Source organism: Pleurodeles waltl, chromosome 9 (assembly GCF_031143425.1).
Source record: "Pleurodeles waltl isolate 20211129_DDA chromosome 9, aPleWal1.hap1.20221129, whole genome shotgun sequence".
Lineage (NCBI taxonomy): Eukaryota > Metazoa > Chordata > Amphibia > Caudata > Salamandridae > Pleurodeles > Pleurodeles waltl.
In genome coordinates, this window is record NC_090448.1 from 75,579,508 (window position 1) to 75,701,403 (window position 121,896).

General features: G+C 44.4%; 1 protein-coding gene across 1 annotated transcript; it reads right to left on the bottom strand.

Annotated features, from left to right (window-relative positions):
• Positions 1–22,634: 22,634 nt before the first annotated feature.
• On the bottom strand, positions 22,635–121,403 carry LOC138258582 (putative nuclease HARBI1). The gene is made up of 3 exons (XM_069205943.1): positions 121,108–121,403; positions 95,778–96,158; positions 22,635–22,968 (listed from the first exon to the last, which is right to left on the bottom strand). The coding sequence occupies exons 1-3, from the start codon at positions 121,157–121,159 to the stop codon at positions 22,952–22,954; spliced, it is 450 nt and encodes a 149-aa protein (XP_069062044.1). The 5' UTR covers positions 121,160–121,403; the 3' UTR covers positions 22,635–22,951.
• Positions 121,404–121,896: the final 493 nt, after the last annotated feature.

Consider the following 121,896-nt stretch of genomic DNA (forward strand, 5'->3'; position numbering starts at 1 on the left):
TTCCTTCTTGAGGGTATAGCGTTCCTCCTTGAAATTCCAAGCAGTAAGCAATACCTTCAAATTTCAGAAGGCAATGTTCATTCATAAGATTAAACCCTGTAAATCAGGCAAATTTTTTTGCTCCAAATGAAAATTCGATGAGAATGTATTCTATACAAAATGTACTCACAGTCCAAAACCCTGATTTCTTGATGATGCAACTTTATTAAAGGCAGATGAAGGACTAGCTGCTCTTCAAAGAAGTTTTAAATTACAACCAACCTGACCTTTCTGATCTCCAATCTGATAATGTTTATCTTAAGTGCTTTTTTTAAATTCAGTGCAAAGCATTATCCAAAACACACTGTTTCACGCACACGCCGTCGGAATTAGAGTGACTTCTGTCAGACAGCTATGGGTACCAAAAATCCACAAGTGGGTCTACATCGACAAATGATTGATGAATTACAATGTCATTATAGATCTTTCAAGCCAAGTCACTTTAGAAAATTGAAAACAGAACAAAAGCAGAGAAGGGGGTGTACAGATGGATGTTAATAATAAGATGAGTTTGTGGAAGTGGATGGATCAGTAGAGGTGAAGGGATAGAAATTGATTACACAACGAAAAAGCAAGAAAGAGACGAGGTGCCTAGGGAGAAAAGAACCCATCTGGGAAATGAAAAAACGTTGGTGGGCGAAGGGTGACTCTTTGTCGTATGCCTAGATTACTGATTGACACACTCTGACACTGAGTTTGAATGAATCATCGGTGATATATTTCAAATAAATTCTAGATACATAAATATGTGATACTAGGTCCCAGCTGTACTATAGCATTGTAGTGGACTATTTAGAGCAAAAGCTGTTTTGTGCTGGAAAAGTAAATGCTTCACTATGCACAAAATGCCGTATGTTGCTTTGCGTCAAGAGAGGGTGTCAAGGAAGGGTATTGTGATGGATGAATCCAAACACCCCTTCGTTTTTGACACAGAGCCTGATCTACTAATTTAGCCATAAAGGGCTTTGTTTAAGCGATTAGGGCCAGATTTAATAGAAAACAATGGTGTGCTGCGCCAAATTAGGCAGCGTGGCGCACCGTCATTTTCAAAACGCAGGGATGCGCCGTATTTACTAGAATGTGGTGCATCCCTGTGTTTCTCACTGCTCCATTGTAAATTTGCTGCCATGTGCCAATGCAGCAACCCTTGCACCATAGTGCAAGGATGGCTGCCGTGAGGGAGAGATTGTTTTTGTGCAGGAAAGAACACTTTCCTGCACAAAAACAATATTAAATGGCGATTTGCCCTTTCTATGTGTGCTGCAGAATGCAGCACACATAGAAAGAGCAAAAAAATGAGGAGAAATGAAAGCATTTCTCCTCGTTGCGCCATGCTAACACCACCCCTTGGGTGGCATTAAATTTTGGCGCTGCCTCAGGTTTACAAAAACTTGTAAATCTGAGGCAGCGTTAAAATGCAATGGGTGTTGCCGTGGCACACCCACAGCAACACCGATTGCACGTCCTTTGCACGCAAAGTGCTCCATGTGAAGGGGCCATATTTACAAAGTGGTGTTAAGCCACAAAAAGTGGCTTAACACCACCTTGTAAATACGACACAGGGCATTGCGCCACTGGAGCGCACGAAAAGTGACTCTCCGGTGGCACTAGGGGCTCATAAATAAGTCTCTTGGTAACTTTGGAGGTCAGAATATAAACACTTCCTTATTTTTGGGTCATTAGTGTGATTGTATGTTGCAATATGCCAAGGCACCTCCTAGCGTAGGTGGTAGTTGCTATTTCAATGCCTTTGTTCAGTTTACGGCGCTAAAAACATGTTGCAACTTTTGTGATTTAGGTTGTCAAGATACTGCTTTTTATGTTATGTGATGTTCTGTTGGTCAATTGTAAACCGCTTAATCAAGCACTATGGCCACTTCAAGGGTCTTAAAGGGAGGACATTGTAGGTGTGTTCAGGGGGAAAGAAATGAGCAGAGACAAGAGATTACCCAAGAAATAAAATACTCCCTACTTTTAGCCACATGAAGCAAAATACCCTACCAAAGTGAGCGATCCCGACACTTTCTATTGAAAAGCCTGTGTGATTTGTCCACCTTGGTACAATGTTTTAAAATAATGCATTTTGCAGCATGATTTTAAAAGAATTTGGCAAAACTGCACATTTACCAGAATTAACTTCTTTCTTTCATTCTTTCTGTTTTCTCCTATATTTCTTTCCTACCTTCTATTTCTTTCATCTATTTCTTTTCTCATTAATTATTTTATCTTCCTTCCCTTCTTTCCATTATTGTTTCACTTCGTGTGGACACCTTTAAAGCTTTCTGCCCTTCCCAATATTCTTGATTAATTTTCTTTGCTGCTTTCCACCTTCCCTTCTTCCCATTCTTCTCTGCTTGTTTCCTCTTTTCTTTTGTATCACCCTCCTGCCCTTCCTTTGCCCTTTCTTTCCATCTTTTATTTTTTGTATTCCTTCATTCATTAATTCTTTCTTTTTCTTCTTTCTTCTTTTGCCCTTCCATCCGTCTCTCACTTCTACTTTCCAGTCTTCCATTCTATGTTTCCTCTTTCCTTCATTATCTCTTTCAATCTTTTATTTTTATTTCTTTGTTCCTTTTTTCTTTTTGCTATCCTTCTTTCCAAGCTCATTCCTTTATTTCCTCTCCCTTCCTTTTTTCCATGTTCAACATCCTTTCTATTTTTCTTTTGTACTTACATTCCATCCTGCTTCTGTTTAACTTTCCTTCTTTTTCTTATTTCCATTCTGCTTTCTTTTTGTCTTGCTGTTGCATTGCCCATGCCTCTAACTTATTTTTAGGGTCGAGCCTGCGTTGCATGCGCTCGCGCATGCGTATCGCAGCGAGACGCTTTAGTGTTTAGAAAAGGGCTCGGAGCCCTGTCGATGTCACGTCAGTGTTTTTCTTTGGTTTGTGGGATTGCCTAATAAAATCTGCTTGCTTTCATTAGTCGAAGGCATACATATGTCATGCCTTTTCCGGTGGCTAGCCCTCCTTGAGAGCATCGACCAAGTACAGAAAACATGCGAGGCTCGCTGTTTTCTGTCCGGCTCGTGGACTACTTTTTCTCTAATTTACTAGCGCGATTTCGCTTGGCAGAAGTCGAGCGCTTTACATAGTTAATTGCACTTTTTCGGGTTACGTACATAAATGCACTTTTGCCGATAGGTGAAAAGTCAGGTTAGGAGTTTACAACGCTTTCAGCTCTAACATGAGCAAAGGCTAGACCCGTTGCATTGCAAATGCTTGTTTCTTTTCCATTCAAATAAACTCTTGGCCTTTTGCCTCTTTTTAAAGTTTCTTTGATACACAGATCAATCTTGGTACCTTATTCATTTGAGTATTTATAAATTACTCCTTCAGACTTCCAATGACATTCAGGTTAGAGATTAAAAATATGAAAGGCTGTAAAACTCTTAGGGCCTGATTCAGAGTTTAGGGAATGGGGTTATTGCGTCACAAACGTGACAGATATCCCATCCACCATATTACAATCCCATAATATCCTATGAAAATCATAATATGGCAGATAGGATATCCGTCACATTTGTGACAGAGTAACTCATCCACCAAACTCTAAATCAGGCCCTTAATCTGTCCTAAACATCCCCACTTACTCTCGTATATCTAGTGCTTCTCTATACCCGTGCACAAGGAGGTCTTGTGAATAGATTTGAGGCAACAAACTGCACATATCACACTGTCAGATACGGAGGGAGGACCAGATTTAGAAAGGTATTTTTCACATAGCAGCTCAGCAACCAAAGTTCTTGCTTTGCGTGAGAGGGAGAGAGCAGAGAAGCTCCCTATCTGCTAAATAGGCTGCTTAGCAACACTTATACTTTTGCACCATAGTGAAAAGGTGTCTGTTTCTAAAGTCTAGCATAGGTTTTGTCCTGGAAGGGGATACCTCTAGTACAATATACTACATGTAGACTAACTATGAAAGGTTTCCAACTTCGGATGTGTGCTGTATAGTGCAGAACACATGTAAAATGAGAAAAGTTAGGAGAAATAAATGCATTTCAGCTTTTTACATCTGAGTGAAGTGTTTTTTTTAAATATTGTTTTTTTACGTCTGGATGAAGTGTTTTTTTAAAATATTTTGTAATGCAAAACCTGGTGTACTATTGTTAGAAAACAGAGTTTTGCATTAAGGGCATGTGTGGTTACATGACAATGTACCAGCCATGGAACGGCCCTCTTAATGCAAAGTGAAGCAAGGCAGAACTTTGCACTGATTTGCATTACTTTGAGGCAACTATCCAGTACAAAACACGTTTTCTGCTGACAAGTAAATTTGAAAAAAAGGAAACGTGCAAAATGTTTGTAAATCTGGGTGTATTGTTAAACGGGTCAACCAACTTTAGGGGACTGGTTGGCTGGACGGGGAAAGGAAAGGGCAAGAGTGGTAAAGACTTGGCCAGAGAGTCATGAACAAGAGATGAAGATGTCAGTGCTCGGCAAGAAATCAAGTTTGGGCGCTTCGATTGGCCGTCATATTTCATACTGTGAAGCGATTTCTTAAATGTAATACTCTGTGTGTGATTAACTTATTATTTTTCATGAATCCATTTCATATGATGCCACTGGAAGCCAATGTTTTTGATGTTAAAACATGTCATGCATTATGTGACAAAGGGGATGAAAAGTCACAGGTTGTAAACCGGAAACCAATGTAAAAGCTTTAGAGTAATATCGTTTTGGAAAAATATCAATTATTCGAATTTATTTTTGTAGCAGTTTCTGTCTCTCAAGTATTTAACAGAAAAGTCACGATGAGGCTGACCACTGCCATGGCTGCAGCGAGGTTGAAGATAAGCCAGGCATGTGCTCTCTGCCAGCAGGACATGCCCCCACATGGGAAGTGGTGCAAGCCAGGTGCTGCAGGACTAGCTTCCCCATATCTTACACAATCTCCCGGAGGCACCTGTTCCATCAATCTCTCATTGTGCTCGAGATTGGGAGAGGGTGAACTCCACATGAGGTACCGCTGCAATATCATTCTAAACTTCCTCTCCTAAAACACGTCAGAGCACATAGCCCCTTTGAAAAGTGAACAGAAGGTCATAGCTTGTGGGCTTGGGGCCACTTTAAACCAATTTAAAAGCTTGAGATCGTTCATAAACCTATCTTTAGAATTAAAAAAATGCTAAATTATTTTTAAACAGTTCATATCTCTTAAATGCTTAACAGAAAGACCACTGCCGTGGCTGCAGCGAGGATGGGGATAGGCCAGGCAATTGCCCTCTGCCAGCAGGACATGCCACCTGGGAGGTGGTGCAAGCCAGGTCTGCAGGTTGTAGGCCAGTTCCTGGCCAGCTTCCACATATCTGACAAGATCCTGGAAACAGCTGGCCCATCAATCACTCACTGTGCTTGATTTAGGGAGAGGATAAACTGCACATCAAGTACTTCCGCAACATCATGCCAAAATTCTTCTCATAAAACATGCCAGTGCCATGACAAGGCAGGCAGCCTTTTTAAAATGTTATATTTTTTCTCCTTGTTGATGTAAGATTAAGGTATGGAGGAGATTGTGCAAGAAGGGGCATGGCACTGAAAACAACATTTGGACCAAAGTTTCCCTTCAAATTTGATGAAGCTATTTCTGGAATAATTCCTGAGTCTAAGAATATGGCAAATGTTACCATTGTTTCACATGTACCTTTTTTAGTATGAATGATGAATGGGCACAAGTGATGGAAAGTCAAGTTACCACAGGAAGGCCCTCCGAAGAAGTCCCTGTTAACTCCGTGAGTAGATACTGAGGTCTGATTCAATGATTCTATCTGCTACCTTCATGTGAGTTAATAAATATCACCAGATTAAATCCCCAGAATGGGAAGTAACATGCCAGACCCAGAATTACTGGGTCATTTAAGACATACAAACACTAAGCAAGTGGTGGATATTGTGGGGGATAGTGGGTTTCAGCGGATGCTGAGTGGGGGCAGGGAAGTCATCTGGATAGACGGGAGGCTGTGCCCTTGCCTGTTGCAATGTAGGTGAGCGAGGGCTGGACTTTGCCTCACCCCACGGTCCTCCTTTGGCCAATATTCTTTCTGGGGTGAAAGTTGCACTCTATAACACCATGCTGTTAGAAACTGGGGTCTCTAGTTGACAGAGGTATGCTCCCTGTCCAAGTAGGAACCACAAGCCTAGTTAGGATAAGACAGACACATTGACAAATTAAACTGTGCTCACCCTCTGGTAGCTTGACACTGAGGAGGCAGGCTTAATTTAGAAGGCAATGTGTAAAGTATTTGGTCAACACACACCCACAGCAACACAATACAAACACCACAAAATTCTCCACACAGGTTTAGGAGAATAGATGAGGTTTACCTGATTTAAATAAGACCAATACAATAACAATTCACTTAGTCTATCATGAAATACAATTGTTACAAAAAGAAATGAAAGAGCAGTGCGTAGTTTGAGTGGGCTCCTTTTAGGGCCTTTATGATCATTGAATTTAGTGACAAAGGGACTCAACACACCACTTTCATTCCAGTACCTCTGTAGGTAGTTGCAGCCACTGGGCTGTCAGTGGGCCTCACACACGGGGCACGCGTTGCTGGGAGCAAGTCTCTCCGTGTCAGGTGAGGCACTCCGTTGGTAGGGTGTCGGTGGGCCTTGCACGTGGGGCCGTGGTACGGGGAAGCCAGTCGCATAACTCTGTAGTTGGTTGGCGAACCACGCTGGCACAAGGGTAACCAGGCAAGTGGGGCCAGGACACCCGGAACTAAGTCATCACACAACAACATGGGGAAAGCTTGCTGGTCCTCGGTGGCCTGGGCGAAGACTTCAGTCACGCAGAGTGCCGGTGATGGTTGAAGCTAGTGGAGGGGGAAGGGCTACTCTTTGGGCACTAGGGCAGAGTAACGCTTCACTTGCTGATGATCAGTCAGAGTGCGGCTCCTTGGCGTTGAGAAGTGAAATGCTGTATTGTGGAATGCAGCTGCCAGGCTCAGGGCTTGGCAAGGTCCCGCAAAAGTCACATGGGGAGGAAATCTTCGATAATCCTGAGATTTCCCACAGATCAGGGGGACCAGCCAGAAAACCAACAGAGTCCCTGAGGGTGCAGTCTTGGGCAGGGCAGAGATCAGCAGGCAGCAGGGCCGCACAACAAAGCAAAGCAGCAGTTTCTGGGAACAGTCAATCCTGGCAAAGTTGCAATCCTGGCAGCACAGCAGTCTTTACTCCAGCAGTGTGTCATTTTGGTCTAGAAGTGTACTGTCTGAGTGGGTCAAGAGTCCCAGTGCCTTTGATGTGGGGGAGACTACAAAAAAAGAGTTCTTGTAAAGTGCACAGGTCCCCCTTTCAGGTCATCCTCGACTTCAAATAGCTAGTCGGAGCTAATCAGCCCCTTTGTGTGAACTCTAGTCACTACACTTCGAAATGTAATTGTGAGCTCTTCCCAACCCATTCCCCAGGAAGACCCATCAGTATGCAGATGAATGTAGAGGTAGCAGAGTATCCTGTGTTGTGGGTGTCTGTTAGGAATGTACAAGTATAGCTGTCACCTAGCCCAAGCCAGACATGTATTGGAGATAGGGTGTAGGCAGACAGGGCTGAGAGAAGAGGGAAATGTCCACTTTCTAAAAGTGGCATTTCTCAAATAGAAATAATAAATCCAACCTTACCAGTAAAGATGATTTATTGTTACCATTCCAATGGTACTAAACATGATGCAGCTACTCCTCTCAGATCAGGAATTACAGCCTAAAGATGCTATAAGGAATTCCCATTACTGGTCTCTGAGAGGAGCAGCAGTTCCATTACACAAGGACAGTCTCATTTATGTTTTGGACATTGGGAAATTAAGTGACTTTGGCAGAATCACCGGATGTTGAGCCAAAGCCAGGACATAAACCTGGTTCCCCAGTTCCAAAGTTGGAAGCTTTGGCTGTAACTCCACATCCTCTCTTTAAAACGTTATATTCTGCAGGCTGCAACCAGCCTAACTTTCAAAGGGAAGCTGATATCCCCCTAAAGGCTGATGCAATGAGTGACCACATGCACCTGCAGAGGGATGTGCACTGGACCCCTTTGAAGGGGCGTCCTTGGAGGGCACATTGTGCGCCACCTATATGTGGTCAGTGACCCTCCTGACTTCCTCTTTGTTTCTGGACCCACATCTATAATACTGCATGGGTGTAAAGGCAAAGGCCCCCCTCATTTGCATGGGGTCATGCCCCCATGCAAAGGAGTAAATGTCCCCTTGAGATCATATTGAGTATTTAATGTGGTAGTACCATATGTATTACATATAGGGTCGCACAAGCCTCTACAGCTCCTTCTGTAACAGCAAAGTGACACAGAGACACAAAGGGGAATAGGGGTGCAAATACTCATTTTACTCCTGGGGCACTGTCTATAAAGCAGCCCCTTGAGTAAGTTGGTTCTATGCCCTTGTTGCTAGTACTGCACAATTGTATACAATTAGACAAGAAAAAAAACTTTTCTTACGGATGCTCTAACCTAACCAAATAATACAGTGGCAACTGTATAGTAAATATACATTCACTTTGATGAAGGTCTTACATCATTACACAGTTAAATCATTGTGGTGGATGCTTTGCCTTTTAATGCTCAATCACAAGTTTGCCTTGGTCCTTCCTATTTTACTTACTGCAACTGTGTTTCCACCAGACTCCCAAAACATATTTGCCATGCTTCAAAGAGCTAAAAAAATTACCAGTGCAGGATGGCCTCATCTCTGTACTGGCTTCTGATTAAAGAAATAATGGAATTCAAGGCGCTATGCATTTGGAACCCTCTCTCTCCCTTTAATAATTAAGCAATGCTTCTGAACTTTTCAAAGAGGGCAAAAGACACACCCATTACACATTGCATCTTCCAGATTGTGTGGATCTAAATCCAGATTCCAGATTGGGATGAGTGACGCAGACATGAACGTAGCTACCATCGGTGCAGTAAATGCATCTTACTGGGGCCCAATGCCATGAGGGGCTATTTGAAACCTAACTGAACCATATCTGTATTTTACTACCGTTATATCAGTCAAAAGAGCCATTTATCTATGCTACTGGACACACAACAGCCACACCACCAACCTATTTGACAAACAGTGAGATCCATGGGCTCTCCCAATGAAAATCGTTTTGACTTCCATTACATCATGAAAGACGTGCGGTTTAGGGCACAACACTGTGGCTGAACGTGTTAGCTTCATATGCGAACTACTTTTAATGGCACATTGCCTTGCACCATCCTCCCCAAGAAACACCATTCCTCAAATCTCTCTGAAGCTGCTGAGATGCACCATGCTGTGTTTACACATTCAAAACAGAAAAAAAAAAGAAAAGCAACATTTTCACTTGTGAGGGTTTTGTGACTGCAGCACTTAGCAGTGTGGGTGACGAAGGCAGGTACACAACTAAGGGATAAATGTAAAATACATTTGTTTTTGTAATGTTTGAGATGAGAGACATATATGCGCGTTGAAGCTTAGGTACTTATAACTCATATACTAATTACAAACACAGATGCAGGCACAGGGATGTACCAAGAACATGAAAGAGTTGGAAGAATTTGTATTGAAATATTTGTCCTGCGAAAGCCCCAACGTGGACAAAACGTGTCAGCTGCCACTGAAATGATTTGATGTGAAATTTTAAATTATTTTGGAGAAATAAAGTGAAGAAAGGACATGTGAAAGTAAAAAAATCCATCCTGACTGGAAGAACATTTTTTCTTTGACTGTGATGCCATACAAGGGATGGCTTTGTAGTACAATGCTATGATCATTACTGGATGCAAACTGATATTTAAAATGATTTGAGAGTTACCATTTTGGAATAGGTTGTGGATTCAAAGCGGCTAATCCTTTTGTGATTCCAACAGTGATGGGGTTGAGTACAGGATTGAGGCTCACAAGCTGCTATCTTATCACTGCCACTTGGATCTTTGTTTTTTCTGTGAATTTTTCCTTTAAAAAAATATAAAGTCGCATTAATATATAAAAGGCATGCCTATTGGCTTTGTCAAAAGGTGACTGCCTCAATATACACAACAGACCTATTGGTTTTGTCAAAGAATCAGGTCCTCGTTTCAGTGTTTGTCAATGAACATTTAAATAAAGCATTTGTAACCACAACAGCATTAAACATTTGTCAGAGACTTTCTTTCACACTGCTTAAGCCACATAATGCAGTCATAGGAAAGCCACACAGAGCCCCTACATTCCCAAGCTGAAGAATATAAGTTTCAGCTTTGGAAGTGCTTAAAAAAGTAATCAGCTTTTCCTGGGGTCATGTTATACAGACACCTGGAAACATAGGGTTTTTCAAAAACAAAAGGCCTGATTTAGATATCTACTGGTGGGTTACTCCGTCACGGATATCTCGTCCACCAAAACAAAAATCCCATTATTTCCTATGGGATTTATATTTTGGCGGATGGGATATCCGTCAACATTGTGATCGAGTAACCCGTCCGCCGAAATCTAAATCAGGGCCAAAATGATTTCTGGATGCCTGCTGCTCTCCCTGCCCCCACCACCCACCCACAACACCTAAATAACATGCTGGTAGTGCACCTGCCAAGAGTGGAGCATGACCATCAATTAGACTATCTTTTAATTCATGAAAGGCATTATGGGCTGTTCCTTGCCAGAAGCACTGAATGATAAATGAGCGACTCTGGCCCTTCATTTATTAATCATTCCATTTGTTTGTTTATTTTTTCTTTTTTTTGTGGGTGTCCCGGATCCACCACTGATGCCAACAGCTAGTTTATTTTTGGGGGCCCACAGTGGTAACCCGAGGGCCCCCATGGACCCCCCCCCAGATCCCCGGGCAGCACCCATCCCAAATGCAGCAGGACTCAACCTTTCTTTTTGGTTTGTCTGTGCCCAGGTCCCACCTGAGGCACCAGCAACTTTTTCCACCTTTGGCGGCCCAGCAGGAGACCCATTGTCCCTTCTGCCCTGCTAGCTGCCCTGCTAGCACCCATCCCATGTATGGCAGGAGCAGTTTTTGATTTTGTTCCCGATAGCAAGCATGAATGTGTTCCATGCCGGCAAGAGGTCGGGCAAGGATTTGAAGTGTTCCCTGCCTGCGCTCTTGAAAGCAGAGAACATCGGTGTCCTGGGACAGGGGTTCCTCGGAACACTATAATACTAAAAGCTTTGGGAGATGGGGACCGAGGGGCATGTAATGGCTCTTGGGTGGCACACGCCTGTCCAAGTTCTGGGTGCCCATGGCATCTCTTGGGCCTCATTGACGTTGGTACCGGTTAGACCAACATCACTGCACTACATGTGGCAAAAGTGCACCGAATGGGCGCTGGAGGTAAATGATGGCTTAGGTCCCAGCAGCATGTCCATCTGTACTGAACAGTGTTTTGTGATGAACATTGCACACAAAGGGTTAGTACTGGTGAGAAGTTCGTTACAGGATAGAAGCAACCCACTGTGTATCTGTCTGTTAATCGCTTGTTCTAGGAACACTCACAGTGGAGACAACAAAGAGAACGGCAACACCAAGGATCCAATTGGCACTGCAGTCTTCACAGAGAGATCAGCCCCATCTCGGTGGAAGATCACTGTAGAGCTGGCTAAGAAGAACAGTTCCCCACTGTGTTCGGGACTTTGGTCACGCGCTAACAGTAGGTCTCGAACCTGGGTCTGTAAAATACTTATATCGCTTCTTGTCATCATTATAATTTTTGGGATAAAACCCTTGTGAACATTTGTGAATACAGATAAATCTAACCAGTGTAACAAAGGGAGTTTACTTTGTTGAACTCTGTGGGGAGCTTGGTGAAGATCCCTGTAATTTGTTATTTTGACTGAAACCTGAGGGAACAAAGACTATTATTACGATAATCTGATTCAAAATAGCAGGGTGAAAATTATCACTGCTACAGCATTAAAAACAAGGCTCAAGATTTTCGGAGGATTTATGTTTTGGTATGTAGTCTGTTCTAGACTTCCAAAACTATTATACTGATTGTTGACTATTGGTGTCCATTGTGAGTGAATACAACTAGGCTTTACCTTCCTGTCTTGTCATTAAAGCCCAGCTTCCTGACATCCAGACATAACATCTGGATTGGAGTTGGATGATCATCAATTAAATGCAAAGTGGTGATTAATAAGTGACTTAAAATCAAAGATGTATAAAGGAGGGTTGGGCAAGATTGACATGTGGTGAGAATAACATCTCTCTTCTTTTCCGGATCTCCCTCCCCTTTGTTTCTTTTCCCCCAAACCATTTTCCTACCTAGCATGGCCAATCCAATAGCATGTGGCATTATGGGAACTAGATTTGGTGGTACATCGAGGTGGACCCCCTTCTTAGAAGCCCCGAGGAACTCCACAAGAATTGTGACAGCATCCCTTCCATTTTATTTAAAAAACAAATGAATAAGGTCCTTGTGGATGGGGTCCCTGGGGCCATATAATGGCTTGGAGAGGAGGGCTACTAACCTCCCCCTTTTATAAAAGTTATGAAGGCCCGGGATGATGGGGTCCCTGGGGCCATTTGATGTCTCAAGGAGGGGGGCTGCACCCCCCCTTTCATTATATCCGAAAAGAGTTCCTGAGCCCTGCCCCACCCCAAGAGGGTCGGCTCCCATTCTTATTGCTTTAAATCTTTTTACCACAGGTCCGCAGATCAATGCCATACCCCCTACATATTGTTTTTACTTATTTTTTCAGGAAAGGGTCTGAGTTTCCATTTCCTAAAATAGCTGCTGCAATATTTCGTATTTTTAATAGGATGCACTTATTCTTCCAAAATGAGACAAACCTTTTGGACAACAAAATTACAGACATTAAGGGGGTGATTCTAAGTCTGGCGGGCGGCGGAGGCCGCCCGCCAGACTTCCCCCCTCCAGAATACCGCACTGCGGTCGGAAGACCGCTGAGGCTATTCTGTGTTTTACACTGGGCTGGCGGGCGACCGCCAAAAGGCCGCCCGCCAGCCCAGTGTAAAACTACCTTCCCAAAGCAGACACTGAAATTCTTTTTGGGGCCCTCTTACGGGGGCCCCTGCAGTGCCCGTGCCATTGGCATGGGCACTGCAGGGGCCCCCAGGGGCCCCGCGACACCCCATACCGCCATCCTGTTCCTGGTGGGAGAACCGCCAGGAACAGGATGGCGGTATGGGGTGTCAGAATCCTCCATGGCGGCGCAGCTTGCTGCGCCGCCATGGAGGATTCATTTGGGCAGCGGAAAACCGGCGGGAGACCGCCGGTTTTCCACTTCTGACCGCGGCCGAACCGCCGCGGTCAGAATGCCCTGCGGGGCACCGCCAGCCTGTTGGCGGTGCCCCCGTCATTTTAGCCCTGGCGGTCTTGGACCGCCAGGGTTAGAATGACCCCCTAAGTCTTTCACAAGTCTAGGCAAACATAAATATTTCAGAAAAACCAAGAAATGCTGGTGTGCAAATTACAAAAATGCTAATTAATTAACACCCGTAGTGGTCATCCTGAATCAAATGGTCACACAAGCATTAAATACCATGCTTACCTCAGCTAAACCCATCACATCCATAATTTGGTATTCATTGATGCAAGTTACATGTTCCAAGCATGGTGACCATCTGTTTGTCTATGCTTCTCTTTACCCAGTGGAAGCAACATATACTAGCTTTGCACCTTCATTTACAGCTCAGCATGGCAATGCAGAGCTAGGAATTGGAGCCAGGAATCATATTGTTTTAGGAGCCATCCCTTACTGACTTAAATGCCATTGATTGCTCACTACAAAGTCTACTGTAGCTTCTAAAGTTTAATAAGTTGTCTTTGTTAGTCAACACTCACCACCACTCAGTAACATGATGAAATCCCTTCATCCTCTGTGTGTGTTTATTTGTGCAACACTCACTAGTCCATTTAAGTTTATTTACAGTAGTCACATAATAAATCTAAAAGTATAACTTTTTTCCTGGTGTTTCATAACAGACATTTCTGTTGTGTTATTGTTTGTTTTAAATCTGGAAAGTAGAGTTCATCCATTCATTCAGGGGGTCATCAGGACAATAACATCTCTCCATACTTGTGATGTCAGAGAAATTACCATTGTTCACAGTTCTGTCTGCTGTAGTCTTATAATTTCTGTATGTGGAATTTTTATTGATGTTAATCATTGCCAGACATTCCATGTTTTAAAGAGAGAGACTGTTCCTCCTGACCATGATGATCGCCCAGCCTCACTGAACAAGCACTCAAAAGATACTCTGACTATAGGACATGCCATATATTTTATTGCCAGCCTGCCGAGTTTTGATTACTATTCCTTCTTTCCATACCAATAGGTCGATGGGTCTTTATCTGGGTAGACCTCTGTTGGGTCATCCAAATAGTTGTGTACCATTTACTCAAGTGTCATTGTTGTTGTTGATGCTTTAGGTTTCGTAACAAGCGATGGTATTATCACTAGAGGGTGCTGCTACAGTAGTTGTGACTGCAAAATGCTGCTCGATTCCAGGCCCAGACAATGCTCTCTAGAAGTTAAAGGCCGAACTTCATTTCTGCTGTGTCCTCGATGTTGCAATCATTCATCTTCTAGATAACATGTTTTCCTTACAATCCAACTGTTATATACTGAAAATTACATTCTTGAAAAAGCAATGAAAGTGGCCAGCACTTTTTTGTATTGTGGGTCCCATATCATGGCACAGGTGAATTCTTTGGAGGACACAATCTTTTTGTAGCTTTTGAATTATGTTCCGACAAAGGATTAAACTGTTGCCCAAACCAGTTGCTTCTTCATTGACATTCATAAATGTTTGCTCCACCTTTTGCAAATGTTCCTGCATCATGTGTAAGAATGGAAACGCTTGGCTTGTGGTAATGTCCTCCTTGCTGACTTCCTTATCAAATCTCAGAGGGAACTAGCATTTGGATCAGGTACCCCACTAGACCCCATTTGTCAACCTTCATTTCCATGGCTTTTACTGTTCAGTGTGCAAGGTGGAGCTCCACTGTGTTGGCACATCCTGTATGAAGGCTTTTACTGCTTCTTTTTTTAGGAAGTTCTACAGAATTAGTCTGAAGCAATGCACTAAACATAGGACTCTGAAGTATTCTCCATCAGCCATGGCTTTGAAAACAATCAGAGGCAACAAATCCAGTGCTGAGACTGTTGCATTGAAACCGTTCATAGATATTAGTTTTAAATTTTTCCAAGATGTTGGCAGCTGTATGTCATTCGTCCATTGAGAACATTGGAACTGTTGCATAACTTCAAAAGCCATTAAAATCATCCCCAGTTGTGAGACCAGGGGCTAATCTTTGCTTAGCTCCCTTGAAATAGTTCCAATGTGAAGTTATGCACTTGTAGTGGCCTGTCCATTTACTGCTTTTTGTAGTAATTTAGTAGTACTATAATTGTACTACTAAACTACTACAAATGCTATTTCCAAACCTACGACTGTAAATCTCCACTGCCACCTCTCCTATGCTTACTATGGGAAGATCCACACACATTTACACTTACTGCTTGGTAAGAAATGTGAGAGGCACCTGGGGGAATGCCTGGGAAAAGGGGCACACTCACTACTAAATGGATGGGGTTGTGAGAGACTCAGGGAGAGGCTTAAGGAGAGACATGTACCCACCCACTAAAGGGTCAGACCATTGCTATTCACTACTGTGAAAAAGGACCCCAAAATAGAATTAAATTACTCCAGCACAGCCCAACCTGCTTTCATTTACCACCTGCTGAGAGCAGCTGGTAAATGGGAGTGTTAAACACCACTGAGGTGGCAATTCTATTCAGTACTTCTTATGCTAAAATCATGTCCACACAGCAATTCTCTATTCTGTGACTTTTAGCTCATAATTGCACATGCTAGTTGGTGTTACTGCACAGTATTGCTAATTACGGGTGTAGAATCTGCACCCTGCCAGTACCATGTAGCTTGCAATTAGGGTCATAGAAAGATTGTATGTTTGTGCACAGTGTTTCAATGGCTCTGTTTTAGTTGATTTAATTTCCAAACTTTTTTACATATCAATTGAAACTTTGATGGCGAATCGAGTACGTTTTGCCAACCGATTCTTCATAAACGTACTTGCTTCACAGTATATCTCCGCAGTCTGGCGTTGGGCGTGCGAGGCTTCCTGTTTGCCTGTAATAAGAAAGAATTCATCCTCGCAAATCAAGATTTTAGTCAGGAAGCCTTTGAAAGAAGGGAAGTCCTGTGCAATCTCCAAGTTAGAGTTGTATCTGCTACCATCAGAGCTCTAGAGTAGGAGCTGCCCTTATAAACATCTCTGTTGTAGCCATCTTGTGGTTGAGAAGGGTCCACTCATTGTCCAATTACATGATACCTCTGAGTACAGATTCCTTATAATGTGCAACATCTCCATAGCCAGTGATTCCTTTATTAACTGGTTAAACAACTATGGAAGTTCGCAACTGGAAATGCTCGTGCTTTGTGTGTGTGTATGGGGCTGTGTTTGTGTGTGAGACAGAAAGCAAAAGAGAACGAATGAAAGACACAGAGAGGAAGAATAAACGGGAGGGAGCAAAAGGGAGCGAGTAAAGAGAGAGTGTTAGTGACAAAGAGGGAATCGCCAGAACAGCTTCAGAGCATTGCATTTCCAATTCTCATAGCCTTTTCTGTCTATAAGTGCAAGAACCTAAAAAGAGGAAAATCTGTTACTATTCGTGAAGGCAGGACAGGCAGTGCTTAATTTAAGCCGGTGGTTGCTGCTGGGGAAATCAGCATTAATATTTGGGCGTCGGCACTTATATTTCCTCATCAGATATTGACCTTAACCAAAAGAGCGAAAAACACACAAACATGAAAGAAGGTGGAAGTGAAAGACGGAAATACTGGCACAAATGGAGAAAACAGGAACCTGCACCTGTGAGAAAAAAGGGCTGGGAAGAGTCTGGCAGAGGGTTAAAGAGGCCTGAGGTGAATTCAACACTGCACGGTAGTATTCGGCACATTGATTTTTAATAGCACTGGCTGTGAGGCTCTGAGCAGAACTTTGGGCACCAGTACTCAATCTTTTACAGATTGAGAACTGAAGACATTTATATTTTTGCATGCAGAGAAATAATTCACAAATGCAGAGGTTCTGATTATTTTACGTTTTAACCTGATCCACTCTTACTGGACCTAACTATTGAAGTTCTTGAGCCCCTGGACATAGTGCAGCGCAGCTTATCCCTTCATGGCCACCATACATTTAGGCCCATATTTATACTTTTTGACGCACAACTGCGCCAATGCAGTTGTGCGTCAAAAATGTTACCGCCGGCTAACGCCATTCCAACGCGCCATGCGGGTGCCTTATTAATGGAATGACGTTAGCCGGCGCTGCGGACTGGTGTGTGCCAAAAAAAATGACTCACACCAGGCAGCGCCGGCGTATGGGGAAATGGGGGTTGTGCGTCAAAAAAAGGTGCAAGTCAGGTCTGAGGCAAAATTCAGGCCTCAAACCGGATTTGCGCCATTTTTTTTTACACCCAGCCTCCATTGACATGACTCCTGTCTTAGCAAAGACAGGAGTCATGCCCCCTTGCCCAATGGCCATTCCCCTGGGCATGGTCATTGGGCATAGTGGCATGTAGGGGGGCCCAAATCAGGCCCCCCATGCCACAAAAAAATCGGAAAGAAATACTTACCCAAACTTACCTTTCCTTCCCTGGGATGGGTCCCTCCATCCTTGGGTGTCCTCCTGGGGTAGGGGGTGTCCCTGGGGGCAGGGGAGGGAACCTCTGGGCTCCTTCCGAGCCCACAGGTCCCTTTAAGCCTGACCTGACCGGCTGTGAGCCGTTTTTTAAGGCCCACCCCCTCCTGTGCGTCAAAATGACGCCGGAGTATAAATAAGAGGCACAGGCCTTAAAGTCATTTTTTGGAAGGGAACGCCCACCTTGCATATAATTAATGCAAGGCTGGTTCCCCCTTCCAAAAAATGACGCACATGGTGGAATTTTGACGCCCGCGGGGTCGGACGTCAAAGTATAAATATGGGGCAGGGTTTGCGCCGATTGTGCGTCAATAATTTTGACGCACATTCGGCGCGAACAGAGTATAAATATGCCCCCTAATGCGTTTAAGAGGCCATTATCACTAAGGGCATTGGGCATGGTAAGACTGTTCATGGAAAAAAGTGTTTCCGAGTGAAGGGAAATAGAAATAAAAATAACTATTTTTACAATTTTGCATTTTCCTTTATTTTGCACATGTGTATTATGTGCTGAGCAGAGATTCTCTGCACATGCAGTATTAAAAAAAAAATCTAAATTCCAGAAAAACATAAGCATCCTTTGTGCATGCTAAGGAGTGTTGTGAAAATTGGCAAAACCACAATTTCAGGCTTTCCTTGCCTAACGCCCTCTGTGATAAAGGGGGATGCGCGTCCTTCTCCACTTCCGCCGGATTTATTCAGGTGCAGGATAAGATGTTCAGACAAGTGTGGAAAAAGTATTAAAAAGATTGTTGAATTTTCACCAAGTTACCACTTTGCGAGTTCTTTGTATGGGTTCCCGCGATGCTTCCAGGAATACCCTTTGTGAATGCAGAATTTACAATTTTCTGGTGAATTGGACCCATGTGTGTGTTTAGCCCTAACTTGTATGTGAACAAATTACAGAAATTTGTTTCAAGTTCTCTCAATCCGTGCACTTCCACGTGACAAAAGAAGAGAATATTGAATTTATGTAATCAAAGTGCTCAGGCACACCATCCTCCGTCTGGCCCACTGTGCAGGCAGCTGTCCACAGGAATTAGCTCAGTAGAGTAGATTAGTTTCATTGCCTCTTCCAGCATGTGTACATTACTCCACCTTGCTGCTGCTGAGAGCAGGCAGAAGCTTTCTTGAATGACAGCTCCCCATGGTTTAGGTCCTACTGTACTGCATGGCACTTATCTCTTCTCAGAGTGTCAGAATTGCAGTCTTCTGGCTCACTGTGGATGAAATTGCATAAAGCACATTGAAATATCCTTAAATAGTTAATATTGTGCAACTCCGAGATGCATAGTTCAGAACCACAGGCCATACATACAAAAGCATTTTTGAGCTCGGAAACATCTCGATTCACAGTATCAGGCCGTTACCGACTGGGTAAATGTTTTTCCATATGCACAGAGCACAAATTGTGATTTGATAACATGTTACTGAACCGCAATTTGTGTTTACTGATTTGGTATTTTTGAATGCGCATGTTTAGGGCGTCCAGTCATAATACCGAATCACAATTGTATGTATGAATGTTTTGCGACCAAATAAGGGTCCCAAAACATTTGTTGTTTTACCAACTCTTCAAGGGTGTTGGTAATCATTGGCAAATGTGAAGGGGTTCCCACACTACCTCTTTCCCCTTTGAATACTTTTTAGGACCTGGGACCACTGCCTGTTTAAAAGATGAAACTTGAAAGTTTCAACTTTTTTTTTTCAACGCATCCGATTTTTCTTTGAGGAAAACGTTCTGTATTTATCAAACAAAAAATATTGCTTTATTAGAAAGCAGTCACGGACATGCTGGTCTGCCGACCCCATCAGGCCAACACCATCCCTGTGATGGCTGCGATTCCTAGTGGGTCGCAGATTGCAACCTATTTCATTATTATTCTCGAAGTTGATTGTGACCCCATTAGAAATTTGCTAAATGAAACTGCGTGCATTTCATACATTAGGAATTTTAAATTCCTAATTGTGATTCACAAAGAATCGCAATTAAGAAATCACAATCTTTAAAATTTGTACATACGGCCCAAATGATGACACGTAAAAGGCACATAAACAAAGCTGGGTGCTTTAGGTACATTTTCCAAACACTTTATTTTGGATACTTAGGTCCAAACTCCTGGTTCCTTTGATCTTTTTGTCTCTCGGTAGTCTTTCATAGCACTGTACCTTCGAGGCACTATGATCCTCCAGTCTCCAACACACTGAAATCTTCTCCCCGCCTATAGCATGAGCCTGTTTATTTAATCACTCCCCTGCACACCAGAGTAGGTAATCTGAGGTGTTTGTCTATGTGAACTCCATAGTCCATTACTTTGCAGGTCAAGTACAGTTCTATGTCCCCTGGCAGCTCTCACTTAAATATCTCACTTAACTCTTACTGCTTAGAATAAGTCACAATGTCTCTGTTAAGTTAGATTGTAGCAAGTGCAGCCCTCGGATCTTCCCAGTGTTTATCTGCCTTTTTTCTTTGGAATGACCTCACTGTTTCAACACAACTGTACTTTGGCTTAAAGATGCCATGAAGAAGGGATCTGACTTTAATGAGGGTAACAAACTTTGTTAAAGCCAAGAATGTGTTAGCTAGAAGCAGCTCGGTGATGTCTGTTAGGTGCCAGTGAGACAGTGAGTTTAAAGTAAACATTCCCAGAAAATGTTAATGCAATAGCGTATGCAAACGATACATGTTCTAAACCGCAGGGTGGCCACTTTTATTGTAGGTCTAAAGAAGTGCTAGAAATTTAAAATATTTACTCTGGAGTTCCATGAATTGGAGGTCAGTATTGGCAACAGAAAGGGATTGGATTCAGGAAAAGTGGAGTCTGGCAGCAGTCGACTTACATATGAATTAAAAAAAAGAAACTCTGCCACAAAAAAATTGGAAACAAGGACAATTGTGAGAGTACATCAGGTTTGGTTTACTTAATTGGGTGCATCCAAGCTGTATTCAGGGATGTAACACAGGCCCCTGCGGTGCAGGAGTCTCCAGCCATCCAAGTTCCTCCCCGACCCTTTAAGGGGGCCTCATTCAGCCCAAGGTCAATGAATATTTGTGAGATATAGGAGACTCAGGGGCCTCTCATCACAACCTGCTGGGGGGCGGCATCATTTTGTGTTGCAACACTGCCTACTTGTTCAGATATCTTGCAAGGAGAAGGCACTGATGTTAATGGTAACATATCTCTGGTGTTCAAGCACTTGCTGGAGAGATCTGTGTTTTGTGTACTCACAGTTCTGACTCTTCCTAAAGTAGTATTGAGGGTTAATGTGATTGCTGCAAAGGACAACATGCATATCACAGATTTGTTTTTTTTGTATAATATCTCAGTGGGTTACTTCTTTTGTCACAGAGAATACTATTGTGACTTGCAGTTCTTAAGTTACAATTGTATATTGCACTGTCAGCTAGGAATCAGCATTAAGGAGCAGCATGCAAACGAGAAGGCATAGGTTTATATTTCTATACATTTGTTTAAAAATCTTTTGCTATTCTAAGGTTATTAAAGGGTTCCTTTGGGTAGTAATACCGTCTTCTTTGTACAGACAACCCCAACCTCTGTAGTTTTTATATGGGTGCTTGTCAGACATCCGATTAAAAGTGCCTATGTTGTTTAAGCTATGCTAAGGGAAAAAACAGAGTCTGTTTACTGCTATAAAAAGATATCTATTGCCATACTTTTCAAGGGTGTGATGCTATTGGTTTTGTAAAAATGTATTTATTTATACTCAAAAGAGAACGAGGTCCTTCTTGGTGGTGCCAGTGATTGATTAAGAACTTAATCTAATGGGTGGAGTACTCTGCTGATAAAGAGCATGGTTAGCATAAGGTGGTTTGAAGTTTTTGGCCACTGTGTACCATAGTCCTATTACATTGAACATTTGAAAAGCCTACATGCAAAACACATGGGCCCATATGTACAAAATTTCACTTTTGTGATTTCTAAATGGCGAAACCGAAGAAATCGTTATTTGGAAATGGTAAATTGGAATGTTCATGAATTGCGATTACTAATAGGGATTCCTATGTAGTCACTGTTTAGGAAATTGCAAAATTGTTATTTCCCTATAGGAAATCACACTTTCAGAAATATTTTCTCCTGGTGCACAGTGATGATGTCAGAGTAGGACTATTATAAATATAGGGTGTGTCCACAACACAGAAGCCTACGCTGGAAGTAAGGAGTGCCCCGGCATCACCACTGCCACAGATTGCCCCTTCCCAGAAGAATACCATGGCCGCAGAGGATGGGAATAAGGACTCAGAGTCCAGAAAACGCAAAGTTAATTTCACTGAGAAGGAGCTGGAACTCCTAACAGAGGAATGTGTGACCCATGTGGACCAACTTTTAGAAAAGCCTCCTTCTCTGTGCTAGAGAGCCAAAAGGCCTGAAAATGGACCAGCGTCCTGGAGAAGGTAATCTCCCTAGGAGTCCCCAAAAGGACCATCCCTGAGATCTGCAAAAGGTGGTTCGACCTGAGGTGTCATACGAAGGAGAAGCTGACCAGAAGAATGGCAGGGGGATAGGGAACTGGTGGAGGACACCTACTACAACCCCATCCAACTCTCGTCGAGACACTGATAGAGGGGACCCTGGAGCCAGAGAGTGTGGTGGGAGTAGGTGACATCAACTCCTCCAAACCAGCAGGCACCATCCGCGGTAGGCCTCTTCCCTTCACTTACTTAAAAACGCAGAATGTTAGTAGATCAATATAGCACACATATAGCATGATTAGGCCCTTTGAGATGTTTTCCGCATCCTGGCAATGCACCATGGGTTTCATAGTGCACATCACCTGCTTGCTGATCTGTGTTTCCTGAATCTTACCCCAATCATATCCCCACAACATTAACAAGTTACAAACACATGTAACAGAGATACAACACAATTGTGGCCAAACTGTTGTAATTTATTTACAATAACTATTTACATGCATTTACAGAGATCATAGCTCGGACGTGCCTGGACTAATTGCAGCCGAAAGGCCTACTGACACTTGTGTGGTCAAGCAGCACTCAGCACAACCAACCCCTCCACCCATCACCCCAACTTCTACTGGCAGGACAGCAACCATCTCACTGCTGCCAGATTTTGTGGACGGTGATGAGGACCAGTCACAGAGCAAAGACATCATAACATTGGAGACCAGGACACACAGACAGACCAAGTGGCAAAGATCAGCAGTCCGCAATGAGAATATGTCACACAACATGTTGGATAGTGTGCCTTCATATGGTGGATAGAAGAGGTCCATCATCTCCGTACAGCACCTGCAGACAAAACAGATATGGACAGTTAGTACACAGCTGCAACGTGTGTATAAGTCTCCATGCAGAACCTGGAGAAGGGTCAGGACCATTGGCTAGCAGCAATGAAGAGGAAGCACCATTTGCAGAAACAGAGGCACAGGCAGTACCTGTCAAGGTTTGATTACTTCACTCAATCCCTCAACCACCTCGCAATAGCCACAACAATGCTAGCAAGGTGTACTGTGAACATTCAGACTGACATGGGGAACTGCTGCCAGGACATTGCATGTCGGCTTGTGCAAGCGACCACAATCCTAGAGCATATCCACAACCTCTGTGTCCCCAACATCCTGCCCCCACCTGAGAGAGAAGAAGACTCTAGCCTCAGTACCACATCCATTCAGGAGGCATGCACTACCAGGCATTTATGCAGACACACTTCTGGGACTGACAAGTCTCCAGTACCACAGCCCAATGCTGCACACTCAAACCCAGAAAGGAGTGAAGCACTGTACACTCAGAGGAATGAGCTGCTTTTGTTTTGTTTCACAGATATTCCGCTTGTTGTACATATACTAACAATTCTACTTACACTAGGATACAGTCAATCCTTGTGTGTTACAAAGTTGTTGCTACTTGAATTAAAGGTGGTGTCTTGATTATGAACCAAGCATTAGCATCATGTGTGATGTCTCATTATTTGCTATTCTAATTTATCTTATCGCAGAAATAGTTTTTCTGATCTCCGTGTATCGTGCATGTCCCTCTTCTGCATATGTGCCCTCCTGCTGCATCTGGAGTGATGGTAACTCATCATCTGAATTAGTATCTGGCTCTATGGGGGTGTCATGCAGACCCATTCTTATTGCAACATTGTGCATTATAGCCGAAGTCGGTATGACTTTGCAGCGTTTATCTGGTCTGTACAACATTGCCCCACTGGTTTTGTTGAGGCAGCGGAAGTGGAGCTTCAGAATCCCAAAGGTCCGCTCAATGATGGTACATGTTGACTTGTATACCTGGTTGTATTGCCTCTCACTTCTTGTCCTTGGAGTCAGGTACGGTGTGAGTAGCCAGGGCCATAAGGCATATGGACTGTCACCTCTAGAGCATGAGAAGTAAAACCATTAGGTCACATTACACACACCGTGGTGGCCAATGTATACATTGAGTGTGGGAATCTTTTATCAAGTAGGAAACCATTGCCAAGTTCCCACTGTGCCTATTTGCTGTGGATTCCACTGTGACGGAACATGGATGAATCCTGGGTACTGCCTGGAAATCTGGCCACAAGGTTATGATACAAGAGGCATCACACACTGCCTGCACATAAAGTGAGTGTCATGTTTTCCTGTTCCTGTAGATGTATCAAGTTGCAATATGGCCATATGTGTGCCATCTACACAGCCTATGGCTTTGGGGAACTGTGCTACCCTTTAGAACATGAGTTTGGTGTAGTGCAATGTTTGGACGGAATTAGGGAACGAGATCTTGCTCAACATGATATGAAGGAAATGGTGAAAGAACCTGGAAAAGGCACTTTGTGACACCCCTCCACTCCACTGCTATGACTGCCTGATAACTGCCCAATGCTAAGAGGTGTAGGCAATATAATACCTGCACGTGTGGTGGTTTTGTGTTGCTTTAGAGTGTTGAGTCTGTAGCTGAGGTCTTTACTCAGCTATTAAATCAAGTATTACCCGGCTACTCAATCTGTACCTACCAATTATCTCCTTCTTTGTCTGTTCAAACAGGGTGACCCTCTCCCTAAATATCATTTCCTGTCTCTACCTCCTTCTCTGCCTAACCACCAAAATATGTATCCTCCTCACCAAAACATACAGAGCCGCCATTGTTAAAAAGCCTGGTGCATTTTGGGTGCCTTTTTGTAGTTTGCACTTGCTTACCACTGATCTGATTCACCAGTAACAGCATTTCCTAAATGCCCATTTCGCAAATAGGAAATGCTATGTACATGTTGATAAGAAATCGCAAATAGGAATTTCCTATTTGCGATTTCCTATTTTGCGAATCACAAATTGTGTTTTGCAATGCCACATAGGCCTTTTGTACATTGATAAAGGCAGTTTTGCATTACTTAACTGCCTGAAATTGCAATTTGGTCCGTTAGGACATGCAAATTATTTTCGTACATATGGGCATCTAAACAGAATGAGATTGTTTTGTTTACTTTTCAGGGCTTCTTTCTTAAAGTGCCAACACTATTGATTAGAGTGTAATATAAAATTGCAAAATGTCTTTTGTGTGCCATATGCAGAAGTGATCTGTGAAATGGTTAGATAATATTAAATGTAGGCCTTTGTTCATGTAAGGACAAAAACATTGCCCCAGAGGTTCAAGAAATATCTCTGTATCATCATGCACTCTTCGATACCAAGTAAGTCTCAATCTCCTTAAATGTACACCCTCCTTAGTCCCGCCCCTAAGTCACACTGGAAGCGCAACGCCATATCCCACATCAGTTTATGAGTACACATATTTTCATTTTTTCATTTAAAGCCCTGCACATTTTGCACATAAATATGAATATTTGTACAGTTTTCCCTGTCTGATACTTTTTGTCCCTCTAGAGCAAGGACACTGAAAATATGCAATAATAGCATGCCAAAATATGCGACTGGGCCGACAAAATTATGTGGTAAGAAAAAGAAGATTATGCAGCATGCATAGCATATTCTGTGGTGGTATTATTTTACTGTTTTGTCATGTTAACAAACATCAATATTATCTCAACAAAAATGTCATTTCATAATCATGCATTTAATACTATTACAATCAGCAACTGAAAGATGACATGTTAACCTTTACAAATGCACAGCATACCACAAGGCACTTCTTTTTAACAAATTTTGATCCTTCTTAGTGAGAAACATATTTTAGCTGAAATTTTCACATTGTGGAGCAGCCGAAGGATTATATGTAATGGACAGTAAATCCATACTCATGTAGAAAAAGCCAGGGCCACTGAATCATATAATTCCAATGGCCCTGTCTAAAGCTACTATACCTTCTAGTTGGCTTTTTCAGACAACTCTTGTTCTTCCTCCCAACAAACTCACTGTTCCTACTCACCAAAGGCTCCAAAGGGTCACAAGTAATTTACAGCCATTGAGGCTGTCACTGCTAGTGCAACCTTCTATACACCAAGCATATTGTCTTTTGATTCCACGCTAGCAAGGCACGACTGGAAACCTAAGTAGGTTGAAACCGGTGTAGGGTTGCTTTTGCTGCAGTTCAGAATGGACTGTTCCCATGAGGAGCAGGATCGGTACTGATTTGAAGAAGGCGGGCCTTTGTTTAGAGTAGTAGAGGAAAAACCATGGATTGGTATTGTGGCCCGAGTGTTTGACAGCAGCTAACATTCATTCTGATTAATCTTAGCCACTGCTTAATCTTAGTCATGGCAAAGATTTAGTCTGACTCAGCAGCATGATTTTTTGGAAACAATACCTGCTGCCGTTTATCTGACACTGAGCAAGAACAACAACCCTTAAAGAAGTCAACATAAATGAAATACGATGATAGCTGACTTTTTCCACATTTATCTGCTACAACCTCAAACATAACATAGTTGGAATACTTAGGTGTTATGTTGGGTGCCCCTTCAGTCCTGGCTTACACTTACCTATAAAACACATTGTAAATGGCTTAAGATTGAACAGGGTCGAGATCTCACAGATTTAGAGACCTTTGCCGAAGGTGAGCCAAAGGCAAGCCAGTCTGCGCTCATCCGCTCCTGGACCACACCCTGCACCAGGAACCCTGGATCTCCGTCAAGCCATCCCCTGTACAGCATCCATTACAATGCAGTGACCCTCCACCGCTTTAACACCGGACATCTCAGCAACTGCTGCACCACATCCCTCAAGGACACCTACTGACCTTTTTTGTGCAGGAACTGCAACTTCAGTGCCGGCCACAACAAGCAGAAGGTACTCCCCACACCCGGAAACACCAACACCCACCACATCCCCATCAACTACCTCCTCATGAACATCCGCTCCCTCCACAAGCATGCCACTGAACTCTGGGATTTGATGGACACCACCCAACTGGACATCACCTTCTCTACCGAGACCTGGATCAACCCTACCTTGGGACCGGACATCGCCATTGCCATTGCTATCCCGGACGAATACAGCATCTTAAGGAGGGACCGGCCCTCCTGCCCGGATAGAGGACTCGCCATTGTACACAAGTCCTCACTACGTATCTAGGCGAACTCAGAAGATCAGTGCACCACCATGGAACACCTTCACTTCCCTGTCCACACCAATCATAACTCCTCATCTGTGGCACCCTGGTCTACAGACCACCCGGCCCTCACCCAGCATTCATCAATGACATTGTAGACATTGCCACTTCCCAGGCCCTGGCGTCCGACAACTACCTCCTCCTCGGGGTCCTGAATTTCCACCTCGAGGACCGCAACGATCCAAACACCACCGCTCTACTCAACAACATCGCCACCCTCTGCCTCAGACAGCTGATCACCATGCCCACGCACATCGCAGGACATACACTGGACCCTATCTTCACCTCAAGCAACTAAATTACCATTGATACCATCTCCACCCCAGACTGGACTGACCACGGCTGCCCACACTTCACCATCACCGAACCCAGTAGCCGCATCCACACCCCCTGGACTCCCACAGGAAATTAAATTACATAACCAATGAGCCACTCACCACAACTCTTGCCAAATCCTTCACGCCTCCCTCCGATGACGTCAACACTGCGCCATCAACAAGTTCAAAAATTCCCCCTCCAAAGCCCTCAGCATCCCCCGTTGTATGTCCTCTGTGACAAACTTGCCACTTTCCTCCACCGAAAGATCCACAACATCTACGACAGCTTCCTTCCCGAAAACCAACCCAGCACCAGAATTTACGACCTACCCACCCCTGCAGAACCCACGGACCATCCGCACCTGGTCCATGCTCACCACGGAGGAAACGGAAAGCATTATGAACAGCACCCACTCCGGAGCCCCCACGGTCTCTTTCCCACACCACATCTATGTCAGAGCCAGCACATCCATCGCCACCGAGCTCCGGAACACAATAAACCGCTCCATCAACACTGGCACCTTCCCAGAGGACTGGAAACACCCTGAAGTATGCCCCCACCCGAAAAAACCCTCGGCCGACCCATCAGAACTAAAGAACTTCTGGTCCATCTCGCTGCTACCTTACCTAGTCACAGTACTGGAGAAAGCCATCAACACACAACTACGAAATTTCATCAAGGTCAACAACTCTCTGGACAGCTCCCATTCCGGGGTCCTCAGCAACCACAGCATGGAGACAGCTCCTCTAGCAGCCACCGATGACATTTGATCACTTCTAAACCAGGGCCAAACTGTAGCACTCAACCCTCCGACCTCTCAGCGGCCTTAGACACAGTCTCCCACAGCACACTATGCACCAGACTCCACGATGTACGAATACACGGAGCAGCCCTGAAATGGATCCACTCCTTCCTCTCCAGAAGGACTCAGAGGGTCAGGCTCCCTCCCTACACATCTAAACCCAAAGGAGTCAGCTGCGACGTTCCCCAAGGATCCTCTCTGAGTCCAACTCTTTTCAACATATACATGACCCCACTGGCAGCCATCGTCAGAAGCCACAGAATTAACATTGTGTCATATGTCGATGACACACAACTCATCATTTCCCTCACCGAAGACCCGGACACGGCCAAAAGGAATTTCCGCTTGGGAATGGAAGCCGTTGCCACCTGGATATGAGAAAGCTGCCTCAACCTCAACTCTGACAAGACAGACCTCATCATTTTTGACCCGACAGGTAAACTCATTCACCTCTTCCTGCTGGCACACCCTCCACAAACTTTCAAATGGATCCCAGCAGACTGCCACAGAACAGTCACCCAGTCACGAGCAAGCTTGACTACGGCAATGCTCTCTATGTCAGAACCATCATGAGAAACATCAAAAAGCTACAACTCATCCAGAACGCCGCCACCGGACTTGCCCTTAACCTCCCACTCCAAGAACATATCTCCCAGCACCTGAGGATCGCCACTGGCTCCTGATAGAAAAATGAATCACCTTCAAGCTTCTCACCCACACGAACAAAGCCATATACAACGTCGGACCGGCCTACCTGAACCACCGAGGTCTCCTTCCACACCCCCACCAGATCCCTCCTCTGTGCTCAACTGGCTCTGGCTAATATTCCTCACATTCGAAACCCACCGCTGGAGGATGATCCTTCACCTACATTGCAGCAAAGAGCTGGAACAGCATGCCCCTATACCTCAGACAAAACCCATCGCTCACCATCTTCAGGAAGAACCTCAAGATGTGGCTCTTCAAATGAGGCTCTACAACCTCCAGCACCTTGAGACCCTCACATAGACGCTCTTTACAAAATACTGATTGATTGATTGATTGATTGATTGGTACTCAATCATCTCAATGCATTCCCACAGCTGTGAGGCCTGGGAGTCGGACCTAAGCCCATTTTAGGATTGAAGGGAGGCTCTGGTTTCACCATGAATGACGTCATGGCAACACAGTTCAGGCTTATCCAATTACACTACCTCCATCATACATACTGGATGAGATACAGACTGTGGAAACTGGGGTTGGTGCTCTTCTCATGGTTTTGGGCTGCCGGAAGGAGGGAGGGGACTTGTTACATACAGTGAGGAATTGTGGAGCTATGCCCCTTGTGAAGAACTGGGGTGTATTATATGGTGTGGTTGTGCAATCTCACAGTGTAATATACTTACTGACCCCTTTAGGTCCAGCAGGTTTCATTTGTTAAAAACTAAAGCTCAAACCTGGGTAGCATATCTGAGCAGTCAGGCTTATACAAAGGAACAAGTGTTAAGCATATAAACACCACCAAAACAATTGAATAAGAAATACAGGAGAAACTCAAGAAATCAGACACCAATTTATTAAAATAGATAGCATTTTTATGTATTTTAGGCACCAAAACAGAAAAGATCCACTAGAGCGTTCCGGAGACATAGAATGTTCAAGATATAGTTAATATGCACCTTTTACTTAACCATGAACAAGCATTGACAAATTCAACTAATTTGCCACAGAACTTTTTCATGAAAAAACATAGGTAAGTAGTGAATGTGGTTGCTTTTAGTTACTTTAGGGACCAACTCCAGCAATGAGCCATTCAGGGGGACCAGCAGGTCCACAGTATGAGTTACCTCGGAGGACGTAGCAGTGTCCAGTACATTCCAGGCCCTTTTAGCCCTTTGCTATAGGTTCCTATTGAAATAGTCCTGATTCAGGGGGTACAGGGCACTAAAGATGCCCACGGATGCTGTAAATGCAATGCAGGTGACAGGGATCTTTCTGACACCTAGTATTGTGGTCACAGCAGAATCCTTCCCAGGATGATAACTCTCCTTCTGTGTGACAAAGCTGCACTCCGACGAACTCTCCAAGCAAACTTTGGTGTAACTCTGAGCATTCTGCCCTGGTCTCTGGTGCTTCACGTTGATGAGAGGCGGTGTCTAGAAGATTTGGGCTACTAACTTGCTCCAGGGTCCTGCTTCAGATGTTGTGGCTCTGTGCTGTGAACAGGAGGTCAGTCCAATGACCTTTGCAGTCTCTTGCTTTAGCTGGTCTCCGAAGGCAACTTCTCCATGAGCAGGATACAGCAAGCATAGTCCCATCTCCTTTGCTAGCCACCAGGCTCAGCAGGTGTAGTCCGTACCAGTGCAGCCTCTCTTTGCCAGTTCCTCAGTGTAGCAGGACAGCCCTTCTTCCATCCTGTTGTCCAGTTCATGGAGATCTGAGTTCTGGGTGCCAGGGATCTCCTTTTTATGCCCAGAAAATGCCCTCAGGGTAGACGCAGTCAGTAGCCCATTGGCTCCTATGTTCCCTCCCTCCTGATGACCACTTCCTGTGAAGTGTGGCATCTGGCTATCGCAGGATGAATCATTCTAAGCACTCTCAAGTGGCAGACCCCTCTCTCGGCATCCAGAACTCTATAGCCCAACCCAAGGGTGTGGCTGCCAAGGTGCTACCAGACCCTGTAAAACCAGTTTGGCAACTCGTTTCCTTTTCCCTGCCCTTAGTGCCAACCTGTCTACCTTAACAATAGAGAGGCCCCTATTGTAAGTGCTTCCCAATTTAATTCAAAGGCGAGTTCACCTTTGAAGCTCGCATTTGGGGCCAACACCCATGTGGCTTCCTGCAAGACAGAGGTAACACTTCTCTCCCATGCAGGCTTCTATTATTTCCTACCCTGTGAGTCATTTGCACGTTTACCCAAGAGGGCAGAAAGCTGTCTGCAGATCCCTTGTCCAACTGTAAATAGGCACTGGAAACTTTGAGCAAATAAAATGGCAAACTCTAAAGTTGTACTTCGCATACCAGTGACAGATTTAATTTCATCATGAAATCGGATTTAATGCACTGATTCTTTTGATACCTTGCAGCACCAACTTTATTAGTCCTATTCAGGTGACAGCAGCGCTGAGGTGTCAGCCTGTAACTCTGTACTTGCCAATGGGGCTATTAACCTTTCCACAGTAAAAATTACAATTTGGGGTTGTCACTATTGGAACATGATAAAGTGGATGTTCCATCTTTTAATAGAGTCTTCAGTGGCAGATTGGGAGCCATGTTTTACCTTGTCATACTTGTGGTGGCACAACTAGTGCTACAATCCATGAGAGACACTTCAAGCTACAGGCCCTAGATATCCCTGGTATCATATACTTGGGACTGACAAGTATGTTGAGCCATAACAATTGGGAATATGCCAATTAAACATATACATTTTAAGGGTCAGAGCACATGTACCATTTTAAGAGTCAAAGCAGGGTTCAGGTCATTTCAGAGCCCTCTTCTGGGAAGGGTTACCTTGCACAATGGGGGATGTGTTGAGCTGACACCTCATAAGGGACACAAAGTTGGCTCTATTCCACATACGAATACGTCTGGGTAGTAACAGATATAAGATGTCTCTGCTGTTGATTGCCCTGAGTGTAGCCAAAAGAAGTAATGTGAGACATTGGAGAGATGAAGCACCCCTTACTCTGGAGGGGTGGAAAACATGGTTGGAGCACTATATCAATCTGGAGGGCATGGTATATACAACCAGAGGCTGCCCCCCCCAAACAAATCTGAAGATCTGGGGAGATTTGGGACAGTATAAATGGATCCTGGTGGAACCCAGCGGTATTTGAGAGAGGTCCTTAGCTGCGGAAATTAGAGCCACATTCTGTGCCAGCTCAGGGAATGGGCTTAGGCAATAAGAGAGCGAGACTAGGTGCCTTGACTATTGCATAGAATTATTGAAATGCTTTCCAAAAGGAGATTGAACAGGGTGGTATCATCCCACTGGGTGCAGGTTTTCTATTATTTTCACCAATAAAGCAACATATTTTTGTCAATTATTTTTAGGACACATCTTTTCTGTTGGACAACATTTATTCCACAGTATTACTGAACCACACCAGTTGGTGCTGTGAAAATAAAGTCATAGACCAGGGAGCAGCGGTGGTACCTCCATGACTACTTGACCACCAAAATATCCATTCACATATTAAGCGTTATTAAGAAACCATTTTGGTTCTAAGATTGACTTAATACTCATGTTCGTGGCCTAATAATATCTCATAGAGCGGCCCATTATACCCCAATTTAGTCACGTAATATCGTTAAAGCACACCAGATGTGTTCCAGGATTCATGTAAATTGTGTTCTTTTTCACATCGTAGCTGTGTTCTCAGTTCTCTTTTATTGGGCTATTGAGCTTGACATACTTATTGAATATTGCTCGTGAAAACACATCTGATGCCCTTTCTGGATTACTTGTTTGTGGTACCAACCTACTGATTAAATTTAGGCATTTAAGACCAAAGTAGTTCCAGAGGTGCAAGAACAAATAGTCACAGGCTTTGGAATCTTTGTTGCTTCAACTGGACTTAGACTTAATTTTGTTACGTTTCCACATTTTCCTAACTGGTCTCTCCCCATTGCTTGATCTTCTTCCCCCATGTTGGTCTGGAAATAAATTTCAATATTTTCTATAACTAATGGGCTATCCTGTAGAGTGATAGTATTAGCGAAGTTTCACATGCGTTCTGAAATTTCATCTCTTGTTAACACTGAAGGGTGAATTACCACTATCTGCTTAGATACTGAAAGCTCATCATACATGTAGCTCACCAGTTTCTCTTGGTAAATGCTTTGAGAGAGAGGGCTTGCCGCCTTACCTATTGAAGTCGTATTATTGACAAGCAACTGAGGTTTGGAATTGGGCCTAATTTGGGAAGATGTTCTTGTATCTTTTTTTATTATACAATTAATTGGTTTCTTGCTAGTGCGTTGGATTTGATTTGCAGATAGTTGTATTAAACCGTGGCTGGGTTTGCAACTCAAGATGGCTTGGAAAACGTAGGATAATTTGCAGGATGACTTTATATTTTTTTAAACATTACTTTCCCAATTGTTTTGAATTTGCAAATTCCTATTTCGTAATTGTTTTCCTATTTGTTTATATAAATAACTGTACTAAAGTTCTCTTTGCCTAACAAACTTGTTTTCAACCATAGATAGGTCCTCAGCTGCAGTTGCATTGTCACCTAAGGGTGATACATCATGTAATTCTTCCTCCCCTCCTATGAGCAGCTTTGCAATGTCATTGGGTGATGCCATTTTAATCACTACTTCCAATTCCCTATTATGCTCTTTAGTCTCAGTATGGATGAGTGCTGTCACGCGGGATATGTTTGTTCGCATTGTTACTGATTTGTGAGGATTTGATTTTGATTTTGAACTGAGGGCTTGTAGTCAATGTATTTTTTTCCAATCCACAACAAGACACTGTAGAACTGTTGGTATGTTGGCTATTCTATGAGTAAGAGGGATATGTGCATGAGTTCTTGGTATTGTCAATCTCTTTTGAGCCCATTTTGATCAGAAAATGTTGGTTGTTTTTTTAGTATCAATTGATACTATTGATTCATACATTTTTTACTGAACAATAGATTGATTTTCCTAAATGAGCGCTTAGACTGCCGTAATCATAATTATAACATTTAGAGCAGCCATCATTTCAAATCAGTTTGTCAATGGTTCTGATTATTTTGGTTGCTGCTTATTCTTTCTAGAAGAAATTGTAAAAAGCCATCATGCAGACATGGTCTGCACAGCTGATCTTTAGAGAGGTTGCAAATAGATCCTCACCAGAAATCTCATAGTGGCTTAAATCATATTGGTGCTCGTTACGAGTCCAGCGAGGAAGACTGCCGACCGCCGTGCTGACCTCAGACCGCCATATTATGACTGCTGGTGGCTTTCCGCCATTTTCGAGGTGAAAAACCACCAGCAGTCGTACTGGCGATCGGCGGTCCTGTGGCGGTTGCACTGCCAACACTGCCATGCCAACAAAACACTGCCCACTGTATTTCAATTCGAAAAACGGTGTGGCGGTGTTGTGTTGGTGGGGTGCTGGCAGCGGTGCAAGCACCAGGACCCGTTCCCTCCCAGACAACCACCTCGACGACCAAGTAATGTGACTGTCCAAAAGGGGAGGGGGAAAGGGGAGTGTTGTGTGTGTGCACATGTGTGAGAGTGAGTGTGTGTATGGATTCGGGGGGGAAGGTGGTGTTGTGTGTGTGCATGCGCATGCGAATGTTAGGTTGTGAGTGTTAGTGAGTGTCAGTGTGTGCGTCTGGGTGCGTCTGTGTCAGTGTGTGGAAGTGTGTGCATTTGGGTGCGTGAGTGTATGTGGGAGTTGGGGGGCATACTGCTGTGAGCAGGGGGCTAGGGGTGAAAATGTTGTAAGGGAGGAGGGCTGGGGGTTGGGGGCTCTTGGATGTACGGGGGTGGGGGAGTCATCTACCAGCGACAGGAATGCAAATTCCTGTCACTGGTAGCCTTTCCACCAGGGTTTTTGTGGTGGTGCTACTGCCATGAAAACCCTGGTGGAAAAGGGATGACTCGTACTGCCACTGGCGGTGTTAGGTGGACCGTCGGATCGGAGATGTTTATCTCTGACCCGGCAGTCTGACTGCCTCGGTAGTAGGTGTGTGAAAGTGGCGGTTTGTCACAGGCCAAACCGCCACACTGATATTATGGCGGTCCACACCCCCAGCCTGTCGCCGGTGAGACTGCCACCGTGAGTCTGGCTGTCTGAAGACTGCCAGACTCTTAATGAGGGCCATTATCCTGTTTATTTACTGAGTAAACTTAAAGGGGAGTTGCCTGTTATCATGTGTACCAAGCAAACCTCTTGCCTCAGGGAAGGCAATACTGTGGTTATTTTAAATTGCTGTTCACCTTGGAGTTTGTCTTCTGATGACTCAAGCTTAGTGACCGTGTGGGTAATTCCTGTAATTTGCATTAAGCTTGATGAAGTAGTGCATTCACAGATGTGTTTACTTTTCCTTTTGTGTTTGGTTTTGGCCCTTGATTTTGAGTAGTCACATTGTTTTGTAAAGTCTCCCCCCCTTATGTGGTTTTGTAGTAAGCTTGAGCAGAAGAATATTGGATTGATCTGCTTCTCACAATTTGGTCATATTGATTAAAAATGTTGTGTCTGGAGATGAGGCAATATCTCTTGTGCATGTGCCATGTGTTAACCAAATGAGTGTGAGGAGACTGCCTCAATGCAGTGCAACATAGTATGTCCTCTGTCCGCTCATTTTTGCTAGTAATGGTTCTTTCACTTTATGAGCATCAATGAGGATCACTGAAGGGCAGCAAATTTGGACCCTTTTGGTGTGGGTTACAGATAACAGTTTTGCCCCATACTTTTGGTGTCGCTCTGTTGATCCAGACCCTTTTGTCATGTTAAATGTACTTAGTTTGGATTCAACGTGGAGTCAATGTAGATTCCTTAGAGATTAGCCACATTCTTGTGCTCACCTGACCTCCCTCCACGGCCCTCATCTCGTTGTCCGCACCACTCCCAGCACACCATCTATCATGTTATCAGACCCCAACCCTATTTGACTCCTCAACCAAGGAAAGGAGAAGAGAAGGCCGTCAGTGACTGGTGCAGCTTAGATAGGTGGGTATGCAAAGCAGCAGGGGCACAGAGGTACAAGGGCACAAAGACCACCCTAGAGGTAGCGCATAGGCATGCTGAGCGCATCTACAGTGATCCCCCTATGCTGAGACCCCCATGCAGTTTATCAAAGGTCCAAATAATTGGCAGCTCAGCGTTTTCAGCGATGGTGATTCCAGGGTCTGCAAAGTGCTGCAAAGTGCCTCCAGATGACGCTGGACCTCTCAGCCCACTGAAATTCGGGTGACTCTCAGGCCAGACAGAGCATGACCCCTGACAGAGCTCCCACAGGGCCCGGCAAGCGCTCCTCTCCTCCAGAGACTAGCGCGATGGCTCCTCTCTGCACTCATGAGTCTATTGCAAAGGTGAAAGTACTGCTGCATTCAGTATGGAACCAGAATATGGTCTGACATACAGATCTAGTAGTTTTAAATAACCTTTACAAAAACAATGCCCCAGTAGAGCTGATCATAGAAAGTCTACACTCAATGTGATGATTTTTTTCGTGAAGAATATTTATGACAAGATATTTGGGTCAGGCATTATGTTTCTATGTAATGGTCTGAGATGCACCCCAACTGATATATGTAAAACCTATACGATTGAATGAAATATGACCCAATTAACGCTTTTATTCTTCTGGGGAGACAGCACCTCTTCCTCTTAACCACCCACCTCATGGTAATTCTGTCAATCAAATTCTGTCTGGTTGTTCGGCAAACTCCATGTGATTAAAAAAAGCGCTATTCTTATAAAATGTAATAAGTAGTGTCACTGGAATTATGCGGTTCTGCGGCCGCTCCGTTTTCCGAACACTTAAGGATTTGCCACATTTGCTACTTTATCGATCATCTAGTGTTTAATTTGCAGACTTTACCAAACAATTTTTGTTTCTACCTAAAACTGATCAAACGTTACTTAAAAACGCAGCGACGTGTTGCAGCGCTGTGGGAAGCCCCTTGCAAAAGTCAAGTGGACAACGTTCAATTGTCTGTTGCTGTACTGGAGTGTTACATTGCGACTAATGAGGTGGAACCTTTGCCCTGGCAGTGCCATGTCTAAAAAATACAAATTGATTCAGTCATACTGCCTCAAAATGTGTTGCATTATGCTGCCTAAATTGTCTTTTCTTGCCGCATCATTTCGTCGACCCTGGTACATAATTTGATAGTCCCTTGTGGCATATTTCCGGTGGCCCAAGTTACAAGGGACATGCCCAGTCTGACAGACATAGATTCTCCTGTATATTTTCATGGAAATAGCCAAAACGGTTCAAATTATACGTCTGTAATTTTCTCCTATTGTTTGTATAAGAGAGAAATAGGTCATTTCAGCGTTGCATTTACATGTCTGAAAATCTGGATCGTTTCTCTTAAAGCGAGTGAATCAAGACATTAGTGTGCATTCACGATAACCGTTTATCTTCTCTCCAGTCAAAACAAAAATTGCAAGGCTGGCTAAGAATATTTTTGCCCCACCAACAAAACAAAAGGGTGTTCCTTTCCCTCACTTTCATTCCCAAAAAATAAAAAAATCGCTAAATGTATTCCTGCACATCCCAAAGCGAAAGCGACTCTTCATTTTCACAGTCACTTCAGGTTGCGTGGTGCTTCCCTCCCCCATTCGATGTCCAAAAACAAAACAAGAATGAATAGATGCATCTTCTCCCAAGGTAAAAAAAATGCACCTATCACAGTTTTAACATCACAAAGGATGCTGATCAGCAGGGCTCACCCTGATGTGGAACCTTTTGATGCCCGTTCATTTTAGTGCATTGATTGATCCAGAGGTCAGAAGATTGGGAAGGGTCATGACCTCTCCAACTCTCCCCGATCTTTTACTTAATACCACGTTAACTGTAACACTCTTTCCCTTCTGCAGGACCTGTTTTCGTTGGGGTTTTCTGTGCTCCTGTTTGTTCTGTTTCCCTAATTATTTCTTTCTTTTGACCTTTTATTGACATATATCTATGGTCTCCCGTTCCTTCGTTTGTTTTTTTGTTTACTTTTCTGTTTTTCTTCGTGTTGGTGAGTAATGGAAATGGATCCCATTTTCTAGGTCGCATTTTACAGTGTTTCCCCCCGTGTTTTGCATTCCCAATAACAGTGTTGACGTCAATCTATCCATTAAATAGCAATTACTGATTCCTCGTCTTTTGTGACTCAAGCCCTGATGCCCAGCAAAAACAGATCATGCAGTATTGTGCTACATCAATATGTGATTATAGGCTGCCTCTTAAGTAATATATTGTCTACTACAAGCACAGCCAAGACACAGTGTTTGTCCTTTCCTTGGTGCCCATGAATATATTAGTGCTGGCTGAGCAAAAGGATTAAGAAGCTATTCAGTCTCCATTTAATCTGATTGCCATGTTCTTCCCTCCCAATATTAATTAGAAATTACTTTTTTTCTTATCTATGCGGTGCATTCATTGCCAGGAGTATCCCTATCCTTCACTCCCACAATTCTCAGCATTAGTTCCTCTGGATCTCAGCTCAAAAGGCACAGGCAAGCCACACATTGTTCAACCACAAAGACACAGTGATCCCTGAACAATCCCTGCAGTTGAATATGTTTAAAGCAGTGGTTCCCAACCTTTTGATTTCTGTGGACCCCCACTTTAACATTAATGGAACCCAGGGACCCCCACTGAATCATCATGGGAATCCGGGGACCCCCGTCTGAGTCATTACTGGAAGCTGGGGACCTAATTTGTCAATATTTGTTAATACTTTTCAATTTTCTAGGCTCTCACGGACCCCCTGAGAAGGCTTCACGGACCCCCAGGGGTCCCCGGACCACAGGTTGGGAACCACTGGTTTAAAGGATATGCGATGATTGTACCTCCTATCCTCTTGTGATACATAAACCACACATTGTCCCTCTTCCTAGGTCTTAAAAGGGCTGAATGGAAAGTTTGTTTCAGCTTCCGGAACTGGTAGAATTTGGTGACTCCGCACTACTCTTGTAATGCAGAGTTCTGGCCAAATTTTGCAGATAGCTGCATGGTGGATTTTTGTTCTCCTATGAGGCTTCATTGGCGAATGTGAGCAAAGTTTGGCATGCCCTAACATGATTTCCGGTCGCTAGGAGGACTTCTGGAGAGATTTCCTAATGTGGGTGGTCGTAGGCAGTTGAGTCAGAGAGCTGCTTCTCAAGTAGATTTTCTACTCAACCTCAGCAAAATCAACTCAAGTGGATGCACGGTCTTGTGCACTGTGTTGTGCCATTTGTGATGATTTTTCAGCGCTGAATGCACTACCAGTGATAAATCACAGCATGAGTAGCACAACATGCCTATTCCCATCCCTTACCAGAATTCTGCAAAATCTCACCAAATTTTTATATAACTCCTCAGAGTGAAATTCTGTGAGTTTACCCTAACCCTAGTCTTAAAGGGGCAATCTGGTGTATGATGTCACAACCTGAGCTAACATAAACAAAGCAGCATTCTAGAATGACTATTTCTGGTTATCGATTGTTTGAGTTTCATGATTAGACTAACATCTGCAAATAATATTGGTTGATTTGCATTTAAATTAACACATGCACTTTGACAGAGTTATTGCAATTGAAACAAAATCATTATGACATGTTTTAAATTGTTTTTCTGGCTTAGATAAACTAGGCCTCAATTAGGCCTCGATGTCATCTAGTCTAAAATGGATGCCACATCATGATGTTCATTCTCTATTTATATTTCTCATTTGACACTACGTGCAGCAAGATGTGCACTGTTTATTTTACATGACACACTGTTTTTGAAGAACCTGGAAAAAACCTATTGTTACACCTTCAAGGTTGTTCCTGCTAGCCCACTGTATTATATTAATTCATTATATATTTTTTGTTTTGTAACCAGTTTGTCTTAGCACCTCCTGACAATATTAGGTCTTAGCACCTCCTGACAATATTAGGTCAGAAGGGGGTGAATCAATATTCATGCAGTGGGCTAGTACTAAGGTGATAGGGTTATGTGACATTTTAAAATGAGAAAGTGTGATTTGTTAGAACAATGACCATACCATGCTGACTTTGTATTTCTCATTCTATATGATGAATTTATTTAAAGAAATCCCTGTATTTGGCGGTTAGGGGTGACCAAAGGACCTTCCTTGAGCCTCTAGAGATGCTGTCTGATTTTCTAGTGATCTGCTGCACATATGAGAGGTAAACTATTTTCTGATTTTGCCTTTACTTCTGTATATTTTGTTTAATGAGAGACTTCATGGCATTTGACCTTGTGCTTATTACTACATCTGAGTTTTTCTAAGTATGTATTATGCTAAAATATTTTAATATACCTTCATGGTTTCTTAAAGTTTCTAATCTCAAACTCACTTTCTGAGTTAGTCTTCTTCAATCAACACCTTCCTGCACACAAACAATCATACCCTTTAATGCAGACACCCTTACGCTGTGGTGCAAGGATGCCTACGTTGACAGCTAAATTTAGGGCCAGCACTAGGGGAAACACAAGTGTGTGCCGTATGTGTGTATATGCGGCTCATCCCTATGTTTCAGAAGTGACTCAGCATGGCGCTGCCAATTTTGGCCCAGCGCTCCGCCACTTCTGTGTAAGTATGCCCATTACGGCCTGATTTAGATTTCGGAAGAGGGGTTACTCCATAACAACGGTGATGGATAGCTCATCCACTGAAATATAAATACCATTATTTCCTATCAGGGCCTTAGTCATCATAAATGCCCTCATTCATCCATTCCTTTATGCACTTTCATTGTTACATTCACCCACTCACTCATCCACAATAAAAAACAAATAATTATATGCAAATTAAATTAAAAGCCGAAAGAAGAAAGCATACTGGTGCCCAAACATGATATTCATAAGCTTGTAATGAAAAAGTAAAATTATACATAGTGGTAGGCAACCATTTTGCAATTGTATTGTTCATACTTTTTTAAAGTTTCAACATGACTACCACATTTAGGAGCAACACGGCGACCCTCTTGGAGAGGTAAAACAATAATATACTACGCACAATACCATTCCAATATGGCTAGTACGTAAACATAGCACTGGGCATCTGTTGGAAGCACCCCGTTCGGGGTGACTGTGGTGGTGCCCCAGCCAGGCAGAACCAGTCACTCCCATCAGGGGTGGGTTACTACACTCACTGTATCGCCTGCACTCACCCTTGGGTAGCTTGGCACTGGGCAGTCAGGCTTATCACAGAGTCAATGTGTAGAGCACTGGTGCAGCACTCCCACAATAAATACACAGAGTGTCACAAAAGAGACTTCACACGTGTGGTATGTAAATAAAGATTGCAGTCAACATACACATTAATTATCACAGTATGAACATCGTGAACATCTGGGCATATATCACACACTCAGAAATATTACTAGCAGTACTACAACACTAGGCCTAAACCCAGGTTAAAATGACATCAGTAGTATGCACACTCGGGAGAGATACTATGTTACCCACCTAGCAACCTTATGCGGTGCACTAGGCCCACCCTGGCAGTTATAATAATGCATCCCCACACAGTTTAGGGTGCACCCCAGAACACAGTGATATCAGAAATGTGTACACACAGAAAATGGGAACACTTTTAAGCAGTACCGTGGGCCAAGGCCGCATGGGTAAAACCAATGTCAAAAGTAGTATTCTGTTGGCAAGAAATCGACATGTAGAGCGACAACGTCAGCCAATGTAATTGCTAACAGGTGGTCCTCAGGCAGTTCACTCATACACACACTCACACACTCAGCACCGATGCGGTGCCCGCTTTATCAGGTAGGTTCAAAGGGAGCACACTGGTACACACATGCATGCAGCACTCTATTGTAGTGCAACTGATATCCTGCAGGGCAATTGATAGCACAATGCAGACCCCGTGGCCCAAGCCTCTTCCACCCTCCAGGTCATACTGACTACCCCACACCCACGGGATGGAGAGAAATCACTCTCCCCTGTGATACTAGGCAAGAGTCACACATAGTCAGGATCACAGGGGAGAAGGTGGGGGGGCAGGTAGCAGGACTGATTAGGAGGCAGATGGCAAATGGGGGGGTTTGGCCACCACTCAGAAAGTTCACCCCCAGGATGCGGAGCATAAACAACTGAGGGCAATAGTTTGTTCAACCCAAGGATTCTGTAATGTGCCTCCCAGCACCAGCCCAGTCCTGTGAAGTACTGGTGGAGAATGTCACGCAGTCTCTTGACCTGCTTCTGTTCACTCTCGGAAGCGTTTCTTCAGCCCAGTCAGTTACTTTCACCACCCAGGCCAGGTCCAGAAAAATATTACCTGGCAACACAATGTTATCAGTAGACGGGTAAGGAGAGGGCAGGTAGTTTGCCACAAGGAGGGCTCAAAAGAAACTAACAATGAAGAGGAATGTAGCAGGACAGCCTTTTGGAAGAGAGAGGCATCATGTCAGGTACACGTCAATCAGATTCACACCCAGACAATCCAGACACAATGCCTGGTGTGCATTGATCTGGGTTCCGGTCACATACAGTTAAGAGTTGTAAATTCAGTACCCTCCTGGAAATGAGGCAAAACACCTGGTGCGCATTGATATGGGTCACACCAGACAGTTCTGATAACACACAAGGAAGAAATGCTAATTCTGTGTCTCACTGGAAAGGAGGCACAATGCCAGGTGCAGGTTGATTCAGTTTACACCAGACAGTTCTGGTCCCATGCAGAGGCACAAGTTCAGCAGTGCTGCACAAGGTAGAATGAGGCACTACTATGGGTACGCCCTCACCTCCCTGTGAATCGGACACTAGACACAATGAGCATGCAGTTGGCATGTCGCACGAGAGAGATGCGGCACCTCCAACAAAGCGGGACACGCAGGGTCCCATAACAGGTGAATGTGCTCACCACCAACAAGACGCTTATGCATGTTGAGGCCCCACGATGTGGGGGCCACACTCCTTGGATGTAGGCAATGCGGTCTCAAGGCACAGTTCTTAGTTCCCCGCTCACGCTGAGCTACCAGGTGGGATTTAGCAGACGATGTGGGCATTTAGGAAGGCACTGCTCTCCAGGTGTCACAAGAAGTCAGTGTGGGTTCCTCAAGGGAGGTCTTTGATTTCCCTAAGACCTCCACATGAGAATAGGGGACAAGTCAACAAGCCCTTAGAGAGCACACTTCAGGGTGGCACACAGCAGCAGGTAGTCACCTAGGTCAGGCACTGTTCAGGAAGGGTGTCGGTCCCTTTCATTGGCAATTATCCTCTTTGTGCACAACAGATTCCTCTTGCAGAGTGCACTGAGCGGACCAGGTTCTCCAGTCCCATGTACCCACAAGTGTATCCCGCCTGTGCTGAAGTATGGCACCAGTAGTTATACTGTAGTGTGACTTTGAAGTTGGGGGGGAGGTTCTGAGGTTCCCCCTTTGAACCACAGATGTCGCCCTTAAATTTCAGTCCTGTCTGCCATGCGGCCGTGGAATGCAGATTTTAAGCTTTATTGCGGCCATGTTCTGGATCCCAGAGGCTGAGCGTCAAAACCTCTTCCTCCAATTTATCCAGCCAGTCACTCATAGGCAAAGGTCTGTTGTTCCAGTTGCATGCCCAATGTTTATGGCTGTCGCTGGGGAATGCACAGATGTGCTCCCCATCCTCCAGTGTGGATTAGAGCCGAGTAGAAAGGCACACAACAAATTTTAGATGTCCACTTTCCAGAAGTGGCATTTCTAAGCTAGTAATGACAAACCCATCATTATCATAGGAAGGGGTTTGTCATTGGGAATCCAATGATAGGAAACAATATGAGACTGCTCCACTGCAATCCACTGTTGCAGTTTGAAGTGATTGCAATAAGTACCCCATGTTAACCTTATGGGGCGAGCAACCTTCCAAGGTAGGGAAAACACACATGGGTATTCTTCACTACCTGGGCAGAGAACACCTTGGTGTACCTACCCTGCCTTTCATCTACCACTCGCTTTACTCGTTTCAGCCGTTCAGGACTTACCCTAGGAGTGCCCTATTGGTAGTGGAAGGTCTCCTCAGGGTTGGCTGGGGATGTAGAAAGGCAACCTGAGCATACATGCAATAGCACTCACACAGGCCTGGAATGGCAGGCTGGGCACAAGTTTAAAATACCATGGTGCAAGCGCTCACACTCAGGCCTGCAAGGGCAGGCTTAGCACATGTTTGAAAACACCCTTGTTGCAAGTGCACACACACTGATGCACCACTTCCTAACATGTGTAGGAAGGGCGCGCGGACTTTCACATTGTACTTACAGTGGGAAAGTTCCCAGAGCCCTAAGACTACTAAAAGAGAATCAGCCAAACCTATGAGAAGAGCCAATCTCCTAGGTAGGGAAAACCCACATGGGGGTTCTTCACTACCGGGGCATAGAACACCCATGTGTACTGGCCCAGCCTTTCATCTACCAACTGCTCTGCCCTTCAGGGGGTGCTTTAGGAGTAGTGGAAGGCCCACTCAGGTTTGGCTCAGGAGTGAGTCATGCCAACCTAAGTACAAGTGCAACTGCACATCCACAGGGCTCCAATGGTGGGTCTGATACATGGTTGTCTGGCTATTCTGGTGGTAGGCACACAAAGTGCCACGTCCCACCACTAGCCAGGGCCGTACCCACTCTGGGTATGTGGTGTACCTTAAACCAACCTTGTATTCACCCCTTTGTGGCATGTGTAGGAAGAGCGCTGGCACTTTCCCAATGCAGTAAATGTGGATAGTACCCAAAGGCAACGCAAAGAGAGTCAGCAGAAAAACAGGAGGAAAAACAAAAAGTTTTAGGAAAATCTCCTAAGAAGGGCCATGTTCAACATGACCCCCTCCCAGCCTAAAGCCAGGGCAGTTTAACCATCCCATTAATAAACTACCCTGCTCAGGGCGACAGAGCCTGGACGATAGCCCGCCACTGCTGTGGAACCCCCTCCAGCTCTAGGCTCCATGATCCCAGTAGGATCCCTTTTGCCACTCTCAGGCTCACCATAGGGTGTGGCACCTTTGGTCTGGGGCGGTACTACCAGACTTACCCGCAGGCCACCTTAGTTTACTGGAACAGCACCAGGCCAATAGTGCCAACAGCCTCCAGCATCCACAACGCAGCACATAGCCGCCCACAGACCTCTGACCTCAGGGACTCCCAAAAGAGGGTCAACGGCCCCAGATGTCTTGCACATTTCTCCCACTCTCTTTTTGACCAGGTAAGGGATGGCTTTCTGCACCTGGTCCTCCAGCCTAGAGTCTGTACCCTGGGACTGGACACGGGCCAGAGGTGAGTTCTTTTTTCCCTTGCCCCCCTTTTTGAAATGGGTACCCTCCAGATCCTGAACCGGTGGGCTACCGGTGCCAATCATCCCATCACGCCCCCCTGCTACTAGGGGACCTCCTCATTGGATTTTGTCCAGGCACAGTCCAGCTTCCCCAACAAGAGGTTCCCTAGGGGATCTACCAAGCCCAGGGCCTGGGTGTAGGGTGCCATGGGCTTTTGCCAGCCCCGACTCTCCCCTCACTTTGAGAGGAAACATGGTACTTACAGGGCATAGGCCTGTCCGCACCTCCCCCCCTCGTTTTGAGAAGGAACATGGGACCTTCTGGGCTTTGGTCCATTCCCAACTCCCCCCTCACCATGAGAAGGAACAAGGGACCCATTCTTTGCCCAACACCACGGGGAACTGCCTACAATGACACAAATCTTCCCCACCCGTTGTGGGGAGATAGCCATCCCAAGCAACTTAGGAGCAACCCCATTTGTCTTTCCAGCATAGAATAAGAAATCCACCCCCTCCGGGACAGATGGTTTGGGTCCTTCCCCAAACAAGGTGATCAAAGTGACTTTCTTGACCAGGTAGCTCACCAAAGCTTTTTCCTGCCAGTGTAAGGAGAGTGTCTCTCCCCACCTTAGGTAACAACTGTCATAAGTTACCTCCTCAGATTTCCTCTGGGACCCCGTGCACTGGTAAATCTACCTCATAGGTTGCCAGCCAGTTCTTGATGCCCCCCCAACTGGAACCTTGGTATTATCTTTTTGAGGATGCAATCTCTCCTCTTACTGTCAGACGCGGCTGGTGCGCTGCCACCATCACTGCAATTAGACCCTATTTGTAGGGTTCTAACATCCAACTCCCTGAGGTTAAGCTCATAAACCATCTTTTCTCCTCCATGGCTAGGCTCTTCTCAGTCAGAGCTTGTTATTCATCCAATCTGGCTAGGGCTTGCTCTTTTTCTAATTTAGCAAGGGCTAGGGCCTGCTCATTGGCATTCCTGGCAAGTTCTAAATTTAGCTTCCTTTCTTTCTTCCAGTACTCCAGCTCTTCTGGGAACAGTCTCCTTGAGGATTTACTGCTGCTAGTTCTAGAAGGGCCCTCAGGTCTGGTAAAAGAGGGTTCTCCCGCTCTATTGGTTGTCCGTCAGAGCCTCTTTGGCCCTGCTCTGACTTTTCCCCACACTCCAAATCTCCACCATTCTCCACTTCCCCTCAGGGTGTGCCTCAAGGCTTCCTGCAGCTATGCCTTCTTAGCTCTTCCCTTGCAAGCCATAATTTTGCCTGGTAGACCCTCTTGAGCTATGCCAACTTGCAGGTGTCCAGTTCAACCAGCTCAAACTCTACTTCAGGTGGGCCCTCAAACATGTTAGCAAACTAGTGGAAGTAGAAATTGACATCTACGATGAACAAAAACAAGTCACTCTCCCCGGCTAGCATCAGTATTTGAATAATACTGTGCGTAGGGTATCACTGTCAGGTGCAAGAAGGCCAAAAGAGTGCTTCTGAACATGAAAGTGACAAGGACTGGAAGAAGAGAAGGTCTAATGAGTACCCTTCCTGATTACCAAAGAACGGCAACTTCTCCAAGTGAGGGCTGTACTACCCTTCATACAACAATATATATGCCATCAAGCCAGCCTCAGAAGCATGGGCTGGGTGCGTTACACATGCATGGAACTGTCAACCTTTAGTCTAATCAACAAACTGCATTTTGTGATACGTTTAGTGGTACTGGAGTGATACTACTAAGGTACTACAAAATGCTATCCACAAACCTATGTGGGGCGATTTCATCTCTCCCATCTGTTATTTGGATGGATATCTTCTCCCCGTATGAGGAGAAAGGGAGGGGAATAGGGAGGGAGAGACATGCACCCACCCACAAAATAGTAAGCCAATATCTATTTGTCTAGTTGTCCTTCTATAGTTACTAGAGGCAAAAATGAACCAAAACTGTTGTAAATGTACGCCAGCTAAGAGCTGGAGTAAACCCAGCACCACAGGTGGCCAAACATCAGTACTGCAACACCCTGCCATAGAAAAAAGGAGGTTAGAGACAAAATAAAATCGTATAGTAAATAATATTAAATCATTAAACTGAAATAAACAGAAAACAATAAAAAATAAAAATAAAACAACAATTTATTTGAAAAAATTGTAAACCTTTTTTTAATGTAAAATGTAATGCACTTAATATGTATTAAAATAACTACATTCCTATTAAATAATTCTATCCATCACTTTACATCATTTTAAACACATAAAAATATATTTTTTAATATAGAGGTGGGCATTTTTAATTACATTTCATAATTTTTGCACTTAATATATTGAAAGTAATACATTTTTTAAAATTAAGTTAATAATTCTGTAACGTTTTATTATATTAGTATATATTTAAAACAAATATATAAAATGAATGAGCATTAATACTTAACTTAAAGATATTTAATCATTTTTATTATGTTTTCATCTTGTCCCTATTTTTCACCATGCAGAGATCTATGCCCTGATAGCGGAGGTTTTTGCCAAGTGTGAGGAACATCAAATACAATCATAATGTCACTAACTTTATGGATATACTTGTCGTTTTTACTGACTCAAGAACCTGCAAGTAAGTTTACCCATTTGAGTAACTTTACACACGGTGGGGCTGATTCACAAATGTAAACGTAGACTTTTGGTCTAAGTTTAGACTAAAAATCTAAGTTTACGACTTTCCGGTATTCACAAAGGTAAGTTTCGAGTAGAATCTTTACATCTTTATGAATCAGGCCCAGAAGTGGTAAATAGCCCAAAGGAATAAAATTACTGAAAAGTGTGAGAGTAAAATGTACTTGTGCAAACCTTGTGATTAGGGTCCTAAGAGTTCTGCTGGAATGAGGCATTGCAGGAATCCCTGAGATCAGTAATGGTGAAAGCAAAGCATTGAAAAGTATCCTCCCATGTGGCTTATATAACACTACTGGATGACTGACCACCATTAATTTACTTAATGGTGATATTTGTTATTTACAGCACTTAGAAATGGCAAAAGTACAGCGCTTAGAAATGATAAAAGGAAACACGCATTTGCAATGCAATGGGTCTTACATTGCTGGAGTTAGAGCTATTAGCATTGTAAATTTCTAACTGGACTGTCCTTTGCACATAAATTAAAAATGTGACATAAGCAAGTCAATTCAAAGTGCCATGACGTCATGAGTGTGAGATCAAGAGTTATTTGCTCCCTGCGTGAATGTCTTGAAAGGAGAGCAGATGGGATGAAAGGCAAACCAAAACCAGAGGTGGGGCCATCACACTGTAATAGGAGGAAGCGTGACGTAGTGTGATGACCAGCACAAATCTTCTCTCAGTGAAATCGCCTGGAACTCAGCACACAAAGAAGGGACATTTCACAAAATGCATCAATAAAAATAAAACATTTCAAACAAGCACAACAAAAAATGAATAGCAAGAGTGGGCGTGGTTAAAAACCCACAGAGAGATTGCAACAGGCCAGAGCGCTTGCGTGCTCGACCCTAAAAAGTGCGCTATTAAGCACCATGAATAATGACACCGCAATAGTATTCCAATTGCTTAGGTTAGTAAATACTCAGTGCCTCAGCTCCCTCTCTTGGATGCTGATTTAAGGTGTCCTAACAGGTGGCTGCATCCTCAGGTGTTTGTAAAGTGCCTAGTTCATAATGTCCTTCTTATGATTAGGAATGCGCTGTTCGAAAAGGACTTTCAAATGTATTTGTGTGTTGTGGCTCATGTGCTGTAACCCATGGATGTCATTTAGAGGTTGCTAGGGGTCGCAGCTGTGACCCCCAGTGTGCCCCTTGCAACCCCTGACACTCCCTCTGTGACCCCTGGCCTCAGAGGTGGCAAAATCAGTGCAAGGAACACAGGGCCAGCTCCTTATGGGCATTGCTTGGGGCTATAATTCCTTGTTTTCAATCAGATTTTTTATTACAATAAAAATAATAATATATTATTCACTATTAGTATAACAAAAAATGGAGTACAGTTAGCTGGAATATGACAGTTCTTGGAAGCTGAGTAAGTAAAAGACCAGGGGCGGCGAGCGTCGCCCTGCTGCTTTTAAGCAGAAGGAGAAGGAAAAATAAAATGATAATAACAAAGCGTTATTATTTTATCTTTCCTGGGAGCTGGGTTAGGGTGGGCGGGGTTGGCTGGGCTGGAGGGGTCTGGAGGAGGGAGGAGTGAAGTGCACAACAGGTGCACATGTCTGTTTGGCCGGCCATGTTTTGCCGGCCAAACCGACATGCACACTTTGCATTTCTCCACCCGGCTGTATTGAACAGCTGGGTGGAGAAAATGTACAGGCTCACACCAATCACTACACTGCTGTCATGCTGGTGACAGAAGCATCGTGATTAGTTGGGAGCCTGTGTGCTGTCGGGAAGAGGACAGAAGATACGCAAACGCGTCTCTGGAAGAAAGGTTGTTTTTTTAAAAAAAAAAAACGTTTTTTATCTCCCCCTTACCCCACCACCCCGGTTCAGTGGCAGCCACCACTGTAAAAGACACTTTTAAATGTATGCTGTGTGCATGCTTGCGGACGAGAGTGTGCGTATGTAAAAGAGTCTGTGTGTATGAGTGAATGTCTGTTTGTGTAAGCATATGTGTGTGAGTGAAAGTAAATATGAAATGGCGTGTAATGTCACTTCCGCTACCCCAGGCATTTTAGTGAATTGACGTCCTTGCTGTAACCGCACTTCTATCAGTCCCATTAGTGGAAGGCTACCTGGCATTTAAATAACCATGATTTGGAAATGGTGCTCCGCCGTATCCTGCCTTATGTTTTCCTCTGGCATTTGCAAGTGGCTGGATTCAAAATTAATAGCGTGGGGTGGCCTGGAGGGAGACAAGAGAGAGCGATAGCAGCATCATTGTGTGAGCCGGGTGAGAGAGAACACCGCAGACCGGCAAGGCGTGACAAGATGACAAAGAGAGGGAAAAAATGAATTAAAGGTTGGAAAATGTGTTAAACGGGGACAGAGGAATATTTCGAAGGTGAAAGTGTAGGAGACACAAAGGAAAGAGAAAGTCTGAAATATGCAGATTAGAGTGAGAGACGCCAGAGTGATATCGGAGAGAATCAGTTCATAATACAGATATGCAGCTCAAAAGACGGTAGCAGAAGCAAAGTTAATCAAATGTTGATATTTCCGTGACAGTTTTATGAGGTCAAGGAATAGGTTCGATCTGTTTTATTATAGACTTAAGGAATACAGTGTATTCAGTTTACATTTGATGATTTGAATCCTGTAGTTTTATTGACTTAAAAAGTTTTTGTTATTTTTTAAAGTTTCACAGAAGGGCTACTTGGTACCGGTGTGGGGGTTTTCTCCTCAACTTCAGATAGTTCTCGAAAAAACTACATAACATACACAAAGGTCAAGAAGTTCCACATTAGGTTTTAGCAAATATGTTGTGCGTGGGTGAAATATGTCGACTCACTTGTGATGAGAAGCTAAGCAAGGCATACACAGTGCAAAATGTTCGTCAATTTCAGCACATTGCAGTTTCAGCCTACTCATGAGAAAAAATAAGCAAGGCCTGAACTAGCACACTAAGGGGCATATTTATACTCTGTTTGCGCTGAATTAGCGTCATTTGTTTTACCCTAATTCAGCACAAACCTAATTCCATATTTATATTTTGACGCTAGACCGGCTAGCGTCAAAACATAGGAGTTAACGTAATTTTTTGGATGCATCAATGAGATGCTAGTTAGGCATTCCCGTCCAAATAATGACTCAAAGTCCCTAGCGCCTTATTTATCCTCCCATGCAAAAAAGGTGCACGGTGGGCCTAAATAATGGCACTAAGTCCGTTTAGTGCCATTATTTAATGCCTGGGTCACAGCAGACATTAAGGGACCAGTGGACCCATTTCAATGGTCAAACACCACGGAATGGGCCCACAGGTCCCCCTCCCTTTCCCCGGAACACCCACACCCACAACAGAGGGACACCAGAGGATGGGGGACCCCATCCCAGGTAAGTAGGGTATTTTTGTTAAAGTTTTATTTAGTGCCATTGGGGGCCCTGATATGGGCCCCTTGCATGGCAGAGGGTGCAATGGCTATGCCCAGGGGACACTGATCCCCTGTGCTGGCCATTGGGGTGGTGGGCATCACTCCTGCCTTTTATAAAGGTATGGATGGTTTTGCATCAGAAAATGATGCTAGGCTGGTTAACGGCATGTTTTTGCCTCTAACCAGCCTAGCATCATCTTTTAAAGCAAGACTCCTTTCCCCTATACCCTCCCCCCCCCCCCCAACCTGGTTAATGTCATTTTTCCTGATGCTAGACCAACCTTAGCACCGGCTTGCGGGATTCCATAAATTTGGTGCCCGGCTCGTGCTTTGGAATAACGCAAGCCAGCGCTATACTTTTTGCTGCAAAACTGCGTTCGCGCAGTTTTGCATCAGAAACTATAAATCTGCCCCTAAATGCTCGTGTGTTACTGGCTCGTCAGTGTTTCAGAGCGCTCAAAGTTATGCATTTGCATGAAAATGTTTGTGAGTTATTATCCATCTAAAATCCTTCAACCAAAGTGGCTTCTTAATCAGGGACTATATTCAATTGAAAAAATCATATACCCCTTTTATTAATGTATACCCTTTTAAGGTTCTGAATAGTGCAGTTTAAAAAGTGCATATTATAGCAGATGATAAAGAAATAAAGAACAGGCCCACTGATGTACAAGGCCTTTTGTAATCACAAAACCTGCAATTTGAAAATCACAAGGGTTGTGACCACAAAAGGGGTTTGTAGTGTACAATGTACTAAGGGCCAGATGTAGGTACAAAACAATTTGCGACTTGCAAATTGCAAGTCCTTCCGACTCGCAAATTGCAACTCGCAAACTGGTATGTAGAAAGGTGTCTCAGACACCTTCTGCGACTCGCTATGGGGTCGCAAACACCCACCTCATGAATATTTATGAGGTGGGTCGCAGTTTGCGACCCCATAGCGAGTCTAGGCACTCACGGGGATGGTGGCCTGCTGGAGACAGCAGACCACCATGTCCGTGACAGCTTTTAAATAAAGCAGTTTTTTTTTTCTCTTTGCAGCCCGTTTTCCTTAAAGGAAAACGAGCTGCAAAAAGAAAAAATACCGAAACCTTTTTGTTTCGTTTTTTTCAGAGCAGGCAGTGGTCCATAGGAGCATTCACAAAGGGGAAGGGGTCCCATGTGGATGCCTTCCCTTTTGCGAACTTCAAGTGGATGGTAACTGCGAGTTGGTTTGCAACCGCTTTCGCGGTCACAAAGCAACTCTACATCGTGATGCGGTCGCAAATAGGAAGGGAACACCCCTTCCTATTTGCGAGTCGGAATCACATTTTGCGAGTCGGTACCGACTCGCAAAATGTGATTCTGCATCGCGTTCAGCCTTTTGCGCCTCACAAACTGCGTTTTTAGCAGTTTGCGAGGCGCAAAAGGCTTCCTACATCTGGCCCTTAATTCCTTTTTATGAGTTTTTCTTCCAACTCAGGCTTTTGTGACCCCTTATGAAATGCACATAAAGGTTAATTCCTCTCCTTTTGGTGATCTAGAAAGGTATGTATCAAATGTTTTGCAACCACAATTGTGGTTTTAACCTACTGACCAGTTACTGACCTCTGAGATGGAGAGCCCTGGCAGGCAGCTTCTCTTTGGGAATCATGTTTCCAGTTTCAGAATGATCAGACAGGGGTATACAGGACCCCTGACTGCTCTTAGGCTCATCCTTTGGTGTCTTCCCACATGGGAAACACTTTTTGTAAAAGCCATACTAGTCCCAGTAACAGAAACATGGAACTTCTAATCCATCAAACCTGTTACATGGATAATTGCTCGTTTGTCGATATGTTTGACTGCAAGCAAACTTCTTTTTCCTTTTGCGTCTCTCCTTCGAGCTCCTGCTTCTGGCGGCTGTGGCACTTTGAATCGTCTCGCTTATGTCAACTGTTTTATTTTTCATTTTCATTTTATTTTTCATTTTCAATTTATGTGGCAAGAAAAGTCCAATTAGGAATTTACAATGCCAATAGCTCTAACTCGAGCAAACATAAGACCCATTGCATTGCATGTGCTTATTATCTTTATCCACTTCTCTCTCTTCTGTCTAATAATGACTCAGCTACGATTGTGCTAAAACCCACAAGAAATGGACAGTTTGTCTGCATATTAAGCAGGGATGTTGGTCATCATAAAGCTGGTTTTAAAGATGGTATTAGCCGACAAGGGCAGCCACTGGAGTTCCATCAGGAAGGGGTTGCTGGATGGGAAAGATTATCCAAATTTCACCAAGCGTGACTCAGCGGTGAAGCCACTTCCCAAGCCAGTATTGCCAGAGCAACAGCAGCAGCAACAGCAGCGGTCAAGGAGATCCCTTCACACCGAGTGAGTGCATGGTTCAGACTAGTGTAATCCCGTGCTGAGCGAAGCAGCCACCCTCAAAACTGCCTCTAACTGCTCCCCTTTGAGTAATTTAAGGATGGGCAAGACACTGCAGATTAATTAGTCCTTTGTCGATGCTGACTCCGAAGGAGGAAAACGGCCTTTTATGCTATCCCCCTCTCCATCTCAGCCTGAAAAACAAGGAGAGAAGAGAAAAAGAAAAGGTTCTGTGGAGGTCAAACAGCTACTCTCTGCTGACAGAAATGAGAAACCTGGAATGGACTTTAGAGGAAGGCACACACTCGATAAAGATTTGATGGTATGCTAGTAAGAAAGACCCTAGGCTCAGTTCCCCACTTATTTCTTTCTTTCAGGTCTGAGGGTATTGATTTGGTCCTACCCTTCGTTCTGTGTCTTATATGAGTGGACAGAGAAGGATTTTGTGCACTAAGACACATTGGCAGGTTGGAGGAGGGTGATATAAGACTGAAAATATATGACAGAAGTTGGATCTGGCTGACTGGCTGGTTGGACCGTAAGGGAGGATATTGGGCTACTATAAGTAGTAGAAGATAGGCACAATGATGAAATTAAGAAGCTTGAGTTGTATATCTTTGGATTTGGATTAACCCACTGATCAAGTTAACGGTTGGACACTAAGAAAACACTAATGGATAAGCAATGCCCAAAAATAAAAAAATCTTCCCCACCCCCTGAGATACGGCCCAGGATATCTACAAAGGAATAGAACTGGGAGGACATTGTCAGTCAGAAAACCTTTGCTGGAAAGACTAAAGCAATTTCCCCTTAAAGGATTGGTGGCACTAGCAGAGGAAAGTGCGAGCGGGGGTGCACTAATGATAGTCACCGCTAAAGTGTACCGGCTGGAAATATCCTCTACTGAAATGGAGTTATCTTCACCACCAGCCCCACCACCAGCTGTAGGGAACCTCGTAGGCCTGAAAGAGCAGGCTGCCCAGGAGAGTGCAGCCGTGCAGGAGAATCTGGCAAAGGCACTGAGGCTGGCCAGGTACAGACCCAGTTGCTTCCCACACTGTCAGGTTTGGAGAAAGGAGCAGTGTGGCACCAGATTGTATTCAGGCTTCACCATCCTGGTGGCAAGAAGTTGCCTGGCAGGCCGACACAGCGATATTGGAAATAGTACATGATGGGAACAGTAGTGCCCCTGTGGATAAGGCATTGAAAGATCTCAGCTGGAATGGAGGTGCGAGCCTGGCTGAAAACAGAGTTGCCTCCCCCAACTCACAGCTACTAGAGTTGGAGCGAAGTGGTAATGCAGGGGGTGATAGTCAGCTCAGCCAAGGCATCTGCAATGTCAGCACTTTAGATACTGCAGTGCTACAATCAGTACCTAGCTCACCTCAAGTATTTGTATAACATCAACTATGCCAGAAGTCTAGATTCCCTGCCATAACTACAAGACCAACTAAAGCCTTTAAAAGATATGGCTAACTCTGCTGACACTCTCAGTTTTTTTTACAGGAGCCCAACTGCCGGTATTAAAATTGAAGCACTACTGACTACTATATTGGGGGAGATACAGGAGCTGAAACAAAATCACAATTCTTGGACTCATTCCCTGAGTAGTAAAATGGAGGAAATTAAGAAGAAACCTGATTCCTACTCAGCTAAATTAGAGGAAGTGAGAAGGCGGGTCTCTGCTCTGGAAGGCACGCAAGGAGAGCTTAAGTCAGCAAATGTCTCCTAGGTCAAGGCGATTAAGTCAGTTAAACTCCAACTGGAGGACCAGGAGAATCACTTACGGAGATGAAATCTACATTTTGTGGGTATTCCAGCGGGAGAAAATAATTGACATCCTCAACCTTAGAAGTTAGAGAAAGCTTAATTAGAACCCACATTCTCCCAGAGTTTAAAGAAGATCTCATAATTATGAGAGCACATCAGGTCCCATTCATGGAGTATGCTAATGCTGCATGGCCATGCACACTGTTAGTGAACTTTGGAGACCGCAGAATTGTAGAAAAGGTCCTTTTGCATGCATTAAGACAATGGAGTTTCAAGCCTCCAGAGGGCTTTAGTTTCCAGGATTTTACAGATATAACTTTTAAGACATCAAGGCGTTGGAAGGAATTAAGATTGCAGATTCCTGCATTTAAAGAGAGTGCACAGGTTATATGAATGCAGCTGGCAAGGCTAAAGGTGCTGTTAAATGGGACTTTCAAGACCTTTGAGGAGTCAAGCATAAAAAAATATCTTTATGCACTTAAACAAATAACAGGTCACTGTGATACAGATTATCGCATTTCTGGTTTTCTGTGATATATGATGGGGTACATATTTTACTTTGTCTTTCAACACATTGTTTGTGGTGGTGGAAGAGTGGCAAAGCTGGAACTAGGGCACAGAGTGCAGTCACCCCCCCTTGAAAGGTGCAGGGCGAGTAGGACATCCATGCCGAAGGCGAAGAAGGTGCATTGGTTCCTAAAAGGAGAGCAGAAAGTGGGTTGTTTGGGTTGGGGGTAAAGGAAGGGAGGGATTGGAGGTGGGTTGGGTAGTGGGAGATGAAGCAAGAGCATGCTATTGGAGCTACTGCCTGGGCTAAAAAGTACAGTTTCCGGAATTCGAATATTGTATTTTGGAAACAAAGATTGGGCAGTAGGAAGAACCTGCAATTGGAGAGGGGGACCTTCTGGGCAGCATGGTAAAGTGACTCCAATAGCAGACCTGTATGGATGGTATAATCTTAGCATTTTGTCTATGACTGTGAATAAGCTCAATAACCCGAAGGAAACCTAAGGCCAGTTTTAAATGGTTGGAAAAACAGAAACTAATTTTTGTATTCCTACATAAAACGCATATTAACCCTAATATTAAACAAAGGAAACCAAGAGAAGTGCAAGCTATAAATACGTTAAAAAGTGAGATAGGCTTTTTGACTCCTGGTGTAGATTGAACTCTGGCCTAACATTTTTCTCTGCCCAGTTTCAGACTGTTTCACTGATAGATTTTTTTTTTCTTACCACTGATTCCTTGCCAAATGCAGAGACTTTTTAGGTTCCTAACTGTTTATTCAGATCATACCGTAACCAGCCTTGAAGTCCTGATGCCATCTATAACCACCCCTATGTATAGATGGTCTTTTAATAATGCCCTTCTCTCGAAGGAGGATTTTTTGGAAGAGATTGGGAAAAGAACTTAACTCTGTTTTTGGAGAAATCATTTGGGAGGACTATAAACCAACAATGAGGGGCAAAATTATAGCTTATGAAAGTGCCCTGAGAAAGATAGAGAATGAGAAAACATTAAGGGCCAGATGTAGCAAGGGTTTAGCCAGTCGCAAACGGCGAAAATCGCCGTTTGCGAGTCGCTAAAGCCACTTTGCTATGTAGAAATGCATTTTGCGAGTCGGAACCGACTCGCAAAATGCAATTCCGACTCACAAATAGGAAGGGGTGTTCCCTTCCTATTTGCGACTCGCAATGCTATGCATTTTCATTTGCGACTGCGATTGCGGTAGCAAATGAAAGCGCAGTTACCATCCACTTGAAGTGGATGGTAACCCAGGCGCAAACGGGAAGGGGAGTCCCCATGGGACCCCTTCCCCTTTGTGTCTGGCAAAAAAAATAATTTTTCAGGGCAGGCAGTGGTCCAATGGACCACTACCTGCCCTGAAAAATACCGAAACTAAAGGTTTCGGTTTTTTTTTTCAAAGTGCAGCTCGTTTTCCTTTAAGGAAAACAGGTTGCACTTTGAAAAAAAAAGACTGCTTTATTTAAAAGCAGTCACGGACATGGTGGTCTGCTGTTCCCAGCAGGCCACCATCCCCGTGAGTGCCCTGAATCGCTATGGGGTCGCAAATTGCGACCCACCTCATTAATATTAATGAGGTGGGTCTTTGCGACCCCATAGCGACTCGCAGAAGGTGTCTGAGACACCTTTCTGCATTCCAAATTGCGAGTTGCAATTTGCGAGTCGCTGGGACTCGCAAATTGCAACTCGCAATTTGGAACCTTGCTACATCTGGCCCTTAGGGGGTCATTACAACATTGGCGGTATAAGGCGCTTACCGCCATGCAGAAGACCACCAATACACCGCCGCGACGGCGGTAGACCGCCACAGCTATTATGACCCACATCTCGGAATCCGCCGAAATTCAGACACCCACACAATCCCGCCACACCAAAGGTCAGCGATAAACATGCGGAAACAAATCCTCCACTGCCACGCCAACAGAAACACGCCCATGCCATTACGACCCACGAATCCACGCGGCGGTCTTTCAACCGCGGTATTCCATTGGCGGTACACACCGCCGCGCTCAAAATACACACACATCTACAAAACACCGCCACATTGGACATTTACAAATACACACACCTGATACACATACACACACCACTCCCACACATCCAATACAATATAAAACACACACCCACATCACCCACAAACCCCTACAACCAAAAATTCTGAGAGAAGGCGAGAGAGAGAGCACAGAATAGACAACCCCATCACACAGAGGCACACAACACCATCACCCACACAACATCCATGCACAAAACACCACCTACAACTACACTCACCACACTCATCAACACATACACCAGCCCACACATCACACACAACACCCCATGTCACGCCAAAGACACCCCGCTTCTCCGAGTAGGAGCTCAGGGTCATGGTGGAGGAAATCCTACGGGTAGAGCCACAGCTATTTGGCTCACAGGTACAGCACACATCCATAGCCAGGAAGATGGAGCTATGGCAAAGAATAGTGGACAGGGTCAACGCAGTGGAACAGCACCCAAGAAATAGGGAGGACATCAGGAAGAGGTGGAACGACCTACAGGGGAAGGTGCGTTCCACGGTCTCCAGGCACCACATCGCGGTACAGCGGACTGGCGGCGGACCCCCACCTCCTCCCCCACAACTAACAACATGGGAGGAGCAAGTCTTGTCCATCTTGCATCCTGAGGGCCTCGGAGGAGTCGTTGGAGGAACGGGCACTGGTAAGTCAAATCTTCACTATCATATCCCCCACCCTACCTGCATGCTATCACACACCCCCACCCTCACACCCTCCCCTATCACCCCAACTCCTTACTAATGTACCCATAACACCAACTACACATCCCAACCCCAAGACCTGCATGACACAACTAAGCATGGACACCCATCACTAAAGCATGCCCACTGCACATACCCAGAACACCCCCCAACCATCAGCACACAAGCCCCCACACAGGAATGCCTGCACTGGGGTTCACGCACACCCAACCATTGCACACCATGAAACACACACATGCAATAATCATGTACTTATACCCCCGCAGGAACCCAAAGGAACGTCACCACACCAGAGGGTCCAGACAACACCACTCCACCCCCAGAAGAGGCCCACAGTGACGACAGCAGCTCTGCCCTACTGGATCTTGATGACCAGCCTGGACCATCGTGGGCCTCAGGACAGTCGGTTCCCCTTGCCCAGCCACAGCCCAACACCGAGCTTCCACCCTCTGGTAACACCAGCACAGCACCCACCCAGCGGGCCCAAACCACCCTACCCAGGACCGGTCAATCAGCGGTGTGTCCACCACTACAGGGCACCCAGGGTAACCCAACACCCCAACAACAAAAGGGACCTGGGGGCAGTGGTAGTGGGCACACGGTCCAGGGGACGGAGGCAAAGGAACACAGGGGAACTGGGAGGGCTGCGGTGCGACAGAGGGAGGACAGGCCAAGGGAACCAACTCTCCACGAGGCCCTATCCTCCATCGAGGCCCTATCCTCCATCATGGGAGCATACCACCACTCCCAGGAGACAATGGCGACGGTCCTGGACAAGTTGCAGGAGACCCTGCGTCTGCAGGAGGAGCAGTATTTGGGGTTCAGAGAGGAGCTCAGGACCATCGGCTCCGCCCTGGGCACCATCGTAGGGGTGCTGACGGACATTCAAAAGACCTTGAGGGACACTGTGGCACTCCAAGGGGCCCCTGACACTAGTCAGGACGACAAACTGCCCACCACCTCCGGCGGCGCTAGTGGACAGGACGCCCCGCCACAGGACCACCACACCAGCACCCCATCCCCTGCAGACGGACAACCACCACGCAAGCGGTCTCTGAGATCCAGGACCAGGACAGAGCAAGATGGCAAGACCCCCGCCAGGAAATAAGACCACCCTGATTGTCCCCCCACTGTCCCACTTTGTTACCCTGTCCAAATCGGAACTGCCCCAGCTCCACTTCCAATGGCCAGATGTGCAATGTACCTGTGAGACTAATAGACTGGACTCTGCCATGGACATTCCTCCACCATCACCCATCCCCATTTCACAACCCCCCTTAATTTTGTAGCACTTAAATAAACACCCTTGATACACTAAATAAAATGGAGTCAGTCTATGATTTGTAATTTTGTTTTATCAATGACAGTGTCATAATGGGTTACCCATTGGAAGGCTAACATACCAATGTCACACATCACAACCCCTTCAACGATGCAAGCAGTTGACACGTAGGTTACCACATTTGTGAAACTGAAATGGAAGGGGACAACTCAGTTAACAAATAGTGAGTGAAATGTCGGTACAGGATAGAGGTAGACGTGTGAAAGTTAATATAATGTTAAACCTGAAAATGTATTCACCTGTGTTTCACTGGAAATATTGCTGTATGACTGACTCCCTGTTGTCGTTTTCTTCTTCATCAGCTTCATCCTCATAACAGTCCACAGGCTCCACAGCTGCTACAACACCGTCATCTGGATCATCCTCCTGTAGAAAAGGCACCTGGCGTTGCAATGCCAAATTATGGAGCATGGAGCAGGCGATGATGATGTAGCACACCTTCTTCAGTGAGTAGAATAGGGGCCCACCTGTCATATGGAGGCACCTGAACCTGGCCTTCAGGAGGTTGAAGGTGCGTTCGATCACCCTCCTAGTCCGCCCATGGGCCTCATTGTAGCGTTCCTCTGCCCTGGTCCTGGGATTCCTCACTGGGGTCAGTAGCCAGGAAAGGTTGGGGTAACCAGAGTCCCCCAATAGCCATCCACGCTGCCTCTGGAGTTGACCCATCATATCAGGGATGCTGCTATTGCGCAGGATGTAGGCGTCATGCACAGAGCCAGGGAACATAGCATTTACCTGCGAGATGTACTGGTCTGCCAAACAGACCATCTGGATGTTCATCGAATGATAACTCTTCCGGTTCCTGTACACCTGTTCACTCCTGCGGGGGGGACCAGAGCTACATGGGTCCCATCAATGGCACCTATGACGTTGGGGATATGTCCAAGGGCATAGAAGTCACCTTTCACTGTAGGCAAATCCTCCACCTCAGGAAAAATGATGTATCTCCTTACGTGTTTCAGCAGGGCAGCCAACACTCTGGACAAGACGTTGGAAAACATAGGCTGGGACATCCCTGATGCCATGGCCACAGTTGTCTGAAAAGACCCACTTGCAAGGAAATGGAGCACTGACAGCACCTGCACGTCAGGGGGGATTCCAGTCGGATGGCGGATTGGTGACATCAGGTCTGGCTCCAACTGGGTACATAGTTCATGGATAGTGGCACGGTCAAACCTGTAGGTGACGATTAAATGTCTCTCTTCCATTGTCAACAGGTCCACCAGCGCTCGGTACACCGGAAGATTCCGCCATCTTCTCATATGTCCCAGCTGACGGTGCCTAAGAAGGACAACAGCAAATAAACAGTCACTATTCCTCCAGGTATGTACCCACAGTCACACACAAGAGTACACCAGACAATAAACCCTTCCTGGGTGTGTGTTGAGTGTAGGCCTCGGTATGTGTGACGCAGTAGTAAATGAAGCCATTTGGGCCCCTGAAATGGCGGCTGCCTGACCTCTAAACTGGGACAATGGGATTGTGGGGTAACAGCGTTGTTGCGGTAAGCGGTTGTAGACCGCGGCGCAATGCTGCATTGGTTAACATTGGACCCTATGGGTCCCAGGAGCCAATGAACAGGTGCGCCGGCGGCGATGATGTGCACCGCCGTGCACGTCACTGCCGTGGACGTCACCGCCATTTTCTATCTGTTTCCATCACTAGATACCTGACCTTCGACAGGAGAGGACATACACTGCTAGTGCTGCTGTGACCTCGGTCTGGAAGCGACGATGGCTGCTGCGTCTGGGGAAAGGGCCCCTGCCTTCACTGCACAGGAGTTGGAGAAACTTGTGGATGGGGTCCTCCCCCAGTACATGCTACTCTACGGTCCTCCAGACCAACAGGTTAGTACACAGGGAGCACGTTGTATGGGCTAGGCCGGGGTGGACAGGGCTGGGTGGAAGAGGGAAGGGGGCAGAGTTGATACTACAGTAAAGCATGGGAATAAAAGGCCCACATGGCCAGAGTAGGGAGGGGGCCACTCACAACGACGGTGCATTTGGTAATGACTGTTCCTCTTTCCTTGTGCATGTCATGTAGGTCAGCACCCACCAGAAGAGGGACATTTGGTGTGCCATCGCCAAGGAGGTCCGGACCCTTGGGGCCCACCAGAGACGGGGCACCCACTGCCGGAAGAGATGGGAGGACATTCGCCGCTGCAGCAAGAAGACTGCGGAGGCTCAGCTGGGGATGGCCTCCCAACGTGGGAGGGGTGCCTGTCGCACCATGACCCCCCCTGATGTTCCAGATCCTGGTGGTGGCCTACCCGGAGTTGGATGGGCGCTTAAGGACATCACAGCAGACACAAGGGGGTGAGTACAACCTCATTCTGCGGACTTTGCGTGCAGTGGAGGGGTCTGGGTGGGGGAGGTGGGCTATGGGTGTCCCTAGGCCAGGGCGAGTTAGGTAGGCAAGGCCCCTCCGTAATGTGTGCCATGTGGCACTCTACCCCACCTCAGAAGAGTGCCAAGTTGAGGTATAGTTGCCCCTGTGGCATCCATGTGCGCAGATTTCCACCATTGCCATGTAGGCCATATCCCAGAAATTGCATGTGCAGAGGCCAGGAGCACGGCGTTATGCATGGGGCTGCTGCGTCTGTCTTGTCCGCCAACGGTAGCGGTATGCCATGCACTAAAACTCTCTTTCTTCTGTCTCCCCCCCTTTTCCTGCTCTCCCTGTCCTTTTGTACATCAGCATCATCAGGCGGAGGTACAGTGGCACCGGAGCACTAGGGAACTGCATCCCACATGGCCATGGAGGGCCACACCACAGACTCTGAATGCACCAGTGGGACGGAGGGCGAGGGGAGCTTCACGTCGGCCACCGGATCACCAACCAGCGACACAGACTCGTCCACCGATGGGAGCTCCCCTGTGGTGGCGGCACCATCTGTGCGCCCCACTTCTACAGGTACAGCCGCCACCTCCCCTACCAGCGCCGCCCTCCCAGCAGCCCCTCAGCGTTCGCCCCGTGCCCGCTCACCCAGGAGGGTGGGCATCACCTCAGGCCCTGCCCCTGTCACCCCTGCTGCCCTCAGTGAGGAGGCCATTGACCTCCTCAGGTCACTCACTGTTGGGCAGTCTACCATTGTGAATGCCATCCAGGATGTAGAACGAGAGTTGCAACACAGTAATGCATTCCTGGCGGGCATTCATTCTGGTCAGGCTGCCCTTCAGCGAACCCTGCAATCTCTGGCCTCAGCACTGATGGCAGCCATTGACCCTGTGTCCAGCCTCCCCCTCCAACTTCCTCCACCCAGACCCAATCCCCTGTACCCCAGCCCATCCCAAGCACACCTACAGACCAGCATGCACACAAGTCAACACACACAAGTAGCTCAAGCAAACATAGGCACCACACACACCACAGGCACTCACGCAAGCCTCACCCACATACAGACACAGCAACATCCACTGTCTCCACTGTGTCCCCCTCCTCCTCTTCTCCCTCCTCCCTCCCAGTCTCGTCTACACACACACCTGCATGCACCACATCTACAGGCACTAGGACTCGCACCAGGACACCCAGCACCACAAGCCGCTCACCTGCACTCACCACCTCCACTGCCATTTACACGTCCCCTGTGTCCTCTCCCAGTGTGTCTGTGTCGCCCCCTCCCAAAGTACACAAACGCCGGCAATCACTCTCCTAACATCCATCCACCTCACAACAGCCTCCAGTACCTGCACCTGCACCCAAAACACCTAAAGTGACACCTCCTACAACCACCTCCTCTTCCTCCACTCCCAGAGCCCCTCCAGATACCCATCCCAGTGTCCGTCAGAAACTGTCCCTATGTCAAATTGACATTTTTGCCCCCACAACCCCCCCATCCAATTTAACAGTCCCATCGGAGCGCCTCAGCCAAAAAGCCTCCAGTACCAGTGGTGCGTGTTCCAGGTTTTTGGAGTGCACCGTCCACCAGGGCAGGCAGTAGGACCCGGAGCCAAGGCACTGGCAGCCCACCCCCTGTAAAGGCTCTGAAATTGGGGAGTGGACGACAGGACCGTGTCAAGACTCCTGGTGGGACAACAAGTGAAATGGGATCCAAGGCGATTGGTGAGTCAGCTGTAACTCCAAAGAAGGTGGGGAAGGTCCAGAGGAAGTCTCCCCAGCCTGTTGTGAGTGTCACGGCGGAGAAGTGCGCCATCATTTCCGGCGGTCCAGACACAACCGCCAGCACCGTCGTCACTGGTCCAGAGACCACCGCCAGAGTCACAGCCCAGGAGGGCCCAAGTATTGTTACTGGTCCAGACACCACCGCCAGAGTCACAGCCCAGGAGGGCCCAAGTATCGTTACTGGTCCAGAGACCACCGCCAGAGTCACAGCCCAGGAGGGCCCAAGTATCGTTACTGGCCCAGAGACCACCGCCGGAGTCACAGCCCAGGAGGGCCCAAGTATTGTCACTGGTCAGGAGACCACCGCCACCGCCGGAGTCACAGCCCAGGAGGTCCCAAGTATCGTCACTGGTCAGGAGACCACCGCCGGAGTCAGTGCCCAGGAGGGCCCAAGTATCGTCACTGGTCAGGAGACCACGGCCGGAGTCACAGCCCAGGAGGGCCCAAGTATCGTTACTGGTGAGGAGACCACCGCCGGAGTCAGTGCCCAGGAGGGCCCAAGTATCGTCACTGGTCAGGAGACCACGGCCGGAGTCACAGCCCAGGAGGGCCCAAGTATCGTTACAGGTCCAGAGACCACCGCCAGAGTCACAGCCCAGGAGGGGACAGGATGCCACAGCCCCGCTGGCCAATGATGGAACGTCATGCCACACACCAATGTCCAGTATGGAGATTGTCATGCCACACACCAATGTCCAGTGTGGAGATCGTCATGCCACACCCCAATGTCCAGTGTGGAGATCGTCATGCCACACACCAATGTCCAGTGTGGAGATCGTCATGCCACACACCAATGTCCAGTATCAGAACCACCATGGCAAAGCACCGCTGAACAGTCCTGAACCGCCATGTCAAAGCACCGCTGAACCGGGCAGAGACCGTCATGTCAAAGCACCGCTGAACAGGGCAAAGACCGCCATGTCAAAGCACCGCTGAACAGGGCAAAGACCGCCATGTCAAAGCACCGCTGAACAGGGCAGAGACCGCCATGTCAAAGCACCGCTAAAAAGGGCAAAGACCGCCATGTCAAAGCACCGCTGAACAGGGCAGAGACCGCCATGTCAAAGCACCGCTGAACAGTCCTGAACCGCCATGTCAAAGCACCGCTGAACAGTCCTGAACCGCCATGTCAAAGCACCGCTGAACAGGGCAGAGACCGCCATATCAAAGCACCGCTGAACAGGGCAGAGACCGCCATGGCAAAGCACCGCTGAACAGGGCAAAGACCGCCATGTCAAAGCACCGCTGAACAGGGCAGAGACCACCATGTCAAAGCACCGCTGAACAGGGCAGAGACCGCCATGGCAAAGCACCGCTGAACAGGGCATGCACCGTGTAGGAATGAATGTACCGCCACATCAGGCATCCTTATCCCATGTGCAGCTGGGACGGTGACAGGACAGGAACTTTCACGGGGAGACTCATCCAGTCTGGGCACCTGTCCCCGCCCAGAACCAGTGGAGACCTGCATCTACCCGAGAGACTGTGGCTTTGCACTCCCCAGGATAAAGCAGTGGGCAAACCACCCACTGAAGAGACTTCAGAGACTGTGGCTTTGCACTCCCCAGGATGGCACAGTGGGCAAACCACCCACTGTAGAGACTTGAGAGACTGTGGCTTTGCACTCCCCAAGATACATCAATGGGCATGGAGCCCCGTTGTGGATGTGGCTTTGCAGTCACCCGGCTGAGGTGCCCCCCCTTCCCTTCCCCCTGAGGTGCCTGTAGTATTTCTATCTGATGCCCCGGCAGTGTTCTCTCCGATTTTGGTCAGGTATCTATTGTGGGCCTCGCCCATGCATTTTTGGACTGTTGGTGCATGGACATTGTTGTGTACATATCTGCACTACTTCTTGTATTGTATATATAATTATGAGTGATTTAGAGATATATATCTGTATATTTTTGTATGACATGTATATTGGCACATTACAATGTTTGCCTGAAATTTGCATTGTCTTTGCATTCTTCCGGGGGGATTGTGGGTTGTTAATGTGATATTTTTGACTGCATTGGTGTGTATGTTGTAATATGCGAGGGTGGGGGTGGGGGTGTTTGGTGGGTGTCCCCCTGACTTTTGCCTCTCCCCTCCCCATGTCGTAGATTCAGTACTCACCGGTATCTTCTGCACCTACGTCGCTGTTGGTCGTAATCGAGCAGAAAGACAAGGGCAGGTAGTATTTGGAGTTCCGGGTCCATGGAGTCGTCGTTCCTCGTGGGATGTGTTGAGGTGAGCGTTTTCCCATAGCAAAAGCTGTTTCCGACGTGTTTTTATCCACGGTGAATCCGCCCCGGAAAAGGTGGCGGATTGGCCTGTTGTAATACTGTGGGCGGTACATTGTCTCCCGCCTGTCTGTTGGCGGTAACCTCCGCGCTGCTTGTCTGTACCGCCGGGGCGGGCGGTGTGTTAAAGTGGCTGTCTTTGTTGGCGGTTTCCGCCAGGGTCATAATTCCCTTTTTTTGTCCGCCGGCCTGTTTGCGGTATTACCGCACCTTTTCCACCGTCCGCCAGGGTTGTAATGACCCCCTTAGTCTTTCAAGGGCTCCAAAGTGTTGAAATTAGGTTGCAGTGGGTACAAGACAAGCAGCAATACTTAGCTAAAGAAGTAGCAAAGATTGTACTATTGATTTTCTTACTGGAGAAGGAGATTGTAAATTCCAAGACTTATGGTAAACTATGAGGAGGAGGAAGTTAGTGGCAAATTGCTGGCATGGCACATTTAGTCTCAAATGGTGAGGAACAATATTACCAAAAGAGAAGACCCAGCAACAGGGAAAATCAAAAAGAGAGAATAAAGTCTATTTTCAGTACATACTTTCATAGAATCTCTGAAAATGGTACTGATCCTTTGGATGAAGATATTGTAGATTTTCTTTTAACTTAGCTCAAATTTCCTCATTGGCAATGGAAGCAACAGGTAATCCGATTCATACTATAGAAATAGTGGGGGTGGTAAGTGCATTTTTAGGATGTAAAGCTCCAGCAGCGGATGGCTACCCATACAAATGGTATTCACTGATGGTTAGCTACCTAATGAATCTGCTTACAGAGCTGTTCAAACTTATTTTTAATGGGAGGGGCATACCACCTTCATTTAAGAAAGGAATTTTAACTTGTTTTCCAAAAAATTTAAAGAATCCGATGCTGGTGCATTCTTACCACCCATCACTTTACTTAATGCATATTATAAGATTTTCATGAAGATCATTTCTAGGAAAATAGCAGAGTGAGTTAATAGCTAATTTAGTTGCAGTAGATCAGAATGGGTTTGTGCCTACACACCAATTATTTTGTTACATAATTCTCCAATATACACTTCCTAATTGAAGCTATGGATTACTATATAACTAACCAGATTCCAGCAATAGTTTTGTTTCTCAATGCTGAAAAAGCTTTTGATTTGGTGAACTGGAAGTTTCTATTTAAAGCTTTGGCAATATTAAAATTTCTGGGTCAGCTTATTAAGACAATTGCCCAATATATCAGGATTCCAAAGCGCAACTGGCATTGAATAGGAGAATCTCAACTCCTATAAATGTCACTCAGGCACGAGGCAAGGGTGTCCATTATCACCTTTATTATTTGCATTTTTTGTTGATCCCCATTTCATGTGCTCTGACGATGATGGAAGGTTTTCATGCTCCAGTACCAGACTCTCCTAGACTCAAGCTGTGTGGAAAAGACCTGGTCTTATATATTCAACCATATCCTGCAGCCATTATGAAATTATTTGAACTATTGGGAAACTAGTGAGCTGTTGCAGGCTGTACAATAACCACTGCAAAGACCGAGATGCTGCTTTTCAGCACTGAAGTGAAGAACTTTACCTGATGTTCTTTACAAGGTTTATAGTTGGTATTTTGAGAATTAAGGTTACGAGGAATATGGATGATCTTTATACACTGAATTATATCCCCTAATCAGGACAATCAGGGATAGATTAGATAGGTGGCAGAAGCTCCCAATTTCGATTGTTGGCAGGATCGCAATGATTGAGATGCAAATTTGCCCTTATTGATTTTTTTATTTATAACCATTCCAGTTAATTTAACTAATGCATTTTTCTCAAACCTTAATGCAAGGATTTCTGAGTGTATGTGGAATAAGGCCAATCCACGAATATGCCTACCAAAGTTAAACAATTGGTGGCTTTTTTAGTTATACATACTAGAATCCACAATATATCTAAGGTGTCAGTAGTAGATAATTTTTGTATGGAAAAGATGCTGATAGTGATCCCATTTTACCAATCTTGTTTACAAATTCATGCAGCACCCTCCCCACTCCAATGCTTATGTCCCTTAGAGTTACGACAAACAGTAAGACCATGGAAAAGAGCTAATATGGGGAGAATATGAGATTGGTTTTTATAATAATAAAATATTTTCCTGGGAAGAAAGGCAGATGAGATTTCCCTCAATCTGTATCTCCAACATTCTGGAATATTTACAAATGCAAAGTGTGCTCAAGAAATTCCTCCTGCTTCAGATAGAGGAGTGAAGAAAGAGAGTGATGGTGATATGTCATCATAAAAATATCCAAAAAGCTGTGGAAATGGGTAAGATGACTTCATATCTGTCACAAAGAAGCTGATAGTATGTTTCGTATTGCTCAAGAAAAGTGGAGGAAGGATGTTGGAGTGAATGTGGATGAGGGGGACTGGTCAGAAAGTTTGGTCTTCAATAGCCAGATGATGAGGGGAGCTAACTTAAACAGATGCAGATGTACTTGCCGTGGGTCGTATACTATACCCCTAAGGAATTGCATCAGTGGAATGCAACTATTCTGAACAGCACTCCTAGATGCAGTTTAACAGGTTATTGGGAACACATGATTTGGAGCTGTCAGAAAGTATTCGGATTCTGGGAAAAAATCTTAACATATGGTCAGAAGGTTCTAGGATTTTCACTTGCACTGGATGCTACAGATCTATTTCTAGAAACTTCTAGACACACCAGGGTACAAAGACTAGGAACACGCAAGCAAGGTGATATATAGTAATTTTAATAACTTGATCAGTGATAACGAATCACTGGAAATCAATGGACATGTCTGAATTTCAAATGGTTGAATAAGCTGCTTATATTGTTTATATGCCAAGAGGGCGGGGAGGGGTAAAAAAGGTTTTCAAAGTTTGGCAACGTTTTTATTCACTTCATGGAAAGCAGTTTAGGTGGGAGAACTGAGAGGACTATATGCAGCACTTTCCCTTTTTTTGTCCATCTGTAAAGGAAAGTTTTGGGGCCCCTGCTAGGCTACCTGATTTGTATGCTGAATCTGAAAATTACTTCAAAAATGTATGAAATGAATTTTAGAAGGATGAAGTTAAGATAAATGCACTTTTTCCAGCACTTTATGTAGTAACAACGAATGCATTTTAATTGTAACGTATTGTGATCTTTAGTTAGGAAATTTGGCGGGGGTATTTGTAAGGATTGTTTGAACCTCTATTTCAGAAAGGAAATGAATGAAACTGATTTAAAAAGGGCACAATTACCCAAGGGTGTTTTTGCGCTAAAAATTGAAACATGAAATGAAATAAACCTCTAGGTAACACTTCATAGAAAGGGGAGAGAAATGCCATGATTTCAGCTGCTTCCGAAATGTAGCGGGATTGGATTGATTCCTAAGGTGAAATGGCAATTTGTTCCAAAACCGACAACTGGTGTAGACAAAGCTACACCCACCCCAGGAAGCTTTATTTACCCTGTGACTTGTACATAAAGCAATCCAGATGATCTAAATTTTCTGGCTGGTTAGTACAATTTAACTTTGCCAGCCAAACAATTAAGTTGAGTACTGTATAAGGCTTTGTGAGCTAAGCAGAGGACCTTAAACGCTGCAGGGTTCTTAACTGGAAGCCAGTGCAACCCAGTTAAAACAGGATTCACTGAACTGTATTTAGGGACTTTCTCTAAAATATGGGCAGCTGCATTTTGAAGAGTCTGGACTTTAAAAAAAAATACTTGTTGAATGCCCATATAAAGGGCATAATAATAATCAATTCTGGATAAAACCAGAGCAATAACTACGGTTTTTGAAGCTGAAAAGATAAGAATAAAACAAAATAAAAAGATGGACGGAGTGTTTAAACATTTCAAACACTGACCCCCACACAGATCTGGGATTAATCCATTGTTATTTTGCTCGCCATGTCACCCCAATTTGGACCCAGCCATATGCAAATCAACCTCGACCCCGTTCTCCATTGGAACAGTCCAGCCCAAACTGCCAGGGCCTCCCTGGACGGGAAACAAGCATCCTGGGACCGGTTTTAGGGTATTGCCCTTCATCAGACAGGCTAGCTGAATCCAGTGGCACAGCGAGCAAGGGACCCACGTATAAACTTCATCCACATGTCCCTCTTTGGACAAGTTTGAACTCTTTTAGTTCTTAAAGTAAAACTTCAAAAGCCTCATTTTTAAAGCACTGCTGCCAGATGCTGATTTTCTCTCTCTTTATTAAAGCGAAGAAAATGCCCTTATATTACTTACTTGTCACATAGTTGTCTGCCTTTTCGAAATGATTCTGTCTGGGGATCCTGGCAGAAGAAGGCTGCCTGGTATCCAAGGAACAGCTCATAGAGGCATAAAATTAAATTAGCTCAAAAGTGAACGAATGAAAAAAAATCCAATCTGAGTTCTAAGAGGACGGGCTGATGACTTATTCGACTGACAGATGTGTCTTGTGTTTGAGAACATCATCAGCAGCGTCACCAACTGCTCTTTACTGAGCAGGTAGTACGAGTAAGGAGTCTAGGGGACTTGGAGAACTTGGCCATCTCTCATTTACATATATACCCACTGAAGGTAGCCAGAAGCGCAAGTGCTACCCCTGTTTACTCCCAATACCATAAGAATTGAGCCTGCAGCGCCTAGAATCAGAGGGAGAAAGGGCAGAGCGCCACAATTTCAAGTAAAATAAGGCTTTGGAAGCCATGTTTACCTTCTGTTGTCGCCCCTTCCGCCGACTCCCAGCTCCTCGGAAGCAATAAGTATTCTTGGCTGTTGAGGAAATGAGGTGAGGCGCTAACTCTTGCTCCACCCTCACCACTGGCACAACCTGGGTGTCGTCGCCATAATGCAAGCACGGAAAATGGACCTTGGGATTGGTATTGATATAATTGGAGCCCAGAGCGCTAATCACACACATTGATTACAGTGTTGCTGCACCTGTGACAACTGAGCCCTACTTAGGGGTCCCAAAGTTCCATGTTTAACTTCTCTTTCCTTCTCTCCTCATTATCACTCTCTTATCTCCTTCCTCCGTTTCATGCTCTCCTCCCTATCCCCTTACTCACACTCTCTTCCCATTCTTCAGTATCTCACTCTTCCTTCTTTCCTTCTACCGTCTCTCCCAGCATTTTTAATTCTTTAATTAACCACTTCCTATTTCTCCTCCCTTGCCCCTTGTGCTTGCAGTTACACAGTTTCTTTTCCTCCCTGGGTGTCAACTCCTTCTCCCACCCTGTTTTCTCTTCTCTCCTTTCAGCTTTCTCCCTTTCATTTTCGTTTCCTATATTTCACCCTTACCTACTCCTCTTTAACACTCTGACCCTCCCATAGAGTGAACCCAGGGCCAAGCTCCAGCCTATAATATAATTGCCACTGGTGCAGTACAGACTTGACCCCCTCGCACCTCTGGGCCTTGGTGTCACTGTACCGGCTGCACCACTGGTATCCACACCCTTATATGTCACCAGCCTTCTGTTTGGAGAGAGGCATTAGGGAAGAGCCACCCTGCTCGACAACCTCTCCAACTTCGCCCTCAAACAGCTTGTCACAACACCGACTCACTCCACAGGACACACACTCGACCCTATTTTCTCCACCAGCAATCACGTCTCCTTCAGCCACACCACCGAACTTCACTGGACAGATCATCGCTGCATCCACTTCTCCTTCAAGAAACCCACAACACACCACCACCCACAACGGATCCCCCACCGTGGTTGGAACAAGGTCACCAAAGACCAACTTATCGGGCCCTCTCCCAGAACTCACCCATCGACACCACCGTCACTGACGCAGCTGCCAACAACTTCAGACAATGGATTGACACATGTGCCAATACTCTCGCCCCGATCAAGAACCCCTCCAACAGACGCAGCAACAGAAGGGCCTTCTGGTTCACCGCCAACCTCCATGAATCTAAGCAAACCTGCAGTAGACTTGAAAGAAATTGGCGCCAAGATCAGACTCCAGATAACCACACAGCCTTCAAAAACACCATCCGCAGACACCACCAACCCATCCAGAACTCCAAGAGAACCACCTTCAAAGACTGAATCAACAATAATGCACACAGCCACAAGGAGCTCTTCAACATTGTGAAGGAACTCTCCAACCCCAGCTCCAATGCCAACAACATCCCGGCATCTCAAGACCTCTGCAACACCCTAGCCTACTACTTCCAACGCAGGATTGCAGACATCCATGACAGCTTCAGCACCCAGACCTCCGCGGCAACCACCAACACCACAGATTCACCTCCGGCCAACCCGCTGCTCTCCTGGACTCCGGTCAACGATAACGACACCATCGAAATCATGAACACCATCCACTCCGACTCACCATCTGACCCCTGCCCTCACCACATCCTCAACAAAGCAAGCTCCGTCATCGCACCCCAACTATGCAAGATCATCAACTGCTCCTTCGAGTTTGCCACATTCCCGGAGAGCTGGAAACAGGCCGAGATCAACGCCCTCCTAAAAAAACTCAAGACGGAACCAAAGGACCTCAAGACCTTCGGGCCTATCTCCCTGCTCCCCTTCCCGGCAAAAGTCATTGAGAAGGCTGTCAACAGACAACTAACCTGCTTCCTTGAGGAGAACTGCACCCTGGACCCTTCCTAATCCGGATTCTGCAGCAACCACAGCACCAGCCTGCCCTCATCGCTGCCACCAACGACATCAGAACCATACTGGACTATGGCAAAATCATGGCCCTCATCCTCCTGGACCTCTTGGCCACGTTCAACACCGTCTGCCACCACACCCTAAGCTCACGCCTCAGCAATGCAGGAATCTGCGACAGAGCACTGGATTGGGTCACCTCCTTTCTCACCAGCAGAATCCAGAGAGTCCGCTCGGAGGCCACCAAAATCACCTGCGGTGTACCCCAGGGCTCATCCCTCAGCCTGACCCTCTTAAACGTCTACATGGCCCCGCTTGCTAACACAACCTGATCCCACAACCTCAACATCATCTCATATGCCGACGACACCCAGCTGATCCTCTCCCTCACCAAGAACTCCGCCAAGACCAACCTCCACGAAGGAATGAAGGCCATCGCCGAATGGATGAAGAACAGCTGCCTCAAACTCAATTCCGAAAAGACGGAAGTCCTTATCTTCGGCTCCACCCCCTCTGCATGGGATGACTCCTGGTGGCCTACCACTCTCGGAGCCGCTCCGACCCCCACCGACCGCGCACGCAATCTAGGATTCATCTTGGATTCCTCTTTATCCATGATCCAGCAATTCAACGCCATCTCCTCCTGCTTCAACACCCTCCGCATGCTCCGAAAGATCTACAAAGGGATCCCCACCAAAACCAGAAGAACAGTCACCCAAGCCCTCGTAAGCAGTAAACTGGACTACAGCCATGCCCTCTACGCAGGAACCATGGCCAAACTCCAGAAGAGGCTGCAACGCATCCAGAACGCCTCTGCACACCTCATCCTGGACATCCCCTGCCACTGCCACATTACAGGCCATCTGTGAGACCTGCACTGGCTCCCAGTCAACAAGAGAATCACCTTTAAACTCCCCACCCATGCTCACAAAGCACTGCACAACACCGGACCAGAATTCCTCAACAGACGGCTCTCCTTCTACACCCTGACCCGGCATCTCCGCTCCGCCGACCTTGCCCTCGCAACCGTCCCACGCATCCGCAGAACTTCAACCGGCAGGAAATCATTCTCACACCTCGCCGCCAAGACGTGGAACACTCTTCCCACCCACCTGCGTCACACCAAAGACCTCATTACCTTCAGGAAACTTCTGAAGACCTGGCTGTTTGAGCAGTAGAAGCACCTCCCCACCTCCAGCCCCCAACCTCAGCACCTTGAGACCCTCATGGGTGAGTAGTGCGCTTTACAAATTCCTGATTGATTGATTGATTGAATGTTTTCTTCTTCTGATCTGTCAGACGGAGGAAAACTGTCAAACACCAATGGCCAACAATTTAACTACAAGCGGGATGGACCCTTCTCCACGGGTCCTAGAAACATTGGAAAGGCAGACTAACGAACATCCTACAGGGAATACATGTGCATTAGGTATAGCTAGGTGTGTTTGTGTAACACAGTGATCATCTGCTACTTGGACACATGATGATGCAATCGCACCATCTGAGGTTGTCCTCAGCAGTGAGTGGCCTTGGCTCAGAACCTGGCACACGATTCAGTGTTGGTTATGCAACCAAACTGCAAGTGTTTTCGGGTAAATGTCTGTGTGTATGTTGTGGATAGCCTCAGCAGATGGTGTTTAACAGGGAGTAGTAATTCAATCTTCTGCTGAACCCAAGCGTGCATGAGGTTGGGTACTATTGTGAATGCATAACAGGTTCTTCAACCCCAGTTTGTTATTTAAAGTGTCCCTAAAGGTTGAGCCCAATGAGGGGAGCAACTAAGTTGCATTGGAAATTTAGGCCTTTCATTCAAACCTAGGTTACCATCGATCTGGCATGTGAATGTTTGAGTATCTCTGTGTGTTTTAGGGAGAGATGTCTGTATGCTGATGTGTGTGCCGTGCAAGTGTCATTGATAATGTGATGTGTTTTGTTGTTGTGATTTGATGTCTTGTTGGTACAACTTGGTATACAGTAGGCAATACTTATATGTAGAGGCCGATAAAGAGCTGTGTTGTGGGTGCTAGAGATTTAGATTTGGAGTGTGTTGAATTGAACTGTTTACATTTTAAGGAAAGTGGTCGTTTCAGGGGGCATGATGTGGAATATTTTGTCAGTGTAATTGCTTTAAAAAACTGTGTGGATGCATTGTGTGGCATGTTGAGTTTTTGTAAGGAGTTATGTGCTATTATGTAGTATAAATAGTGTAGCTTGGGCTGTGTGAAGGCTTAGGAGTGGTACAGAATGTTGTCTGAAGTGGTACACTGGGAGGTGATGTAGTCTGTAATTAGTGGTAGTGAGTAGTTTTCGTTGTGATTATGTGATGTGACTTTTGGAGGTTTGATGCGTTTGGTGCCATTGAACATTGGGGTATGAGGTGATTCATACAGCGTGGTGTGGCTTCACAGAATCTTTTGGATTGGTTTGTGTGGTGGTTGATTAATTTATTATTGTTAGGTGATATGAAGTGATATGTTGAGTGGCGATGCATTGTTATGTGGCAAGAGGTGTGGATGAATGGGAAATGTGTGTGTTGAGGTGTCAAATTGAACAATGCACCATGATACAGTGCAATAAGATACGTTAGAAATTAGAGAGATTTGTCGGTTTGTGATATGAGGTACAGTGATGTGATGCAGTGTAAGAATGTGGAATGGCAGGACACCATGCACAGAGCCATCAAGCTGCCCATTATCAGATGTGAGTGAAGAATCTAGTTCAGTTTATGGGTGTGGGACAGGGTGCTGTAATTGATGTGTTTGGAGTGTAGGAGGTCAGAAGGCAATTCAGGGGTGTGCTTTGTACGGTTTGGCAGCTTAACAGCTATAATGTATGTGTTTGAGGGCAGCAGGGCACCCGGCATGCTGTGAGAGGTGGACAGGAAACCAAATCTGGGACCTACTGTTGTGGAAGAATATAGGGCAATTATAGCGTCCATTATGAACAGTGTGAGGAGCAAGGCACCAAGCATGGTGGAGTTTTGGAAAGAAGATGAGGTAGGGCACCTGGCATGGGATTTACGCTAGGGAAGGACAGGATATTAGTTATCGATTGTGTTTTAAAGAGTGGATGGAAGGTTGTCAGGCAAGGTTTTATTTAGGATGTAGCACACAAGCACCCAATAGCAGAGCAGCTCGCAGACCAATGAAACAGATTTTCATTGCCCATGATAATTTGGACATGCATGTTTTAGTGCTAATTTATTTTACTATGCAACATATAGTCCTATTGCTCTGCAATAATACAGTGTAGTTGTGTGCATACATAGAAAAAATTAAATTATGCTTCAAAACATCTGCCTTTTTGTTCAGCACAATTTGAAAAACCATGCTGTAACAGGAAAGGGAGTTTTATTTGGGTGCTTCATGTCATACTTGAACATGGGCAGCCTGCACATGAAAGATAATCCTATACTGTGCATTTGATGACGCACTCGCTTTAGGGAAATGTTCTGTTGGACATATGAATCCATGTCACTCCAGTGGGGGTTGGACTGGGCGTCTGTCATTATAACTGTGTGGGGGAAGTTAGACTGGGCGACTGAAGTAAGTCCTATCTGACTGTGCATCTGATAGTGCCCCTCTTCAGGTGTTGCAGATTGGCTGTCCCTGCAATTTGGGCCTATAATAGAACACTTGAACGTATCCCTGCCAGATGACGAGTTATGCTCAGTAAAGTGTCTATTTGCATTTGGGCTGTGCTTAGGCACTTTGGGGTGTGGCTGGGCATCTGGGACTGTGCTTATGCATTTTTTATGGTGTCTGGGCAATTTTGAAGTTTTCTAGAGTTTTGAGGATAGTTCGGGCAGTTGAAGCTCTAGCCAAGCACTTTAAGCTATACCTAGGTGCATGAAGGCTATATTTGGTTATATAAACTGACCTGCATTTGGCTTTAAGTCTGAGCAATTGGGACTGTAAACATGCATGTGGACTGTTCATGGACATTTTGGTAGGTGTCTGGAAATTTGAAGCTGTGTCTGGACATTTGGATCTCTGCCTGGGTATACAATAGATGCCTCAAAGTATATGATGGATGTTCATGAGCATTATAGGCAACATTTGGGCATTTGACCCTGTAATTTGGCATATAATGACTATAGTGGGGAATGTAACAGATGTGCTGTTAGAAATGGGGTTTCTAATTGGCAGAGGTATACACCCTTGTCCATGTAGGGACCACAATCCTAGTCAGGGTAAGTCACACACAATCCAAATTATCCTGTGCCCACCCTCTGGTAGTTTGGCACTGGGCAATCAGGCTTAACTTAGAAGGCAATGTGTAAAGTATTTGTGCAATAAATCATACACACACCACACACGTTTAGAGAAATAGATATTATTTATCTGAATAAAATAAGATAAAAACAACAAAGATTCAATAAGCACAAGTTGAAATATCACTTTTGCAAGCTTTAAAGGAGTCTTAAATCTTAGAAAGCAAAAGTTGTCTCTTGGTTACACAAAGTACCTGATTTGCATAAAAAATAACACACATGGAGACTGCAGAGGAGGAGATACGTGGAAAAATACGGTGTGCGTCGGATTTTCCACAGTGGCACAAACAATGTGTTGTTTCTTTCCACGCTACAAGGGGCTTGCGTAATTTATCGGCGCACAGTCTTGGTTCCTCACTGCAATGCGGGGATCTTTTTGACACCCAGGGATGATGCTGGGAAATCCTGGATGTGCTGGAAGAAGTCACAGGCATTGAGTCGATCCGGTAGGGCAATGCGTCAAATTTTCCATCCCAAGGGAGGCGGTGCATTGAATTTCCACTCGGGAGCCGGGCTGCGTGGTTTCGGTTCCGGTTCAGTTGTGCAGCTATTTCTCAGTCGCAAGGCAAGCTGTGCATTGTTTCTGGCAGGCTGTGCATCCATTTTCGGTGCACAAGGAGTTTCCTGAAGAGATTAAGTATTTTCGACCCTGAGCATTCAGAAAGCAGGAGGCAAGCTCAATCCAAGCCTTGGAGAGCACTTTTCAGCAAAGTCAGAGGTCTGCAGGGCAGCAAGGAAACAGCAGGGCATCAGTCCTTCTCAGCAAAGCAGTCCAGATGAGTCCTTCGGGCAGCCAGGCAGTTCCTCTTGACATGATGCAGATTCAGGTCAAGAGGTGTCTGAATTGGTGGAGTCAGAGGTCCAGTTTACATACCCAAAAATGAACTTGAAGTGGGAGGGACTTCAAAGAGTAGTTCTGAAGTGCACAAGTTCCCCCTTCAGTACAGTTCTGTCTGCCAGGGTCCCAGTAGGTGTTTTGGCAGTCCATTGTGTGAGGGCAGGCCACTAGACTTTGAAATGTAAGTGTCAGGCCCTCCACCCTCCCAGCCCAGTAAGACCCATTCAGAATGAAGATGAGTGCAGGTGTGACTGAATGTCCTGTGGTTGTGGTTGTCTGGGTGAAATGCACAAGGAAGCTGTCAACCAGCCCAGCCCAGACGTTGACTGGAGACAGGCTGTAAGGCACAGATGGTTATTAAGTGCAGAGAAATGCTCACTTCCTAAAAGTGGCATTTCTAAAATAGTAATAGTCGCAATGCTAGCCTACGAAAGGAGCAGGCCTCACAGTAGTGGAAAATAAATTTAGGAATTTTGCACTACCAAGACCTATAAACACACATGTACATGTCCAGCCTTTTATCTACATAGCACCCTCTCTATGTGTTACCTAGGGCCTTTCTTAGGAGTGACATATGTAGGAAAGAAAAGGGGAGTTTAAGGCTTGGCAAGTACTTGTAAATGCCAAGTCGAAGTGGCAGTGAAACTATACACACAGGTCTTGCAATGGCAGGCCTGAGACATGGTTAAGGGGCTACTTATGTGGGTGGCACAATCAGTGCTGCATGCCCAATAGTAGCATTTAATTTACAGGCCCTGGACACCTGTAGTGCACATTACTAGGGACTTACAAGTAAATCAAATATGCCAATTAGGAATGAACCAATGTTACCATGTTTAAGGGAGATAGCATATGCACTTTAGCACTGGTTTTTGTGGTAAAGTGCGCAGAGTCCTAAAAACAGCAAAAACAGTGTCAGAAAAGTGGAGGGAGGCAGGCAAAAAGTGAAGGATGACCACCCTAATGTTGTCAGGTCTAACATGTGCCTTGAGATGTCAAGCCAGTGTGAACTTTTCATTAGCCTTGGGAAATTCAGAACAGCAACATTTCAGAGAGTTTTGTACAATGTGTTCAATAGCAGACTTGTTTGAGCTGAAAATATCATGCATAAGATGTGTTTGCGTCGGTCCAGTCGACTTGCAGATATATTGTATGACTTTTGTCACGTGAAATACCTCAAAGTGCATCTCACACAATTTGTTAAATTTTGTGCAATAGTAAAAGATTTCTCAAAGTTTCATCATTTAAAGTTTCACACGCTCTTAATAATGGCTGCATATCAGGAAAATCTTGGTAGTACCATAGTTAACATAGTGTAATTTTTCAGTTTTTGTAGCCTGTACAGAGAGAAATGTCCAGGTGGCAATGTTGCCAGGCGATTTAACCAACATAAGAAACATCTTAGCATGGGTTTTAGCTAAAATAGGATATTATAATCTATAAATCGCTCTTTTATTATTGTATTGCCATAGCAGTGATTTTGTTTTGTTTAATTTCAAGGGTGTCAATTCTGTGATGACATTGGGGTGCAACTGTACACGATAAAGCCAAGAAAACGATCTTTAGCTTACTTAGATGACTGTACTAAATCTGATCTTTTGTTTAAGAGTACATATAGAGGCATAAGTTATTAGAGGGTTCATCTGGGTGTTCTTCTGGGTGTTGCCCACCTCTCCTACAGTTGAGTAGAATGAGTACAATATCAATAACAAAATTACTGCTTAACATAAATATCATGACTTAAATATGGGTTTAAAAACTTATCACTCAGTTGGGTGTAGATTTTCCATTATTAGCTCCATTGGGGCCATAATTTCGTAAAGGTTAATTTGGACTTAACATTTTTACCATACAATATTTTCGCCATGCTACTCTGGTATCATACCGTTTGAGGTTTCCATGTAACTCCAATAAGGTCCAACATGCTGTGTAATTTATTAGTGATTGAGATAAGGAAGTAGAATCAGCGGGACATGTTTCACTCAGTGTGTTAGGGCCACGAACTTCTTCAAGGCTAGTTGTCTTTGAGTTTGGTAATCAGTGCCAGGTAAATTGTGATCCAAGCACATTCTTGGCCTTTAAGTGGTGTGATGTTTATCACACCAAGTAATTTCCAGGTGCGATATAGTCTGTTACATTTTTGCAGATTGAATCTACTAGGATTTCATGGTAAACACTGATGTGGATTTTTGTGTATTAAACACCAAAATGTACATGTTGTTCCTCCTTTGTTGTGAGCTATAATAGGTATTAAACCAGATGCATTCTGAACACCATGGGGTACATTTTATCAGGTGTGATCATCGGACACCAACACACTCATAATCAATTCCTTTATATTTTGTGCTTATGCAGAGTTCAGTTGAAAATAGCATTCCTGGCAAAACATTTTGATTGTATTACATTATGGTTATGTCACTGGACAGGTCAATCCCTCCGGTTGTCGTGTCCTGCCAGCCAGAGTTTGCTAATGTCAGAGCCAGCACAGGCTGCGTTTTTACAAACTGGGCCACTCTGGTTGCTAAATGAGGCAGCAAAACTGAGAAGTTGGCTGAACAGGCATTAGAAATCTATGACAGATGCCTAATTACAGCCAACTTCTAAATGAGGTCCTAATGACCTGATTAGGAGAATGGCAGACGGGGTACTCTGCCTGCTCAAAATCTGGGTCCTCCTGCCTCATTTTGAGATGGGTTGACCATAAGTGTTCCATCAACAGAGCTCCCATTGACTCTCTCAATGAAATACTTCCTCTGCCGGCCCAACATAGTAGGTGCCATTGGAGGAATGGCATTATACCATCTTTTCTATTTAGGGTGGACAGTGTAATGCCTTTTTTTCCTGTCCACAGCCACCAGGAAAACCTGGCAGTGAGCGACAGCAAAAACAACACTAAAATGCCCCCACATCCTGGTGGAAATCATCCAAGGTGTGGGAGCCAATATGTTTTTATTTTTCAAAAACAAACTCCCACCTTGGAAGTTTGCTTTTGAAAAACAAAAGACTTTTGAACAGTATGTCGGCCGTCGTGGCTGACAGTATCTTTCTTCAAACTATTCCTACAATAACAGGAACTGCGAGGACTGCAGTTCCTGCCAAAATAGATAGATGTCTGTGGGGTCGGCGTACCTCTCAAAATTTGGAAGGCAGAGTTCCTCTGGATGGCAAAAATATTTATGGCTTCTACTGTTATTATTTGTATACTTTCACCTATCCTTTGCAGTTGTATGTGGTCAAAACATGGGACTGGAAAGAAAACGGGCCTTACTTCTACGTTGTTTACGAGCAGAAGGCCAGGAGGTTCTAGAATATCTCCCTGAGTTAAGGGTGGAAAAAGCTTGAAGTTTAAATGCATAAAAGGTTTGCATTAAGAGATTAGATGCTCACTATCATCCCAAGGCTAGTACAATTTTAGAGTGATGCCATTTTGGTAAGAGATCACAGAGGGAGAACCTATTGAGCAATTTATTTCAGCGCTCAAGAATCAAGCAACCAGTGCACATTTGGAAGGTTATGCAATGATTACGCAAAAGACCAGTTCCTTCTCACATGTAACATTGAAAGGGTGAGAGAGGAAACGTGGTTAAAGGATGGCCCTCCTTTGAACGAACGTCTAGTGGGAGCAAAGCATTTTGAACACATGTTGTCATGTGTGAAGGAAATCAAGAAGGACAACAAGAAAAACTCGAAAGGTCAGGAATGTTTCAGTTTAAATGTATTTGTTGGATATATTGCCAGCTTGGCTAAACAACCATTGAAATTAACACACGCAATTAAAAAGTTACAAAAATATAAAAGGAATTAATATTGTTTTACATCTAAAAATGCTATACACTTAAGTTACGAGTTGATCTAATTTCAAATTTAGATAAGTTCTGCAAAACAGGGGATGAAACGAAAGAATATTTCAGTTAATTCTTTTGGGTCACATAAATAACCTGCCTCAGGGCGTCTGCCCACCCTCTACACTCTATATACCGTTTCATTTGTCCATTAAAACAGAAAAGCCCCTGTTGTAAAAATCATACCATACATCAAATTAGTTTAAATAAAGTTCCTTCTAAAATCTCCATTCCGCACATTTTAACAGTTAAGCCAACATGGAAGCACCAAACGTCTATAAATATATCAAGGTTATTTCGAATAAAATGCAATATACATATATTTGTAACTTAGAGTCCATCCGTAATTCACTTTAGCAACAACATGGAGATAAAGTCAGATAAAGTGTGCAGCTTGATCTCTGTCTGATATAATTATATTATGAATACTAGTTATATAGTAAATGATCTTTCTTCTTAACAGTCCTCATCCTCCAGCCAGCCACCAGTTTTCTCTACTAGATATTTTTGATCTCTAAACAATTTGTCTTGGAGTTTTTTGGGGGAGTATGCATCCACAATTATTATTACCGTTCTACTGTTTATCATACTACATCTATTAAAAAGGTGTTTCAGATGTTAATCCTGAAAGAAAGTCTGCAAATTCTTGCATTATTCTCATGCTTCTCAATGGTTTCCTGAAAACAACTAAAAGCATTAGCCCACCTGCTAGTCTAACATACTTGTATTTTACTCCTTTTGAAGACTAAAGGAGATGATCATTCTTCAAACCCTCCCCTGTTTCCCATGTTTCCTGCAAAACCAGAATAGTGATGTCTTTCTGTGACAGTAGAGATTTGCAGTTTTTTCAGACCTGCTATGGGCCATGAGATTTTGTGTTGTCAGGGCCTGCACAATAAAGGCTTTGAGACTGGGTGGTCCAGATCTATTGCTGCTGCTAACCAGAACCAATCTTCTTGATTAATTGAGGCACATTCTTTATCATTAGTGTAGATTTGTCTTCAAGGTGCCAAATATAATTCATTCACTTGAAGACCTAGGCGGTCATTCTGACCCTGGCGGTCTTTGACCGCCAGGGCGGAGGACCGCGGGAGCACCGCCCACAGGCCGGCGGTGCTCCAATGGGGATTCCGACCGCGGCGGTAAAGCCGCGGTCGGACCGGCACCACTGGCGGGCTCCCGCCAGTGTACCGCCGCCCCATTGAATCCTCCACGGCGGCGCAGCTTGCTGCACCGCCGCGGGGATTCCGACCCCACCTACCGCCATCCAGATCCATCCGGATGGCGGTAGGGGGGGTCGCGGGGCCCCTGGGGGCCCCTGCAGTGCCCATGCCACTGGCATGGGCATTGCAGGGGCCCCCGTAAGAGGGCCCCTACATGTATTTCACTGTCTGCTGCGCAGACAGTGAAATACGCGACGGGTGCAACTGCACCCGTCGCACAGCTTCCACTCCGCCGGCTCGATTCCGAGCCGGCTTCATCGTGGAAGTCTCTTTCCCGCTGGGCTGGCGGGCGGTCTGAAGGCGACCGCCCGCCAGCCCAGCGGGAAAGTCAGAATTACCGCCGCGGTCTTTCGACCGCGGAACGGTAATCTGACGGCGGGACTTTGGCGGGCGGCCTCCGCCGCCCGCCAAGGTCAGAATGAGGGCCCTAGTGTTAATAACTGAAACGTTTCCTAATCTTTGTTCAATAGCATGTCTCCAATTTAGAGAGTTACCCCATTTCACATCCTTCACCACAGTTTGTATACATCGTAACCTGAACATCTCAAATCCTCAACAGATGCTAATACCTCATTGACTACAGATCTGGACCGAAAATAAAGTGGGACATGTGGCCAGGTCATACATTGCTCACCTTCTTGCAGGAGATCAACCAATTTTATGCCTTTTGAGGATTTTTAGAAAGCTTTGGGGTTGATTTAAAAACAGACAGTAGTTTTGACCTATTTAAATGTGGGTCATGACCCCAGTGTGCAAAGATATCCTCTATTTGAAGTACACAATTTTTGTTGGGTAACTCACTATTCACACTTTCTGCTTCTCCTGCACATTCTGTTACCACTGACAGATGAACCTCAGTAAACCCTCCTTGATATTTGGCTGGGTAATCTGATCTATACTCGTTGTTGAGGAAGGTTTTATTGGCAAGATCTTATTTAAATTACCAGCTGCTTCCTCTGTTGGTACATTTGGATATTTTGTTTACCACTGTTTGTTCCCTGTTGTTTACTAGAATGCTGGGGTGGATAAGTGCTCGAGTGTTATAAGATCTGTGCTCTGGGCATCTTTTAGGTGATTAACTATTTCTGATTTTATCCCCGATCTGTATTCAGGTATCTCTTTTTTCTCAGAGTGTATTAGAAAGAATTCAGCTGCAGTTGGATCCAGATCCATTTTTATTCCTTTTGTAACTGTATCTTTGGTGCTATCACTTGACCTAAGATAACTGGATAAAGATAAAGCATAGGGGTTATGGAGATGATAATGCATGATAGCATGACACAAGATGAAGGCTTGTGGTAGAGGCAAGCAAGGGCAGACCTGATAACAATGGAGGCAGCAGCAACTGCACCAATAGTGGTACGCAGCGTCAGGCTGTGTGGCCAGTACAAGACCACCTGCCTTTTACCCCTCTCTCATCTTAAAAGGAGCCATAAGAGAAGGTGCAAGCTGCTGTCCGCTAGAGATCCCACTAGAAGTGCTGGTACCTAGTACCACTGTGGCACACTTTCCTGCCACTTCCTCCTTCATGGTGCCACTGCAGCACCATGCTGTACTTCCTGACACAATCTCCTTTGCCTCACTACCTCCTTGCTCACTGTCTTTCCTCATCCCGCACTCTCCCCTCGTGTTCTTTTGTCACCCATCCCCTCATGGTTGTTAGAAGGTGTTCCAGCCACTCCTGTCCAGTAAGGAATGGGTTAATGCTATAAAAGAAGGAAAAATAAGTTGCAAGAGTGTCTGAGGGCAAGTTCAAAGGCCAGTGTTTTAGGTGTGTCCAGGTAGGTCACACTGCCAAAAATAAAAATTGTCCAGCCATATTAGCGACATGCAATAAACATAGTTTGTTGTGGGTGAGGCAACACTGAAAAGATGCATATCAAAGCTGTTACTGAAGTATGTGATGAGATTATACTTCAGATGGGGAAGCAAGATTATGGAAAGCCCAAGGAAATAGAAACGATTAGAAAGGCAGATGTAGGAGTAATATTTGACTCATGTTTACAATTGACCATTTCATCTGAAGAAACATTCAAAAGGATGTAAGGTAGGGGAGTGTGCCTGAATTGAAAGACTATTCAACCACGAGGTTATGGGGCCAACATTAAAAGATGATGGGTTACATCAAAGGTGACCTTGAGTACAAAGGCAGATATGCAATGGGAAACATTTATGTTTCATACAAAGGGCTTGACATATTCGGTTGGCCTATACAAAAAGATTTAGGAATATATCGGGATCGTAATGCTTGTCCCCAGGTGCAGGTGCAATCAGGGGAGGAATGTATAACATTTGAAAACGAGTTCCCTACGTTTTTGGGAAATAACTTTGGATGCCTTAAAGCCTGGATCAGGTTGAAGGAAGAAATGATTTCTGTGGTTTCAAAAGAGAGAACATTGCCTATGAGAGTATGGGATGAAGATCTACTGAAGCTAGTAAAATTGTGTACCTCTGGGGTGATTAATCCGGTAGTTGCAAATGAGTGGCTTGCTCCTATTTGCATGGCTCACAAGGCCAATTGGAAGATATTTGTATGTGTAGATCTCAGTGTTTTAAATAAGGCCATAGTGGTAGACAGATTCCTATTACCCACTGTTTCAGAGATGATGGCCACTTTAGCTGGGGCCAAGATCTTCTCCACTCTGAATTTTTCATCAGCCTACCACCAGGTATGGTTGTTGTGTAGCCATTTTAGCTATAGTTTTATACATGTTATTTTAGCACACTAGGCCTGCTGCCGTGCACTTTACCCTGATACATTTGATTTTAGCCTCATTACATTATTTGAACAGTAGCCAAATTTGCAGTCTTGTTTTATTTTCTCTATCTAGCTGTTCTTCGTCTAGGTCAGCACTGCATTCTTAAACAAGATATTTCTTTCACTCTGTGCTTTCTCAAGGCTGCAGTGAGATAGGTTGCCGGCAAAAGTGGTACGCTATGTCTCCAATGTTCATAGAAACATACACATTCTTACGTGGGGATCTTTTTTTGGAACATTAGCTGTTTTATTATAAAAACACTACTTTGACCTACATACGTTAGAAGGCAATTCCAGCCAGATGACCCCAACTGTATGCTGATTGCTTTGCTGCAGCTGCTTATGTAGACTACAGGCCTATTGCTCAGGTATGAGGGATGATGTCTTCCCAGGGGGAACCTAAAGGGCAGAATTGGAGCTTAACATGCTGTGCTCTAACTAACATTGACTAGGTAGGAACTATCTCTACAAACTCTAGTGACAATATGGTAGCGTTATTGGTAGCGTTATTTTTGTCTTTTACTCTCCTTGTCACAATTCTAATCTTATAGTGCTTCATCGTCACAGTTATTGCAATACATGCCTTATTATCTAAGATGTGGTTACTTCAATAAAACCTTATTGAACTATACTCTGCCTCTGATTGTCCTTGCATACATGAGACTAATGTAACTGACAGAAACGGATGAGATCTGAGTGACCACGATTTCCCTGAGGAGTCATTTATGTCATGCACCCGGTTGCCCAATCATCCCCGCTCTTGGGTGGAGAAGAGGCACTGCTAGTTAGCCCAAACAAAACCCAGATTAGGCCGACAGGTGTCACATGGTGCGGGATAAGACTCAGTCCCCCGCAATACAAGTGATTCTGCCACCCAAATCCAAGTAGTCTCATTAGGATAATGAGAACCTATGCAACATGGGCTGCCAACATTTGGTCAGGCACTAATTTGCGGGTCCTCCTGAGTATCTCTGTCTCGCTACATGAAAAGACACCTCATTACTATTTACAGAGACGTCCGTGGTATTGAGGATTTTCCTCCTCAGCTAAGTAGGGAGTACCTAACCAACGCAGTAAGTTGTTGAAGCTTGAACCCTAAAAGGATAATCCCCATTTGGTGTGCTTAACTCTGAACAAAATTTACCATTCACCATGGCGAACCCGCAACGGCTAGCAATTGCAATCAATATGCGACCACCCCTTACTGCACATTTATTGGCACATGGCCTCACAGCCCAGTGGGGTCCAGTTACATTTATTGTTGAAGCTCATGCAGCATACAGAACAGAAATTTTCTATTCTTGGGTCACATTTCCAGCAGCTGATGGGAACACAAATACACTTCACCACTGTACACCTGCAAACATAAATGCACAATATAGAGCATATGCATTTTTGGAAATACCTCTATCTTATCCAGACCATAATAATTGGCTTGATAGCGCCCTACCACATACAATCCTACACGTTAGGTTAGGTCCTCTAAGCAATGATGGTCCTACCTGTACTTTATTGGCAACATATACACAGCACCCTGATACAGCAACCTTGACTATAGCTGAGGTCCGCCGCTTTTATACTGAGCTTACGGAAATATACAGACGGTTAGTGCAGTTTGTAATGCAAACATTAAATACAAACCCAGCATGTGCTGACCCCGTGCAACTACATGCAGCAACCCCAGGTATTAATCCTGCGAATGTACTTTTAATTATGGGTAAGGAACCCGCCAAATGGGAAGAGATTCCGTTTTGGTTATCTCAAAAAATAAATGCACTGAAAGCAGTATTTCTCCATATGGGACACCAGGATAAGCATAAAATATTAACTATGTGCTTGCCATTTGGGATGGTTACCACATTAGATAACTGCATTACTTAGGGCACAGTATTTGCCACGCTCTATACTACTGCACAATGTACACGGACATTTGCCAATCTTCCAGAAGTGTTAAAACAAATTCAAGATGAATAGGGCTGTCCCAGCCCTGGACTTGGGGATGCAACTCATGGGCAATTTTGCCACTGTATCTTCAATTATATTAGGTAACCATAAAGGGGAAGCAGTTGCACTAGCAGTGCATGAGCAGCTCCCGGACGTTCCTCCACAGGATCAAGAACGTGAGCTGCCAAAGTTTATCACAGAGACCTACTCTAGTATTGGTCGAGTTAGTCTGGGGGACAGACCTACGAAACCAGAGTTTCAGGGTAAATCTAATAAAGATCCTACCAAGCAAGCACTTGAGGGTTCTAAAATACGCTGGGATAAAAAACAACAAACAACTAAAAAAGAAAGGAGAGAATCTGTGCATACGGAGACCCCACAGAATAGATATAACCTTGGAAATAGAGATAATATAAAAACATCTGACAGATATCAATATACTGATGCACGCCAATCTCGTTCCTTTCAGGACTCACCGAAAAAACGCAGTGAGAGAAGAACTGAGTACGTGAAACTGAGACAACGCCCAACTGAGGTTTCTGTTAAAAAAGAAGAGAAACTTTCCCAACACAAAACCCAATTTAAAAAGAAAAAAGTGGCAGCAGTTGCGATTCGTCATGCCACTCAAGAAGAAGGCTCTATTGAAGAACAAGACGTGGGCGCTAGCTCTGCTAGACAGCGCAGCAGAGGTCACAATAGTTTGCCGGAATCTTCAAGAGCATCTGGAGGTGAAAGCAACTGATGACATCTTGCAAGTTGAAACTTCGGACATGCGTGTCTCCATGCCTGATACAGTGTACAAATTAACAATGCAGTTAGAGGGAGACACTGAACGCACAATTGACGCAATCTTTTGGGACCACGTTGTTAATGCTTATGATATTTTACTGCCCGAAAGGGATTGGCCACCTGAATTTGTCTGTACTTGCCCATATGGGAAAGAGGTTATTAAAACTTCTTTTTCGCCTCTTGTTCCTGATGAGCTCGCAGGATCCTACGCCATTGATTGGACATTGGCGCAGGCACCCACGTTATATCGCAACCACATAGGGTGGGATAAAGATTCCCCCTATCATGTAATTCAATTAAAAATCAACCCCAACCTCAACACCAATACCCAATAAAACATGGTGCTAAAGCATCCGTGAGGGAAATCCTCACACAACTAGAGTACCAGGGTGTAATGGAACCTTGCATCTCACCAATGAATAATCCTTTATTCCCTGTAGCTATACGGGACCATTCATACAGAATAGTCTTAGACTACAGACATACATGCACAAATGCTATACAAAACTCTCATAGCACGGCACAAATGAACATCATAGTACGCAAAAAATACAAAACAACATTGGATATTTCCAATGGCTTCTTCTTCCAAAACATAGCACGTGGGACTAGGCTCCCAGAAAAGCGGCTTGTGTGATTTCAATATTGCATGACATTGACCCTGAAGTATTGTCCTATGTAGATGATATTTACTTCACGGACGATGAGTTACTGCAAGATCTAAGACTGGTAGCGCCCACTGTTGTGGGATTTACAGAATTTGGCTATACATTCAACTTCAAAAAACAAAAATAGCCTTCCTTAGTGTCCTGTTTCTGGGAAACAAATTATCAAGTGAAGGAAAGAGCCTAGCACCCCAATTCTTAGAAAAATGTGCACAGTTACAACCTCTAAATACCATTAAAAAACTCCAATCCCTACTGGGTTTTCTAAATATTGGCAGAACATAGATTCTAGATTACGCATCACGCATTAAACTCTTATATGACTTGATACGTCCTGACTTTTCCAGTAAATTCTGGGCAGTCGAACACACACGCATTCTCAGAGCATTGCAACAAGACATGCTCGCAGAACAAACCTACACACAAGGGACAATAAAAAACATCTGGTCATCAGAGTAATTGCTGGCACCATTGGTTTCACCTATGTAACATTCAATGAGGGTGAGACAGACCCGACTGCATACAAATCACATTTGTATTCAACAGCAGAACAACGTTTTGCTCCCACTGACAAAATTCTCACTGCTGTTCAGACGGCTGTCATTAAAGAAAGACCACTGGCCCACGGGAAACGCATTATTGTTGTATCTCCAGTCCCAGCCCTTGAGGCTGTTACCAAAGCCAGCGTTGCAAACGCTAAAACATTGCATCCACATTGGATCCAATGGGGAACGTCTCTGACAGCCACTGATGTTGACTATATTTTTGACCCATAGTTACAAACTCAAGAGTTTGTGCAATGTGAACTAGAATACCCAGTTCCTTCCGGCAAAGACATTGCCTATTGATCAATATCAAAGAGTCATGTACACCGATGGCTCAGCACAACCCGTAATAGGCACTCAGCACAACTAGCAGAGCTAAGGGCTCTGGTGATGACACTGGAACATATGGATCCTGACCAGCTAACACTGATTGTCTGCTACATCTTGTCCTTCAATTAATATCTGCATTACTGGCGCCAGAATGGGTTCAGAGATTCCAAAGGTAACACCATCAAACACAGACTTCTGTGGGGGAAAGTAGCGGATCTGAAGGAAACGCTACCAAATGTCCATGTTGTACATACACTTGGACACTACTGCATTGGAATACACGTTGCTGGGAATACACTGGCTGATGAAGAAGCCAATTCAGCAGTAGCTATGGCTTCTGTTACTGCAGTAACTCATTCTAGAACGAAATCGGATGATGAAATACTGGCTGCCCTGCCAGCCTCGGCTGACAGCCCACCTCTACCTAAATGATATCTCAATATATATTCCTACTGGATGGAAGGTTTCCTTGGCCAGAAGTAAAAGTACCAGGTGTGGGAGTTCAAGTAATTCCCAACAAAGACCTAAGACCAGAGTTGATCAAAGCAGCACATGAGGGGTTGCCTCTGCCCATGCTGGTGTGGCGGCTACACTATCATTATTGCAGGCTCGTTATTGGTGGCCAGGTCTATACAAACAGACAAAGCAGTATGTGCTTTGTTGTGATACCTGCCAACAAGTTAAGGGGTCCACCGCCAAATGCCCACCGCAGACACCCCTCCTACCTTCAAACAAACCACTACAATGTGTGTACTTGGACCATTGTGGTCCCCTGACTCCTGACAGTGCATACAAATACATATTAGTTGCTGTTGACTCCTGCTCCAGATTTCTGTGGGTGTGGCCACAATGCTCGGCTGACACATGGACTGTTATTAATAATTGCAAGTCTTTATCGGCACATATGCAGTTGTGGCTTTTGACTCGGACCAGGGCTCTGCTTTCGCCTCAAGGGCATTGGGAGACACCACTGCTTCATTAGGGGTCCAACTCCATTACTTGTCCCCATGTCATCCCGAGGGAAATAGTGTTGTGGAGCGATGAAACTGAGATTTAAAGCAATCCTTAACAGCCAGAGTATTAGGTACAGATCGTAGTTGGCTTAATCACCTGTATGGAGTGCAGAGAGCACTTAATAATCTTCCTAGAAGGTCCCTGGGGGGTTGTACTTCATACGAGTGCCTGTTTGGAACTCAAATGTATGTTCCAGAGCTCAATGGTCTTGGGGTGGAGGCGGCAGATACCCCCTTTCACATAAATGAACGTGTCACTGTCTTGCAGGAATTACAGCAGTTCTGTGACAACAACGCTTCTGCCAGTGCTGCCTCCTTAGGAATTAAGGATGTACCAATAACACCTACCATCTGGATTCCAAAGGTTGGGGATTTAGTACAAGAAAAAGTTGCTGGGAAAAATGAGTTTGGTCCTTCCTATTGTGCACCGGTTCCAGTCCTGGGAATACACGGTACCAGAACTGTTATTCTACCACTGCTGCCTGGCTCTAAAGAAAACCGCTTTGTCTCCATCGACAATGTCAAGTTACACCATGTGGCCGATCACGGAGCACAGCAGACCAAGAGGAACAACCATTAGTACATAATCCCTCTAACTACTGGTCATGATGTTCCTCTACAAGTTTTGAGCAGCAACGCTGACACCTCTCCGAGCTTGGAAAATGATCTTGCATTAGTTCCACTAACATCTATTGCAACAAGCAACACAGAAATTGCTGATCAATTTGACTCGACCCTACACAAACGGATGGCTTAATTTACAGTGAACCACCGCTGGAGACTGCTACCAGTTCTCCTCCTTCAAATACGGCTCCAGTTTTTGCACGAACTGCTTCTGGATACTTTGCTGACATTACTGACACCTTTTCAAACTCATTTGCCTCTTCTGCATCTAAATTACCAAAAACATGTAAGCTGATAAATTGGCTTAAAACAAATTAATGTATTCTCCCATGGAACTATCTGTGGCTTTCCTTGACTCTATAAGCGTTCCTCCTTTGGAATGGATTTGTTATTACTTTCTATTTATTAATACGTGGTTATTACCTTCCTGAACAATCAACAGTTGAACTGGTGGATGAGGTCCTAAAACCCCATTTTTCTTCTCACAAAGACCGCAGAGACTTGTCTTACGTGAACATTTCTGCTATACAAATTCCTGATTGGATTGTTTGAGATAAAGTCACATTTGATAGACACAGCCCAACGAGGTTTTTCAAATACCATATGTGTTTAAACTTTCTATGAACGATGTAATAATACCTGGAGTTTTTTCTGATGACTGGGATGTGAAACCAATTGATTCTATGATGACTGAGTTGCAGTATTTCACTGTATTTGAAAGTGAGGATGTTTATCAATCCAAAGAAAACTATGGTGACATGTTTTGCTATAATTATTATGGGCACCATTTCATTCACAGAGCAAGTACCCCATACACTATTTTCAATTACACACAATGGGAACATTGGCCAAGTCCACCACAAGGGAGTTCTAAAACATATTTTGAAAATGTTGCATATTTTTCTGTGCACAATGTTAAAAATGCTGAGTCATATTATTTCAAATTGCCATTTATGGAAAGTGTACATATATTGTTTACAGATACAAAATGTATTTATTCGAATTCCTTTGTTTCCCGGTTGGCTGTAGAAGGCTATGAATATTGGTTGAAGTCGATTGACTTCATAAAGTGTGTGGAGAACATAAAATTGGCAAATAAGGGGAAAGGAAGTTTTATTTAGAGCATGCCTGATACCTGTTCAAATGATATTTTTAAATGAAACCGTACAACAGACAAGTTGTTTAGGCTTAGCAAAAAATAAAGATTTGAATGCACCCAGTATTCCTGTCCCTGCAAAATCTTACAAATGGAAAAAGTATATAAATACAACTGAAGATCAGCTCGATGAATGGGTCCAAAACGGCGCGTTTAATGCTTCACTTTCACGTCCTGGTGGGTGGTTATTGTGGCCAATAGATACCAATGGGTGTCATAAATGTTTTGTAAACTTCACAGGGGGGTTTAGAACAAGTAGGCCTGATGCTCGCTGTGTGTCATCTAAACATTCGGGTATAGTAACAACATACAGTGTAAGGAAACTATGCCAGCAATGGTTGAAGAGTTCCTCACTAGATGCTGTCAGAGAACACCTCACTCCTGCCTAATATTACTGACTTACAGGATTTCCTGTTAGGCCCCAGAAAACGACACAGAAAGCTTTCTCAGCAAGAAGCTGCTGCCCGGTTAAGGCAAATAGATCAGAAAAATTTACAGAAGGCATTAGCTGTTGTAGATAATGGGATTAATACCCTTCCCGACAGGATATACACCTTAAACAGCATTGGGCCATATGTATGAAGAAATGGCCTTGAGAATTGCAAATAGCGATTTTAAAGAAATCGCTATTTCCGAGTCGCAATAGGCCATGTAACATAATGGCGAATCGGAATTAGCGATTTCTTAAAAATCGCTATGTGTGGTTTGCGAGGCCCATTTACCGAATTGCAATTTGCATTTTCGCAAATTGATATTTGGTAATTGAAAATCGCAAATTGCGAGAAATTTCAAGAAAGCACACCTGGAGGAGCCTGATGACATCACAAGCAGGAAGTGAGTCATCCCAGGCAGTTTCAAACCAGCACCAGCATCAACATCCAGAGAGAGCAGCCCAGCCACACCGAGCAACACTCTGAAGGAGGCAGCACACCTGAGCAAGGATGGACACCTCAGCCCAAGGATGGACACCTCAGCCCAAGGAAAGGAGAAGGGAGGGAGAAGGAAGAGAGAAAGAGGAAGCTCAAATTCAGCGAGCAAGAGCTTGAGGTGCTGACAGAGGAGGTGGTAAGGAGCCATGACCGCCTTTTTGGGAAAAGCTCACTCCAGGTGCCGGAGAGTGAGAAAAGGAGACTCTGGGCAGATATTCAATCCAAAATCTGCACAATTGGAGTGGCACAGCGCTCGGTCGAAGAGATTAAGAAGAGGTAGTATGACCTGCGGTCCCGTGCGAAGGAGAGGGTGGCAAGAAGACTGCAGGAAGCCAGGGGCCCAGGAGGCAGTCCACCCACAGAGGCACCATCCACCCCATTAGAGGACCCAGTGGAGTTAACACTCCTCCCTGAAGCTGTGACTGGGGTCACAGAGATAGACACCTACTGCACACCAAGTACCAGCCAAGGTAAGTGCAATATTGAATTGTAACCCCATATGTGTATGCACAAAAGCTCCTTAGGAATTAGCAAGTAATGTAAAACATTGTGAGAAGTAGTCCATTCCACATTTTAGAAGCAACACAACAATGCATTATGGTAGTGGCAGTCTACAACCCAGAGCTGAAAGCAGCACGTACAATGTAATTAAGTAGAGCAACACCCAGAGGAACACAACACCCACAACACAGTGAAGAGAAGTACCTGTACCTTTATTACCATTGTGTGCCCTTACTTGCTTCAAACATAACTGATTGCTGCATATTGTCGTTGCAGGTGGGCCAGGCCCAGCAGCCACAGCATCAGCCAGCGTAGGCGAGACTGACACCCATCCAGCCTATGATTCTAACACAAGTGGGTCTCTCACCATTGCGCCAGTCTGACGCAGACCCAGGGCACTGCCACTGCCAGAGCTCAGCCAAGACTCAGATGAGCAGCAGGAAGGGCCAATTACACCATCCCCAACTGGCAGGCACACCCAGATGCAGGAGGCCAGCTGTCAGCAGACCACAGCACCCCGCAGGATGGCAACAAATGCCGGTGCACAGCAGAATGAGGCAGGTGACGGTCCCTCCTTCTTTGGTGTGCTGGAAGCTGCTATGTTGCAGCACCAGCGCCTACAAAACAAAAGGATCCTTGGTTTACAAAAAAATATGCAGCAACATAACACCAACATGGGGGGCCTGCATCGCCAGCTTGAGTGCCTGAATGCTAATATAGACCTGCTGCATGAGGGACAGGTGCAGGCATCACAGGACACAAGAGAGTTCACTTGTGCTGTGCGTGAACTATGCCAGGAGCTGCACCTTGAGAGGGTGAGCCACCGCAGACAGGAGCGCAGATTCATGAACATGTTCGGGGGCTTCTGTCGCTCTGTCAACAGGGTGGCTACTGCAACCTCACTGATTGCACGACGTGCAGTGGCTGCACAGGTGGAGGCAGCACACAGCAGCAGGGATGGTACAAATCACTAATGTGATCGATAACATCATGGGACAGAGGTCAGCCACACCTAGTGAGCTTGCACTGGGGGGACACAGAGGACACTTCCAGCCTCAGCAGTCTAGCTGTACCCGCAATGGACACCAGACGGCGCAGTGCCAGGCACAGCACTGCCATTGAGGCGGACAATCGAGGTGCCAGTGAGGTAACTGGGCACCCGAGTGGTGTGTGTGGCCGCAAAAAATAACTGTAGCGGCCAGGGGGGTAATGTGTTAACTATGACATAATAGTGCATTACTCTGAACTTCTATACATCATTACTTTTGCTATTCGTTGAACGAACATTACCTGACATTAAGGTAATAAATTTATTTCACTACAGGTACAGTTGTCAGTGCATTTGTGTTATTCATACTTACATCTGAAATGGTTGTATGTGATGTCAGCACGCCTTTGCCTTCCCTCTGCTGCACTGGTCCTGTCTGCTGGCTGTAGGGGTGGTATGGGATCATCATCCTCATCAGATTCAGGTTCACATATTTCTGCAGGTATGCCCCTGGTGGTAGCTATATTGTGAAAGATTGCACAAGCAGCCACTATTCTACATGTGGTCTTTGGGCTGTACTGTAGTGGCCCTCCACTTCTGTTGAGGCACAGGAAGCGACTCTTCAGCAGTCCAAAGGTGCGCTCCACCATGTTGCGGGTCGCCCTGTGTGCTGCATTGTATCTCCATTCAGCAGGTGTTGCAGGATTGAGGTAGGGCGTCATCATGCAGGTGCGCACTGCGTAGGCACTTTCTCCTGGAAGGGACAGAGGGTATGATGAGTAACTGAGCCATCTGACATCAGCACGCCATCAATGCGCCATTGTATGGAGGGACAATACCTAGTAGATATCCTTCTCCAAACTCCCCAGCTAGCAGTTGTGTGTGAATGCCGCTATGGCGAAAGATGTACGAATCATGTGTGCTCCCTGGGTACCTGGCCACGAGATCAGTTATGATGTAGGAACCATTGCAAATCACCTGTATATTCATTGAATGTTGGTATTTCCGGTTGTGGTACACATACTCTGTGGCTGATGGTGGACAGATTGCAACATGTGTCCCATCTATGGCACCTAAGAACTGTGCTATCTTGTAAAAATAAATTTTTGTCTGCTGTATATCCTGTGGGGTGTGGGGGAATCTGATGTACTGGTGTAGTTTGCTCAGCATGGCGTTGATGAATGCATTGAAATGTCTAGAGAGGGTACTCTGTGAGACCCCTCCAGCTGCTGCTATGACCCCTTGATAGCTCCCGAGGCGAGTAGGTGGAGGGAGCATAATACCTGCACATGGGTGGGTATGCTGTGAGTCCTTAGTGTTCTGTGCTGCAGTATGGGTTGTAGCTCAGCTATCACATCAAGTATCATGGCTGAGTTCAACCTATACCTCTCATATGTTTCCTCATCTGTCAGGTTAAAAAGTGTAATGCGCACTCTGAAAATGAGCTCCTGTCTCCTCCTCCCTCTCCTCAAACCAGCCAAGATCCTTATCCTCCTTGCCATGACGTAGAGTGCAGCCATTGTGGAAAAGAGTCTGAGGCATTCTGGGCCTCTTTATATAGGTTGCACCTGGTTACCACCTGATTTCACTTAGTGGTATTTTGCATGCATCTATTTGCGACTTGGATATTGCGACTCGCAATTTGCGCCTCACAATTTCCTACTGGAAATACAGAATCGCAAAATGCGACTCGCAAAACCAGGTCGCAACACAAAAATCAGAATTTTTGCGATTTCTTATTTTTGGTCTGCGAATGCCTTTCATGCATCGCTGACCACGTTTTTGCACTCGCAAACGGCCGATTTTTGTGATTCGCACCGTTTGCAAGTGCAAAAAAGTTTCATACATCTGGCCCATTGTTTCTTCTGCAATAGATATAGTACAAAGCGACATGTCCTGTTTACACCATGGACAGAGTCAACTAAGATCCATTATGCAGTTACGTTGACCACTACAAACACTGAAGGCAGGTCACGTTCCCTGACAACGTCAGCATAAGGGACATATTTTCCACATTTAATTTAATGCGACAACAACAACTAATGGCTAAAAAAGAAGTGACTTATGTCATGTTAAACATTGAGAAATTAGAAAAGTTGCCTTTTACGGAGGCTGAAATACCATCTGCTGAGTGGTTAATACACGGGGTCATCAATCTGCCTATTTCAACATTTCAATTCACATCCTGCTTAAAACACATTCCAGTGATATGATGGCCTAGGAGATATTTACAACCATGAGGTGTGGGAGATACCCTTCATGTACAAATGTCTCACTGGCATGAAAGAGGTCTTTCTTAGCGGTAGTGAATGCGAGACTTCTGTCAGCCATTTTATGGTTTGTGAACAGTTGTTCTTGCACTGGCCGTGAAAACGCTTCGGCAGCAAACTTGGCTTGTTATCTAAACAGAGTCCCAGTTCCCTTGATTAGACCTGTGTTCCAGGTGCTCTTGAATGGCAGCTATGTGCTCCTTAATAGTGAGAGCTGCTGTGGGATGTGAGCCAGAATAATTTACGTCGTTTTGGTCTCGAAAATTGTTACATGCTGCAGGAATGTACTTTTTCTTCCTACACAGTAGAAGGAAGTAGCTGAGATTTGGCCCCATATCGGTACTTCAAATGTGAATTTTGAGAAGTTGAGCAGACTCAAGGCTTTATTGTTTTAAAAACATGTGGCGCTTCCATCTGCACGCGAGACCTATGAGCTTCAGGTTGGGGGGGTCATCCGCAGAGATACAGTCCCTTTTAAATACTAACTTTCCAAGATACTTTGAGGAACTCGTGGCATGGATATTTAATGCGTCTAGTACTACTGGAATCGCAAATTTATTTAAGGCTGTTGGTTCTGGTTTCGTTCACACCTTCTCCTCTATATTTTGCTTAATACCTTCAGCCATCCATCAATATTCTCCAGTATTTTCGGGGGATTTCTGATAACTTTGGCTACAATAGGTGTCATCTTGCTATTGCTACTTTTTCTGTGCAATGGCTGTCCCATTACAGCAAGGAGGACTGAAATTGCTTCCACCAGCACAGCTGTGTCATGAACACATGATGCAGTCCTTTGGAGCGTCACTCCTGTAGCAATTGGAGTGTGACTGGTCTCTGTCATGCAGACCGTGCAGCACGTGTTTCGGTGCCTCTGGTGCCCTTTTGAATTTGCACTGAAAGTTTGTCTTTCTACACAGTCCTTGCTTTCTTTGGACGCTGATCTGTTGATGTTCTCGCTGATGGCTCATTACCAGACATGCGCATTGATGGTGTGTTTGCTACCGGAAGCTGTTTATGAGTTGTCATTTGTGGATCATGCAGCTTAAAACTCACTGTTGGGCACATCACGGAATGCTGCCTCCTCGGCTGGAGCTCAGGCTTTGGAACATGAATGCTGCTTGGTTTTCCTTGGCGATGAACTTCCTACTTTACCACCTGCCGAAGTGGAAGATTTCCTGTCTTCAATTATCCCGGATTCATTTGGCGATTTTAAAAATGACTCTTACTTTGAAATTCGGCTTTTTCTTGACACCGCAATTGACATCTTAGATTGTCCTTTTAATATATGCTCAAATGTCTTTTTAACTTGTAATATTGACCTTACCATGTATATATATGCCTTAGGATGAATATTAGTAGCTTTTACATATATAATTAGGCTCACAGCCACCTTTGAACCGGCAAGGGGAGGGTGTTGCGTAGCCATTTTAGCTACAGATTTATACATGTTATTTTAGCACACTAGGCCTGCTGCCGTGCACTTTACCCTAGATATGTTTTATTTTAGCTTTGTTATATTATTTTAACAGAAGCCACATTTGTGGTCTTGTTTTATTTTCTCTAGCTAGCTGTTCTTCATCTAGGTCAGCACTGTGTTCTTAAACAAGACATTTCTTTCACTCAGTGCTTTCTCAAGGGTGCAGTGAGATAGGTTCCCGGCAGAAGTGGTTCTCTTTGTCTCCAATGTTCATAGAAACATACGCATTCTTACGTGGGGATCTTTTCTTGAAACATTAGCAGATGTATTATAAAAACACTACTTTCACCCACGTACGTTAGAGGGAGATTAGATTCCAGCCAGATGACCACGACTGTATTCTGATTGCTTTGCTGCAGCTGCTTATGTAGACTACAGGCCTCTTGCTCAAGTATGAGGAAAGATGACTTCTCAGGGGGAACCTAAAGGGCAGAATTAGAGCTTAACATGCTGTGCTCTAACATAGACTAGGTAGGAACTATCTCTACAAACTCTAGTGAAAATATAGTAGCGTTATTTTTGTGTTTTAGTTTCCTTGTCACAATCTTAATCTTATTGTGCTTCATCGTCCTAGTTATTGCAATACATGCCTTATTATCTAAGATGCAGTTACTTGAATAAAACCTTATTGAACTATACTTTGGCTCAGATTGTCCTTGCATACGTGAGACTAATGTAACTGAGAGAAACGGATTAGATCTGAGTGACCACGATTTCCCTTAGGAATCATTTATGTCATGCGCCTGGTTGCCCACTCATCCCCGCTCTTGGGTGGAGATGAGGCACTGCTAGTTAGCAGAACAAAACCCGGATTGGGCCGACAGGTGTGACATGGGGCGGGATAAGACTCAGTCACTCGCAATAAAAGTAATTCTGATGCCCAAATCCAAGTAGTCTCATTAGGATAATGAGAAGCTACGCAACATGGTTACATCTGGATTCCAAGGATCTCACTGCCTTTGTCACACTCATGGATGCCTACAGGTTCAAATGTATGCCCTTCTCATTATTGTCTGCAGTCTTGGTTTTTCAAAGGGGCATGTCGTCCATGTTGGGGTCACTTCCAGGGGTATTCCTCTATCAGGAGGACATACTTGTCTATAGAGGTGATATTGATGAGTATGATGAAGGGTGACGATGGTGTTATAGTACAGGGAGTCTGAATTAAAGGGTGAAGGCACATGAATACAGATTCAGGTGTAAAGACATTGATTATTTAGGTGGCTGTGTGACAGGTGAGGGGACTGTACCTAAAAAGAGCTGATTGACACTATAATTAAGTTGACTTCACCTTAGAGTAAAGAACAACTATGCCGTTTCTTAGATGTGACCACATTTTACATCAAATTTGTTATCAATATGGCAAGTAGGACTTTCAACATGAGGATTCTTTTGAAGAGTAAGGTGATGTTTGTGTGGGTAAAGAATGTCAAGATGAGTTTAAAGACATCAAGGATTGCTTGAGCACAATTCCTAAATTGGAAGCTTCTGTACCTGGGCATAAGGTGGCAATACCTACTGATGTCAGTTCAGAAGGATTAGGGGCAGTGGTCATGTAAGCTAATGAGTCAGGAGAGGAGTCAAAAGTGACCATAGCCATCGCCTCTAGAGCTCTTTGTGGATTGCAAAATGATTACTCATTTACAGAGAAGGTAGAATTACCTGTTCTGTGTGGCTTTAACAAATTCAAAGTGATCCAGTTACAGGAAGTGAAGGTAAGGCAGAAGACGGAGGTTGGGCTTTGAAGCAGATTTGTGTTGTGACGCAGGGTGCTATATCAGAAGAGGAGTGGAAAGGGACATTAGAGAGTGATCAGGTTTTGTTAAAACTAGAAGCCATGATACATAACAGAAAGGAGCATGGTGGTGATGGCTGGAAATTGTTGAGACTCTTTTGGATGATGAGGGAAGAGCTAGCTGAAAACAGTGGTTGTTTTTTTCAGAAGCACAAATGTGATCCCTTCAGTAGTGCTATGGAAAAGATGAATTCATTTGGCACAAGAGGGACATTTTGGGATTTGTAAAACCTAAGAGAGGTTGAAGATGGATTTCTGGTGGCCGAGAATGGATGTTCAGATTAAAAGAATAGTAAAGAGGTGCTTTCTGTGTTGTAACAGTAAGAAGGCCATAGGGTGATAAATTCACTGCACCTATGAAGGTTCTGAAGTTCTTTCACAATGCTATTAAGGCTCAAGAAGGGAGAATTTGGATTTTAGGGGGAATGGCTAAATACACAGAAGGGGTGAGTAGAGTTCTATCAAGATAATCTGTGGATGAACCAACTAGTAGTAGTGAAGGTTTGTGTGATTTGACACCTGCCACGAAGATCTAGCAACTGCATTGCACAACCCCTAAACACAACACAAAGGTGTAGTAACTTGCATCAGTATGTGTATATTTTTAGTTGTATTTTCTTCTTGGTTTCTTCTTCATATTTATTCATATGAGTTCTGGAATAGTTTACATTTAAAAGAAGAAGTTGCTTCCCTTGGTGTGGCTGGGGTATTTCTCCATTAAAGCTTAATTTTAAATAAACTCGAAGTCTCTGCTATATGTTCAGCAAGACTGTAGAGTAATGTGCCCTGTCCACGAGATTCTAAATCAGCCACTGATTTTGCACAGGAAACTAACTTACTAACTTATTTTTTATGCCACATCTGAATAGTTTTTCTTTCTTGAGAACTTATTTTCAAATTGGTCGGAACTATAGTATTTGATAAATGTGTTCTGTAGAGAACTATCAGATCACTTGTTTGTTTGTAATTCTTCCAACTCACCCTTTTATTCTTAATCCCAAATCTCTACTTTTCTCTACAAATGTAAAGTGACATCATTGCTATCTTTCAAAAGTGGTTATTGTTGAATATGAATGTATCTAACACGGATTTTCTAATAATTTATCAATTATTTTTAGATTTTAACTTTTTTGTTGTCTATATTATTGTTGACTATCCTATTTTATTTAATGGAGAGAACAAGCACTTTTTGTATGCAACAGAACTACTGCACTCCAAGCCAATTTGAGTGTGGTTTTACATGGAACAGGGTAAGGCTGAGTCCACCCGCTCTAGTGTGCTGTTCCATTTCAATTGTAAACATTTTGAATCAATTTATAATGCCATTCAAGTAGGATTGCTGCACAAAATCCTTGTTTGCGCAGATATGTGAATTCTGATGTTTGTTGCAATCCCCACAACCCTGGTGAAAAAGTGCAATAAATTCTGGGTACAAGTGAAGTCGATTCCTCTTCTACACTGTCATTTCCCAGAGACAGCTTTGGAACAGGGAATATTACAGCACTCGATAAATACTTTGCGCGGCAAGCCCAATCAGCAAACGAAAAGCAGAAAACAGTAATCAACGCAGTAGACTGAAGGAGCACCACAATATAATGGAGCCATTTTTAGTTTGAGCACGCAAGCACTCTGACCTGTTGTAATCTCTCTGTGGGCTTTAAACCATGCCCACTGCATGCCCATCACTATCACTCCTTCATGGGCTTGCCTTTCAGAAATCCTTTGTTATCATTGGCAAATGCTTTACGTTTGTTCCGCCTTGGGGCAGTTTTCTTATCGCCTTGGCCATCGGCCCTGTTACATGGATAATTGTACATTTGCCGATACGTTTGACTGTGAGCAAACTTCTCTTTCCTTTTGTGTTTCCCCTTCGCGCTCATGCTCATGGCGGCCATGGCGCTTTGAATCAGCTCGCTTATGTCAACTGTTTTACTTTTCATTTTCAAATTATGTGACAAGAAAAGTCCAGTTAGGAATTTACAACTTTAATAGGTCTGACTCGAGCAAAACGTGAGACCCATTGCATTGTAAATGCTTGTTTCAACCTTTCTTTCAGGTGAAAGTCAGCTCCTGCTAGAGCAGTGCTCCCTATATTACTGAGTGTTTGCCAAATGGGTCCCTCAGCGGAATGTTCTTGGGAGCAGGCAGTATGGAATGCTGCATTTCATGTAACAGTAGGCAACACTTTGATCGGATGACCAGCCCTCAATGCTTCAACAATGGTGCAAATTATTACTATCGGATCACTGGCAGAATATCGAGGACAGAAATTTCATGTGGACAGAGTAGCATTCCAAAAATATCAAGGATCAAAATATCAAGAAGGTAAGTGCAAATAAGTAAGACTAGATTTACTATTCTTAACTCCATCTCTATGTACCTTAAAGATATATATTTATCATCAAGGCACATATATGTGGAGTTAAGAAACTTATCTTCACGATATTCTTGTCCTCAATATTCTTAAGATAATATTTTGTCTGCATGATATTTTGGATTCACTATTTTGTCCAAACACCCAAGAGTCTGCGAGGTGACAATGTTACCGTAGGCACAGCTCTCTTTTGCCTTCTATCACTGACTGACAAAGAGGTGATCGAGCACTGTTCACTTGCTGTATGTTGGACACTGGCAAATGGAACTGAGATTTAAATACATTTAAAATTTCAAACCAAATTAGGAAAATTTAGGCAATATTAATTCTCTGCTCTCAAATAAAACGATCTCACATGAGGGCAAAGTTAGGCTGGAAATGAAAAGTATCACAGAATGAGCAACACATTTCTCATGTTTTTTTCTCTTGCCGAGTTTACATCTTTTTTGTCCAGTAAGCACTGTTTTCACCCAATGCTGAGAAGCCCAGTATATCTGCCTTGTTATCTCAAGATGTGATAACTCTCTGCTGAGGCTGCTGCTCTTACTTATGATCTTATATACCGAGTGTCTAGTTAAGAAGAACAGACATGGCATGAACTATATAAAGAAAATAAATGCCTACTTTGGGACTGAACTAGTGTATCATCAAAAGACCCCTGGCAATTCCTCAGCTTTTTTGCGGCTAAACTTAAAAAGTTGCATCTGCAAAGTAGAGAGTTATGTGGACTCTTTCATTCACAAACAAGGGTGAAGTTTCATAACTTTGCACAAGGCTTAGCCTAGGATCATCCCTTCTCTGCAGTCAAAAGTTCTATCTTGAGTGAAAGAATAGCATCACATTATCCACCCTCGACCACCACATAGAAAATATTGGGGCAGATTTAAGAAAAGTGGTGCTGTATCCAATGCAGTGTCACTTTTCTTAGGCTCGTTTGCGCCCCATAACGCCATCATGGGTGCACTGTAATTAAGATACGGAGCAGCATGGCGATAGTTGGGGAACTAGCAGCAAAATTTATTACGCTTGTTTGGAGGTTTGCAGGATTAGTGTCAAAAAATGTTATGCTATTTCCTGCAAAGCACATTAAAGCCCATTATAAATAATGGCGTGGTTCCTTTTAATGCTTTCTCTGTGCAGGCGTTAAAAATGCAGCAAAACATTGCGCATCAAAATCTTTTAGATTTCTTTGTGCCATTTTTTCACACACACCCCCCAACGGAGGAACGCCACCTTGCATACATAAATTCTGACGCAGGCATACTGTGGTGGAAAGGGTTACAATGTGGGACAATGCATGCATTGCATGACTGAAAAGCTGGAGTGGTGATTTTTTAAGCCTACTGCTACATTTGTGTTTTAAAAAATGACCCTAATGTGGTGCTATAGCTTCTTAAATTGGGGCCATTGTGTGATGTGGGAAGTTGCACCTTTGGCTTCAACCAGGAGAGAATGGGCAGAAAGCATCGCATACTGCCTGGAGCAGGTAGTAAGTGGCTACTAAGGCGGGATCAGAGGCACAGGGAACATTTCCACATGTACGTGGCACCATTTTCAATTGTTTAAAAAAAACAACTTCACCACCTACCTCCGGTGTGAAGCTTGTGAATTTTTTTTTAATAAGTGTACCCTTACGCCATGCTTGTGGCATTAAACTTCACCGAGTTGCCCATATAAAGAGCAAGGAATCTGAAAAGGTAAGGTTCTGTTTTGACATTGATTTACCGGTTTGGATGGAGGCTGCATCATCAAGCCTCTTGTCAAAGCATATGCTGCGCTGACTCATCAGTTTTGGTCAACCTTTCATTTATTTAATTTTCTTGGCACTTTAGAGGGAACACTTTTGTACTACGTTTGGAGGTCATGGGAAATGTTGAAGGTTAACAATTATATGCATGTTGCTCATCTGTTCTTCAAGCTGGGGATGAGTTTTTTTTTTATTCATTTCATGTCAAGTTATCATTTGACACATTTAGAAATGACCTGCGTGGTCCCTGTTAACAAAATGCCCTTTGTCTCGAATTTTGGAAGGGATTAACTCGGTGCATTTTAAGGTGCTTGGCTTGGCTCTTTCCTTGCTGCATTTCACAAGGAGAAAAATTTTGCGAAACTTTCAGTAAATAATTGACTGATACAAAATTCCAATATTCCAAACAGTTCTTTGCAACAACGCACTGATGTCGCACTATTCTAAAGTAATCTCAGCAGTGCACTTCTCGAATTCGTCATCTACACATACATTTCACAAATGAGCTAGTATTTAGAAGTCACTATCACAACTTACAAATCTACAAGAGTGTCCCAAAAATAATTAAATAGTTGCAAGGAGGTGATTAAAGACTAATTTAAAGAGGAAAAATCAGTAAACCAAGGATTTTGTGAAAGTATGCATGATAAATTATGATTATTACGAGTGCGGTGGTTCTCAGAGTCCCTTTGAACCTGACATTTCTCTAGAAAAGCCCATTCAGGCATTTGGTTTCAAAATGCCTAGCCTTCGTATTTCTTAAATTATTATAGTTACTATAACATGACAACAGACCAATATGTAGAAAATTATTTTTATCTTTAATATTATTTTTACCTGATCATTGCTCTTTTGCTTTAACAATGCTATATTTTATGGTGTCTACAAAATGAGTAAAAAAATAGTAGGGGCCATATTTATACTCCGTTTGCGCCAGATTAGAGTCGTTTTTTTTAACGCAAATTCAACGCAAAACGATCTCCATATTTATACTCCAAATGTCCAAAGTCCATGGAGTTTGCGTCATTTTTTAGCGTGGACACCTACTTTGCGTTAATGATATGCAAGGTAGGCGTTCCCGTCAAAAAAATTGACTCCGAGGCATGTGGGCCGTATTTACACTCCCGGGCAAAAATGACGCCCGGGAGTGGGCAGGTCAAAAAAAATGACGTCCAGCCGCTTTTGCGTAATTTTTTAGCGCCTGGTCAGGGCAGGCGTTAAGGGACCTGTGGGCTCGGAAGGAGCCCAGAGGTGCCCTCCCATGCCCCCAGGGACCCCCCCCCCGTCACCCTTGCCCACCCCAGGAGGACGCCTAAGGATGGAGGGACCCATCCCAGGGAACATAAGGTAAGTTCAGGTAAGTAATTTTTTTTTTTTTTTTTGTGGCATAGGGGGGCCTGATTTGTGCCCCCCTACATGCCACTATGCCCAATGACCATGCCCAGGGGACGGAAGTCCCCTGGGCATGGCCATTGGGCAAGGGGGCATGACTCCTGTCTTTGCTAAGACAGGAGTCATTTCAATGGGGGTTGGGAGTCCAAAGAAATGGCGCAAATCGGGTTGAGGCGAAAATTTTGCCTCAGCCTGACTTGCCCCATTTTTGGGCGCCCAAGCTCCATATTCCCCTAAGCCGGCGCTGCCTGGTGTACGTCATTTTTTTTGACGCACACCAGGCAGCTCCGCCGGCTAACGCCGGCTAACGTCATTGAATAAATACGGCGCCCGCATGGCGCTTCAGAATGGCGTTAGCCGGCGTTAGATTTTTTGACGCACAACTGCGTTGGCGCAGTTGTGCGTCGAAAAGTATAAATATGGCCCTAGGTTTCTATCGAATACAGTGGTTTTTAACCAGGGTCCAAATACCCCTCGGGAGTCTGGAAAACCTTCTCAGGGGTTGCAACGGATTAGACTAAGTGAGTCTAACGAGAAGCTCGTGAGCTACTGGTAAACTCTTGCTACTTGTAAGCGGGTTCTCTGTGTGCAGCACAGCCTACAACATTGGAAGTGTTTGCTAGGTTGAATTAATATATATGTGTGTATTTGAGATGTCAATGTGTGCATTTTAAAATCTCATAAGGTTATATTTGGAAAACAAATTGTTGAATTTCCAAAATGTATTTAATGGAGCTATTTGAATGATCAGTCACACAACATTGGTGAAAATTAGTACTAATACTGTATTATTGACTTTGTGATGGGGTATTGCAGCAATATGTGTTATTTATTACCCACTAGAAGTATTCAACATGGACAAAGCATTTTTAGGGGAAGCCTCTGAGAGCATGCACTAGTGCATGCATTTCACTTGCGAGAATTATTGTTTACAAGAAGGGCTTGGAGCCCTGCCAAAGCTTACCATTTGTTGGATGCAGCGTCCATCTTCTTTGCAGCCACCTCATTTGACCAATGCTGGCTAAATGTCATTTACAATTATTTTTGTGTAGCAGGTACCAAACACCGATTAATCAACCTTAATCAGTGTCTGTCTGCTGCTCCCAATGTGATAGTACTGTTACTTCCACCATCCCACTCACTCTGATTGCTGCTACCTTCAAAGCGTTTTTTAATCATGACTAATCAAGCTGTGAACTATTTAATATCCCCTCTTATAATTATATCTCCCTTGATCAACACTCCCCCCTCATGATAGACTCCAGGAAATTCACTGCATCAATAAATCACTTGTGACAAGGTCAAGTTCCACTCTACGTTCACAGCCTAGTTCTGAATTTTGCTTTTATACAGAAAAAAACGAGCAGAACTGATAGCAACACTGCAGTGCAAGTGAACTGACAGGAGCTCTGTTGCTGACGTTGTCCCCAATCTACCCCATCCTATCCCAAACTACCTCACTCCAGTCTAACACCAATCTAACACAATCTACCTCCATTTAATCTACCCAACTCAAATCTATCCCAATCTACCCACTCCACCCTAACCCATTCTACCTAACTCCTCTTTACCCCAATCTACCCCACTGAAATTTGCCCCAATGTGCCCCACTCCAATCTACTCCACTCCAATCTATGCCAGTCCACTCTACTCCACTCCTCTCAAAGCCAATGAACCCACCCGACTCTACCCCTCTCTAACCCACTTCATCCCACCCCAATCAACCCCACTCTATTCTACCCCAATCTAACCTACTACACTGAACTCCAACCTACCATGCTCCAGTCTACTCCAATCTATGCCACTTCAACCTACCCCACTCCACTCCAATCAACCCCACTATAATCTACCCACGCTATCCCAATCTACCACACTCCAATCTACCCATCTACTCCACTCCACCATCTTGGGTCCGTTTTAGTTTGCTGGGTATAGGAGTTTAGCTTAGCTTTGGTTTGCAGGCCTGTACACTTTTACCTAGATAAAATGCTCTGTTTTATTATTATTATTTTCATGTTAGCATTGCTTGCATTTTAGAAGAAATATTTTTATTTCGTAATCAGTTGCCATTCTGTGAACGCGTCATTGTCTGCAATGTACATATTGGATTGTCATCATGTCCCTTGCTTTAAGTTGGACAAGACCAGAATGTGATTATATCAGGCATTTGTTGTGATATTGCCGATACAAGTTTGCTCACATAGTCTAACGTTTAGGTACATACCATGTCAAGATGTCTGCACCAAAAATAACATGTGCCTTATAAAAACACCTTGTGAGACCAAGGCCATTAGAGGGGATTCCATCCAGGACAGGCCATGTATACTGCATGTCACTTTGCAGCAGACCTTAGCCTTTGTGTCTCTACGAAGCCTGATTGGAGACTGGAGGCCAACCTTGTTTTAAGTTAACAGGGGTGGGACACTTCTCATGGACACGACATGGGCTAATTAGGTTTATTATGCATTGCATGATGGAATTTCCATATTCATGTTTATTGCGATATGTTGGGACTGTTCATATTTACATTGCTTATTTTCACAATCTTGATTTTGTTACTTGTCATTAACCTCATCATTGCATCTCGCTCTTTTTATTGCAGATTGCAGTCTTTTCAATAAATGTATTGAAAACTATTCTGCATCTTCTTTCTTGCCTGTGTGAGTAAGGGACTCAATACTAACAAAAGAAACAGGTTAGCCTTGTTCCACTGCGATTTCCCTGAGAGGTTTTCAGAGTCCTTGCTCTAGGCTACCAGAAATCACCTTTAATATTTGGATTGTGGTGAGGTGCTAGAGAGCTGGAAGGATTGGGACCACAGCTGCCAACTGGTGTAGGAGTGACTCAGTTGCCCACAAGAAGATGTATTGTCACCCCTAAACCAGCAGACTTGTAGCGATACAAGAGTCCATACAACAACACTATACCCCAATCTATTCCACTCTATTCTACCTCACCCCGAGCTACCCCGAGTGCCCCACTCCACTCTACTTCAACATACCCCACTCCACTCTACCCCACCCCAAACTCCCCTAGTCTAACCCACTCGACTCTACTAAAACCTATCGCACTCAACGTTACCCCAATCTACCCCATTCCAATCCACCCCACTCTAATCTACCTACTCTATCCCAATCTGCCCCACTCGACTACCCCATCTACCCCACTCCACTTTAACCCAATCTACCCCACTCCAAGCTAGCCCAATCTACCCCACTACACTTTACTCCAATATACCTCACTCCACTCTACCCCATCTCAATCTACTCCAGTCAGCCCCATTCCAACCCAATTTACCCCACTCCACTCTACCACAATGTACCACACTCACTTCTACCCCAATCTACCCCACTCCAACCTACTCCAATCTACCCCACTTCACCACACTACAATCTACCTCATGCTACCCCACTCTACCTCATTCAATATATCCCACTCTACCCTAAGTCAATCTACCCCACCTCAATCTACCCCACTGTACCCTACTTCTCCCTACCCCACTCCACTCTACTTCAATCTACCCCACTCCAATTTACCAAATCTACATTGCGCTACCCCACTCCTCTCTACCCCAATCTGCCCCACCCCATTACACCCCACTCTAACCCAATCAACCCCACTCTATACCACTCCTATCTACCCCAATCTACTCCACTGCAATCTAGCCCACTCTACCACACTTTATCCTACTCCAATCTACCCCATTCCACTCTTCCCCAATGTACACCACTACACTCTACACTAATCTATTCCACTCTATTCCAATCTACCCCACTCACTCCACTGTACCCCAATCTACTCGCTTTACCCCAATCTACCCCATTGTATGCCATTCTATCTCACTCCTTTCTATCTCAATCTAGCCCATTCCAATCTACCCCACTATCCCACACTCTACACCAATCTACCCACTCCACTCTACCCCGATATACATCACTCCACTCTATCCCGATATACCGCACTCCAGACGACAACCATCTACCTCACTGCATTTTTCTCAAATGTACTTGAATCTACCCCAATCTACTCCACCCCACTCCACTCTATCCCACTCTACCCTACCCCATTAGACCCCAAATGATCGCACTCCACCTCAATCTACCCCACTCCCCTTAATCCCAATATACCTACTCCAATCTAACCCATCCCAATACAATCTACCCAAATCTACTCCACTGCAATCTACCCCAATCTACAACACTCCAATCTATCCCACTCCACTCCAATCTACCCCATTCCAATATACCCCACTGCGCTCAACCCAAATTCACTACAATCTACTCCAATCTAACCCACTTCACCCCCCTACAATCAACGCCAATCTATCACACTCTACTGAACTCTACCCCAATCTACCACACTCTATCCCACTCCACTCTACACCAATCTACACCACACAACTCCACAACAATCTACCCCATTGCAATGTACCCGAATTCACCCCACTCCACCCACCTCCACCCCACTCCATCCCAATCCACCCGACTAACTTTTAGCTGTGCTGAACAGCCATCACATTGGTGTACAACACAACTAAAACACATTGCCAAAGCCAATAGGTCTTGCACAGACTAGACCTATTGGCTTTGCCAATGCTTGCTTACGTTACTGCTGGCAACAATGTCAGATACACTGAAGTGATAACAGCTGGTAGTCTTGCCCTCGCTAGCAACTAATTAAATCTTGTCTGAAGTGGTCAACATTATAACTGTAATAAAATAAGTAGCTGAGGATGATTGTCATTGAAAATAACTAGCTTTTATTACAGAAAAGGTTGAAGACCTCTGGATTGGACAAATAATATTAGCATATTATTAAAGTATATATACATAAAAAAGCAAAATGTTAAATAAAAATGTTGAAACCAAATACACGGTGACAGGGAGAGAACCTGAAGGAGAAGACTGCATGGGGAGATTAACTCCCAGATAGCAATCATTATTTTATGAACAGCAGACATTATCTTGTGGATAGCAGACATTATACAATAGATAGCAATCATTGTTATGCAGATATCAGTCGTTTTCAAGCACAAAGAGCAAAAGAAAGTCTTCCTAAACAGTTCACAATTGTTTGAGCCACAGACTGGCGGCTTGAAAGGGAGAATGCCCATTGTCATTATGCCATTGATTAAATTGTAGGCAATTAAATATATTAATAGTTACCTTCGTGTTTTTCATCTGTACAAAATACTGTGCCTATGACCTTGTGATTTAGATGCACTGTCAACACAAAGGCCCTCATTATGTTCATGGTGGTGGTCCGACAGCCACATTATGACCGCGGCAGTGGCGCCACGGTTGGACCGCCAGCACCTCCACTCTCACGCCAAAGGACAGACTGGCGATGCTGGAGGTCTTAATCCGCCAGGGCAGCACTTCAAGCAGAGATGCCCTGGGTATTACGACTCCCCTCTCCGCCAGCAGTTTCATGGCGGTAGTACTGCCATGAAATAGCTGGCAGAGACGGGGTGCAGGGGACCCTTATGGGCTACCTGACACTCGCAGTGCCATTGCTTCAGCAAGCACTGACCTGCTTTGACAGCAGCACCATGTTTGCTGAGGGACAGAGATGAAACCTGCTTTAAGGGTCCGCTATCAAAAACCAGAGTGTTTGCTGTAGCTTGGCTGACCCTTATGGGCTACCTGACACTCGCAGTGCCATTGCTTCAGCAAGCACTGACCTGCTTTGACAGCAGCACCATGTTTGCTGAGGGACAGAGATGAAACCTGCTTTACAGGTCCCGCTATCAAAAACCAGAGTGTTTGCTGTAGCTTGGCTGGTACCTACCCCCAGGGCATAGCAGGAGCTGGCCCTAGGGGGTGATGATCCCCAGGACCATCTGTGGCTTCAAGAGGAGGGCCTTGCAGCTCCCGTCCAAAGTATGGATACCCAGGGAAGTTTTGGTCCATGGGGCTTAGGGGTCCCATAGGGACCCCCTTTCTTTTTTTAAGATTTTCCCTAGGGGGTGGTGGTCCCTGGGGCAGCGGGGGGTGGGTGCGCAGCCCCCACTCCAAATACAGTGATGCCCCTGGGGAGGTGGTGGTCCCCAGGACACTGGGGGCTGCACAGCCCCACAAATAAATTACATTTTGCCCCGGGGTGGTGGTCCCTGGGACCCAGGTGACCACAGGTCCCCTGCATTATATTACGCAAATGCCTCGGGGAGATGGTGGCAGTGGGAGGGGCCGGGCACCTCCCCTCCGCATATCAGAGCAAAGCCCTGAGGAGGTGGCGGTCCCCAGGACATCAGAGCGACCACATGCCCCCCTGCATATAGCTAATATGCCCAGGGGAGGTGGCAGTCCCTGGGGCAGCTGGGGGGGGCCAGGAGCTCCCCCTGATTTTATACAGATAGGCCTCCAGGACTTGACCCACTCAGGCCTTTACAATAACGAAGCGTGGGAGACCTTGCTTCATTTTTTATTTTATTTTACGGTGAATCCACAACTCCACCTCGTCTCTGCTCGTAAAAATAGAAAACAAATTGCTTTTAAACCCTAACCACCAGAGCTAAGGGGTTAGGGTGTTCGTACTCTGGCCCTGTTTCATTATTTTTTTTTTTTTTTGGGTGGGCTCGGCTTCAGCCGAGTCCCAAGATGGCTGACAATACTTCAACGACTTCTGTTGTTGAAGTGTATCAGCCAATCAGATCTCTGCACGAGATTGGGAGGGGTCACGAATACTTTGCGTCCCTAGATATACAAATTTGTTTTCCCCTTGATTTCTTGAAAACTACTGAACGGAAAAGGTCACTTTCTGGATCACCTTCCATCCAAATTTGATGTAATTCCGTCCAGCAGTTTTTGTGCTATTACTGTTCAAAATACCTATGGAAAAAAGAATGGGGAAAACGTGTTTTGGGACCCTCCTTTTTCTTGGCCACCCTGGATGGATCACCCTGAAACTTTCCAGGCACCAGCTGACGGTACTGGCAAATGTTTTTGTTTTTGTAAACTTTCACGAAGATTCACCAAGCAACGCCAAAGATATAGGCAAGTAAAAAAAGGCCTTTTATATAGAAACTAGGTCCTAACTATAATTAGCTAGAGGCGACCACCACTAGTTTATATTTATATATATATATATATATATATATAGATATATATATATGTTTATATATATATCTTCCAGAAAGATGAGATTTCACTCATCATACGGCTGCACCATAAAATGATTTCGCATTTGCCACCACATAGAAAAAGCTATCTTCCCATACGTTAATGCTTATCTGTTTATTCCAAATACGGTGCAAATACAGTGCTGCTTCCAAACAAAACTGGAATGTCAATGCGTTACGGCTACTGGACACTACCCCCACAATCAAAACCTCCTCAAATATCATGATAGTCCCTCATATATTTTTACTGCTACAAGGTGCAGATCAATGGAGCGGCCATCTTATAACATATATGTTGTCTCATTGATAGTCAGCCTACGTAATATTCACTAATACTTCCCAATGGTCACATTATGATAAATATATCAACATACCATACATATTACTGTTATCAAATGAGTGATGATGTAAAATACATAGATACCTTAATACATAAATAAATATATTATTATATTACAGGTTGTATTTACAGTCTCTTCAATCTCTGATCTATCAATTCAAATAAATGCATAAATATCAAATCTTAATTTCACATATATATTTAAATACCATAATTAAGCAAGCTTAAATGACAGGTGCATAATCTTATCCTGAGAATTGAAGATATACTGACCAATCAATTGCATGACCTATGGCATTCTGTTCTCAGATAGTAGATCTATCTCAGTAGTAGTAGTAAACAATCTTTATTCGGTCAACATAACCATCAAAGCAATCATAAAACAATTTAAACTCATAGAAAGGTTAAGACACAGACAAAATTAAAAAACATTTAAATATTACAATAAAATATAAAACCTCCTACTTCATATCTAAAACATACTTATCTGAAAAGCAGTTTAAGATCTTTAAAATAACAGGTTCGTATATGCCAGGCAGCCACAAGGAACTTGCTAACCGCAGAGATTAAAAGGGTTGAAGTATCACTTTGCATGACCCATGGCATTCTGTTCTCAGATAATATATCTGTCTTGGTATTTTGATATGTATAGTATATTTTTAGAGTGACCTTGTGCCTTTCATTCAGAAGATGATCTCATGCTTATATTGCAATATGGCTGATAATACATATCAATTTGCCTCCCTTATATGAATGAGTTATAATAGACCACGTCCAATTGTCTGCATAAATGAACTATATAAGTAATATGCCTGTTTTAATAATTTGATATGTGTGGAATACATTTATTTTCCTTTTCTTTTTAAAAGTGACATTGTGAATTTGCTTCAATGGAAGTAATCTCATATTTAATTTGCAATTTAGCTTATACTGACAAATTCTATTGGCCTCCCATACATAAATAGTTTATAATGGGCCACACCCAGTTGTCTGCACCAATAAACTCTACATAGCCTAATAAAAAAGTAACATATAAATTTAAAAAACTAAACCATACTAGATAAAGTGCAATGTGAAAGAGGTGAGATCAAAATGTAAAAAATGCAATAAAACATCCTTACCAGCCTTAGCAATCATAATTTCTACTCTCAACATATAACACATTCAGGTGCAATATATATATGGACAACAGCCTTGATGTATCCTGGAAAGTATAACCAACATATTAGGTCCATACATGGAAGAAGTATGTGTAGCGAGTCCTTTTTTCTAATGTTCTAATGAAATATACTATCCACATCCTCCTACATAGACGCACATATAGTTTGGCATCAAGATTGCGCCCCCAAGGATTCTCTGAACCAAGCAATAAAATCATCTTTGTTTCCATCCGTCTTAATTCTAGCATCCTATCACCCAACCTGGGACCTAATTTGATCGATCTAATCCCATAAAGAGTTAAAGTGCTACAGTCTCCTCCATGTGTGTCCCAAAAATGTTTGGACAGAGGATAGGATCTGTCTTGGTTTTTAATGGCTCTACGGTGTTGCAAAAACCTAATCTTTAGTTTATGAATAGTGCTGCCTACATATTTCTTCTGGCAGCTACATTCAATAACATAAATCGCATATTCAGTTTCACGTGTGATTCAGTCTCCAATCAAGCACTTTCTTCCTTCAAATGTTTGAAAACTCTGCATATTTACAGCATACTTACAAGCTTTACAGTGACCACAGTTCCAAAACCCCATGCTCTTTTTAGTCAACCACAATGTGTTATTTTTGTTTTCATTTTTGACAGACTCTTAGTCAGATGATCCCCCGACGAGCAAGTCTTCGTTATGTGATTTGTGGATGTTGGCCAATTTCCCCTTTTATATGTTGATCTTGTTGTAAAACATGCCAATTACGTTGCAAAATACTCTTAAGTGCTGAATGTTGGTGATTATATTCTAAAACGAGTCTACGAGGGGATCTACTTGTTGCTATATTCTCATTGGCATACTTATTCTTAAAAAGCAATTCCTCTCTTGTTTTACATTTCACTCTATGCTGTGCATCAATCAGAATTTTATATGGATATCCCCTCTCCAAAAATCTTTGTGACATGGCCATAATTTTCTTTTCAAAAGTGACATCATCAGAACATATACTGCGAGCCTGTAGGAATTGGCTATATGCTATATTCCAATTTAGCGCTTCGGGTGTCCACTATTGCCATGTAGTATAGAGGTGCATGCAGTGGGTTTGCGATACACACAGGTTTCTAATTTGTCATTCTTTACCTCAAGTAGGACGTGCAGAAACTCAATTTTATTCCTACTCCATGTTGTTTCAAGTTGGATATTCAAATCATTGTTGCTAAGTATATTGATATATTGATATATTCCTGTAGAGCATTTTCATGGCTATCCCATATAAGGAAAAGATCATCAATGTATCGCACCCACAATACTACCCTTTCCATATGAGCACCGAGGGCATCTGACCATGCTACTTCTTTTTCCCACCATCTCATTTAGAGATTTGCGTAGGTTGGAGCTAAGGATGCCCCCATCGCTGTACCCTTCTTTTGGAGGTAATATTCATTATTCATTATTAAATAAAAAAACATTATGTGTGAGACAGAATGACAGCATTGACATAAGTATTTCGGTATGTTGAAGAAATTCTATAGGCTGTGTCTTTAAAAAGTATCTACACGCCTCCATACCATAATGATGTTTGATTGATGTGCATAGGGAGGATACATCCATTGCAACCATAAGACAGTTGTTTTGCCAGGGAATATTGTCTATTTTGGATATAGAATATCTGTGGTATCATGTAGTTAAGACGGTAACTCAGTTACATATGGACATAGAAAGAGATCCAAATATCTTGTAGTGTTTTCCAAGAGGAAGTTAATCATACTCACAATAGGTCCCCCAGGAGGATGGCATTTGTTATGGATTTTAGGTAGAAAATAGACGCACGGAATTCTTGGAGAATCGATTTTAGATACTGATACTCTTCATATTCCATAAGTTGATTTGTCAAGTGTTGGAAATGGCCTTTCTGCAGGGTCATTCCCAGACTTTTTGCCTTCCTCCTCTTTTTCTGACCTTATTTTTGCTGGCTTTAGGACTCTGTGCACTTTACCACCGCTAATCAGTGCTAAAGTGCATATGCTCTCTCCTTAAAACATGGTGACATTGGCTCATACCAAATTGGACTATTTAATTTACTTATAATTCCCTAGTAGAGTGCACTATATGTGCCCAGGGCCTGTAGATTAAATGTAACTAGTGGACCTGCAGCACTGGTTGTGCCACCCACATAAGTAGCCCCTTCACCATGTCTCAGGCCTGCCTCTGCAGTGCCTGTGTGTGCAGTTGCACTGCCACTTCGACTTGGCATTTAAAAGTAATTGCCAAGTCTTAACGCCCCTTTATCTACATATAAGTCACCCCTAAGGTAGGCCCTAGGTAGCACATAGGGCAGGGTGCTGTGTAGGCAAAAGGCAGGACATGTACCTGTGTAGTTTACATGTCTTAGTAGTATAAAACTCCTAAATTTGTTTTTACACTGCTTTGAGGCCTGCTCCCTTCATAGGCTAACATTAGGGCTGCCCTCATACATTGTTTGAGTGGTAACAGCAGATCTGAACCGAGTAGGAAGGTCATATTTAGTATGGCCAGAATGGTGATACAAAATCCTGCTGACTGGAGGAGTTGGATTTTGAATTACTATTTTAGAAATACTACTTTTAGAAAGTGAGCATTTCTCCACACTTAAATCCTTCTGTGCCTTCCAATCCATGTCTGGCAAGGTTTAGTTGACAGCTCCTTTGTGCATTCACTCGGACACACCCCAAACAAAGGATACTCAGCCTCACTTGCATTCATCTGCATTTTGAATGGGTCTTCCTGGGCTGGGAGGGTGGAGGGCTTGACACTTGCATGTCAAAGGACGGGGGCCTGCCCTCACACAAAGGTCTGCCACACCCCCTACTAGGACCCTGGCAGACAGGATGGAACTGAAAGGGGACCTTGTGCACTTCTGAGCCACTCTTTGAAGTCTCTGCCACTTCAAAGGCACATTTGGGTATTTAAGCAGGGTCTCTGACCCTACCAACTTAGACACTTCCTGGAGAAGAGAACCTGAGCCAGAACCTGCATCCTGCGAAGACCTGCCTGGCTGCTCAAAGGACTCACCTGTCTGCTTTCTGTGAAGGACTGCTGCCTTGCTGTTGCCCTGCTGCCTTGCTGCTCTCTGGCTGTGGTGAAGAAGTGCTCTCCAAGGCTTGGATAGAGCTTGCCTCCTGTTCCCTGAAGTCTCAGGACCAAAAGGACTTAATCTCTGCAAGAAGGACTCCTTGTGCGGCGAAAATCTACAAACAGCCTGCCAGAAACGACGCCCAGCCAGCACCGCAGTGAAAATTTCTCTGCACGCGAATCTGAACGACTTCGGAACAAGAAGATCAACGCAGCGCCAGCGTAGCGCTTGGAAATTCGATGCACGGCCTCACCGGATCTTCGCACAGCCGAGCCGGAATGACGTAGCCCGAGTTCCAGAGAGGAATCGACGCTTCGCCTGCTGTGCAGTAGAAAAATTCAACACAATGCCTACCGGACCCACGCAGCTCCTGTGACTTCGTCCTAGCAGCGCCGGAAATCCATGCATTGTCCCCGGGGCATCTGAAAACCCCACAACCCAAAGAGGATCCAAGACCGAGCGCCAGAAATCGACGCACAGCCGTCCCTGTGTGAAAACTAAATGACGCATCGCTGTGTGTGGCCCGAGAAATCGACGCACACCCCTTTGTTTCCATGCATCTCCTCCTCTGCTGCCCTTTGCTCAGATTTTTCATGCAAACCAGGCACTTTGTGCTTAAAAGAGACTTTGTTTGCTTTAAAAAGACTTAGGACACTTTATACCACTTTTCAGTCATATCCCAACATTTACTTATTGCATTTTAATCGTTTTTGACCTGCAATTATCCAGCTAAATATAGATTTTTCTAAAACACTGTGTGGTGTATTTTTGTGGTGCTATATTGTGTTATTGTATGATTTATTGCACGAATACTTTACACATTGCCTTCTAAGTTAAGCCTGACCGCTCAGTGCCAAGCTACCAGAGGGTGGCACAGGATAATTTCGAGTGTGTGTGACTTACCCTGACTAGAGTGAGGGTCCTTGCTTTGACAGGGGGTAACCTGTCTGCCAACCAAAGACCCCATTTCTAACATCAACCATTTATCCAACATCTCATGGTAGGTCTTTTGGTAATTCGAGATCGGATTCATTCACAACCTTTCATAGTGGTCATCATTTGTCAGTTGGCGATGGGCTTCCTTTATATTTTCTGCAACATTTATGATAACAACGTTACCGCCTTTGTCTGATGGCTTCATAATGATTGATTTATTCTCTTTGAGTTGATTAATATCCTTCCAATCTTTGGGAGTAAAGTTTCTTGATCTTTTATTCTGTATATATGGTTTCATACGTAATTTGTTAATGTCTTCCACTACCAATTCGTGGAAAGTATCAATTAAGTTTCCACTAGATAACTGTGGATTGAATTTACTTGGTAATTTCAAAGAGCTAGCTGCAGACAAGTCAGTAGTGAAGCCCATCATCTCCATCTTTGTTTTATCTGTATGCTCACTAGTATGGATAACCCGATTGTCCACTAAGTTCTCAACCGCTAGATCATTAATGGCTGCAAGAGCAGATGTGTCGTTTATCTTAAATCCTGAATATATTACATTATGTAATTCTTTTACAGGTTTTGTAGAGGGGTTTTCATTGCATAATAAGTGTTGGGACATCATTTCCGCACAAATGTATACATCTTAATTCGTGTTTCAGCATAATCCTAGTCAATAGTTGGACAAAAACTGAGCCCTAAATTGAGAATTCTTTCTTGATTCGTAGTTAGTGTGCTCTGTGAAATACTCACAATTGTATTGGTGTTTGTGGGGTTGATCCATGGACTGGGAAATATGTCTAATCTTTGTGTTTATGTCTCTTCCCCTTCCCTCACCTCATCTTGTGCCTCCACCACCTCGCTCTCTGCTTCTGCCCGTTTGTGGCGTAGCCATTTGCATGAGACACATTTCCCCTTGAAAATCCAGTTTGTTAAAAGGTGCCTCATCTGCTGATGATCCCAGCTCAGAGCTTATATCTGTATTGCTGTAATTAGCAGCCATTTCCCCTCCAACATTCATATTTTCTTTAATCCTTAGAGTGTCATATTTACGTGCAAAAGTGTAGATTCTACCATGTTCATAATGCAATTTATCGCTATTGAATTTGTGTGCCTTCCGTGCTTTGATCTCCTCCTCCTGTTTTGTAATTCGTTCTTCCATTTTACCTAATAGCTGTTTCACTTCTTCCTGTTTAGATACTGTTTCCAATTCTTTCATCAAGTCCTCTATGTTCTTGATCTGTTCATCCATATGTCGTTTTGCTTGTGTAATTAGCGTGCCCATGAGTTTGAAAGAGCAATCAGATGTCTGTATTCTCCACTCTTCTAATAAGTCTGGATCCATATCACTGAGTGTGGGCAATATTAGAATACGTAGACCTCGTGGCACCCTGCTACTTTCAATGTATTTAGTTAACAAGGTCATCTCCCACCATTTCCTTAGTTCTAAAACATGTGCCTTATCCAATTCTTTAATAATATTAGATGTTGTTCGAGAGCGTGTGCTATTTGGTCGGTTCACTTCCAGACAATGACCAGTCCCATCAAAGAGTTCAGTCGCTGCTCTTTCCCACAGCGCTCTGCATTCTGTCATAGTATTCAATAGCCAAAATATTGAATGTTCGGCATCTATAGTTTGCAAAGCATACAATTAAACACTCATATCATACAAATGCTCCTCCAAGATTTACTTAAGTTAACGTTGAAACAATCACAATGTTGTATAACAAATTGCACTGATAGTCGTAATATTTTTGAGAGGAAGCAACTGTTTGTTATACTGATTTTGATGCACCTTCACAGCTATGCATCATCTGAATATTCTGGCAGTCCACTTTTTATGTTGTTATTAGCCGGTCTTTAAACCCAAACCAATGGCAACACCCAGGCACGAACACCGTACATCCAATCAATCAGGGAGATCCCGCAACTTCCCTCTGTGTCTCCTAACCGTGGGTGCCCTCGACCCCCCCGAAAACACAGAAACACCTACCCCTCATTCGTCTTACAGTCCGGACTCCCAAGAATACAATGAAGTGCTCCATGCTGTTTACAATGTCTTGTTTCTCCTGAAGTAAATTTCACACGCACTTTCCTCGGCATGCAAGCCGTTTTGCGTATGGGATCAGCGCAATCAATTTCTTCCAAAAAGATGAGATTTCACTCATCATACGGCTGCACCATAAAATGATTTCATAGCTGACACCACATAGAAAAAACGATCTTCCCATTTGTTGATGCTCATCTGTTTATTCCAAATACAGTGATGCTTACAAACAAAACTGGAATGTCAACGTGTTTTGGCTGATGCCTTCTACTGGACACTCCCCCCCATGATCAAAACCTCCTCAAATATGATAGTCCCTCATCTATGTTTACTGCTACAAGGTACAGATCGATGGAGCGGCCATCTTATAACATATATGTTGTATCCTTGATAGTCATCCTATGTCATATATATATATATAGAGAGAGAGAGAGAGTGGAGTATGAAGGAGTAGAGTGGGTTGTCGTAGTGTGGAGTTCCTGTCACAGAGTGGAGTGTCAAGTGGTAGAATGGAGTGGCATGTCATAGAGTTGACCGGACTGTCAGGTTGTAGAGTCTTATTTGTCATATATTTTATAGTTACTTTCATGAAAGTACTGTGGTATTCTGTAAAATATTGAAAGCATATATAAATCAATAAAAATACTTCTATCTACCTTTACAGACTTTCCTGAGCTCCCTCAGTCCTTACTATGCATGACACAAAACGCAATATTTATGTAAAAAAAAAACACA

Excerpts from the sequence above, each read along its gene's own strand:
- LOC138258582 (XM_069205943.1), bottom strand. The coding sequence starts at position 121,159 with ATGGAGCACTTCATTGTATTCTTGGGAGTCCGGACTGTAAGACGAATG. Across the intron at positions 96,159-121,107 it reads GACTGTAAGACGAATGAGGG|GAGAAAGTGCCTACGCAGTG; the intron begins GTAGGTGTTTCT and ends TGTCCCTTCCAG.